The following is a 144,179-nucleotide window of genomic DNA, read 5'->3' as shown; positions in this document are numbered from 1 at the left end:
GGTCCATGGTATTTTGATCCATGGTATTGGTCCAAGGTATCTTGTCTGAACTATTGAGCCCAAGTATTTGGTCCAAGGTATTGATTCTAAGTGGTTTTGGACCATGGTATTGAGTAATGCCTAAGACTATAAATGAAGGAGAAGATCATTAGGTAAAGGCACTCATGAATTGAATATCTAATGAAGAGCAAGATCTAGTATATAGGTTATTGGGTTATGGTGCACAGCTGGATCTAAATCAAGGATGAACCTGAGCGCTTGATGAAGGATAAGTTCTATTTATGGGTCAAGATCTTAAGGCTTGAAGAGAATTATCTTTGTGTGGTTTTGATCTTTTATCTGAATAACTGGCGCATGTTGTAATTTGTTAATATGATGATCTGGGCATAATTGATGTCTAGAATTGTTGTAAATTTTAAATCATCATTTATAGATCTGTACGCAGGTTCACTTCAGAAAAGGTGCGTATACATGCTGGTTTTGCATATCAAAATAGTGTATACGCAGGTTATCCTTTAGAACATGGCATATGTACGCAAGTTTGACACATTGAAGTAGTGTATACCTAATAAAATATGCTTTAGCTACTTTTGTTTGTTGTTGCAGTGTTCTGGGTTCTAGCTTGGGTTTTCCTTACTATTACTGTATTCTGGTTACAGCATTCTAAGAAGTGATTGATTGATTCAGTTTTGGTTGGTGCAAAGGAGATTGATTGATGTAGATATATTTGATGTTTGATTGATGTTATTGATGGATCTAGTTTGAAAATTTATGAAACGTGGTCCCTAGAAGAAAAGAGAAGGTTATAGCCTTCTGTAGGTCAGCACCTACGTACTAGCAATCACATCAGCTAGTACAAGAGCTAGGGGGTTGTAGCTCCCTTCCAGGAGAAGCTGGAGAATGAGAGAAGGTTGTAGCCTTTTGTAGGTAGAAGCCTGCATATTGATATAAGACTGCACTAGTGCAGAAAAATTGTAAAAAGAAGTTTCTTATTAAAAGAAGATAGAGACGATTGTAGTAGGTGGTTTTCACCCACATTGGGTTTCCATCTTATATCTTGTATTCATGTGTGTGATTATCTGCTCTGTTTTTACTACACCTAGTTATTGTTTATATGGTTCTGATGCACATATTAAAGATCAACATATGATGAATTAACTAAAATATAAGTTTGCAAGGTATACGCTAGTTGCCTTAAATACAGTTGTGTATACACGCAAGTTTCATTAACTGAAGTAGCGTATATGAATCTGATTGTGAAATGAAATATTATTGACTTGATAAGACTGATTCAGCCCCCCTCTCAGTATTATTTGCAACAATTGGTATCAGATCAGGTCCTTCAGAAGAAGCTTGATTGCTTGAAGGAAGATCTATCATCATGAGTAACTTGGAAAGAGAGGGATCCATTAGATCACCAATCTTTGATGGGAGAAACTTCATTTATTGGAAGGTAAGAACCACAACCTATCTTCAATCTCTTGGAATAGATGTTTGGGAAATCATGGAAGGAGGATATACATTTCCATCAACAATTCCTACAGATACGACAAGTAAAAAGCAATATGAAACCAATGCCAAGGCTGTCAATACATTATTGGGGAGTCTGTCACAATCAGAATTCGTCAAAGTTATGCAGCTCAAGACCGCCAAAGAAATATGGGACAAGATCGTTCTAAGCTATGAAGGATACAATCAGGTAAAACGTGCAAAACTGCAATCTCTCAGAATTCAATATGAAACTCTCAAAATGCACAATGATGAAAGTATAGCTAGTTACTTCTTACATATAGATGAAATTTTTAACTACATGAAGAACTTGGGTGAAGAGATAAAAGAAGTTACTTTAGTTGAAAAGGTTTTAAGATCCTTGTCTATTAAGTTTGAATCAAAAGTTTTTGCCATAGAAGAGAAGCAGGATCTTCAAAATATTACTATGACACAGCTGCACAGAATTTTAACTTCTTTCGAAATGAGAAAAGGAGGTCCATCAGATATGAGAGAAGTCGCATTCAAAGCTTCAGGAAGAGAAGAACTCAATGAATCAGGACATATTTCAGAAGAAGAGGAAGAAGCAAACTTTGTCAAGAACCTTCAACGGGGTTCTGGAAGATTCAGAGGTAAACTACCTTTCAAATGCTTTGCTTGTGGAAGAGTCGGTCATTATACTGCCAAATTTCCTCATAAAGATAAGCTTGATAAAGGTAAGGAATCAACAAAATGTAATAGGAAACAAAGTGTAAGTAAGAAGAGCTATTATACGCATGAAGATAGCAATGGTTTATCAAATAGTGATGAAGATAATAATGACTATAGACTTCTGATGGCTTTTGAAGATGATTTAGATGAAGATGATCTTTATGAAGAAATATCTAAACTCAAAATCTTTTTAGAAGAAAAGAATATGATTATAGATACTCTGATATTCCAACTTGTTGAAAGAGAAAAACACAATGAAAAACTAGAATGTGAAATTGTGGGTCTAAGAAAAGATATTGAGAAAACAAAAGCTCTTAATCTCAGATTTGCTAAAGGATTAGAAACTTTAGATGAAATTATCAATGTGTAGCATTCTCCTTTGATAAAGACAGGTCTTGGATATACTGAAGAATCATTTCAAGCACATAAGCAGTCAACCTCCACTAAAAGCTATCTTGATGTAGCAAAGAGCAGTGAACAGTTTGAAAATCGTCATCAAAGACATAAAGCAGATCACCAAGTAAATCGGGTTCAATCTACTTCAAGGATGAACAAAAGCTACAACCAACCTCAGGTAAATCATACTCAATCTACTTCAAGAATGAATGTCAATGGAAACAACAATCACCAGGTCAGTAGATTCGATAATCGCAGGAACTTATTTAATGGCCAATGTTTTTCATGTCATAACTTTGGACACAAAGCTTCTCAATGTGTTGCTTACAAGACCATCATGACTAGAGAAGCATGAAATAAAAGGAATGTGCTAGGGATCATAAAAAGGACCTACAATAACTTTTCACTTCTTGAAAATGAAATAGAATGTTCTATCTGTAACAACTTTGGTCATAAAGATTCTGAATGCAGGAGTAAATTTCGGCAAACATCTCAGAAGGAGCAAACTTCATTAAGTCCTAAAATATGGAGAAAAAAAGAACCACAAACAGAAAGATGTGGTATAGCTTTGTATGCAGAAGGACAAAAAAATCAATGGTACATCAACAATGGATGCTCGAAACACATGACAGGTGATAAAGAAAAACTTCAGTCATATAATGCCTTAGAAAAGGAAAACAAGGTCTCATTTGAAATGACACTCCTACTGTCATAAAAGGTAAATGGTCTGTTCTCTTAAAAGAAAAGGTTAAAGCTGGGAATGTTATGTATGTTGATGGTCTAAAGCATAACCTATTGAGTGCTAGTCAAATGTGTGATAAAGGAAATGAAGTAGTATTTTGATCAAATGGATGTGTTGTTCGTGAGCTTGATATAGGAGAAACTGTGATCAAAGGCATAAGAACTCCAAACAACTTATACATACTCAAGGGAGGACAACAATAGTGCTATCTAAGCAAAAATGATGAACACTGGCTATGGCACAGAAGATTGGGGCATTTAAGCTTCCCTCAAATAAGGAAAGCATGCAAATTCCAGGTTGTTCGTGATCTTCCTAATATCAGCATTCCAGAAAATACAATATGCAAATCATGTCAATTTGGTAAGCAAACCAGAGCACATTTCCCTGAGAAGGAAGGATCAGCTAGTAAGCCTCTTGAACTTGTTCATACTGATTTATGTGGTCCATCAAGGAAAAAGTCACCTCGTGGAGAAGAATATTTTATATTATTCATTGACGATTTTTCCAGAATGTGTTGGATAGGACTTCTAAAGCATAAAGATGAAGCATTTGAAAAGTTCAAAGCCTTCAAAGATTTGGTTGAAAATGAATCAGATTGCAAAATCAAATGCCTCAGATCTGATCGAGGAGGGGAATTTACCTCAGATGAATTCTTCGACTTTTGTGAAGAATGTGGAATAAAAAGAGAATTCTCCACCGCAAGGACTCCTTAGAAAAATGGATTGGTAGAAAGAATGAATAGAACTGTTCAACAAATGGCTCGTGCCATGCTAGATGAGTCTAGAACACCTACAACCTTCTGGGGTGAAGCTGCATTTACTGCCGTCACTATTTTCAAAAAAGAAAACGTTTGGGTAAACAACACTCAAACTCCACATAAACTTTGGTATGGTAAGACTCCTACTGTAAAATACTTCAAAGTTTTTGGAAGAAAATGTTACATCAAAAGGATTGATGAAAAACTTGGCAAGTTTGAACCTAGAGCAGATGAAGGCATTCTTCTTGGTTACTCTTCCCAAAGTAAAGGATATAAGTGTTATAATAAAAGACTTGGGAAAATTATTGAAAGTATTGATGTTGCGGTTGATGAAGCAAGCCAAAATCCAAAGCAGGTAAAAACCAAAGAGTTTGAAGAATATGAGAATTATCCTTCCACATCAAATCAGACTAGTTTTGAAAAAGAAGAAATCAATGAAGCACCACAAGAACATATAATGGCAAAAGAAAAGACTCCATCCAGGCATGTTAAGAAAAATCATACAGAGACTCAAATTTTGGGACAGAAATAGGTAGGTGTGCAGACAAGAAGAACTATTATGGAAGCTTCAAGCTATCTAGCATTGCCTTCCTCCATCGAACCTCAAAATGTAAATGAAGCATGCAAAGATGAATGTTGGGTCAAGGCCATGAATGAATAACTTGAGCAAATTGAAAAGAATAATACTTTGGAATTAGTTCCTAGACATCATGATAAGAATATCATAGGAACCAAATGGATATTTAAAAACGGGCTGAATGAAAATGGTGAAGTTATTAGAAACAAGGCCAGACTTTTTTGTAAAGGATATGCTCAACAAGAAGGTATAGATTTTGAAGAAACTTTTGCACCTGTTTCTAGACTTGAAGCCATAAGAATGTTCCTTGCTCTTTCTAGCTTTCAGAAATTCAAAGTATACCAAATGGATGTAAAATATGCCTTTCTTAATGGAGACTTAGAAGAAGAAGTATATATTGAGCAACCAGATGGATTCATCCTTGGAAATGATCCAAAACTTGTATGCCGACTCAGAAAGGCTCTCTATGGTCTAAAACAAGCTCCAAGGGCCTGGTATTACCATCTTGACAAATACCTCCATCAACAAGGTTTTTCAAAAGGATCAGCTGATAGCAATCTATATACAAAGATTGATAATGATAAATTGCTAATACTTGTAGTGTATGTTGATGATATCATTTTTGGTAGCAATGAAGAAGCCATGAGTCAAAACTTTGCTTTGGTAATGTAGCAAGAATTTGAAATGTCCCTACTTGGTGAGCTCACATATTTTCTCAGCCTACAAGTTCAACAAAATAAAGATGGTATTTTTCTATCACAAACCAAGTATCTCAAGAAGATCTTGAAAAAATATAGCATGGAATATTCTAAACCAGTATGTACCCCCATGGTAACAGGATGCAGTCTCAGCTCAAATGATGAATCAGCAGCAGTACATCAACCAACCTACAGATCCATGATTGGCAGTTTGCTTTATCTAACAGGTACTTGACCAGACATCATGCATGCAGTGGGAATAGTTGGAAGATTCCAAGAAAATCCAAAGGAATCACACCTTTAGGCAGTCAAAAGGATCTTCAAATATCTTCAAGGAACTCAGAATTTTGGTTTATGGTATCCTAGGGATACAGATCTTACACTTCATGCATATATAGATGCAGATTGGGTAGGAAGTGTGGATGACAGAAAAAGCACTAGTGGTGGTGCATTCTATATGGGTTCCAGATTAGTGTCTTGGTTCAGCAAGAAACAAAGTTCAATTGCATTATCTACAGTTGAAGCAGAATATGTGGCTACTGCATCTTGCTGCACACAACTCCTTTGGATGATGCAAACATTGCAAGACATTCAGATCACATGTAATCCACCCATCTCCATTCTATGTGATAATACAAGTGCAATTAGTATTTCAAAGAATCCAGTCATGTGTTCCAAGACCAAGCACATACCCATCAAATATCATTTTCTACGTGAACAAGTGCTTGAACAAAAGGTCAAATTGGAGTAGGTTCCCTCCAAAAATAGGTTGCTAATATATTCACCAAACCACTACCCAGAGAGACATTTGAATATCTCAGATAGAAGTTGGGATTAGTTGATGCATCATCTTGCTGTTAAAACTTATTTGTTCAAAGAAAAGTGGTTGTACGCAAGTTTCATGAAGCGTATCCACGTACATATTCCGATTGTTGTGGATACAATCGTGTATATGTTGGTTTGAAGAAAAACAGTGGATGAAAGGAGTCTGATCTGGGTCTGACAGTGATCATCTGGCACATGTTCAGGGGTAGCATATACTTATAGTAATGCATTGTTGGCATTATCTTAGAAGATCTTGGTACAAATTCATAGTTGTTTTTTATTTAGGGGGAACAAGTTCATGGAGAGATCATGGTTACTGGTCTGGATGATGATTGACCGATGTTGTTGATGATAGTTGCTGATAACTATCATAGTCTTGTTTTAGATATTTGGTCTCTACGTCATGTATATCTTTTGATTTCAAGGTCATGAAATGACCTATTTTGTTTCCCCACTATGCATAGGATGGATGATGTAATGTTCTTCTTCTGACATGTATAAACATTTGGTATATACCCACTTGGTTGGGTGGATGAGTCAAACTTGGTATATCCCCACTTGTTTGGGAGATGGATGTATGTATGAGTCATTAGTGATAGGAAGGTCATTTATGATGTATGTATAGAATCATCTTTTTGCAAACCTTTCTTATATTCAAGGGGAGCATGGACAACACACTTCAGCGTATCAGAGAATTCAACATGTACTCAGGGGGTGCATAACCCTTTTCCCTTGATGACAAAGGGGGAGAGTGACTTCGGGTTGCCATCAAGTCCAAAGGGGGAGATTGTTGGCATTATGATACATATTTGGCACTATGACACATGTGTTGTCCTTGATGGCAACTCACACAGATGACAGATCACAGTTTAGGCTCATAGTATGAATAAAGAGAGGTATATGCAGGTTCCCTATTGACCAAGCCACGTGTACACGTGGGTTCGTAGACCAAAAGGTGTGTATAGCGTACACACACACTTTCACGGAAGGAAAGGCACGTACATGTTGGAAAACTTAGTTTTGGTCCATGGTATTTGGTCCATGGTATTTTGATCCATGGTATTGGTCCAAGGTATCTTGTCCGAAGTATTGACCCTAGGTATTTGGTCCAAGGTATTGATTCTAAGTGGTTTTGGACCATGGTATTGAGTAATTCCTAAGACTATAAAAGGAGGAGAAGATCATTAGGCAAAGGCACTCATGAATTGAATATCTAATGAAGAGCAAGATCTAGAATACAAGTTATTGGGTTATGGTGCACAGCTGGATCTGAATCAAGGATGAACCTGAGCGCTTGATGAAGGATAAGTTCTATTGATGGGTCAAGATCTTAAGGCTTGAAGAGAAGTATCTTTGTGTGGTTTTGATCTTTTATCTGAATAACTGGCGCATGTTGTAATCTGTAAATATGATGATCTGGGTATAATTGATGTCTGGAATTGTTGTAAAGTTTAAATCATCATTTATAGATCTGTACGCAGGTTCACTTTAGCAAAGGCGCGTATACACGCTGGTTCTGCATATCAAAACAGTGTATACGCAGGTTCGCCTTGAGAAAACAGCGTATGTACGCAAGTTCGACACATTGAAGTAGTGTATACCTAATAAAATATGCTTTAGCTACTTCTGTTTGCTGTTGCAGTGTTCTAGGTTCTAGCTTGGGTTCTGGTTACTGTTACTGTATTTTGGTTACAACATTCTGAGAAGTGATTGATTGATTCAGTTTTGGTTGGTGCAAAGGAGATTGATTGATGCAGATATATTTGATGTTTGATTGATGGATCCAGTCTGAAAATTTATGAAACGTGGTCCCTGGAAGAAAAGAGAAGGTTGTAGCCTTCTATAGGTCAGCATCTACGTATAGGTAATAACATTTGCTAGTACAAGAGCTAGGGGGTTGTAACTCCCTTCCAAGAGAAGCTGGAGAATGAGAGATGGTTGTAGTCTTTTGTAGGTAGAAGCCTGTGTACTGGTATAAGACTGCACCAGTACAGAAAAATTGTAAAAAGAAGTTTCTTATTAAAAGAAGATAGAGACGATTACAGCAGGTGGTTTTCACCCACATTGGGTTTCCACCTTATATCTTGTGTTCATGTGTGTGATTATCTGCTCTATTTTTACTGCACCTAGTTACTATTTATATGGTTCTGATGCACAGATTAAAGATCAACATATGATGAATTAACTAAATTATAAGTTTGCAGGGTATACGCTAGTTGCCTTAAATAAAGTTGCGTATACATGCAAGTTTCATTAACTGAAGTAGCGTATATGAATCTGATTGTGAAATGAAATATTATTGACTTGATAAGACTGATTCAGCCCCCCTCTCAGTATTATTTCCAACAAGGTTTAATATGCAAGATAGTAAACCGATGAAGGTTCCTATTCCTATAGGTCTAAATTTATCTACGAACAGTGTCCCAAGACACAAGATGAGGAAAATGACATGTCCCATGTTCCATATGCAAGTGCAGTCAATAGCCTACTGTATGAAATGTTTTGTACTAGACCAGACATTGCACATGCAGTGGGAGTATTGAGCAGGTTTATGTCAAAACCAGGGAAGGAACACTAGACAACAGTGAAGCGGGTTTTTAGGTATTTGCGTGGCACTAGTGATTATGGTTTGTGATACCATGGAAGACCAGGATTGGTCAAAGTGTTGGATATTCGTGGCTTTATTGATGCAGACTGGGTTGGAGATCTTGATCAGAGAAGATCTACAAGTGGGTATGTGTTTAACCTATTTTGAGGTGCAGTCAGCTGGATGAGTAAGAAACAATCTGTAGTGGCACTATCAACTATAGAGGCAGAATACATGGCAGCCACTCATGAAAGCAAGGAAGCAGTTTGATTGCAGATATTGTGTTCAAATATGTGGTTAGTATAGGGAGCTATAAGTATAGAAAGTGACAGCCAAAGTGAAATTTTCTTGGCAAATAACCATGCATATCATTCAAATACAAAGCACACTGATGTTTAGTATCACTTGTGAGGGATATGATAGAAGACAAAAAGGTGTTTCTGGTAAAGGTGGACACTTTGAAGAATACTGCATATGCATTGACAAAATCTGTGAGCTTTGAGAAGTTCTCTTGGTGTAGAGAAACAATGGGTGTTACAGGGCTGGATAAATGACTAAGCTCTCTTGTGGCTCCCTATGGAAAGAAAACAATAAGTGGGAGAATGTTGGGTTGTGTTATATTCTTTCCATGACTAGCCCACGTAGTTAACCGGGGAGTTAGAAGGGGGGCGGAGCCCCCCCTTCGTTGCACTGATTGCGTAGTGGGGGGAGTCACATGGGGTTTGAGGGGTGCAAGTAACCCCACTCTATGGTTTTGGACCCTATGTTAGGTTGGGCGGACCTACCTATGGTTTTGTGCATGATTTTCGCACATGGTTTTGGACGCGATGGTTTTCGGTCCATGGTTTTGGACGCGATGGTTTTCGGTCCATGGTTTTGGACGCAATGGTTTTCGGTCCAGGGTTTTGGACGCGATGGTTTTTGGTCCATGGTTTTGGACGTGATGGTTTTTGGTCCATGGTACTGGATGCTTCGACATGTATAAATATGTATTATAACATTGAAAGGAACATAATGAAAAATCAAGTTGGTAGTCCCGGTTTTGGCATCCAGTGGAAAATCTCTGTTTTTATGTGTTATGCTCTCGCATTGTTTATTTTCTGTGTTCTAGAATTCGTATGCAGGTAATTTCTGTACGGGGTTAAAACCTACAACCTTTTCTACTCTTAATAAGTCAGGATCCTTCTTTCGCCGCATGAAATGAATAAGTGTCGATGCATAGTCCTATATAAAATAAATAAATAAAGGGTGAAAGAAGATAAAGGATTTTTGTGTAGGGAGGTGAAGCAAGCAACTTTGTCAGGGTACTCTTCAGGCTCGCTGGCAGTGGAACAGTGTTTGTGTTCCTGAAGTGACTCTGTTGGGGTACTATCTAGGCCTACTAGTAGTGGAGCAACACCAAAGATGAAAAACTATACAATGAAAATATAAAGCTCGCTAATAACATTACCCTTCTCCTTATTTGAAACATTGTGATATGGCTAGATTTATGATTATGTTAAACCAAGAAAAGATGAAGGGGACTATGTTTATACATGGGGTAAGTGGGGGAGCCATGGTGATTTGAATAATGAATCAATACTCCCTGAGGAACTAGACCCTGCACAAAAGATTTTACCAAGGTAGAGAATTTGGAATTCAACCAGTGCGTCGCCAAGCATTGTCGCTGTTACAACACCCTCCAAAATTTCAGCCTACATCCAAATTTTGGAGCCTACTTTGACTTTGCATGTTGTCATCGCAAATATTAATAGTTATCACATGTTTTTCTTTGAAGTATTCTTGTCTCGTTTAGAAGAAAATCAAAGTGTCATCTTTTAGCATGGAAAGCATTGCACATCACACATATGTGGTTTTGGTTTGTTTCAAGGGGTAACCTTGGTGTTAATGAGTCATTCTTACCATTCAGACATGTATCACACTCATTTCTAATGTTTCAAGCACTATCACACAAGTGTCATCATTGTCATCACAAAGTGTACCTTTAGTGTCGCACTTGGAGAAGTTGTTGCAATGCCATCACATTGACGAAAGTATGTTGTTCATGTGTTTAGAGTGATCAATATTGCATCATTAATTGTTCCAAGCATGTGATCATACTCAAGTTTCATAATTGTTCACTTTGGTCTCAATGATCCCACACTTAGCCAAATCTAGAAAATTTCCTACTCGAACAACTTGGCCCCACTCGACCTTCCTGAACTATGCACCATGCAGTCTCAGTACTCAAGCTTCAACCTTGCATCTTGGTGTTGCACAATGTGTAGTCCCTGCCTTCCAAAATTGCACACTATGCAGCCTCAGTCCTCAGTCTCAGGCCTTGAGCTCTAGAATTGTGTAGCCCCTGCCTATAGTCATCATCTTCTACGCACTGTTTAGTCTCAAGCATCAAGCCTCAACCTTGATGTCTTGAACTGCGCAATTGCGCAATCCATTTATCTTTGTCCCTTCAAAACTACGCAGTGGGAAATCTCAAGCCTTAAGTCCTCAGCCTAACCTCTTGAGACCCTCAGCTACACAAATGACTAGCCTTGGCCTTCCTGAACTACACACTAGGTAGTCTTAAGGCTAAGTCCCAACCCCTAACCTCTTGAGATGCACAACCGCACAATCCTTGAGCCTATCTCCCAGACTATCACCCGGTTCCAACTCAGTCAGTGGTTATCATGAAGCATGCTAGACTAGGGGTTTATTGGATTGATGTCATCTTGTCATGAGTGGATTTCAGTTATAGGTATTCTATCATGTTATGAAAAGATGATGATGAAGGAGATGAAGAAGGAGACCCTGCTAGAAGACACCTTTGAAGTTGCGAAAACAAGTTGATCAATCAAGAAAGACAAAGGAGCACTAGATTGCGACAACAACTAGAAATCAAGATTACATTGAAGACTTCCTATCTTCAATCCTTATGGTGGAGGAAGAAGAAGAGCAAGTTCCATCTCTCAAGAAGACACAAAGAAAGAAACAACAAATAGTGACTTGACATTTCCATGTCATTAGTGTCATGTCAAGAGTCATCATTTGCCACAACTTTTGTGGATTATGTAAATTCAATATTGGAGAAATGTAATGTAAAGTGAAAGTCCAAGAGTCATCCATAGAATGTGAAAAGTCATGAAGGAGTCAAAGAGTCATATAGAAGTCAAACAATCATGAGGGTAGTCCAAGAGTCACAAGTGAGTTGAATGGTCAGCCGATTTGTTATATATATGCCCTCATAGCTCATGCAAAATACTTTTGGAGGAAAATAGAGGAAAACCACTTGCTCCTCCTACTAGGCATTAGAGAGGAAAATAGTTCTTTTGGAGGAGCAAGTGGTTTCTCTAACACTCCAGTCTCGGGGTTAGTGGTGTTCACTGTCTTGATGTATCTTGGAACTTTTTTTTAATTCAGAAGCTCATTGAGCCAACACACTTTCATGTGTATGTTGTAAATAATGTAAGATTGTTCTTTCAATGCTTGTGATCTATGTTGTTTTCATCTGTACTAAGGAAATTGAACTATTTTGGTGGCTTTGGTACTTATCTTGTTGAAGGTGTGTTGTATGTGTTTTAACAATCATTGCTTCTATGTGAATTATTTCGCTAGTTTCCCAACGATTCATTCATATGTACATGCTCATGTGTCTTTTCTAGATTAATACTATTACTTGTCTTTAAAAGACTCACTTTTCTCTCCCCTTTTGGTAGAAGAACCTTGATACATTCTGCAGTTGAACATTCCACAAGACATACTCATTTACTAATCTGAAAGAACCTGTGCATTACTTTCTCGTGCTAAACATTGTAGCTAAGGCATATCTTTAAAAATATAAGGCAATCGAACCTTGTTTCTAGAAGGGCTCTTACACCAAATGGTGCAAAGTCTAATTGGGACTTTTCATTGGGGATACGCTCTTGCATGTTGGCAATATCCAACACTATGTAATTTGACAAAATCTCTTCGATACTTGATTGGAGAGTGCAATTACAATTCTAAAAACCTTATCCTAAAATAGACACCTCATACATACTTATCTTAAAAATGCAAATCAAATAATTCTTCACTTTTCTTAAAATTTAATAAACCAAATTTTATTTTAATAAACATTAACACTTATCATCATTATATTTTATTCCATTTAAGTTAAAATACTTTATTTTATTTTTTCATTAAATTATATATATAAATATATATACCCTAAAATGTTATATTTTTTTATATTACTGTTTAAAATAGTGCAATAGGTTACAAAGTCTTTCTTAATTTCAAAGCACATTCAGGTTGAATGGCTGAGCTGATAAGAAATCAAATCAAAACCATTGAAACTTTTTTCCAATGCTTAGTTTGATTTGACTAATTCATCACATAGTCTAATCCCTTATATTCAATACTTGTCCTTTTGTGTTTCATTAATTAATTTATTTGATTGAGCGAGAAGGTTGACATTAAATACATTGGGTTGCCAACCCATTGTATAACATTTCTGTGGGTTGGTGTTACGTGGTGCGAAGAACTTGGATTGCTTTGAGTCATTGCAATACATAAACTTGACATTTATTGAAAGGATAGTATTAAATTTTTAAATACAATTATTTTTTGATCGTAGGTTTCATGCAGGAACTTTGACTTTTTCAGATGGATTTGACCTTTTCTTCCACTAAGAGAGTTTGAGTTTTTATTGTTGATGTCTACATTAAAATACATATTTCATTTATAAAACTTTATCAGTACTGAACATTGACTTATTAATATATAATAAATATATTGATTTGGCAGGCTTACGTGTTTTACTTTCTTGGTTTATCACAATTTATGTAAATTTTTTATTTTAATGAGCACGATTGATTTTTTTTGAAAAAATAAATATATGGATATGTCACAAGAATGTTTTGGACATTGCATGTGACCATGTGACTGATTTTTTTAGAAAAAATAAATATGTGGATATGTCACAAGAAGAATGGATGTTGTTTTGGAAATTGCATGAATAAAGAGATGGCCCATTGATATCTTTCTAGAGGGGGAAGCCATTTATTTCGACTAGAGTGTTTGATTGAAGGAACATGTTTCTGGTTGGTATATATATATATTGGTTCAATCCCAAAAGTTTTGAGCATATTATATTTGCCCCATAGAGCATTCCCAATCTTGAGTTGTGCAACAGGATATTAGGATCATTTCCCTTAATTTGCTCATGATTAAGTGCTAGATGATGTTTAGTTCCTCATATTTGTCCTTGAATATTTTTCTTTTGCATTCCTTCCATACTTCCTATGTAATGAATCATGGGAAGAGTTTCCAAGCTTTGTTTATGAAGGTATTTTTAAAGGGTGTTGATTTACACTCTTCAATTGTGGAATGTATGATGTTCTTGTTTCTATCAATTTGTCTTAATATTGTTACTAGAATGTCCCATAGCTCTAAATCAAATTGACATCCATTTATAAGGTGTTATGTTGTTTCAATGATTACAATGCATAGGTAGCATCGAGTTAGCCCCCGAAACCCTCTTTTTTTTAATTTGATCACATATTTATGTTTTGTTTTGTAGGATAGTCATATGAAGATCACTATTTTGAGCCAAAGTTGTGCTTTCCACAATTTTCTCCATAATTTTTCTTTGTTATGCTCCATTTCTTCTGCAAGTATGTTGTACACCTCCTTTAAATTGAACGTGACTTTATGATTTTGACCCCATAAAATTATATCATTCATGTCTTGAGTTTTATCTTCTTATATTCTAATTATTTTCCCAAGGTTTTCTTAGATGCAATGCTATTTTTTTAGGCCATTGTGTGTTATTTTTCCATTGCCTCCATTGTTGTTATTCTAATGATTGCATCCAATATTGCTTTACTAACGTTTTTCCTTGCACTTGTAGGTTGATCTTGAGATCACTCATGTCTCCCCTTTGCTCAAGATTTGGCCATTACTGCCAAGAGTCTTCCCAAAAGAGAGCTAGACCTTCCTGAATTTCCCAAAAAATATGAGTTTGAATTAGGTGTTTGTTTCTCCATGCTTGATTCCAAAGGTGTGATCCTTTTATTTGTCTTTGTAATTGTACCAATTGATTCTAATTGATTTTCAAAGCAATCTTTATTTTTCCATATCTTAATCCAAAGGGCCCTTGGATTTTTAATTCATCTCCACCACTTTTTTTCCCGCAAAGTTTCGTCAAGAAGTTATAGATATCTAAAACCCAAGCCATATGTGGATTTTGGTTTGCATAACTTTTCCTAGGATATTAGGGCCCATTTGTTTTCTTATTTTCTCCCTCCCCATAAGAAGGATCTTTGGATTGATTAGGGTTTTTGAAGAATAGCTTCAAGGGATACAAGGGTTGAGATAAGATATAAAGGAATGGTCTGAAGCACAAATTTGAGGAGAGTTGACGTGCTAGCAAGGTTTAAAGCTATAAAAAAGGTAAGGGTGGATGAATCGATTCCCAGTCCCCTCAGAACATCCAATTGTATCTGTCACTGCTCCTTCCTGGTCTTCAAGCATTCCCTTTCCAGCATGTAGCTAGGGCTGTAAAGAGAAAGGTCATTCTGGCAGGTGTATAGTCTGAATTACAACACGAAAGTTTTTTTTCAAAATTTTGAAGGATTTCATCCTAGACTTTGACTCTAAGGGATTTTTTACAAGATGCACTCCTAGGTATTTGGATAAAATGGAACTTCGCTAAATTCCAAGGAGTCTAAAAGTATTGATTTGAATGGTAGATGGGGTATTGTAGAAAAATATTTTGGATTTGGCCAAATTGATTTCATTTCCTCAAGCATTAACAAAACTAGAGAGAATGGTATGGAGGATATTGGATTTTTTTATGGTAGGTTGACCCATTAACATGGTGTCATCAAAAAAATGCTAATGAGTTGAGGGTGGATTCAAAGGTTCATTAGACGAGCCTTTGAGAGAGCCCAAAAAAATGACATGATCGAGAGATATTCCAAGAGGAGGAAGATGTATGGAGATAAAGGATCTCCTTGTTTGGTGTTGCGGGATGGAAAGAAAGTAGAGGAGGGGGATCCATTGATTAAGATGGAGAAGAAGGCCTTTGTTATCATATGCATTACCCATGAAATCCAAGCATTAAAATATCCAAAAAAAATCATCATATGAAATATAAACTTCCAGCTGCGTTTATCAAAGGATTTCAACATGTCAAGTTTAATGACCATAGCTTGTTTTTTGGAGGTGGAGAGAGAGTGGATGTGTTTATGGGATATAAGAATACTGTCAAGAATTTTCCTCCCCTCTACATAACTAGATTTTTCTTGAGATATTTTTGTAGGAAGGTGTAACCACGCTCCCCCCACATCTACCCAATTAACCGAGCAATCGGGGTAAACATGCAATGGGAGAGGCCACGATGATATGATTGAATCTCCTTGGTGACCTTAAGGAAATGAAATCAAGAAAATACATCAACCATACTTTCCACATCAACAACAACACCCCCAAGAGACATCTCAACCATTCAGACATCTCGTCCCTGGGTCCCACTGATATTTTAGACCTCTTGACCTTTGGATGTTCTCATGCTATGGGCATGTCAGCGTCCAAGTAACTCTTAACACTCTCATAGGTCTGCAAGCCAGTGTCTAGGGACTTTTCCTAGCAGACCTGTGCCGACATCCACAGAATTCAAGGGACTTTTCTAGCCCAGAATTCCGTCCACTAGCTAGAACTTGTTGTAACTTTCAGAATCCATCAAAGACATTATGACAAGACTAATAAACCAAAATTTAACCTCAAGACTAGGCTTGACCATTGTTAGGATATTCTGACACATATGAAATAGTTAAGTATAACTTGGTCTAGTATAGAGTTAGGTAAAGTGTGTTTCTTTACTATGTGCATTTTTTAACTTACAATCCGACGGTCACGATATGTAGTGATCTGACGGTTCATTCTCTCCTCAGTATTACCGACACTTGATCCGTGGCTTAACACCCGATTGGTCCATGATCTCTATTTAAAGAGCATGGAGGGTCATTTGTAGGTTAACCGTCCATGAGAGAATCTTATGTAAATTTTCATTCTTTTATTAATAAATTGGCTGAAGTGGCCGCGTTGGCTCAGGCTGTGGACTGTTTCCCTCTTTGAGGGTTTTAACCACATCAAAATTACTGGTGTATTGATCTGTGATCTGTTGTGAGCAGTGTCCTTTGGTCTTCTGTCTGAGGAACTTACCCTGTAAATTCCTACATGGTATTAGAGGTATTTGAGGGCCGTGTCCGTTGGTGATCCAAATATGAAGCCGGTAGAACTGCATCCGACTACCGTTTCCTAGATCTACTGTTTTTTACTACTTTCGGGCCGAGAGGACTGCTCTGTTGTGTTGGGAGCATTTGTTCCAGTGAGGAACCCCTTTCGTTTCACGCGAAAAGGTTTCCGGTAGCCCTAGCTGCGTCATTTTTAAGATCTGGAGGTATACAGTGTTTATTTGCAGTTTACAGTTATTTTCTCTCTGTTTATTTCAGTTTCGGTTTATTTAGCCTTTTTCATTACCGGATCTATACCTTTCATTTCTACGTATGCTCTTTGCCTCGCGACTCTGTGCGATCTGGGCAAACCAGAAACAGAAAGGAAGGATTTTTCTCATGCGTATGCTCTTTTCCGCTGCGCCTTAGTGTGATCTCGGAAAATCAGAAACATTGAGGAAAATATTTAGTTTCTGGCTAAAGCTAAAGTTCATTTTTTTTTGTATGTTCGTGCTGGGTTTTGTGTTTTTTGTTTTGTAGGGAAAAAGATCTTTCTCAAAGCAAGCACGCAACCCAAAGCTTCAACCCCCCCCCCCTCTCTCTCTCTCTCTCTCAAACTTTTTGTATAGCCCACTTGTTCCAAAGCTAATTGGGAAAAAGAGCTTTCTCAAAGCAAGCACGCAACCCAAAGCTTCAACCCCCCCCCCCTCTCTCTCTCTCAAACTTTTTGTATAGCTCACTTGGTCCAAAGCTAATTTATGAGAGTAGAGGTCTTGAGTTCAAATCTCCTTTTTGTGGGGGCAGATTTTTCATTTCCGCACATTCCCGCACTTCGTCAGTGACTTCATCAAATTTTATTCAAAAAGCCATAACTTCTTCATCCGGAAGCCGTTTTCAGAACCCTTTTTTTGAAATAGCCTAATTTTTTGAGGTCTTTCCATTGGAACACTTAGTTTCAGCATCTATAGCTTCAGTTTCTGTTAAAATGGAAAGTCCATGCCAAGTTATTCTTGACAGCACCAACTACTTCCAATGGTGGTCCTACATTGTGGATTTACTTAGAAGTAAAGGTCTCTACAGAATAGCCTCATGCCAAGAAACCAAACCGAAAGATGAAGATAAGGCGGCTAAATGGGAAAATAGGCAAGATCAAGCATGTGGGTTGATAGGGATGTCTATTTCTCCATATCTTAGATTCCATATTGCAGAACTTGATACTCCTGAAGAAGCAATGAAACAGATCACTAAAGTTTTTGGAATTAAAAATGAACTTAAAGCCCATCAACTTGAAAATGAGTTTCTTACATTGGACCCCAATAATTTTTCTTGCATTGAAGATATTTTGTCCAAGTTCAAGACCCTTAGACTTCTCTTGGAAGGTGTTAAGGTTAAGAAAGAAGATAGTAGCCTTATCTACTCCATTCTTACTAAGTTGGGACCAGCCTATTCTGTGTTTGTTTCCACCTTCCATTCTACAAGAGAAGCCTTCATTTCTCAAGGACAAGACTACAAGTCCCCTTCCTTTGATTCTTTTTGTGATTCTTTAATAAGACAACAAGAAAAACTCTTACACCTTGGTCTTCTTCATCTTGGAAACTCTTCTAAGAAAGCATTAGTCGCCCAGCAGCAACCAAATTCAAAGAATCCTAAGAAGTTGTATCCTAAAAGGAATGGTCCTAAGCAATTTCAGCCTCAAAATGAAAAATCATTTCAATAAAATGATAAGACAAATAAAAACAAAGGGAAGAAGACTGATAGACATTGCAACTTTTGTAATCGAGATGGCCACTTAGAATCCAAATGCTTTAAGAAGATGGAAGCCTTGGAAGCAGCAATGAAGAAGCATAACATCCATTTGGAGCACTCTTCAACTTCAACTTCATCTTCAGGAATGGCACTTTCTACATGTGGTTGTCAAGCATCTCGGTCTGGCTATGCACTAAATGTATCTTCTTCTTCTCATTCTCATGAGTGGCTCATTGATTCTGGAGCTTCTTATCACATGGCCAAAAACAAAGCCATGTTTTCTTCTTTAAATGATTGTAACACCAAAAATATATATGTTGGTGATGATAGATCTCTTAGTGTTGTAGGAACTGGAACTGTTCATATAGACAATGGTCAGTTTAATGATGTATTATGTGTTCCAACACTATCCTGCAACCTTCTATCTGTATATTAGATAACTCATTCAGGTGAAGATAAAATCGTTGAATTTTCACCTCACGATGTTGTAATTAAGGACCTAAGAGATCCTAGACAAATTTTAGCTACTAGCATTGTTGATGATTCTACAAGGTTGTATAAGTTTCACAACTTTGGGTCATCAAATCTTCCCTCGGTATTTGTTGCTCATAATGATGAAGTGAGCAAACTTTGGCATGAGAGATTTGGTCACTTAAACTATCGCTCTCTTCAGAATCTATGTAAAGAAAATATGGTGACAGGTCTTCCAATGGTATCTTGCAGAGATGGTGTTTGTTCTGGATGTGTACTCGGAAAACATCATCGGGACAGTTTTGGAAAACGTGCCTCTTGGCACGCCTTAGCCCCTTTACAGCTCGTGCATAGTGATTTATGTGGTCCACTTCCAGTTGTTTCATTCTCTGGCTACAAGTATTTCTTAACTTTCATTGATGATTTCTCCAGACGCACTTGGGCATACTTCTTAAAACTCAAGAGTGAAGTATTTAACATGTTCTTGGCCTTTAAGGCCTTTGTTGAAAAAAAATCTGGACATCAAATTCTTAAGCTAAGATCTGATAATGGCGGAGAATATGTTAACAACAAATTCATCAACTTTTGCACTGAGAATGGAATTCAAATGCAACATATTGTTCCATATACTCCACAGCAAAATGGTGTAGTTGAAAGGAAGAATCGCACCTTAAAGGAAATGGCTAATTGTATGCTTCAATCCAAAGGACTTAGTCTTAATTATTGGGCAGAAGCAATTAACTGTGCAAATTACATAATAAACTACACTCCTACTAAGGTTTTAAAGAAAATCACTCCAGAAGAAGCATGGAGCTCAATCAAACCATATGTAAGTCACTTTCGTGTTTTTGGAAGTGAAGCATGGGCCCATATTCCAGATGAGAAACATAAAGCTTTAGAACCTAAGAGTGAAAAATGTATTTTTGTTGGATATTCTGAAGATGTCAAAGGATATAGACTTATTCCACTTAAGTCCAAAAATGTTATCATTAGAAGAGATGTAAAGTTTGCTGAAAATATATCGGCCTGCGAGCCTAGTTCGGCGGATGTGCCACCTCTCCCTATCTCTTCTACTTTTGAAAATATTTCTTCTTCAGATGATGAAAGCGAGGATGAAAATCCTCCCCCACCTTCTCAGGATTCTCCTTCAGCTCCTCAGTTTCCAAAATGGGTCCGTGCTACTCGGGATGCAGCAGGTGATCTTGCTGGTGATCCTACAAATCAGTGACGTACACGTTCTCAGTTTGATAGATCCTCTTCTTTACTGGCTCAAGCTTCAGTGAATTATGATCCTGACACCTTTGCAGAAGCTTCAGGCCATATAGATTGGGAAGCAGCTATGAATGAAGAATATCATTCATTATTGGAAAATGATACATGGGATCTTGTTCCTCTACCAAAGGGACAAAAACTTGTTAGATGCAAATGGGTTTATAGAACCAAGTATGGACCAGATGGGAAAGTTGATAAACATAAAGCTCGTCTTGTTGCTAAGGGTTTTTCACAAGTTGAAGGCATTGACTACACTGAAACCTTCTCCCCTGTTGCCAAAATGAACTCTATCCGCCTTGTTCTTTCCCTTGTTGCCTCTTTCAAATGGGAAGTCCATCAGATGGATGTTAAATCTGCCTTCTTGCATGGGGACTTGCATGAAGAAATCTATATGGAACAACCTATTGGCTTTATACAAACAGACTCTAGCCTTGTATGTCGGCTTAAGAAATCCCTTTATGGTCTCAAGCAAGCTCCTCGAGCTTGGTATGCCAAAATGGATAACTTTCTTTTAGAAAATGGCTTTTCTAGGTGTCATTCTGACAATACTGTCTACACCAAGAAAGTGGGCAAGTCTCTTATCATTCTTGTTCTTTATGTTGATGATCTTATCTTGACTGGTAGTGATCCAACCTTATAAACCATGTGAAGTCTAGCCTTAAAAGGAAGTTTGAAATGACAGACTTAGGACACTTACATTATTTTCTTGGTCTTCAAGTCTTGCAATCCAAAGAAGGTATTTCCCTTTCCCAGTCCAAGTATTCCTGTGATATTCTATGCCATTTTCACATGGAAGACTGTAAGACAACCCCTTCTCCCTTTCAGTCTGGAGTCAAACTTTTAGTCACTTGTACTTCTCTTGAAATTGATGCTACTTTATACCGTCAACTTGTAGGAAAACTTTTGTATCTAACCCATACTCTTCCTGACCTTTCCTTTGTTGTTGGCCTTGTTGCTCGGTTTATGCAAAACCCACGTGAAAGTCATTGGAAAGCAGCTAAAAGAATACTTTGTTATGTTCAAGGTACAGTTCAGTTTGGGATTCATTACAGTGCCGAAGCATCTCCTCTATTGGTTGGTTTCACTGATTCCGATTGGGCTGGTGACCCTGATGATCGGAAGTCTACTGCAGGTTATGTGTTCACTCTTGGTTCAGGACCTATTACATGGGCTTGCAAGAAACAAGGTTCCATTTCTCTTTCTTCAACAGAATCAGAGTATCGTGGTGTCGTTGAAGCTAGTAAGGAAGCCTTGTGGCTTCGTCAGATCCTGCCAGAGTTTGGCTTTCAGCAGCAACATCCGACTACAAATTGGTGTGATAATCATAGTGTCATTCAACTATGCAAAGATCCAGTCCAACATCAGCGCAGCAAACACATTGAACTGCACATGCACTTCATCAGAAAGCTCATTCACGACCATGTTCTTGAAGTGCAATATTGTTCAACTGATGATCAAGTTGCAGACATCTTTACAAAGGCTCTCACAGAGGCGAAGTTCACTAAACTTCGATTTATGGTTGGAGTTTAGGAAGTTGTCACTAAGGGGGGATAGGCTCTAGTGCCTCCTTCCTTCTCCTATTGTGTCATATTTGTAAATCCTTCAATCCTATCCCAAGTTGTTCTTAAGGGGGGATGTTAGGATATTCCGACACATAGGAAATAGTTAAGTATAACTTGGTCTAGTATAGAGTTAGGTAAAGTGTGTTTCTTTACTATGTACATTTTGTAACTTACAATCCGACGGTCACGATATGTAGTGATCCAACGGTTCATTCTCTCCTCGGTATTACCGATACTTGATCCGTGGCTTAACACCCGATTGGTCCATGATCTCTATTTAAAGAGCATGGAGGGTCGTTTGTAGGTTAACCGTCCATGAGAGAAGCTTATGTAAATTTTCATTCTTTTATTAATAAATTTCCTGAATTGGCCGCGTTGGCTTAGGCCGTGGACTGTTTCCCTCTTTGAGGGTTTTAACCACATCAAAAGTACTGGTGTATTGATCTGTGATCTATTGTGAGCGATGTCCTTTGGTGTTCTGTCTGAGGAACTTACCCTGTAAATTCCTACAACCATCCCCAACTAGGACTGACATTATGTCAAACAATTAGCATCAATGCAACCTTAGGTCTAGGATACAATACAAAGTATGAATGATTGAAAACTCTTGTGATACATGACAAGAAGGGTCACCACCTTCTCCATTGAACTGTTATAACATCAATTAGGTCTTGCATCCATCATTTCAACAATTACAAGTAAATAAATGAAATAACCATGACATGAACCAATCCATTAACCATTCTTCTAACCAACATAAAACGATGTAAATATTAGATATATAAAAACCATTAAATCCACATATAAACAAGTGAAAAAGTAAGAGAACTTATCTTTCATTAATCATAGGAAAATCCGACTAGGTTTTGGGACTTTCCACATGCCACCCGACCATAGACATGGCGGAACCAAATCTTTCTTTCAGCTAGTCACCCCCGTGTCATATTCGAAGCATGAATGTGGGATCTCATGGATAAACCAATCCAAAAAAACCAAGGTAATCTAGACACACCAAAACCATTGCTTCGATTTCAAAACCGAACCTAATTTTGAATGGCATCTGGAATCCATCACTATCCTTGAGGGATTTTCCATCTCCTTGTCTTTCAGGCTTTACAACAATCCAATCCCGGATCACTAGGCCCTAAATCGAGACCAGTCTCTTAGGCTTTACCACAATCCAAACCCGGATCACTAGGCCCTAAATAGGGACTCCTCCCTCAAGATTTACCATGTATCCCCCCAAAACTGGTTAAGGGATTCCTAGGCCTTTGGGAATGAACCTGGAGGCCACGTCTCCCTCAGATTCCGAAATCCATCTGGCAGATCCAAGGTTCAAAACCGAGATAAACATACCAACACACCATGACATCCAAAAAAAGGCAAGGCTAGGCTGAAAACCACTGTGATAAGCTGGAAAAACCATGCCACCGATAATAAGAGAACCATACACCAACATGCAAAACCATGCATGTCAAAACTAGCTAGGAAATCACACATGCAACATATTACCTGCAAGCATTCCTGCTAAAGTTGTTTGATCATACTTTTCCTTGCTTGATCCTTGCTTTCCTTCCTTTCCTTTCCTTGTCCTTCCCTTGATTTCTTTTCCCTTCCTTGCTCCAAAATCTGAGCAAAAACTTGAGCCAAGAGCCCTCCAACTAAGCCTCAGAAGACATTTTATCTATGAGGCCTCTATTTTCTTCATTTTCCATTATTTTCCTTCAATTTCGTCCTCACATGTAACCTGTGACCTTTAACCTTACTTTTATCCTAATTTCCTTTACTTTCATAAATAAATGTGCAAATATTCATTTTTGCCTTTTATAACCTTTTCCAATCTCCTTATCCATAATAAAATGAAATGAACACCCACACTAGGATGTCTTACCCAACATTAAATTTGGAATACATGTCCCTTACTCGTGGACTTATTTTTCCTTTATTAACTTTTATTACATGTAATTTTCACTGGGGCTGTTATAGAACCCTCCCCCTTGGGGAACACCATCCTCGGTGTTAAACCACACCAAGACCTCAACAAAACCACTGAAAACAAGCATACTTCCCCTGGATACTTATACTTAGCTCGTTACATTATTTACACTGAATCACCTGCTCAAGAGAAAAACATCATGACAACATGAAAAAATACTACATACTGAAGATTTATAACATAGCTCATTATGGTATTTACAATAACCACATATACACATATGCACATTTTCTAAACCAACGAATAAAAGGATACGATGCTTGTATCAATCAACAAGGGAATTCAGAGGCTCACACTTCCTCCCTCAAGGTAATACCATGATTCACCTCCTTCCTAGAAGTCTAAAATCCACTACCATGGTTAAAGCTACATCCAATGTCCAGTACTACAATCCTGCGCCACTTTCCCTCTCAGTGAATAATTACTAGCTCATTGTTCTAGGGCACACTCCCAATGTGCATCTGATTCCATATGGAAATGCTAATGACCAAAACAAATATATCCCCGAAATTCCCTTCTCTGCTACATAGTCCCTCGGGAAATCCGGTCACCCCCTTCCGTGCAGTCACTCACCTTTCAAGTTCCCCAACATCCCCTATCCTGGGTGATCCATCCCTTTGAAAGGCTTACTCACATCGAAAGATACAAAACCGAGGCATATACCTGCCTCAAAACCATCATACCAGTCATAGTATGCTCATGGAAATCAATGGAAACTATTGGGTACTAATGCCCCACAATGGCCCTACTCCTGAAGTGCTTGACCATCATACTCTGCCTATTTTAATTACTTTTGTTTTTGTTTCTAACTCATGTAGTTAGTTTCAACCACCCAACCGAGCATTTCCATGCTTTCTTATACCAAACACATAATTTCCATTAGATTCAAAATAAATTGAAATAACTTCACATCATACCAAATTGGTAGCTCGTCAATAAGGTACACTTGCAATCCTATTTACTTTTTGTCACAATAAATCAAACTAGCATCTTTGATCAAATCATCATGTATAAACATATCACTTCAGGTTAGCTCAAAACTCAACCATCATAGATCAAAATCATAAATCACATGCAACCATCATAAACCAGAATCATAGATCACATGTAACCATCATAGACCAGAATCATAGATCACCTGTAATCATCATAAACCAGAATCATAAATCACATACATAATAAAACTGAAATAAAATATTGATACTTATCCTTTAATCAATCCTTAGCTTCTACCTTTTTCCTTATTCCGTATGCACACCGGATCGGTTTCCATAGTCGACAAACACCCAATGCCTTCTCCTCAACCATGTTCACATACACATAGTGTGCATCACACACATACAAACACACATGACATACAACACCATGAAGTACATGCATCTACACCCAAGCTACAACTCATAAACCTACACCTAGTGTACAACACAATACATGCATCTATACCTGATATACAACCCCACACAATACATATACGCACATAGAGTACATGTATGACATGCACATAATACCACAAGTACACCAGTACCACATGTACAACATTTATACAGTACCATATTTACAAAGCACCACTTGCACAAAGTGTGCACATCATCATATGTAAACAACACCATCTAAAAAATGTGTACACAACACCACATGTACATCATACTAGCTGCACAACGTGTGCACAATTGTAGACATACACAACACCACATGCATGGCATGTACACAACACCACATGTACACAACACCATATGCACGACATGTACATAGCACCATCTGCACACAACACCATATGTACAACATGTACACAACACCACATGCACACAACACCACATGTAAAATCATGCACACAGCACCATATGTACATAACACCGCATATACAACATGTACATAGCACCCTATGTACACAACGCTACATATCCAACATGCGCACAACACCATATGCACACAACACCACATATCCATCATGTGCACAATACAATATGTACACAACACTACATATCCAACATGTACATAACACCATCTATACCCAACACTGCATATGTAATATTCACACAACACTATATGTACCACCCTATACATAACATTGCATAAAAAACATGTACACACACTACATGTAGACAACACAACATGCACACAACATCACAGATGCAACATGTACAACATATACAACATATGTACAACAATAGTACCACACATCCAAAACCACACTATCCCTACCAAGAAACCTTGCTTCCAGTGTCTTATCCATGCTTTTCCCAACATGCCACAGAACACACTGCTTTTGTTTCGCTGATGTATCCCTCGGCCTAGCCTATCCATAACATAAAAATACTATAATAACATAATATCAATTCATATCCACATGATACTGACCTCATATATTTGTTAGGACTACTCTTCCCACTTGATTGATCTATTATTCTTTCTAGATTGGCTAAAAGCCTCTAGCTCTTAGTGACTTTTGTTGGGCTAGAGCCATTTTGGAATTTTTTTGATGATTGTGATAGTGGTTTTAGAGTCCCCTTCTATCATTATTTTTTGGATATTTAATCAATTAGATATTTTTAATCCTTGTTCCACTACATACATAGTATGTTTCATTATTGGTATCATTGCCCATTTCCCTTGCATATATATGAATTATCTAGCCTTTTTCATTTCCAAAGACTTCTCGATAGCTAGCTGCCCCTAGTTTTCCTTTTGAGGCTCCATTAAATTTTAGTTTTATAAATCTTTCTAGAGGGGGAAGCCATTAATTTCGACTGGAGTGTTTGAGAGGAGGAACGTGTATCTGGTTGGTATATATATATTGGTTCAATCCCAGAAGTTTTGAGTATATTAGATTCCCCCCATAGAGCATTCCCAATATTGAGTTGTCCAAGAGGATATTAGGATCATTTCCCTTAATTTCCTCATGATTAAGTGCTAGATGATGTTTAGTTCATCATATTTGTCCTTGAATATTATTCTTTTGCATTCCTTCCATAATTCCTATGTAATGAATCCTAGGAAGAGTTTCCAAGCTTTGTTTATGATGGTATTTTTAAAGGGTGTTGATTTACACCCTTCAATTGTGGAACGTATGATGTTCCTATTCCTATCAATTTGTCTTAATATTGTTACTAGCATGTCCCATAGCTCTAAATCAAATTGACATCCATTTAGAAGGTGTTATGTTGTTTCAATGATTACAATGCATAGGTAGCATCGAGTTAGCCCCCATAACCCTCTTTTTTTGTATTTGATCACATATTTATGTTTTGTTTCGTAGGATAGTCATATGAAGGTCACTATTTTGAGCCAAAGCTGTGCTTTCCACAATTTTCTCCATATTTTTTCTTTGTTATGCTCCATTTCTTCTGCAAGTATGTTGTACACCTCATTGAATGTGCCTTTGTGATTGTGACCCCATAAAAGTACATCATTCCCATCCTGAGTTTTATCTTCTTGTATTCTAATTCTGTTTTCAAGGTTTTCTTAGATGCAATGCTATTTTTTTAGGCCATTGCATGTTATTTTTCCATTGCCTCCATTGCTGTTATTCTAATGATTGCATCCAATATTACTTTACTAATGCTTTTACTTGCACTTGTAGGTTGATCTTGAGATCACTCATGTCTCCCCTTTGCTTAAGATTTGGCCATTACTACCAGGAGTCTTTCCAAAAGAGAGCTAGACCTTCCTAAATTTCCCAAAAAATATGAGTTTCAATTAGGTGTTTGTTTCTCCATGCTTGATTCCAAAGGTGTGATCCTTTTATTTGTCTTTGTAATTGTACCAATTGATTCTAATTGATTTCCAAAGCAATGTTTATTTTTCCATCTCTTAATCCAAAGGGCCCCTGGATTTTTAATTCATCTCCACCACTTTTTTTCCCGCAAAGTTTCGTCAAGAAGTTCTAGGTATCTCAAACCCAAGCCATATGTGGATTTTGGTTTGCATAACTTTTCCTAGGATATTAGGGCCCATTTTTTCTTATTTTCTCCCTCCCCATAAGAAGGATCTTTGGATTGATCAGATTTTTTGAAGAATAGCTTCAGGGGATACAAGGGTTGGGATAAGATATAAAGGAATGGTCTAAAGCACAAACTTGAGGAGAGTTGATCTACTAGCAAGGTTTAAAGCTCTAAAAATACAACACGAAAGTTTTTTTTTTTCAAAATTTTGAAGGATTTCATCCTAGACTTTAACTCTAAGGGATTTTAACCTATTTGGAGGTGCAGTCAGTTGGATGAGTAAGAAACAATTTGTAGTGGCACTATCAACTACAGACAAAATACATGGCAGCCACTCATGCAAGCAAGGAATATGTTTGGTTGCATAGATTATGTTCAAGTATGGGGTTAGTACAAGGAGCTATAAGGATAGACTGTGACAGCCAAAGTGCAATTTTCTTGGCAAAGAACCCTGAATATCATTCAAAGACAAAGCACATTGATGTTCAGTATCACTTTGTGAGGGATATGATAGAAGACAAAAAGGTGTTGCTGGTAAAGGTGGACACTTTGAAGAATACTGCAGATGTTTTGACAAAATCTGTGAGCTCTGAGAAGTTCTCTTGGTGTAGAGAAACAATGCCATTGCAAGGTTGGATAAATGACTAAGCTCTCTTACGGCCCCCTGTGGAAAGAAAAAAACAAGTGGGAGAATGTTGGGTTGTGTTATATTCTTTCCACGACTAGCCCACGTAGTTAACTGGGGGGTTAGAGGGGGGGCGGAGCCCCCCCTTCGTTGTGCTGATTGCCTAGCGGGGGGGTCAAGGGGGGTTTAAGGGGTGCAGGTAACCCCCCTTTATGGGGTTTGGGGTAGCATCCCGTAAAATTTTGTTTTTTGGACCCTATATTAGGTTGGGCGAACCTACCTATGGTTTTATGCATGTTTTTCGCACATAGTTTTGGACACGATGGTTTTGGTCCATGGTTTTGGATGCGATGGTTTGCGGTCCATGGTATTAGATGCTTCGGCATGTATAAATATGTATTGTAACATTGGAAGGAACATAATGAAAAATCAAGCTGGTAGTCCCAGTTTTGGGATCCAGGGGAAAATCTCTATGTATATGTGTTTTAGGTGTCATGCTTTCACATTGTTTATTTTCTGTGTTTTAGAATTTGTATGCAGTTAATTTCTGTATGGGGTTAAAACCTACATTCTTATTCACGAACAACACAGAGTGTTTCAAATGTCATCACATTGGACATATGGCACATGATTGTAACTTGACTTGGGCCCCTACACAAGCTAGAACCGTGCCAGAGAAGAAAGTTACACAAGTATGGAGAAGGAAGAAAATTGAATCTAGAAGTCTCTTGAACACTCCAGGCAACAACACATGTTGTTTACCTAATCCTCAATAATCTAAGTATTTGATGGGGAGACTCTGCCAAAAGGAAGACCATGTATACATTTAGGGGGAGATTTTGATGATTAAGCATTATTTCAAGAATCTATTTGTGGATGTATCATATGAAAACATCTGACATCCACTCTTTGATAGATCATCTCTCGGGAACACTAAATTGAAGAACATAACCCTTATTCATCAGATGGACTAATGTTAAGATGTCTTCCACTTGATCACTGAAGTAGGTAATATTTCCTAAGCTAGAGAAGGTTGTGCAAATAGGGGGATTTGGTTCATAACATAAAGGAATGAAAGCACATCTATCATGAACCACATTTCCAGAAAGAAGAGCACCGTGATAGGGGCAGTAACATACCTATGAAGAACTACTATTCGTGAAGAAAAGAAGCAGCCTGACAGGGGGAGTATTTGGGCACCCTGTTTGCCATTGATGTCAAAGGGGGAGAGAATGTTGAAAGGGAAAGAATATTGCTATCAATGACAAAGGGGGAGATTGTTAATCATGGTTATGATTGATGTCAACCTCCATGACATGCACCTTCGCAATATTAAAAAAAATAAGGAAATGGAAATGTTATATAACCTATTACACTGCTCCACACTAAATGTATGTAATGTTGAACATATTAGACAATATGCTATGTTGGACACTAGTCGGCTCATAGTTGGACACTTAGTTTAGACGTATAAAAAATATTTTGAATATCAAACAATCATTAGTTTTAGGCTCGGTCAATCTCCCGTGGAAGGATCTAACTGTGGACAGTTATCTCTAGTCAATTCTAAACTTCAGACTAGTGGTAAAAGACTTAGATCCTATAAGCACAAAAGCTCAGACTGTAGTGAGACAGTAACTCGATTAGACTGTAGAGACTGTGGCTCGGACTCCTAAAAACGTTGATTAGAGCAGCAATAATAAGAAGCTCGGATCCTTTAACTCAGATTTTCTGTACAGTGAGTTATCCTCGTACTTGTGGGTTGAAAAGCTTAAAAGATTGAACTCTGTGGAAGTGTTGTGGCTGTTATAAACTTCGAATTATTGCAGTGATAATGGACAGTGTATAGAACTTGGATTTCAAGCTCAATTGAAGGCTCCACCAAAAAATAGAAGGACAACAAACTTGTGGGTTATCTTAAGACACTTTTGAGAAGACATTCTGGTCTATGTTTGGAGGAGCCTAGTGACAATGTTTGTTTTATAGTGTCTTATGTTAGAAAGTTTTATATCACAGTGCAATGGAACACATAAAATATATTTGCAGAAATATAAACACAGAAAACACATAAAGCAAGAGAGACACAGATATACGTGGTGTTGAAAATGGAAACAAGAAATGATAAAAATAGCACTGCTAAAAATAGTAGTTTGGGTACCAGTGCTGGATTGGACAACAGGGAATGAAAAATGGAAGTGCTAAAAATAGAATTGCTATTTTTAGTAGTTCAGGATGGATTCCTATTTTGTCAGTCCTTGGACTAAAATAGGAAGTAAAATTCGAATTTTAACTTAACAACTATTCGAAAATAAATTAATTAATTCACCATGAGTTAATTAGTTGTGAAAAATCAAACATGAAGTCTATGTGAGGACATGCAATAGTTTCTCTATTAATTGAGGAATTTATCCATCAGTTAAAGAGATAAGGATGAGTTCTAATTTGAGTTGTAATTAGTTGGCTCAGTTAACTGAGTCAAGTCTAGTTAGATTGATTTAAACAATTAGTTTAAATTAATGTGAGTTCAGTTAGTTAATGCATGCATGCATGTAACCGATGCACTTCAGATAACTGAATATTCTCTCATAAATAACTCATGCATGTCAGTTCAATCAGAGACCCAGTTGATATCTGAGGAGGGACAGTGTACTATCAGTTGGATGAATTTTTCCTATAAAGGAAACTCATCCATGGAGAAGGATTTATCTCCTTCAGGCTGTGCAGTTAGTTCAGAGGTTAGTGAGTGTGTGAAGAGGTCAATTCACACATGTGGCTTCACTGGACCCTAAGAAAAATTGCGCAAAGAAATAGGAGGCTTGGAGGGCAGAGGAGAAGGTTTGAGAGAGGCCTTTGATTGTCTATGAGCAACAAAGGGATTGCAGAGAGAATAGGATAGCTTGTGAGATGATTCCTTTTGTAATCTGGACTATATTTCCACTTGTATGATAATACAGATTTGGGGTTTTAGGCTGAGGCTTTCCCAATATTATTTCTTCTGTTTTCATGTGTGATTGCTTCTCATTCTCAGTTATATGTGTTCTCATTGATCGTGCTCAAATTGATTAAGCTTCTGCAAAGTGTTGTAGAAGTAGATCTTGTATTGTGTTTTAGTATATTGCATAATCTGTTGATCTACAGTGGGAATTTCTACATGTGGTTCACCCAATTTGGGCTACGTCCACGGAGAAATAGCTAGTCCTTCCTTTTATATGATCCAGCAAAAAAGATTAGATACAACCTACAGCAGATCCACTGTAATTCCCTCTTCGCTCTCACACAATCTCCTCTCTCTTACTCGCTCAGAATACAAATCTACATAGACGCAATACAATTCCCTCATATATAGCGAGGGGTTACCTTCTAGGGCAAAAAAAACCCTAAATTAAACATAACTTCTATCGTTAGATCTCCGCCTAATGAACATCCCAGATTGACTATGAAATTACAACATTTTACAAGGCAAATTTACATCTATTTTTAACTTCGAGGGTGTTTTCCCTGATCCCCAGCCAAAAGGGGGCTCCTAAAGATCGTTGCCCCCCCCCCTGGACCCCCCTTGCAGTGCAAATATTACGGGTGGCATTACCGCCACATTACGAACTGGGGTCCAATGCGGTGATACCTTGAATAAAGAAGATAATCAGGCTCCACACCCAACATCTTATAATCCATTGAAGGAAGAATATTGAGATAGCTTGTATTAGTAAAGGCCTATCATTGAAGACATTTGTGAGCTATCTCTTTAAATAAGAGTTAAATAAACAACTCTTGAATATATCCTAAGCATTGATTGGAGTTTCGAAATTGAAGATCCTAGTATAGACCTAATTGAGACATCTTGTAGTTGGACATTGTGAAGACATTTTGGAGTAGCTACTTGAAGACTATAATGAAGTCCTCATGATGTGACCTTGAGGAATTTTATTTGGGTATCATGAAGGACAACAGAGACACCTTCATGTGAAGATCAAGGTTGACATTGATGATGTAGCGTGAAGACTACAATGAAGTTGAAGATTGTTAGGGCTCATTGTAGAATATTTTGGGAGCTGTGAGTTACTACCAAACATATCTTGATGAAGTATTGCAGTGGTTTGGAGCCCAAGAGGTTGGAGCCTAGAAAATACAAGTTTGGTGCCTTGGAGGATAGGGTTGGATCCCTAGAGGATCGGTCTCCTCAAGAAACAAGGTCGGGGTCTGTACTAGAGAAGGGTTGGTGCCCTAAGGGTGGAGCCTCTAAATGAAAGGTCGGTTCCTTGAGAAGATAGGGTCAGTGCCCTTGAGTTAGGAGCCTCACAAAATTCCATGTTAATGTTTGGAAATGGGTTGGAGCTTGGGAGTTTGAAGATCGGTGCCTTCATCTAGGGCTGGAGCCCTATATACATTGTACTTGATTTATTGTGAAAAAAGAAATTAATAAAAGCATTTATTTTTATTTTTCATTTTGTGTTCTAAATAGAAATGATCTAACTGGTAAAAGTAAAAATTGAAAAGAAATATTGATTCACCCCCCCTCTTAGTATTTCCAACAAGCACTTGATTGTAACCAAAGAAACCATCTAGTAGCAAGAACATCTCAGACCTAGATACTTTCTGGAGGATATGTTCCATGGATGGCACTAGGTAATTATCTTTATCAGATGCCCAATTGATATTGCACAAATCTACACATAATCTTATTTCATCGAACTTATTTCTAACTTGGACCAAATTCAAAACCCAAGTTGAGTGTCTGAATTTCAAAATGATCCGAGCATCCATCATCTTTCTCAATTCCTTTTGGATGAGGGGCTCCAACATTGGATAAACTTTCCTTAGTTTTTGTTGAAAATTTTTTACCCCCTCTTTGACAGGAATGCCATGCTGGTTAATATGAGTATCATATGTATTTAATTTTTCGTATGTGCATGAAAACACATCACAATTTTATTTGAATAAGCGAATAAATGCTTGTCATTCATGTGGAGAACAAAATGTACCGAGGTTCACATACTTAGGATCTTCTTGAGTTCCTAGATTGACTTATTCGAATGATAAATTTAAGCTCTGAGTCTTGGTATTGGTTGGTCCCCTAAACCAGTTTTTTAGGTCATATAATCTTTCAAGGGAGACCACACCTTTAGGCATAGTGTTTCCTTTTGTTGCATTAGTTTCCTCCTACAAAGCCTTATCATTCTCATCCTCTTCTATGGCATCATCTTTTTATACATTTGTATTAGCCATGAAATGCAGTATCTATTGGTCATAATTGAAAACGTGAAAATTAGTGACATTATCATGCACATATGGTTTATATAATTTCAATAGAAAACCATTTCTCAATGGTGACACCCTTGTAGTTTCATTTGCTAATACATATGCTACAACATTTCTAAGCCTAGGAACATAAATAATATTAAAAGCTTGAAAGTAATTAATTAAACACCACACCTCCCACTGGTAGTTTTTACGATTTGGTGAAACATAGTGGATAGTATCCCATACCTAACGAGTGACCACCTAACGAGTGACCACCTCTGAGTTACCAATTACCTTGAGGAACTCTACCTTTTTTATGTGGACTTATCCCTCTTGTGGACAAGAGTGATCTCCCTAGACTTCAAAGAAATCTAGTAACAAACAACCAAGAACCGCTACCTTTCTATAGACTATGATTGACTGAAACAAATACTATGATAGAGGCCACTTACCATTTAAACGAAATGATTGATGAAGTAAAATATTTCGACCATTCACTCTTGATGCTTTAGAGATCCTCTCTTTTCTCCCCACATCTTATCCATGATGGTTTGAAGGAAATCTACACAGACACAAACAAACAAGAGATCAAAGCATCCAATATATAACATAAGAGATAAATGTGTAGGTTTTAACCCCGTACAGAAATTACCTGCATAAGAATTCTAAAACATAGAAAATAAACAATGCGAGAACATAACACATAAAACACATATACACAAAGATTTTTCCCTGGATCCCAAAACCGGGACTACCAGCTTGATTTTTCATTATGTTCCTTACAAGGTTACAACACATATCTATACATGCCGAAGCATCCAATACCATGGAATGAAAACCATCGCGTCCAAAAACATGTGTGAAAATCATGCAAAAAACCATAGGTTGGTCCGCCCAACCTAACATAGGGTCCAAAACCAAAATTTTCTGGGGCGCTGCCTCGGACCCCATAAAGTGGGGTTGTGGGTACCCTTCAAACCCCCTATGACCCCCCCGCCACGCAATTAGGGCAACGAAGGGGGGGCTATGCCCCCCTCTTAACCCCCCTGTTAACTATGTGGGCTAGTCGTGGAAAGAATATAACACAACCCAACATTATCCCACTTGTTGTTTTCTTTCCATAGGGGGCCACAAGAGAGCTTAGTCATTTATCCAGCCCTGCAATGCCCATTGTTTCTCTACACCAAGAGAAATTTTCAGAGCTCACAGATTTTGTTAATGCATCTGCAATATTCTTCAAAGTGTCCACCTTTACCAGCAACACCTTTTTGTCTTCTATCATATCCCTCACAAAGTGATACTAAACATTAATGTGCTTTGTCTTTGAATGATATGCAGGGTTTTTTGCCAAGAAAATTTCACTTTGGCTATCACAGCTATTAACTGTATTAACCCCATACTTGAACACAATCTCTACAACCAAACTGCTTCCTTGGTTGCATGAGTGGCTGCCATGTATTCCGCCTCTGTAGTTGATAGTGCCATTACAGATTGTTTCTTACTCATCCAATTGGTTGCACCTCCAAATAGGTTAAACACATGCCCACTTGTAGATCTTTGTTGATCCAGATCTGTAGCCCAGTTTGCATCAACAAATCCAAAAATATCCAACACTTTCTCCAATCCTGGTCTTCCTTGGTAGCACAAACCATAATCACTAGTGCCATGCAAATACCTGAAACCACGCTTCACTGTTGTCCAATGCTCCTTCCCTGGTTTTGACATAAAATTGCTCAATACTCCCACTTCATGTGCAATGTCTAGTCTAGTACAGACCATCGCATACATTAGGCTACCGACTGCACTTGCATATGGAACACGGGACATATCCTCTTCCTCTTCTTGTGTCTTGGGACACTATTCAGCGAATAACTTTACACCTACAAGAATAGGAACCTTCACCGGTTTACTATCCCGCATATTAAACCTCTGCAATATTGTCTCGACATACTTCCTCTGGTTTAACCAGAGCTTCCTCTTTGTCCGATCTATTTTAATTTCCATGCCCAAAATATAGTTTGCAGCACCAAGATCTTTCATGTCGAATTTGGAGGACAAATTGGTCTTCAAATCCTGGATATTTTCTTTGTCATTTCCAACCAGCAACATATCATCCACATACAAGACTAGATAAACAACACAGTCACCAATTAATTTAAAATATACATAGTGATCTGCTTTGCTTCTGGTGAAACCAAGTCCCCGTATAAATGCATCAAATTTTTGATACCACATCCTTGGTGACTGTTTTAACCCATACAGAGACTTCTTTAACTTGCATACTAGTTCTTTCTTACCCTTCACCACAAAGCCTTTAGGTTGCTTCATGTAGATCTCCTCTTCTAGAGCCCTGTGAAGAATTTTTTTCTTCACATCCATCTGTTCTACCTCAAAATAAAAAGCAGCAGCAACAGATAAAAGTAATCTAATAGAAGTTACCTTGGCAACAAGAAAAAAAATATCACCAAAATAAATTCCCGGCACCTGGGAATAACCTTTTGCTACCAACTGAGATTTGTATTTCTCCACCTTTCCTTCTGCATTTGTCTTCTTCTTGAACACCCATTTGCTACCAATGGGTTTCCTTTCAGCTGGTAACTCCACCAGATCCCAAGCCTCATTTTTGTGCAAAGATGTTATTTCATCAACCATGGCCTCTTTCCAGAGTTTTCCATCCTCTGAATCTACTGCTTCTTTCACAGTTTTGGGATCATCATCAGTAATAGATAAAGAAAAATTTGAACAGAAAGCAGATGGACTATACCTTTCTGGTTGCCTTCTTTCTTGAACTGATCTTCTCACACCCAGAGTTTGTGGCTCTTCATCTTCTTATTTCTCCTCTGCTGTAGAGTCTGATTCTTCCTCCTTTAGCTCAAACTCTATCTTCTCAAGTTCCTTTGGTTGGACTTCATGTTTAATAACATCTGTCACCTCTCCGAACACCACATCTTGGTTGTACACAACCTTCCTTGTTACTTGGTTCCAAATCTTATAACCCTTTAAACCATCCTTACACCCAATAAAGATGCACTTTTCAGATTTACTATCCAACTTGGTTCGTTTCTCCTTTGGAACATGTATATAATAATGCATCACATCCAAATACCCTCATATGTGAAAGAGAGGGTTTCTTACCAGTCCATACCTCTTGTGAGTTTTATCCTCCAACGCTGATGAAGGTGATATGTTGACCAGGTAACATGCTGTCTCCACCACCTTTGCCCATAATTCCTGTCCTAACCCGGCACCACTAAGCATGCTTCTTGCCCTTTCCATCAACGTCTTGTTCATTCTTTCTACAACTCCATTTTTCTTAGGTGTATATGGAGTAGCCTTATGCCGTGCTATACCACACTTCTTATAGAATTCTTCAAATTCCTTACTACAAAACTCTCCACTGTTATCTGTCCTCAGCACCTTTATCTTCTTCTATGTTTGGTTTTCCACTAGAGCCTTGAATTCTTTAAACCTGTCAAAGACTTCAGATTTCTTCTTAAGGAAATATATCCATGTATTCCTTGAGAAGTCATCTATAAATGATACATAGTACATAGAATTACCAAGTGACGGAACCTTCATAGGTCCAAACACATCACTATGCACAAGCTCTAATATATGTTTCGCCCTCTTACCACCAGAGGGGAAACTCACCCAATTTTGCTTCCCAGATACACAATTTTCACATAAATCAAAATCCAGAGAGCTATTACTCATACCTTCTACCATACCTTTACCATGAAGTATTCGAAGGCCCTTCTGTCCAATATGTCCAAGCCTTTGATGCCACAACATAGTCTTCTCTCCAGAGACCACTAGATTTTCTGCTCCACTTTCAGGAACCATAGAACTGTTGCACCCATCAACAACAGTGCTACCTTGTAGCTTATACAGAGTTCCAGTCTGAACTCCCTGCCTCAATACTAGTGCTTCCCGAGCCATCTTGCAGGTATCCTTCTCGAACACAGTTTTTACACCTGCATCATCCAGCTTGCTTACAGAAATTAGATTTCTGGCCAATGCAGGAATATGTAGAACACCCAGAAGTGTTCTAACCCTTCCACCTTGTAACTTCAACTTTAATTTTCCACGACCAGAGATTCTAGCCTTCCTATCATCCCCTAAGAAGACATCACCACCATCGTATTTCTCATACTCACAGAACCACGCTCTATGGGGAGTGAAGTGAAAGGATGCACCTAAGTCAATCAACCATGCCTCATGATCTACATGTGTACTTGAAGAAGCCAAGTACACATCCTCACCTTCATCTGAGGTGGTTTTCACCTCTGTAGAAGAAACATCATCAAATCCCTTTCCTTTGTCAGGAGCTTTAGATTTACAGTCCCTTTTGTAGTGTCCTTCCTTTCCGCATTTCCAGCACACCACCTTTATAGGTTTTCCTGGAGATTTAGATATCCATCTATATTTAGATCTCCCACTCGATGACTTATTTTTGTTTCTGTTCTGGGACCGTCCTCGTACAGATAAGGCATCACCATTCTGGCTCTCCATATTTTTCCGTCTCATCTCCTCCGTTAACAAGGATGAGACTATTTCATCAAACTGCAAGGCAGTTGCATTGTTACCTATTGCAATAACCAGACTATCCCACGAATTTGGTAGAGAAAACAAAAAACTGATGCACTTATCTTCATCTAAAATTTTAATATCAATAGATGCTAACTGACTTACCACAGTATTAAATGCATTTAGATGCTCTGTCACCAAGTCTCCATCTTTCATCCTCAAGTTATACAGCTTTTTCTTCAAGAACAGTTTATTCACCAGAGACTTAGATTGGTACAAAGTCCCTAACTTGTCCCACAAAGCCTTTGTCGTAGCTTCCCCTGATACATTCATCAATACTGAATCTAAGACACACAATCGTATTGTGCTCTTTGCCTTCCGATCCAGCTTCTTCCATTCTTCATTGGACACTCTCGTTGGTTTAGTACCTAGATCTATCGCGATCCACTGATCTTTATCCACCAACAGATCCTCCATCTTGAGTTTCCACAACTCAAAACTTTGACCATTAAATTTCTCGATCTCTATCTTTCCACTACTTGCCTTCTTCTTTCACCACCAGAATTGATCTTGCAGGTCTCCCACTAAATAGGGTCTACCATAGGCCCAAGCGAAACCCCTCAGCAACAAAGGCGTCCCCTTGAAGCCAAAACAGCTTTGATACCAAATGTAGGTTTTAACCCCGTACAGAAATTACCTGCATACGAATTCTAAAACACAGAAAATAAACAATGTGAGAGCATAACACATAAAAACACATATACACAGAGCTTTTCCACTGGATCCCATAACCAGGACTACTAGCTTGATTTTTCATTATGTTCCTTTCAATGTTACAATACATATTTATACATGCCGAAGCATCCAATACCATGGACCGAAAATCATCGCGTCCAAAACCATGGACCGAAAACCATTGTGTCCAAAAACATGTGCGAAAATCATGCACAAAACCATAGGTGGGTCCACCCAACCTAACATAGGGTCCAAAACCAAAATCCCCTCAAACCCCCTATGACCCCCCTGCTACATAATTAGCGCAACGAAGGGGGGGCTCCACCCCCATCCTAACCCCCCTGTTAACTACGTGGGCTAGTCGTGGAAAGAATATAACACAACCCAACAAAATGGACTAATTAACTCAACCATGTATCATAAACTGGTCAATATGTAATCACAATCTATGTAGGTGATTAAGGAATCCTACACATTATATCAATTAACATTTAATTGAGAAAGAACAATTGCCTTTATATTAATAAAATGGAGAATAGCCTTAAAACCATGTTGCCTTGATGTTTCAAGTCTCCTCCCACAATCTCCAACCCTCTCCTTGAATGAATAACCTTTCAACCATATTCCTACAACAAAATCCTACTTCCAGCTGTCCTCCCTAATCCTCATGCATGTGTTAGATTTATAGGCCAAGAGTGGGAAGTTTTGGGTCCATTTTCCAAGGGATGAGATCCACTAATGGTGGGATAGGGATTCCACAAAGAGAGGGAGTAGCTCCATGATGGGAGGGATCAGGGATGAATATGAAACCATTCAAAGCATGTTAGTTGGGATAGATACAACTAACAATTATTCTAGACTTTAATTTTTATTTTTACATGCATTAAGTCATGTTCATTAGTCATGGTGTAAGACAATGCGTTCTTATGCGCAACTCCTAATGGACTCCTCTACGTATGTGCAAAAATTGACTAGGGAATTGTGCAAGAAGCCAAAAACAGGGTTTTATATCATGGGATCTAGGAATTCCACTTTCTTTGGGATAAATTGGATTCTAACTTTGTAGGGGAATGAATTGGGACACATCTGTGGACAGCGAAAGATCCAAATGGATGTTCATTTTTCTAATGTGACAAAATGATGTGTAACAACCTTCATATTGATGGATTTCTTTAGTCCAAGTATGAGTGCTTCATATTTAGTAGTGTTATTTGTACACTCGAACTCCAAACAACATGAAAGGATATGCTTCTTATTACATGGGTCTAAAAGTACACAACCAGCTCTAGATCCATCCTACATCATTGAACCATCAAAATATAAATTCCAAATATTATTAGCAACTAAAAAACTTCCTATACTATTATTAGTATTATTATGTAAATCTATATTACAAGATTCATTTGCACCAGTTGGAGAACAAGGAAGGAACTCCAACTATGTATCTGGTGGGATGGGTGATGGTTGTGCTTGATAAAACCTGTGATTGGTTTCTATGAAACGATTTCCAAATATTAAATCAGTAAAGGCAACAAGCTCATTATGGCACTCAACTAGTGTCACGATATATTTCATGTTTGGCTCACTTTCCACTTGAATTTGTTTATTTATGCCCTTGACATATCGAAGCCATAAATGTGACCAATCTGTAGTGAAATACCCTTATAATTTACTAGACCAATCTCTACTTAGGAGTACACCATGGGCTTCAGGGATGTCCACATTCACAATATTTATGCATTGGTGAACTCAATGATTGGGGGATAATTAGATAAGACACTTTTTAGTTCACCAATAGCTTGGACAAGAGACATGTCCAGCTAAATGATCTATGCATTGGTTTTTTCCCATTTATCATTTTTTCTTAGTGACAAATAATGGCATTACATTCATAGATGAACCAGAGTGGACTAAACAATTATGGATGTTGTAATTAAAATTTCAAAATTTAAAAAAGGTGGAGGGCATAGAGTGTTAACATCTAGTGCAAGGATAATTTTAGGGGCGAATGTTCGCCCTTTGGCAAAATTAAGGGGTTTTAAATTTTTAGTGGGCGAATATTTTGTATCATAGTACATTTTTACAAATCACCTCAAATAACCCACCTTATTTTAAGGGAGAGGGTAAAAAAGGTAAATTTAGCCCTTGAAATTAGGAGTTACAACCTTCTATTCGCCCATTTTCAAGAATAGGTTTTATTTAAGTGAATCCATTCGCCCATTTTCAAGAATAGGTTTTATTTAAGTGAATCGTATGGGCCAAATACCATATTTATAAAAGAGGTATGGTAAATTAATAAAAATATAAATAAATGAGAGGTATGGTAAATAAATAATACATTTTTTATATTTACTCCATAAGTCACTTGGTGTAAACAAATAAAAATATAAGTAAAGTGGAGGTATGGTCAATAAATAAAACGTCTTTTTATACTTACTCAAAAGGTATGGTAAATAAATAAAAATATAATTAAACTAGACGTATGGTAAATAAATAAAACCTCTTTTTATATTTAGTCCATAACCCTCATTCTATTTATGAAGGCTCAAGAAAGAGGTTTTATTTAAGTGAATCCTATGGGCCAAATACCATATTTGTAACAGAGGTATGGTAAATTAATAAAAATATAAATAAACAAGAGGTATGGTAAACAAATAAAACATTTTTTTTATATTTACTCCATAAGTCACCTTATATTTACGAACACTCAAAAAATGGGTTATATTTAGGTGAAACCTATGCGCAAAATACTATGGAACAAATACCATGGACTAGATTGTTTTTAATACCATGCAAAAAACCATTATTAACCCTAATATTAGAATTAATAAAAATAAAAATGGCACATGGTATTGACCCATGGTATTCACCAAAATGGCACATGGTATTGACCCATGGTATTCACCTGGAATGTAGCCTATTTAAATGGGCGAATTAATTAAACCAGCATAGATCCATCTCTAGATCTACTAACCCCCGAGAGGTATCAAATATCGTGATATGAAAACTAGCATAGAGTGAAAAAATATTTGATTGGGGCTTGGTCAAGAGTAAAAATGGATGTTGTAATTTAATGTAGGCTAAAAATTTTAGCTTGGTTAAAATAAAAAATAAAATAAAAATCAACTATTAATTTTATTAATTTTTATAAATTACTAATAGTAATTTTTAAGCTCCAAGTTTATGATAACCCATGGTAATACCATGGTATTCATTTGAGCATAGACTATTTAAAGGGGAAATTCTATCGTCTTAGATCCATACAAATTTTTATTATTTAGTGAAAGACTTGCCAAGATCTTACAAGATTTTATAATTGAGTAAAATATTTGCCATGCCTGGTGAGAGATTCGCCAAAAAATTATATATACATATTATATTATTGATAAAATCGCCTTCCATTTTTCCTATATATCATGGAGATTCGCCCATTTATTATATTTATAAATTTAGGGGGGGTTCTTAAAATTTTCCCTGATCTAGTGTTACAAAATTAACCACAAATTCAAGGGAACCAAAAGACTTACTACACACCTTTTGAGAGGAAGAAGCTTTGTCACCTAGCGAAGGTTGTGAAAAGGCTTGGACAAGCAATTCCCACTGGCTTGTTATCTTAGCAAGCTCAAAAACGGAAATGTTGGCGTGAGCTCTCTTCTACTCTTCAACTATCTTATAATCAATTGCTTCACCTTTAGCAGGCAGTGTTGAAGTGTGTAGAGGAGTAGTTTTGTTTGACACTTCCAGAGTGATAGAGTTATGTTTGCTGTCAAAGGGAGTTTTCTTGGAAGTTGTTGCATTTTCAGACTTACTTTTTTAATTTCGAGTAGGATTGACCGATGGTGAGATTATTATTAATAATTGTTCCTTTAATTTTTGTCTCATCACCTCCTATTCATAAATGGGCCCTTGGCTCCTCAAGTTTATATCGACCATTCTGCTTCTGAGGGGGGGCCTCACTTTGAGATGGTGCTTCGCCACTCTTATTGTTAGCAGTGAGGATACAATCAAAATTATTCACCACATGTCCAATACCCATATTTTCTTGAACCACTGTAGGTTCTTTTGTTTCTTATACTTGCTTGGATTTCTTATCTGCTAGTAAGGAATCCACAATGTGTGTGACCAGAGCATTCATGTTGTGGTTTCACTGTGGGCATGTCTTTTCTAAATGATAATCATGATGGAAAGAGAAATAGTTATCCATGCCCGTACTTTCAATGTTCAACACAAAATTTGAACTCTAAGTAGATTTAGTTGGCTGGTTTTTGTTGTTGTTATTCCTTCTGATTGGAAAAGAATTACGAGGCTTGCTACTCATAGAAGTCTCACTTGACCTTCTCTTCAATTCTGAAACTTCATTGGTAAATGATTTTAATGTCTGGGTCAAGCTTTCAATATCTACATAATCCTCTTCCTTAGCCTTACTTGAAGAAGGCTGAGACTTCCTATCAACCTCCCTAGAGTCTTTATTTTCATCATCATCAGTAATAACTCTAATAGCACGCAAGTCTTTCTCCACATTGATTTCTTCTATAAAGTTCAAAGCCAGTGTCTCATTTGCAGCTCTTTTAATGAAAGCGGAAATGTTTGTGGGTAAGAAATTTGTATAATAATCAATAGTGATTGAATGAGTTGCATGCTCGGGGAAAATTATTCAATATGTGATTAAATTTTATATTAAAATATTTTACTTTCTCCTTTTCCCCGACCTTGATATTCCCGATCTCTTTCAATAACATGGTGAGAGACTTGCCAGCGACAAATTTCTCCAAAAATAACTTAAACTCCCTCCAACGATGAGTTGAATTTACAATTACACTATGGTACCATGTTGTTGCTCTAACTTCCCATGTAAAATGAAAAATTATACAAACAAAGTCATCGTACTGTACCTCTAACATTTGTAGATGCATGTAGAAATCATCGATGTGATCCTATGCCTTGGTATTCTCTGGATCAAACTTTGATAAAAACTTTTCTGGGTGTCTAGGCATATTATGAAGATTATATGGAAGAGCCAAAGGCCCTTAGGACATCCAATCTAAATCCTGATCGTCCATTTCCTCATTTCTTGGTTCCTCCTCCTTTTCAAAACCTGACGGGTCTTCTCCTTCACTGTCTAAAGTGTCACTGAACACAAAATCAATTCCCAGATGTTATTCATTATAAATAAAAATGTCTTCCTCGTACCCTTCATTAATGGGTGGAAGTGGATCTTGTTGAACTGTGTCTTCTGAGGATTTCGCTAACTATTGAAGAGTGGCAAAAACTAAATCTTCCATTGATGCAAATAATACATTAGTACGAGTTGTTTCTTTCTTATTAGGATGATTTAGGATATTATGAGCAACATGGAGTATACCGATAGCATTGAAAACCTACGGGTTTATAAGTCGAATGACCCAAATTTTTTCATAGGTAATCTCATAAGCCAACTCTAGATTAGGTTGATAAGGCTCTCCTACTTCAGGAATAAGAGTTGGAATGGTGCTCAAAATATTGCTACCTTATCTAGAATATGAATGATTAGGATGTGTAGAGTTATCAGCCATAAAAAATTAGTTTCCCTCCTTCTAGCACCAGAATGTTGACGGTGTTGGATACCACCAACATACAGGGGATCTCCCTGATATAAGGTCCCAATTAGGCCTCACACCATTTGGTGTAGGAGTCCCATCCAGAATATGGCTCCACTGTAGTCAACTTAAATATATGCCTTGGATTAAGTAGTTAGCACGATAGAGAAGCACATATGTGCTTTTGAATGAGCAAGCGAGTGTTCCTTGTGAATGTTCAATTGTATATGTATCAAGGTTCTTTTAATGCAGGGGAAATAAAGTGAGCCTCTAAGAGAGAAGTAATAGTATTACCCTGATGGAGACACACATAAATGAGAAAGGATTATCTAACATAAAGAGAAATAGGTCACATAGATTTGACAATATTTATAAACATTACGACACATTTCCAATAAGTTAAGCACCAAAGTCACCAAAATAGTTCAATTATTGCAGTACATGTGAAAGTGAACATGAATCACAAACATTCAAAGAGTAGTCTTAAAACATCCACAATCCATGTATGAAAATGTGTTGGCAAAAATGCTTCAAGTATTAAGCAAAAGTTCCAAGATACATAAGTACAATGAACATCACTAGCTCCAATAATGGAGCGTTAGAGCCACTACTTGCTCCCCCAAAAGTACTAACTTTGTCTCTCTAATGACTTGTGGGAAATGCAAGGTTAAAAGTCCTTGACATGAGTATTTAGGATCCTTTTATAGATTGAGCCATGAACTTTCACATCCCCATGACTCTTGACTTTCCAATTCTTAATGACCTTTGGACTTGCAAATGACTATTGGAATTACATATGACTCTTGGTATTACATGTCTTTTGGAATTCCATGACTCTTTTTTCCATACATGAATCTTATACTTCCACTTATTTGTTTTTTCAATGATTACATAATTACATCATAACTTCTCCATTATCATGTGATGAAGACGTGACATGTCACTATATTTGATGAATGGGACTAATAGTGACTAATGACATGGACTTTCTTCAATGGTGACATGGACGCAACTCTTGTTTTCTTTCTTCATGCAACTTCTGATCATTGATGTCTTCAACCTCCAAATGGTCTTTCATATAATGGAGTCTTTAGGGTGATTTAATCATGAATATTTCAATGTGTTCTTCGTTCTTTGATGCTTCCTTTATTTTCCTTATTTACCCGATATTCTTCATGCTTTCATGCTATGTTGTTCCTGGAATACCTGTATTTACAATCACTCATGACAAGCAACCATGAGATTGAAAATATCCTATTCTAGCATGCTTTATGCATATTTTATGTTCATGCCTTATCAGTGCCCTTGAAATGAACAAGGAGAGATTTTAGGCACAAGTTTGTACTTTGAAAGGCTGAAGGGTTAAAGGGCGGAGGCTTCAGGGATTCAGCATGCACTCATGCACTCAAGGGAAAGAGTGTTATAGACATTTTTGGGCACTGCAACCCCAAGCATAAATGTCCATAAACCAAGGGCTCCTAAGTCCCTAAAAGTGTTGTTCCAACCCCTAAAAGAACAAGGTCAACTGATTACAGCATCTCCCAGAAGTTCTCCATGAAAAACTACTCAGAACTGGTCAAAACTGGACCATTTCACCTGCTCCATAGGCAAAGTGCGTTGCATCCCACCTAAATACACACAGTAGGTGCGTTGCATTTCAAAAATCCCTTCTATGGGGTGCGATGGGCGAGAAGGGACAAATGGCAGGGTCAATCCGCGAGGTGGAGAAGCATGGAATCTTCCAGAAACTTCTCCTGTGACACTTGCCTCTCTGAATTCGACCAAGGATGAGTAAGAGATCATCAATCTCCAAGTGGAATCAAGAACTATCAGAGGGAAGACACTAATCAAATCTCAAGCTGACTTACCTCCCTTGCAGACATCTATATATGGATCCCTCATCCCAGAGATCCAGGGGCTGGAATTTTGCATCTTGTAAGGAATTTCTATTGGTTTCTTGAGACAACATCATAGTGTTGGGTGATCTAAGCTTTTCATGAGGTGAAGAAGGGCTTACTTGCTAAGAGGATGATGCTGGGTCAGAACAATTGGTTGTAATTCTCTTGGCTCTTTCTTGATTATCAATAAAACTATTCAAGTTTTCCTCCATACACTTGTGTGATTGATGTTTTATGCATTTGTGTGGTTAATATACATCTGATCCTGTATTGCTTATGGTAATAGATCTATGTTCTCGTATAGTGTTATGCTCCTTTGATTCTACAGGTACTCTGTGAAGCTGGGTACAAAAACAAGTAGCAAAGGACTATCAGAAGAGAGAGGAATCGAGCAAGGAACCAAGCGCAAGACAGAGGTTGGTCTCCTTTATTCTTCTCTCATCTATATTTCATAAAGGAAAACGAAAGTAGTTTTAGTTTATTTGTTTCTAAGGTAGCTACCAGCCTTAGTGGGATTAGTAGTTCTGCATAGACACTATTCCTGGTAACAAAGAGGTAGTCAGGGTAGGGTGCATGGCGCAAGTCTAAAGGACGAACAAGAAGGCTTCAGGCTTCCAAAGTGCCTTCTACACTCAAGGGAGAGAAGGAGGGTGTAGGGCACACTCCTGAAGGCTGAAGGATGGAGCCTCATGCCTTCAAGGTGGACTCATGTACTCAAGAGGCCTAAGAGGGTACCTGACACAAGTTTGAAGGCTTAAGGATGAAGCTATGTGCCTTCGGAGTGCACTCATGTGCTCAAAGGGTCAAGAGGGTGTATGGTGCATTGTGGAAGGGTGAAGGGTGGAGTTTAAGGCCTTCAGGGTGTACTCATGCACTCTAGGAGGGTGCATTTCTTCGAGTCGAAGGAGTGTGCTTAAAGGAAGAATACGTATCTCAAGGGCATAGTTCAGAACAAGGAAGGGGGAAAGGACTTAACGAGTGTTCTTTGTGCTCTTGGAGGGCATAGGGTGCACTTCCAAACAATGAAGGATTCTTGATCAAGGCTTAAGAGTACGCTCATGTGCTTCTTAACTCAATGGATTCACTTTGCAACAAAGATTTGTCTAAGTTTGGGATATAGGGCAATGGGCGAACATGATGAGTTCATACATAAAACCATGTGCGACACATACCAACTCATCGATAAAACTTAGACAAGCTTGAACAAGGATAAGTATGCATTAAAATGCCACTTCACATACATTCCCCAAGTACAACAGATGAAGTGTGTGTGACTATGACCAAAAAGTGTCGTTTTACAACAACAAAGATGTTACAACCATAAAAATGCACTACATATGTTATAATCAATGTTATGACACTTGAAAACACTCAAGAACACTTGAATCATATAGAATGACATGAAATAACACTTGACGACCAAGGCAACACTAGATACAATGGTAAAGTAGGCTCCAAAATTCGAATGTAGTGAAATTTTTGGAGGGTGTTATAGCAACAAAAACATGTTCCATTTGAGTAACCTAACCCAAAGGATTAGAACCTAAAAATTGTTCATTTCTACCTTTGGAGAGTGGTCCCACAAATTATGATTGTGAAAAGGTGGGAGATGAGTATTTAGGAAAAGTGTTACAGTGTTTTGCACTTATTTTGGGGAAGATTCCTCCACAGTTGGATCAACGTGTGGATCAATCATCAATATAATTATGTGGTTATATATAGATATCCCAAAAGTTGAATCTGGTGATCCATCAGTCTAGAGAGAGCTTTGAATAAAGCATCAAAGCTATAAACACTGGCTTCAATCTATTGGTTCTTAGTGGGCAGGTCCTGGTTTTGGTTCTCTATGTTATCCATGTTGCAAGTATAGATAATGGGGCCACCTAAGAGTCTATGAGTGCCTTAATAGTGCACCCATTCACTGTAGATCCAAAGACCTATGGGCAAACACCATTTGTAGTATTCATTAACCCTTATACTTGAAATAAAAACCAAATATAAAGATAATATAATTGCATAAAATCAGATCCAAGAGAAAAGCAATATGAAGTATATGCAATATACCATTTTATTATGATATTAGAATAATGGAAGCAATGTTCACTTTCCTCTTATAGTGGGGTGACCTTTCACTGAACAAAGCTCCAAATACAATAGTGGCCCAATCTAACTATTCTAAGCTTTGAATGTTTTTACCAGAATCAATAATACAATTTTTTGTTAGATGGTGATTTTTTTATTTTTTAAGATGCATTTTTGAATGCACAAATGAATTCAACCTCCTAAAAAGCCCCTTGGCCACTCAAATTGTGAAGACTCATATCTCAAACTTGCAATTCTAACAAATCCTTGCTAGATTTCAAGTAAACTTGACCAAAAATTATCCCTAGAAAGAGGCCAAAATATAGAAGAGTTAGACTATACCATACAACAATATGCGAAAAATAATTCCATGTCTTCTCATCTCTTTAAATAGATTATCAATAGAAAAATCCTAACTACCTATGGTCCCATAATTAATGATTACAAACTAACTAATAAACCTTATAAAATGGAACCTTCTATGTTAAGTAACTATTCACTACTATCTAATTAATCTTAATAGAAATTGGTTTCAATCAACAATTATTTAACTCTTAAATAACTTAAAATAAATAGATTAAATTAATATACCTTAACCATAATACTTTTACTACTTATTTTTTGATAATAATAATAATATTCCCATTCAAGGTTAAATAATCAAATTAGAAAAAAAAAAAAAAACAACAACGATATTTAAAAGATAATAACACTTTCTCTTTATATATATATGATTTTTTTAGAATTCTATACGAACTTTCCCATTACCTCGTTATTATCCATCAGATTTCAGTTATTTTTAGAGGTTTTGTTTACGAAATTATTATATTTTCTTTTTTTTTATTAGGATTATGTTTATGATATTATATTGGTTTTATAATTACGTATTCAAATCATTTTTTTTCTTGAGAATCAGAAAATACTTTTATTAATCAGAGAAATGTTACATTTAGTTTGGTTATTTTATTAATCAGAGAAATGTTACATTTAGTTTGGGTTTTTAGAGTCTAAAAATTGTTATTTATTATAAAAAAATATATAAATTTTGGTTTATGAATTAAAAATATTAAGAAATTTATTAATCAACATCGAATTATTATTAAAGACATATAATAACAATAATTACAACTAAAGATATATTTATTTTTTAAGATTTAGGATAAAAAATTTAGGGCTTTTTGGGTTGAGAAGGAGGAAATGCCTCTAATATTGGCATGAATTTCTCTAAACTGAGTAAATTTTCTCTATCTTCTCGACTAAGGCCTTAATTATCATGTGCCCCATTTTTTTTTCTCCTTGACCATTTTTGGGGGGTCTTTGAAAGATTGTGTATGAACTCCTAAATGGGGATTTGAAGTCAAACCAGACTAAACATTATTAGATTGCACATGTTTATTAAGGTAGACATTTTCTATAGAAATCATGCACAAAACATCTATATCCATGTCTTCTAGGAAGTATTCAATCTCATCCTCTACTATTACTAGGCTAGTTGGAACCTTTGGCAGATAATTTTGTATATTATATTTTGGATTCTTTTTCTCGGGATTTGTTGGGGGTGGAAAAGACTTGGGAATACTTATAACAACTTATTGGGGGACTGATTTATTAACTTCTAGAACCGAGGTCTCATCTATAAAGGAGAGAGACACAAACTTGTTTCTAGATCTGGGGTTCTAAGCAAAACTTGTGGCTCCATGAGGTCTCAAATTCCTTATCCTTTGGGGGAATTTTTCAAAACTCTCTTCCTCTTTATGAGTTTATTGATTTGTTGATAAATCCTTTGTAATCAGAGGACAATCTCTAAAATGATGACCATATTCATGACAATGCATGCATCTAAATGGGACATTTTCATAATCTAGCGTCTATTTCCAAATATTGTCCTAATAATAAATGTTTATTGAAGATGAAAGAGACTGAGAAAAGGATGATAAATATTCATATACACAGTCATAGGATGTGCATATCCCTTTCTTAGTTTCCTCATAACCCTTAATAAAGCTACCAATGACATTTTTAATGCCTTCAAGGATATCTTCCTCCCAATATTCCTTTGCAAGATAAAAGAGCCAAAGACATACTAGTGTAGTAAGAAAGTATTCCTTCTCAAGATTCTACCGCTCTTTCCAAAATAACATGAAGAGCCCATCATTATTAAAAAAAATTATCTCCAAAATCCCACATTCTATCATCTAATCTAGAAAAAATTACTATGAAGAACCATTTTTGCGCATCCATCTACATGCAACTGATAAAGGTTCCTCACTCGAACCCCTATCTTCCGGGTCTCACCAGTTGTCTTGCTGCGCAGGAAGGCCTTTCCCTCGCTGAAAACAACATCATACACCTTGTCTTCTAACATCGCCACTGAGATGAGATTCTTCTTCAATCCTGGAACATGCATGACTTCCTTCAATACAAAGGGTTTACCAGACTCCCTCTCAAAGGAAATGGTACCGATACCGGTCGCACTGTATCTACCATCATCGCCCATCTCGATGTGCACTCCAAGATCTTTGTCCTCCAGATCAGAGAACAAATCTCTATCTCCCGTCATGTGAAAAGACGCACCACTGTCCAGGAACCACATTGATCCCATCACACTTGAAACCAAGCATGCGATCAATGAAAAATCAAGCTCAAACTGAGAAGCTAAAGCCTCTCCCCCTGCAGATCCAGCAGCTTGCTTGTTCTTCTTCTTCTGCGGACAATTTGTGGCATAGTGTCCATGCTGGTGACAGTGAAAACACTTCACTTTGGACATATCCTGCTTCTTGCCTTTCGCACCAGACTGAGAAGCTTTCTTGCTCTTCCCTTTCTTTGCTTTGGCAGCCAAAGCACAATTCTCTTCATCAGCTCCCTTTGACGAAGATCCGTCCCTGGTACTCCGCCTGATCTCCTCCTGCACAAGATCTGACCATAGTCTTTCCCATCCTGGCAACTTCTCCCGACCATTGACAGAGTCCTGATAGGAATGCCAACTCTTCGGAAGACCAAGGAGAGCCAAGCTCACCAAGTCCTCATCATCGACAGTAACCCCCACACTTCCCAGCTCATCTCGACACTGAGTGAACTTCGTGAGATACTTGGGAATACTGTCTCCCTTCTCGCATTTGATGTTTCTGAGTTTATCTTTGAGCGCCAGCTTCCTCTGATCGCTCTTGCTTTGGAATAATTATGTTAATGATTTCCACATCAAATATGGAGTAGCCTTTCCATGGAGGCTGGACACAATGTGATCCTTCACGCCCTCCAACAGAATTCTTCGACATTTTGCGATCTTCTTTTGCCAAGCATCAGCTTGAGTAGCATCAGTAGGCTTTGGGATATCCGTATCTATGAATTCCTTCAGCCCGTTATCATCCAATACTGCCTCCATCCTGTCCTTCCATGCAATATAGTTTGAGCTGCCCTCAAGAGCATACTCCAATCGCAATCCGTTGAAAGACATTGCTGCGTTGTCACCAAGAAAACACTGCTGCAAATTCGAATTCCACCAGCAACCAACTCAACTGCTTCCGATCAACCCTCGCTTGATATCCTGTAAAAATCTCTTCTACAAATCAAGCTGCTCCGATACCATGTAGAACTTTTGAATAATTTAACACATATTCACAGAGATTATCCTGATCATACAATTATAAGCGGAACATGTATAATACATAATCTCCTCTACGTTGATCATCAATTTACAGAAGCAGAAACATTCACAGGCGCACATAGAAGCATCAATCAAACTCATAAACATAGTATGTATCCCGGGGAAAGCATCTCGCTAAAAACCCCACACTATCTGTATATTATAGTGATTGAATCATGTAACAATACACAACATAATACTTCTCACAAGTATCTCCACCTGTTACACACAATACAGCTCAGATCTGATCTCCAAATCTCCCCCGCTGCTTGCCTGCCTCCACTGCTCAATACCTGCTCAAGAACTGATGAGAATAGCTTCCCAAACTCGATTTTCACCTGCAAAATAGTCACTCACACTTTCTTGGACGTGAGCAAAGGCTAAAATGCGGGCCAAATACATGAGCAAACTCATTGGCATACTCAATCCTTTGATTGTGCAAGATCTGGTGCACAACTATAGTCACAACTGATAGCAATCTGATTCTCTACCACCTGTCCCTGTTGAACTGAACATGCACTGACATGCAACTGAGTTAACTGATGTATTCTTTAGTTATATTATGAGTTAATAATTCGTTTAACAACTCATCATTAGTCTATCTGCAGTTAGACTAACTACAACTAGTTTAACTAAGTTAAACTGAACACAACTCCATCAACTGTACCTCCAGTCCACTAAACTCAACTCACTTGAGTTCTAACTGAAGTCATGCATGCAACAACTCAACTGACTCATAAGAAAAACGAATTTCCTTCTGACAGCTGCATGTGCCACTTCCGTAGCTCAAACTGAAGTGCTCCAAGAGAATAAGATTAAGTTTATAGTCCAAATATTATTGTGAGATAATAATATTTGACTTTTCTATTTTTGACAGCCAGTCTAAAAATAGACTTGATCACTCACACTGTGATCACTCACACTTTCATCAAAAATAGAAGTCCATCTATTTTTCCCAACTTGATCAATCATCCATAAACATAGACATGATCCATATGTCTAAAAATAGACATAGTCTAAAAATAGACTTGCGCCAAAAATAGCCTGCGGGCCCACTTAGTGAAGGCGACTCTTTTCACTAAGCTCCATCATCTTGTTGCAATCTCAACACTCCCTCTCGACAAGATATGGATTATCAACAACCCCTATCCTGCCTCGGTGGTACTCGAATTTGCTCCTGGTAAGAGCCTTCGTCAGAATATCAGCATCCTGATCCTCCGTTGGAATGTACGAAGGTAACATGATCCTCCGCTGCACACAATCTCTGATATGATGGTACCTGATGTCAATATGTTTAGATCTATCATGAAATACAGGATTAGCCGAGAGTTTAATGCAACTCTGGTTATCACAGTAAATCACAGTAGGATCCAAATGAGAACCGAACAAACCAACCAGGATCTTCCTCATCCATATAGCCTCGCATGTAGCCAAACTTGCTGCCATATACTCAGCCTCCGCTGAACTGAGTGCCACGGATCTCTGCTTCTTGCTGTACCAAGAAATTGTTGTCGATCCGATACTGAAGACCCCTCCTGATGTGCTCTTTCTGTCTGTTGGGCTCCCTGCCCAATCTGCATCCGTGAAGCCACATAGCTTCACCTCATCCTCCTGTCTGTACCACAAACCATATCCCGATGTGCCTCTCAAGTAGCGCAATACATGCTTGCCCGCCTTCCAGAAGAGCTTGGTAGGCTTAACCATAGCTTGTGAAAGCTGGTTAACTGCATAGCATATATCAGGTCGTGTATTGACCAAATACATCAGCGACCCCACCAACTGTCGATAAACAGTGGCATCCACTTCTTCTCCCGAAGTGGCATCCTCCTTCCTCCAACCTCCAGGAAGAGGAGTATCAACAGGCTTGCAGCCATGCATGTTGAACTTCTCCAGTATCTCCCGAGCATACTTGCCCTGAGAAACAAACAGTCCACCACTGCGCTGCCATATTTCCAATCCTAGGAAATAGTGAAGGAGGCCCAAGTCCTTCATCTCAAACTCTGTAGCAAGATCCTTCTTGCATGACAGTATCAACAGCTCATCACCCGTTAGAATCAAATCATCAACATACAGTACAATGATAAGCAACTTACCCTCCACCACAATCTGGTATAGGTTCGGATCCGCCTCGCTCTTGGAGAATCCAAGTCCTGTGAAATAGCTGTCTATCCGTGTGTACCAAGCACGTGGTGCTTGCTTCAACCCATACAGCGCTCTCTTGAGCCTGCACACATGCGACTCGCTGCTGAAGACTTCAAAGCCTTCGGGTTGCTCAATGTACACCTCCTCCTCAATGACTCCATTGAGGAACGCAGTCTTCACATCCATCTGATGAATGTGCCATCCCATCTGCGCTGAGAGAGCAAGAATCGTCCGTATGGAAGAATACCTTGCGACAGGTGCAAAGGTCTCCTCATAATCGATCCCCTCAATCTGTGAAAAGCCTCAGGCAACAAATCTTGCCTTGTACTTCTCCACACTCCCGTCAGCTGCCTGCTTAACTTTGTAGATCCATCTCGAACCCACCACTAATTTCCCTTCCGGTCTAGGAACAATCTCCCATGCACTGTTTCTGACAATAGAATCATACTCTTCCACCATGGCGTCTACCCATGCGGGATCCTCCACAGCTTCCTCGAAAGAGGATGGCTCAGTCACAACACACTTGCTCATAAGAGCCATGTATCCAGTGTACCGATCAGGTGACTGTCTCTGCCTGCGTTGGGCTGTAGGTGGTCCTACAACTTTCTCTGCATCTTGAGCCAGTCGCTCAGCTTCTGTCAAGCGCTTTCGCCCTCTGATGGTTGGCGCTGCATGAGTGGTCTCTTCCACTCCATGAACCTCGTCCTATGGCTGATCCACGTCCTGAAGCTCATCCTTAGGAACTAATAGCTCCTCATCTGCATGCAAGTGTAGCTCCCTCTCAAGCGAACACTTCATGGCTTTCTCCTCCTGAAATTTTATATCCCGTCGCACAACAGTTTTACCACTGTCTGGAAAATACACACGATAGTTGTGGGGCGTATCAGTGTACCCCACAAATATCCCAACCTCTGCAGTCGGCTCCAACTTCTTTCTGGCATCCTTCATCACATGCATGTAAACGTTAGCACCAAAAATCCTCAAATGAGAAAGATCAGGCTTCTTACCAGAATAAGCCTCCTCGGGTGTACTCATGCCAAGTATCCTATGAGGACAACGGTTCTGCACATAAACTGTTGTATTGCATGCTTCCGCCCACAAGTGAAGGGGTAGGCCCTGATCATGCAACATTGCCCGTGCAGCACCCACAATCGTTCTGTTCTTCCGCTCAGCTACCCCGTTCTGCTGTGGGTTATGGGGAGCTATGAGCTCTCTACGAATCCCTTCTGCCTTGCAGAAATCCTTGAACTCGTCCGAGATGTATTCACCACCATTATCGCTCCTAAGAGCCTTCACCTTCTTCCCCGACTCCTTCTCGACCAGTGCTTTGAATTCACAGAACTTTGAATATGTCTCGCTCTTCTTCTGCATGAAGAAGATCCAGCACTTACGAGAGAAATCATCAACAAAAATCACATAATACCTGTGTTTTGCTGTCGAAGCAACTGAGAAAGGTCCACACACGTCTGTGTGAATTCTCTCAAGGATCGTCGTGGCGCGACTATCCTTCTCGTGAAAGGTGGCTTTCACAAACTTCCCCAAAGTACACCCCTTGCATTGATCTGACTGCGCAAGTGTGCCTTTAGGAAGCCCTGTAGTGATCTGCTGCAGTATCTTCAAGGCTCCATGGTGAAGGCGACCCAATCTCCTGTGCCACAACTCGCCATCATCCCGGCTCACCAATCCTTCTGCCTTGCCTGCCATTGCTGCGCATCCATCTACATGCAACTGATAAAGGTTCCTCACTCGAACCCCTATCTTCCGGGTCTCACCAGTTGTCTTGCTGTGCAGGAAGGCCTTTCCCTCGCTGAAAACAACATCATACCCCTTGTCTTCTAACATCGCCACTGAGATGAGATTCTTCTTCAATCCTGGAACATGCATGACTTCCTTCAATACAAAGGGTTTACCAGACTCCCTCTCAAAGGAAATGGTACCGATACCGGTCGCACTGTATCTACCATCATCGCCCATCTCGATGTGCACTCCAAGATCTTTGTCCTCCAGATCAGAGAACAAATCTCTATCTCCCGTCATGTGAAAAGACGCACCACTGTCCAGGAACCACATTGATCCCATCACACTTGAAACCAAGCATGCGATCAATGAAAAATCAAGCTCAAACTGAGAAGCTAAAGCCTCTCCCCCTGCAGATCTAGCAGCTTGCTTGTTCTTCTTCTTCTGCGGACAATTTGTGGCATAGTGTCCATGCTGGTGATAGTGAAAACACTTCACTTTGGACATATCCTGCTTCTTGCCTTTCGCACCAGACTGAGAAGCTTTCTTGCTCTTCCCTTTCTTTGCTTTGGCAGCCAAAGCACAATTCTCTTCATCAGCTCCCTTTGACGAAGATCCGTCCCTAGTACTCCGCCTGATCTCCTCCTGCACAAGATCTAACCATAGTCTTTCCCATCCTGGCAACTTCTCCCGACCATTGACAGAGTCCTGATAGGAATGCCAACTCTTCGGAAGACCAAGGAGAGCCAAGCTCACCAAGTCCTCATCATCGACAGTAACCCCCACACTTCCCAGCTCATCTCGACACTGAGTGAACTTCGTGAGATACTTGGGAATACTGTCTCCCTTCTCGCATTTGATGTTTCTGAGTTTATCTTTGAGCGCCAGCTTCCTCTGACCGCTCTTGCTTTGGAATAATTCTGTTAATGATTTCCACATCAAATATGGAGTAGCCTTTCCATGGAGGCTGGACACAATGTGATCCTTCACGCCCTCCAACAGAATTCTTCGACATTTTGCGATCTTCTTTTGCCAAGCATCAGCTTGAGTAGCATCAGTAGGCTTTGGGATATCTGTATCTATGAATTCCTTCAGCCCGTTATCATCCAATACTGCCTCCATCCTGTCCTTCCATGCAATATAGTTTGAGCTGCCCTCAAGAGCATACTCCAATCGCAATCCGTTGAAAGACATTGCTGCGTTGTCACCAAGAAAACACTGCTGCAAATTCGAATTCCACCAGCAACCAACTCAACTGCTTCCGATCAACCCTCGCTTGATATCCTGTAAAAATCTCTTCTACAAATCAAGCTGCTCCAATACCATGTAGAACTTTTGAATAATTTAACACATATTCATAGAGATTATCCTGATCATACAATTATAAGCAGAACATGTATAATACATAATCTCCTCTACGTTGATCATCAATTTACAGAAGCAGAAACATTCACAGGCGCACATAGAAGCATCAATCAAACTCATAAACATAGTATGTATCCCGGGGAAAGCATCTCGCTAAAAACCCCACACTATCTGTATATTATATTGATTGAATCATGTAACAATACACAACATAATACTTCTCACAAGTATCTCCACCTGTTACACACAATACAGCTCAGATCTGATCTCCAAATCTCCCCCGCTGCTTGCCTGCCTCCATTGCTCAATACCTGCTCAAGGACTGATGAGAATAGCTTCCCAAACTCGATTTTCACCTGCAAAATAGTCACTCACACTTTCTTGGACGTGAGCAAAGGCTAAAATGTGGGCCAAATACGTGAGCAAACTCATTGGCATAGTCAATCCTTTGATTGTGCAAGATCTGGTGCACAACTATAGTCACAACTGATAGAAATTTGATTCTCTACCACCTGTCCCTGTTGAACTGAACATGCACTGACATGCAACTGAGTTAACTGATGTATTCTTTAGTTGTATTATGAGTTAATAATTCGTTTAACAACTCATCATTAGTCTATCTGCAGTTAGACTAACTACAACCAGTTTAACTAAGTTAAACTGAACACTACTCCATCAACTGTACCTCCAGTCCACTAAACTCAACTCACTTGAGTTCTAACTGAAGTCATGCATGCAACAACTCAACTGACTCATAAGAAAAACGAATTTCCTTCTGACAGCTGCATGTGCCACTTCCGTAGCTCAAACTGATGTGCTCCAAGAGAATAAGATTAAGTTTATAGTCCAAATATTATTGTGAGATAATAATATTTGACTTTTCTATTTTTGACAGCCAGTCTAAAAATAGACTTGATCACTCACACTGTGATCACTCACACTTTCATCAAAAATAGAAGTCCATCTATTTTTCCCAACTTGATCAATCATCCATAAACATAGACATGATCCATATGTCTAAAAATAGACATAGTCTAAAAATAGACTTGCGCCAAAAATAGCCTGTGGGCCCACTTAGTGAAGGCGACTCTTTTCACTAAGCTCCATCATCTTGTTGCAATCTCAACAAGCATCACATCTCTCTCTCTCTCTCTCGCTCTCGCTCTCTCTCTCATACACACACACACACACATATATATGAATACCATCAATTTTCTTTTATGGTGATCGTTTTCCAGTGTACAATAGTTTGGGCTCAACCTTTGTTGTATACATGCCTCCTATTTCAACATCTTGTTTGTATACGAGCCCAACCATGGTGTCTGATTCCATGTATCTTTGTGATTTGTCATCTTTTAATCTAGTCATTGGATCTCTTAAAGTTATCTCTTTCAAGAATGTCGTGATCCAAGAGTATTCTGTTGTTTTTTCCTCTATTCTAGTCCATGATGCTCCCTCCATTTCTATTCACATTAGTTTGGAGGATGATTACGAAGTGGATTTCCTTAGATTGGTGGTTCGGTTTTATGTTTCTTTGGGTTTTGGTCATGGCTCATAAACCTTCAATCCCGGAGAGCAAAAAAAATGGATATCAGTGATTATGCAAAGGGATATATTGTTGCTAAGTTTGACAACTTTGAAGATAGGTATCTACTCTTTAACTCAATTTTTTGAGGCAATAATGGTTCTTTCTTGAAAACTTGGTCTCCCTCCTTCGATCCATTGACATAGATTGATCCAGATTTAAACAGGAACGCAACAAATTACAGAGATAACCATATACACAAAGATGCAGCGGAAATAATACTTCATTTCATTAATGGAAAAATACTAAAATATGCTTACAACCAAAAATGGAAATAGACCAGCTAGGGCGATGGTAGCTTATCTCTGAGAAGAGATGTGGTGGCTACATGCCTCTGAACTGTGTTACAATGAGGTTCGAAGGCCTATTTATTGTTGAGAAACAATGGAAAACCCTTAACATTCCAAAACCTAACCCTAGGAGATGAAACGCCAAACTATGGGCCCCGTTTGGGGGTAAGTTGGTACATCAACTTCTCGGGGTCGTAACTTTGGCATATGATTTCCGTTTGACGCGTACAATAGCTCATTAGAAAGATCTATCCGAGCACTATCATTGTTGGAACGGGCAACATCGGTCCATCCCATGGACCCATGTTGCCCCTGGATTCCCCAAAAAACGTCGTTTAGGGCCTCAAAACGGCTCCGGAAGTTCAAGACCCGAAAAACTGCTAAAAATAGTAAGTTGTGCTACAATTAAGGAAACTGAAAATGCTGAGAAAGACAATGGTGGGGGTCCAGGTGGACTTGGTAGGTGGCCACCAATATCCACCTGGATCATTCCTCCCCCCTTAGGAAGCAATGGTCCCCATTGCGTTGAGCTCCTCCATGAGATGAGGAAACTTCTGCTGAACTTGTTCCCTGGTGAGCCACTTTCCCCGCTGAAGGAGTTGGCCTGCTTTGACAACTCGATACAGTTGGATATTCTGTTGGCGAGTGTTCTTGATATGTGTGTCCATGATCCGATCAGTTGCAGCTTGTTCCATTCAATCTGGATTTAATTCTGTGGGTTTGAGCTATTCTGCAATGTCGGATGTATCTAGCAATGGTGGAAAGTATGGCCGAAGGCGGTCCACATTGAACACTGGGTGCAGGCCAAGGAATGGGGGAATGCTGAGCTCAAATGCATTGTCTCCCATAGCCTTATTAATGGTGTAAGGACCATATCGGAGTGGTCTTAATTTCCGATAGGCTCCAGTAAGGCGTTCCTTTTGCAAATGCAACCATACTTTGTCGCCCACCTGAAACTTGTGTGGCACCCGATGTTGATCATGTCGCTGCTTGTACTTGGCATTTGATTTCTCAAGAATGTCATGGACCTGCTGGCGAATATGTTGGATGCGCTCAATGAAGCTGGTGGCCTTATCTGTTTCGGACTGGACATGAGCTGAATTCATGTGAGTAGCTGCAAGGGGCATGGCCACATCAATGGGGCATAGTGGCTGGAATCCCAAACCCACCTGAAAAGGGCTATGGCCAGTGGAGCTGTGAAGAGCTCGGTTGTAGCTATGTTGAACATAGGGGAGGCTCTTGTCCCATGTGCGTGGATGCTTTGAGTTATACATGCGCAGAATGTGCACAATCATCCTGTTGACAACCTCTGTCTGGCCATCAGTTTGAGGATGGAAGGCTGTGGACTTCGTGAGTTTGGTGTCCAGCATTGACCAGAGACTGGACCAAAATGTGCTGAGAAACCGACTGTGCTGATCTGAGATGATAGACTGTGGGATCCCAAAGTGTACCCACACTCGTTCAAAGAAGAGTTTAGCAGTGGCTTCTACTGTGATATTCTTCTTGCAGGCCATCATAATGGCCATCTTCGAGAACCTGTTGACGACCACAAAAACACAGTCATTTCCATGCTTAGTGGAAGGAAGGCCTGACATGTAATCCATGGAGATGGATTCCCAAGGTCGACTAGGGGTAGGCAACAGGGTATAGAGGCCGTGCTTCTTAATGGTCGGTTTGGCAATGGCACATGCAGTACATGATCGGATGTACTTCCCAACATCCTGTCGAAGATTCGGCCAATAGAAATAATTTTGCAGTACTGCCACTGTTTTCTCGACCCCGAAATGCCCAGCATCCCGACTATAGTGTGCTTCCCAAATCATCTTGGCACGCTCGCTTGAAGGAACACAAAGGTGTCCGAGGTGGCATAATAGGGCGTCCTGGAGGTGAAAATCTGCAACATGCCGACCCTCCAAGAGTGTCTGGTATGTGTGGCCGAATTCTGGGTCGCTTTTGTAGAGAAGTGGCCAATCAGCAGTCTCGTGCCCACAAGAGTTGAGCACGGTGGTTAGCGCCATGATCGGTGGCCGACTGAGGCAATCTGCAACATTATTGGTGCTGCCCTTTTATACTTGATATTCAAGTGAAACTGTTGCAGGTATGTAGACGACTTCTGATGGCGATCATTCTGCAATTTCCCTTGGGTCTGTATGAACTGCAGAGGTCGGTGGTCTGTGTGGATGACCGTTTCCTTCCGCAAAATGTAATGCTTCCATTGTCGGCAGGCCTGTACAATGGAATACATCTCTTTATCATAAGTGGGGTACTTCCGGACTGTGTCTGAAAGTGTTTCACTGTGATATGCCACTGGATGTCCATGTTGAGTAAGGACTGCCCCAATAGCATAGTTAGAGGCATCTGTCTCGACCTCAAATGGTTGTTGTAAATCTGGTAACGCGAGCACTGGTGCTGTGCAGAGGCGATCCTTCAATTCCCTGAATGCCTTCTGTTGAGATTCAGACCAAAAGAATTTTGCTTTCGCCCCGCCCTTGGTGACTTGACTCAAGGGCCAAGAAATATGAGAAAACCCCAACACAAACCTGCGGTAGAAGTTGGCAAGACCTAGAAAGCTGCGGAGCTCTGTTAGAGTGGTTGGAGAGGGCCAATCCCGAATGACTTGGATCTTGGCCGGATCAACATGTACCCCTTGTTCATCAATGATGTATCCCAGATACTGAACCTGGGTCATGCCAAAAGTTCATTTTTCCAAATTGGCACATAGCTTGTGTTGCCGCAGTGTTTGGAGAACCTGTCGGATGTGGTGGAGGTGCTCTTCCCAACTCTGGCTGAAGATCAGAATATCATCCAAGTGTACTACTACAAAGGAGTTGGTGAATGGCTGTAAGATGTCATCCATTAGCCTCATAAAGGTTGCAGGAGCATTCGTCAATCCGAAAGGCATGACCAACCATTCGAAGAGGCCCTCCTTGGATTTGAAGGCAGTCTTCCACACATCGGAGGGTTCGATTGGTACCTGGTGATATCCTGACTTCAGATCGATCTTGCTGAAATATTTCGCCCCCTTTAGTTGGTCTAGGAGGTCATCAATCCGCGGGATCGGGTACCTATTACGGACAGTGATCTTGTTCAGCGCCCGATAGTCAATACAGAGTCTCCACGTCCCATCCTTCTTCTGTACCAACACGATCGGGCTCCCACAGGGCGATGAACTCGGACGGATGTGACCTTTCTGCAGGAGCTCCTGAATTTGCCTCTTGATTTCATCGTTCTCCAGAACGGAGCGCCGATAAATTGGTCCATTGGGTAGCGGCACACCTGGGGTCAGATCGATGGAGTGCTTGACTTGACAGTGCAGAGGAACCCCTGCCGGGGAGGTGAAGATGTCCTCGTACTCCTCCACAACCTTGTCCATCTGTAGTTGTCGTGCAGAGGAACCCTAGGAGATGAAACGCCAAACTATGGGCCCCGTTTGGGGGTAAGTTGGTACATCAACTTCCCGGGGTCGTAACTTTGGCATATGATCTCCGTTTGACGCATACAATAGCTCATTAGAAAGATCTATCCGAGCACTATCATTGTTGGAACGGGCAACATCGGTCCATTCCATGGATCCATGTTGCCCTTGGATTCCCCAAAAAACGTCGTTTAGGGCCTCAAAACGGCTCCGGAAGTTCAGGACCCGAAAAACTGCTAAAAATAGTAAGTTGTGCTACAATTAAGGAAACTGAAAATGCTGAGAAAGACAATGGTGGGGGTCCAGGTGGACTTGGCAGGTGGCCACCAATATCCACCTGGATCATAGATATTGTCCTCTACACCTACTTGGGTATGACTTCCAAGCATGCCACTGCGTCTGTGGAGTTTTCCCTCTCTTCATGCCATTCGGTCTAATTTAGGAAAGTTTCAGTTTTCCTCATTTGAAACTCAATGGGGAAGCGCTACTACTTATGCCAAAATATGTGTAAAAATGGATGTTAGTCGTGGGTTCCTAGCTAAAATTAATTTTAGTATGAAAGATTTTTCTCAAAGTCAAAAATTAGTTATGAGTTTTTATCCTTATGGTCTAGGGTTTGTTTTAATATAGGACATATAGTTTTCAATATCCAATCATGTCAAATGAATATAAAAATAAATAGCATAAATCTATCTCGTGGTTAGGTTCCACTAAGGATCATTAGTGGTTTTTGTGATGTAACTATCCTCCATATCCTCCTCTACCTCCAGTGACTCCAATTTCTCAATAAAAAAAGCAATATTAAGCCTCTCAAAGTCCATTGAAAGTAGATTCAGTACAAAAGGACTTGGGCCACAAATCTATTTATAAGTCAACCCCTAAAATAACAAGAAGATGGGAAATCAAGTTGATGAAGCTAAATCTCAAGAGAAAGAAGAATCCTTAACACAAGATACTTTAGGTTTGAACGAACCAACAAGTACTTTGTATACTTTAATAGAAGTTTGGAAAAAAGTAGGGAAGACGAAGAATAAAACTCTAGTAGAATCCCAATAAATGGTCACAAGAAGTCACACCTGAAAAACCAAATTAATCATGTATTTCTTTTCTTAAATAATGAATCCATACAGGCGAGGATTGTTTTATAGATGATGAATGACCTGTTATAGAGTTTTGTGAACCCAACTTTTCGGACTACCAAGTGAGTCCATCATCAGGGGATGCGTCAATAGATATGCGTCAAGAATTTGGAATGTAGCTATTTTAAGTATTTGGAAAGCAAACTCAACTACATTGTTCTTGAGCATGTTAATATTATCTAAGGTTTCCTCCCTGCCTCAAAATTTTGGTAGGATATAATTTTTTTATACACCCCACTTTCCTTTCACATATTTTGTTAAATACAAGTTCCTAATTAAATAAAAAATAATATATAAAATATTTCTACTTGTAAGACTAATCTAAGTATCCCCTGACTAAGAAGCCATGACCCAATGTCAAAATCATTCGAAGACCACAACCATCCTAGGCTGCACCAACCTATAACATAACTAAAAAAAATTATAACAACAAAATTTTGAACATCAACCTTTAAATACAAAATACTTAAAAAAAAATACCACTATATAATCGACTATTCTATTTTTCATATATATTATTTTGATTTTATTATAAAAATGATTGATTTTGTTTTAGTAAAAATAAATAAAAACATTTATTTAATTAAAAAATTATATATATTTAAATTTAATTTTATTTAAATAAAATAAATTTAATTTAACTAGTTATCTTTAATTTTATTGCGTATTTGACAATCCATGTTATCAAACAAGACATGTTAGTTGATCTAATAAATTTATTAGATATATTAGTTATTAATATAAATAAGAGTTTATTAAATTGTCTGATTTATATATTTTAAATAAAATATATTAATTCAGATAATAAATTTATTGAAAATGTATATGAATTGAATTTATCTTAGCTGAGTGAAAGAATGATTTAGATTCTCTTTAAAATCTTGTTATATAGTATTTAATTTTTTTTCAGCTCACGTGTTAAATTGTTTGGTCTCAGTGAATGTTAACCATCATCATCATCATCAAAATAAATTTTTAATTTTTTCCATAATCTTATAATATTAACCTAAAATATTATTTTATATATTTTTCATTGTTAAAATATATTTTTATATTTTTCCATTCTTATGTTTCTCCATCCATCCTTTCTCAAATCAATTTGTGAAATATATTTTAATGTATCATGATATATTATAAATGTGAAAAACATCCTTTAAATTTTAAATAAAGTTCTGTTTTCGTTTTTTATGATGATGTAGAATTTATTGTTTTGTTCTCATGAGATGCTTAGATTTTGTCACCTAAATATCTATAGAGTGCAGATCTTAAATTTTGAGGAAGTATTTTAAATGAAAATGATGGGAGATATGATTAAAAAAAAATTTAATATAAAAAAAACATGGCGTGTTGTCAAAGATAAAGTCAAAATCGTGGGGCCATCATTGCGTAGGTTGCCAAAGCACGCAACATCCATGTCCTAACAATATCCGGCGGGTTGCCAATCTCTTTAATTCATCAATAATATCAATGTGTGAGTCTTGAGACATCGATTGAGTCCACACAAATTTTAAATAATTATTTATCCGTATCTACCTCCCATAGATACATTTCAACACTTAAATTAATTTTTAATCTATATCTGATGATGACGGTGGCAGTGGTTAACGTCCACTAAGACCAAATTGATTTATTGGACCTACAATTTTTTTAGTTTTTAATTATCTGGCTCCTCGTCTTTCTTGACAAGACTGGTGTTGTAACTTTCTTTTTTTTTTCTCTACGGTCTTCCAACTTCCTTTATCTTGCATCTCCTTCATCTCTTCTGGTTCTTGGGACATTGGTGTCTTAGCTTCGCGATATATTGTATTCGTCCTTTTGAAGATAGTCGAAGAAGAAGTTATCTACCTCCCATACATACATTCCAATTATTATCATTTTTTTATGTCATTGCTTGCGCAATTACATTTATATTTGGTCGAGCTTTATTAGATTTGATCGTATAGATGAAATTTTTTCAATTGTATATAGTTAGCATTATATTTTTATTGAAAATTTTAGGGTAATGTCGGTCTGTGGTTATATTCCTGGGTATGAGTTTTGAGGGTGGATATCATCTTAGTATATACAATACATGAGACTTGTTAGATAGTACGTGCGGTTTTATTTATTTTATTGGTGTGCACATTAGATTTTGGTATGTGGATTAATGGTCAAATATCGTTGTATCATGTCATATTGATTGCGCCGATCCAATTGTGTTAAAAGATAGTCCTATCGCATTCAACATTCAATTGGCTCTAAGATTTTTTGTGATCCAATTTGTTCCAAGTCACTCCCATGATCTGAACTAAAGATATTGATTTGGGACATTAAATTGATTGGTTGTTAATTGGGCACTTCATTTCTGATGGTGCCATGTGAGTTCTTTATCAAAGTTTAATTTGTCATCAGCTGTGGGGGCAGCAACGCTCTTGCACTTACATTGCAGTGAACCATATTTTTGCTCGAGAGTGTTTTCTCAAGTTAAAAAGAAGAAGACCTAGTGAAGATAGGTGGAGCCAACCAATGCCTGGGCCTTGGAGCTGGGTTTTATCAGCAAACAAAGACAAGATGATGATGTGCACTTGCTCAAGAGAGAAGCTCAATTTGGGGGAAATGCCTCAGTCCCCGGACTCCCTTGCTACCTGGGAATTTTCTGCTAGTGGGTTCTCTTCAAGGATCGGGGAAGTAGACTGTAGGCCAAATCATGGTAATATTGAGGAGGCAGAGTCATCACTTCGAGAAGGACTTTCTCTTTAACTATGAGGTTGGATTCCTGTTTCGGATGGTGTAGGTCAAGGGTATTTTCAAATTTTGAAGGAATGATTCATATGAGATGAATATATCAATCAATTTAGTTAGAGTCTTGACTCCTTCTTACTGGTTAGGAATGAAATGTGTTCTTCAATATGCAGCATTGTGTCCTTTAACCTCTCTACTCTAGTGGAGATAAAGAGTATTCATTGCAAGTTTGAAGTTGTTTTTGTCTTTGTGTTTTCAAATTACTAAGTCTCCTTTGGAAAGGTGATGTTTACAGTTTTAAACACCACTCACATCACAACAAATCAGTATTAGCAGTATTATATAATGGCTTGAAGCCAAGCGAGGCGTATTGTGCGGAATACTCCACGACTAATTCAAAACTAAATCAAATGAAAAAGAAGCAAAATGCTATAGGTCACTCCAAACCTGCTTGAATTTCAGGCATCAGGATCGATTATTCAAGCAATTTCGGGTACTTGGTAATGATGAGTTCCTGTCAAGTTGTGTGTGGGTTCCGGTTTTTTATTCCCATCAAATTGCGTTAATGTCGGCAACAAACCATAATTCTCCTTAGCATATATATTGAAAGAGATTGGCCAATCCTTTGAATAATGTTGTATCTAGCAATCGAATTATAATTTTTTATTTTAAAGAAGCCATCAAGAAAGAACATATAAAATCACCGTGTAACACTACAATGGGATGTGGATTGCAAGATCTTGTTTATGGCCAATGGTTTGAGCATTAATATAAAAGCAACGCTTTCATTTTGGATTTAATCACCAATTAACGATGTTATCATCTTATCAATATTTTTTTATCAAAGTAGGTTTTCCTATTATTAGTCTATGATGTCATGAGTGTGAAATTCCTGGAACATCAGAACACAAAACCCTTTCTAAATATTGATTGCCATTGTACAATTGATTAACATTTGTTCTCACTGTGGGCTATCACTTATGGGCAGATTTTGTTTTCTTGTTTTATAGTTCTTCTCACAGTGATTTTGTCAGCTAAATTGAAAATTTTGATCTACACAAACCCTTAAAATTTTTCTCGGCTTATTTTTTTCTGACTATAACCCAACTTAGATTTAGAAAAAAAAAACATCAAATTGCTTAAGTGCTAAAGAATCACAGGTCTGCTAAAGGTTTGAGATTCTAAGATTTTACATATTTTTCCTATCAAAAACAACAATGAGAACATTGAGAAATCATAATTTCTATCAATCCAGCCGAATTAAACACATCATTAACTTCTAATAGATGATATTGTGGCTTAATAATCACCAACAACTTAAAGCCCAATCAAAACCATATGTGCTTTAATGTTTCTTTGGTCCAAGCCTTTCTTCAAAAGCCTTTGTAGATTATATGTACATATTGTAGTTTTTGGTGATAGAAATGGTCTGGGTGGAGTGAAATAAATAGCCCCAGAAGTTGTCCAAATACACTAGACTAGTAGTTGATGAAAGGCCTAGTTGAAATGGGCAGTTAAGATGATTACAAACAATTTAAGAGTTTATTTGAGTATCCAAACACTTGTCAGCTTGAGGAAGGGAGAGTGCAGGTTGACGCTGCATTTGTTGAGGAAGGTCATTGTTTTCCATGTTGATTTCAGGTCGTGGCTGACTCTCAACCCACTAACTTGCAAACTCAACCTTGCCAGATTTGTCTAGCTGTGGACCAAAAGAAGTTTCCAACATGCAATGCTTTAGGGTTCCAGGATCATTGTATTGATCAAATAGTTCCCTCACGAGAGAATTTTGGGGTAACCCTAGAAGGAGGCTATGGAGTTGGGCCTAATTTTCCATTGGAAAGCTCACATTTGTAGGTATGGAATTTGGTGGGAATACAACCAACTATGAGAAAAGCAAAGGAGCTTGTGGGACATGGTTATTCTCTTGTCTCAGATTCAGAAATGGAGGGAATGGACTAGACCTGTTAATGCTATTCATGTTGAGCCTTGGGTCATTTAGAACCATGTTGTGTATGAAAGGAGCAGTGCTCCTCATAATGCTGGCAATTTCAGAGAGTTCTGCAGAGACTGCAGATGTTCTCTGTTGTTGTAGATGATAACTAGGGGTCCTGAAGCCATTGTTATTGTTGTTGTTGTAGTATTATGGATTGGATAAGCAAGACACATGCTCCCTTGTAGATCCTTCACTCTCTAGAGATCCACTTTCATCATTGACTATTGATAATGGGGGCAAGGAAGGAGACCCAACATCAAGATATGAGCTTTTGTTGAATCCAGATGAACTCTTCTTTGCTCCTATACTTTTCTGAAATATACGATAGACCACCCATTCATCCTTGGAAGTCTTGGGAAGTTGATTGTACGAAAATTTTCCCTCGAGACGATAATCGTACATCACCCAATTTCTCTTCTCTCCCTTGGGAGATTGGCCTTTGTAAAACACTAGGGTTTTCTTCATCCCAATGAGGGAAGAACCTCGTGCACTGAAAATCTCTCGATCCTTGCCAGTGGCCTTCAAGTAGCCTACTTTTGTGGATTTGTTGGTGCACAGTCTCGTCGGATATTTACAATCTCTAAGGCTGAAGAAGTGCCATTCCTACTTGCCCATCTTCGCTTTCTCTGGAAGATCCCAAGGCTCACACTTGTTGAGGTCAACCTCAACAATGGCTCAGCCTGAAAATTTGTTTTGAAGGATGTTACTAACAAGATAATGAGGGATCAACTCTTTGTCAGCGGGATGGAACCTAAACTCTGGGGAAATTTGTGTGTCACCCTTGTCCTACGCATACGTAAAATTCAAGCCCTCCATTTTTGAAATCTCCTCAAGGCTGCCACCATTGGTTTAGAGATTCAGGAAAGTGAAAATTGATAAATTGAAAGTGAAATGTGCAAGTCCGATGTCGGGTCTTTGGGCCAAACACTGGCCTGTAGGACTAGTCAAGTTCAAGGAATTAGGGCTCATCGTTTTTTGCATGAGGACATGGGACCCTGACCACGACTAGTCAGAAGTCGGCCTCATCGTTGTTTGCGTGACGACATGGGACCCCGACCATGACTAGTCGAAAGTCAGGACTCTTTTTGAAATCCAATAACACATAATATAAGAATTTATTTTTCATTTTTAGCGTTTGTAAAAAAAGTATATGGTAAGATTTATGTTTTTACTGTAAGTTATGAGGACTAGGGGTCCTGAAGCCACTATTATTGTTGTTGTTGTAGTATTGTGGATTGGAGAAGCATGACACATGCTTCCTTGCAGGTCCTTCACTCTCCAAAGATCCACTTTCATCATTGATTGTTGATAAAGGGAGCAAGGACAGAGACCCAACTGCAATATATGAGCTTCTGTTGAATCCAGATGAAGTATTCTTTGCTCCTATACTTTTCTGAAAGATACGACAGACCACCCATTCATCCTTGGAAGTTTTGGGAAGTTGATTGTACAAAAATTTTCCCTCGAGATGATACTCATGCATCATCCAATTGCTCTTTTGTCCCTTGGGAGCTTGGCCTTTGTAAAACACTAAGGTTTTCTTCATCCCAATGAGGGAAGAGCCTCATCCACTGAAAATCTCTTCATTCTAACTAGTGGCCTTCCAGTAGCCCACTTCTGTGGCTTTGTTGGTGCGCAACCCAGTTGGATATTTGCAATCTTTGAGGCTGAAAAAGTACCATTCTTTATTGCCCATCTTCGTTTTCTCTGGATGATCCCAAGGCTCACACTTATTGAGTTCGATCTTAGCAATGGTTTGGCATGATAAATTGTTGTGAAGGACCTTTCTAACCAGATAGTTAGTGATAAACTCTTCATCAGAGGGATGGAACCTTAACTTTGGGGGAAGTTGTGTGTCACCCTTGTCCCGCCCTCAATTTCTGAAATCTCCTAAATGTTGCCACCAGTAGTTTCGAGATTCAGGATTGTGAAAATTGATAGATTGGAAGTGAAATGTTCAATTCCAAAGTTAGGTATTCGGCCCAAACGCTACCCTGTAAGACTAGTTGGGTTCATCATTGTTGCATGAGGACATGGGATCCCAACCATGACTAGTCGGAAGTCGGGCCTATTTCTAAAATCTATAATTGATTAACATGATATGAGTTAATACATGAAAGAATGAATAAGATCTTATTTTCTTTCTCTATTATATTATGCGATCAATTAGGTTCTAAGCTCATAACCTACCCTAATAGGTCATATCTAGGACCTTTGTTAATATAAGAATTTATTTTTCATTTTTAGCGTTTGTAAAAGAAACTATATTGTAAGATTTATGTTTTTATTGAAATTTAATTTTATAATAAAAGACAAATTTTCATTTATTTTAATAAGAATCGATTAAAAGTTCTAACAAAGAATCTAATAACTATGCTGATTAGTTTGAATAGTTGGAATTTATGGATTGAAATCCTTATATGTCACATGACTACATAGACTGGGGATATAGTAATATTTTAATATATATTTAACATGTTCACCCAAGGTTCCCAACCTTGTAATATGGAGATAACAAATAGATTGAGCTGCCACCTTTCAATTGGCACTCTTTCATATCAAATTTATATTTAAAAAATTGGTTAAATACACACGCCAATGAGTAGTCTACATCTATGTGCAATTTATTGAATAACTGAGGAAATCGAGCTGTGTGTAAAATATTAGGACGTGAGCCTAATAGGAGGTCTTCCCGACCTCATATACCCCCGACATGGAGCATTCAGACTATTAGCAACCTAATAAAGAAAATTTGTTGAGTAGACTAGTCGACCCAGACTGGTCAAAGGTCGAACCCTGGGCTCATTGATAGCATTAGGAGCAGGTAACAAAACTGAATCCCAACCACCAATGGACCCTACATGACCTTTTAATATATGGAGTTGAGTTTATAAAGAGGAAATGAGGTGACCCAAATTTTACTTTGAGTTTAATTCTGCGTTGGATTTGTAAACTGTGCATGGTCGCATGTTGAAGGTTTGGGTCAAAAGTCCTTTAAAGAATTTATAGGAAGGTCCATGATACATTCTTGAAGGGCCATGATATATTTCTGTAAAAATCTATGTGGTGTTTTGTATAAAAAAAAATCTATAAAATTACAATAGAAATATATTAAAATTAGTTTATTTTCTATAAAATGTTAAAAAAATTATAAATATTTTTTTTCTAGAATTTTTTATGGTCAATGCATTCATCATCGGGGCTAAGATTTTATTGACTTATTATTGAGGAAACCTTCAAATACATCATTATTTATATATATTATGCAAAAGACACCTAAAACTTTATCAAATATATATATGGAGAGTGAGTTGAGAAATTGCAGACTCCTTGTTTGTTGTTATTTCATCAATGTTTTCCATTGTTAATTGCATAATTACTTACCCTTCCACTTGAGTAGAATAACTTTGAATGTCATTTTGAGACAGAGCCAATCTTTGAGGAGTCAGACAGGATTTGACTAACACATTATCATTTAAAATGTCATCAATGCATCAATTGAGGTTGTTAACATGGCTTTTCATAAGGGAACTTATTATGTTTTTATTTGTAATCAAAGTTTTGGAAATCGGTTTCAAGGAAGTCAGACTCATTGTTTGCATGAGGACATGGGACTCCCGAGCATGACTAGTCGGAATTCAGGCCTCTAAAATCTGTTGATCATGTTTTTGTGACGACGTAAGACTCTGACCTCAACTAGTCTTTGATAACATACCAGTTAGCCATGCCTTTTTGAATTCTTCACCTATTATTTTAGAAATATGAACACTAGCTTATTAGGTATATATTTTTTATTAATATATTTCAATAATTTAAAATTATTAAAAAATTAAAATCTAAATTTTATTTAAGTTAATATAAAATTCGATAAAATCAATCATTTATATGGATTCTAAATTATATAAAATTTAATTTTATATAAAAATGTAATTGCTTAGTGGATTTTTCTAATTTTATAAATTTGTTTAACCAATTTAAATAATTTTATTCCTAAGTTAGTTTTGAGAATTGAATCATGTTGAAAAGATAATAATCAATTCTTCTTAATTTAAAGTAAACTCAACACACACACACACACACACATATAGAGAGAGAGATTTAAAAGATTTTCAAAGGCACTAGATGTATAATTATGTTTCCATTCAACATGAAGTTAATATATGCCATTTAATATTTCTTAGAAAAAGAATATAAATAAATTTTATATTTTTATTAAATTTCATATATTAATGATCGAGATGTTTTAACTTCAAGGATGCATTTATAATTGCATATAAAATAGCATATTAACCAAGTAACTTAACACGTGAAAAATAAGTGTAAATCATAAAGAAACCATGAGATCAAAAGCACACAAACAATTCGATTACGAAGTTCACCCAATGTGGGCTACGTCTCCAGGCCCTCCTCAAAGTGGAGAGACCTTCTTTTATTAAGTGACATCAAATAAATTAGTTAGAAGCAACTTTACATAAATGACCCTTATAACTCCAATTCAAATGATGACTTGAAAATAGAGAGCTTGGCTAGAGAAACAGACAACACGGTTGGATTCCTGGCGCAAAAAAATGAAAAATTAACTATAAACTTGTCAAATTTTGACACTGGCACCTTTGGCCCTCTAAAGAAATATTTTTAGCATCTCAATGATTCCTTCGCTCATGGTTCCACATCCCTGGGCCGCTCAGGGTTCCTCACTTGTCCTTTTTCATTCCTCCATCTCTCTGACTCTCGAATGTGTTTCGGTGAAGTTTGTATCATGTGGCAGGCGGAGCCACCAACGTGGTCCATTGGCCCATTGGTGGCAGTGGTGCATTGTAAGGAGGAGGTTATGGTTTCAAAACCCCATCGGTTCAACCATTGTTTATTTTTGAATGTTTAATATATGGCTTTCAATCGATGGTTACATAACACAGTTCGACGGTTACATATAATGTTGTGGTTACATGGGGTTGGGCGAGTCCACCGGGGTGGCTGCCCAACCAATATATATATATATATATATATATATATATATATATATATATATATATATATATATATATATATATATATATATATATATATATATATATAGATATATATATATATATATATATATATATATATATATATATATATATCTATATATATATATATATATATATATATCTATATATATATATATAATACTATTGTGGGGTGGCGGGGTTGGTGGCTTGCCACCCCAAAAATGATTTTTTCAAATTTTTAATAACACAACGATTCGAACTTTCCCACCGGAAAATAAGGAATATTAGACAAATTTAAGAGGCGACAAATTCACCTGTTTCGGTGGCTGTATTCTATGCATCGGGACTCTGCTGAATTGTTGCCTCATTAGTGACTTCCACTTGGCCAAGTTAGGCCAAAACTTTGACCAGCTATAACTTGAGCATACGAACTCAGATTTGAGTGACATTCACACCATTGGAATTAGGGCGACGAGCACTACGAGATGATCTTGGTTTCACTTCCATATGATGAGTTTTATTTTTGAGCTATTTTCAAGGCGACTTCTATTTCTATATCCTCCCATATTTGTTCTCCCCACTAATGAGCTTTTGGACTGCAAAAGTCTTTATCAATCAATTGGTAAGTGAGGCATTTATCCCTCACTTTATCCTTTTCAATCCATCGAGCCTTACTTGGATTCATTCCTTTAAAGGCAATACGAAGATACTCCACATATCCCCATTGTGAATTCCTCGTATTCTTGTCAAGAATGATGTCCTCTGGTAGCTTGTCCAAGTATTCTGGTGCAAAATCATCCATTGTAGGAACCTCTCCAACCTGTTTGGTGTCCATGATCAAAGGAGGCTCATAAAGCTTCAAAATTTCAGCATTCACTACTGAGTACATATGCATGTATGCTGGCAAATCGAAATGAAAAGCATTGTCTCCAATCTTCTCTAATATGATGAATGGACCACATCGGATTGGTCGCAACTTATTTCCTTACCCTTTCATTGTGTCTTTGCTAATGTGGAGCCACACTTTGTCTCCATCCTGAAACTGGTGATTGACTCAATTTTTGTCATGTTAGGATCTATATTGAGCTTGACTCTACTCCAACTACTCTTGCACTACCTGGTGAATCATCTGAATTTGCTGAATGAAATTCCATGCTTTGTCCCTGTCATATTTCCCACTGGAATATTCATCTCTCCCAAAGACCATGTCTAAGGGATCCTTTGGTAAATAACAAAATCATGTCTTAAATGGTGAGCTCTGAGTGGATGAATGCACTGCTCGGTTGTATGCATGTTGCACATAAGGAAGCTTCTCATCCCACAACTTGGGATGCTTTCCAAAATAGCCTCGAAGTAAGTGTATCACTGTGCGGTTGACAACCTCTATTTGTTTGTTGGTATATGGATGAAATTTCGTGCTCCTCTTCAACTTTTTGTCCATCATTCTCCAAAAACTCATCCAAAAATCTCCAAGAAAGTGAGAGTCTTGATCAGACACAATGGATGTGGGCAAACCAAATTGGACCCATACAAATCAAAAGAAGATATGAGAAGTCTCCTCTGTAGTGACCTGGTTTTTACAAGTCATTAATACACACATTTTTCTAAATCAATCCTCAGTGACATACAAATAGTCATGACCTCTCCTAGACAAAGGAAAATTGCCTACAAAATCCATCGAAACACCTTCCCATGGACGACTTGGAACAGGGAGTGGTGTGTAGAGCCCAAATTTTATATTTGTGGGCTTGCTAACTAAACACAACACACATCCCTTTACATATCGAGCCACAACATGTTTGATGTGAGGCCAATAAAACAACCTCTGCAAATGAAACAAAGTTTTCTCTACGCCAAAATGACTTGACACAAGAAAGGTATGTGCCTCTCTGATTGCATGTATTCATTCATTGGTGGGGATACAAGTTTTGCCAAGGTGATACGACAACTTTCCCTATAAATGGTAATTGTCCACCTGTGATCCATGAGTTTGCTTTGCATAAATATCCTTAAAATCATCATCATCAACATATTGTTTAGCATAAATTTCAAAAGATAAAGAGGAATTTTGCAAAACTATAGATGCAAAAATAGGAGGGTGAGAAAGCATATCTGCCACTTTATTCCCTTCTTGTATTTTATTACTAAGTGAAACTGTTGAAGGAAATCCATCCATTTGAAATGATGTGCTTGTTGAAGTCTAGTCTGCGACTAAAGGTACTGCAAGTGCTAGTGATCTATGTGAATGATGGTATTCATGCAGATCAAATAGTGCTTCCAATTCTTCACGCTTTAACCAAGGCATACAACTCCTTGTCATATGTGGCATAGTTCACAACATCTTGGGAGAATGTCTTTGTATGGTAACATACATATTTCCTCTGTTGCATCAATAATTCTCCCATGGCGTATCTATTGGCATCAGTATTGATCTCAAAAGGATGTTGGAGGTCTGGTAAGGCCAAAATTGGTTCAGTGTTGATCTTCTCTTTCAATGCATCAAAAGCTTACTTATGCTTTCCTCCCCACTGAAAGGTTGGTTTCGCACTCGTCAATTCATGTAAGGGAGATGCAATGATGGAGAAGTTGGAAATGAACCTTCTCCAGTATTTTACTGCACCCAAAAAGCTACGAACCTCTGTAACATTTGTGGGTTTCGGCCAATTTACAATCACATAAATTTTAGAAGGGTTATTTTTCAATTATCCACCTCCAACAATGCGACCTAAGTAAAACAAAGAGGTCTTCCCAAACTCACATTTTGACATTTTGACATATAATTTTTCGTTTTGCAAAACATCAAGAAATTTTTGTAACATTAATCACATTATCATCCCATGTCCTATTGTAAACAAGAATGTCATCAAGATATACAAGTAAAAAATCATCAAGAAAAAGCCTAAAATATCATTCATCACCCTCATGAATGTGGTTGGAACATTGCATAGTCCGAATGGAATCACCAACCATTCAAACAACCCCTATTTCATCTTGAATGCAATATTCCATACATCTTATTCTGCAATCCTGGCCTAATGATAACCACTATGCAAGTCCAGTTTTGTGAAATAGATAACATTTTTCAATTGATCTAACAAATCATCAATGCAAGGGAGAGGGTACCAATTCTTCATCATTATTTTGTTGAGTGCTTTGTAATCCACACACATCCTCCATGTTTCATCCTTTTTCGGCACCAACACGATAAGTGAACAACATGGAGAAGAACATGGTCATATGGCCCCTTGGTTCAACAATTCCTGCACCTGCTTCTTTATCTCACCCATCTCAATAGATGACAAACTCTACATACTAATGTTTGGTAAAGGAGCATCCTAAGTGAAGATCTCCCACTCGATGAATTATTTTTGTTTCTATTCTGGGACCATCCTCATATAGACAAGGCATCACCATTATGGCTCTCCGTATTTTTCCGTCTCATCTCCTCCATCAACAAGGATGAGACTATTTCATCAAACTGCAAGGCAGTTGCATCGCTACCTATTGCAATAACCAGACTATCTCATGAATTTGGTAGAGAACACAACAAAATGATGCACTCATCTTCATCTGAAATTTTAATATCAACAGATGCTAACTGGCTTACCACAGTATTAAATGCGTTCAGATGCTCTGTCACCGAGTCTCCATCTTTCATCCTCATGTTATACAACTTTTTCTGTGGGAATAGTTTATTCACTAGAGACTTAGATTGGTACAAAGTCCCTAACTTGTCCCACAATGCCTTCATCGTAGCTTCCCCTGATACATTCAACAATACTGAATCTGAGACACACAATCGTATTGTGCTCTTTACCTTCTGATTCAACTTCTTCCATTCTTCATCGGACACTCCCGTTGGTTTAGTACCCGAATCTACCACGATCCACTGATCTTTATCCACCAACAGATCCTCCATCTTGAGTTTCCACAACTCAAAACTCTAACCATTAAATTTCTCGATCTCTATCTTTCCACTGCTCACCATCTTCTTTCACCACCAGAATCGATCTCGTAGATCTCCCACTAAACAAGGTCTACCATAGGCCTGAGTGAAACCTCTCAGCAACAAAGGCATCCCCTTGAAGCCAAAACAGCTTTGATACCAAATGTAGGTTTGACCCCGTACAGAAATTACCTGCATACAAATTATAAAACACATAAAATAAATAATGCGAGAGCATAACACATAAAATACATATACACAGAGATTTTCCCCTAGATCCCAAAACCGGGACTACCAGCTTGATTTTTCATTATGTTCCTTTCAATGTTATAATACATATTTATACATGCTGAAGCATCCAATACCATGGACCAAAAACCATCGCATCCAATACCATGGACCGAAAACCATCGCGTCCAAAAACAAGTGCGAAAATCATGCACAAAACCATAGGTGGGTCCGCCCAACCTAACATAGGTTCCAAAACCAAAATTTTCTGGGGCGTTGCCCTGGACCCCATAGAGTGGGGTTACCTGCACCCCTCAAACCCCCTTTGACCCCCCCGCTACGCAATCAGTGCAACGAAGGGGGGGCTTCGCCCCCCTCTAACCCCTCGGTTAACTATGTGGGCTAGTCGTGGAAGGAATATAACACAACCCAACAATATTATCATTTTGAGTTCTTTTAATATCATTACCTTCATTCCTTCATGTTCTTGCTTCAGAAACTTGTTTAATACTTATAATTCATAAATTTCCTATTTAAGAGAAATTTCAATTATGGATTCTTCTGGAGGGTTGAACTTCTTCACTCATAATTTCTTCTTGATTTGAGGATAAATCAATAGCTTTTCCTAGTGATTTCTGTTCAATAGATTCTATATAGTCATAGATTTCTTGTTAAATAGGGTCGATGTCTCAGGTGTTTCTTGTTGGACTTGCAATTGGTGATGGTATTTTCTCTGCTTCTTCTACTTCTAAATCAAAAAAACCTAGAGACTCTTTAATGGCCAATTTCATAATTCGTGCACTTCTTCTTGATGGTTTCTCAACAATGACAACACACTTTATTTTGTTATTTTTTCTTTCTTTGTTCCTTCCTTTGATGGTCCTTCATGTGTACTGACAAATTTCCTCTTTCTAAGACTCTCTAAAGCCTTTGCAAGAGGGGTTTCATCATCAAAATATTTTTGTGTGTGATCACCCTGTGGAATTTCTTGTGCAGGTATTTCATTTTGAATGTTAGGGTTTGAGGGGAGTTTCTGACGGCTTCTTATCTTGGAACTGGACTCGTCTTGCACAATTTTTTTAGAATGATTTTAAACCAAAAAATCCTCCCAATTATCCCCTTTACTCTTCAAATGAGCTTCAATTAAATTTTTTACTAACCCATGATGATACAGAGCACTGTCAATAGACTATATTTTCCTTTGGATATTAGTGTCCATTTTTCTTAAACTACAAAGAAGGAAATATGGCAAATTGATTTCATTTCCATCAATATAATGCATCATCAACTGAGCATGATAAAATAACATATTCCCAAATCTACCCTCACAGGTTATGAACTTTTGAATGATTAAGAATAAATTTCTCCATTTACATTTTAAATTTTTACTATAATTCCCTTCTTAGAAATGGAAATGTCCATACCTGGCTTTTTTAGGAAGATTTCCCAGTATTTCTCTTTGATTTTCTGGTTTTTAAAACAAATTTCCTCGTTTCTTGGAAATCTTGTAGCTTCTGACATGAACGAATATGTCAAGACCAAATTGATATCTCCAATTTCTACTTTTATCCCATCATAGGCCTAAGCAAACGACTTTGTAACCTCCTTGTCATGCCCATCAAACTTTTCAAAGAATTGTAACCATCGTGCCTGTTGCAATTGTTGCTTCACCTATGGATAGGATTCAAGAAACTTGGTCCCATTCGTCCCAGAATGCACAATAACTCCCATGGCAAGGAAGCTTTAGCCCCTAATTTCCCCTTTTGATAGGATTATGGAGTATAGCAAGGACATGAACAGAATTTAGGTATTAGTTGAGGTGTTTTTGGAGAAAAAAATTGAAACAGAGTCAAAGGAAATGGGATAGTGTACAAGATAAATGGGATGTTATACGGATAAAGGTGAATGAATTTAAACATTAGCAAGGATTTAATGTCATTCACGCCCCATGATGATTACCAAAAATTTATGCATTGAATGGAGAAAACCAATACTATGTCAAAGGTAATGATTTCATAAGGTTGGGGAAACAGTTACAAATAATCACTTATTTATATCATAACTCAATGTTTTTCCTTTATTATTTAACTAATATTTACATACCTTTTTATTCTTCCTTACTAAATTTCTCTTTTTTTAGGTTGCTCAGGTTGCTCTGGCTATGATCTTCATTTGGGTTGCTTTGGCCATGATCTTCATTTGCTTTGGTTATAATCTATCAAGTGAGTTGCGGAATTTCATGAGATTTGTAGAGTATTGACAATTATATAGCTGCCTTATTTCTGCAAAAGAGGAATAAAATAAATGGGACAAGAATAGGGAAATGAAAAGAAAATCTAGGCTGCCAAGAATTATTGGTTTTCAACTTAGTTTTTCTGTATAAACATGCCAACAATGTTGGTTTTCATGTTTATACAATTTTTTTTTCTTGAAAAAGAAAGTAGAAGGCTAAGTTGGAGAGGAAGAAGAATCCTCCTTGACCAACTTCAAATCAATATTATCTTGCAGATTTCTTACAAACTCTTCCTTTGTTAATGGTTTATGATATATTCGTAATCTATGACCATTTAAAAGGAGAGTTACTTTTTCTTCATCAATTGCTTTTAATTCTAACTGCTCCATTATCGAAGATAATTTCAATCTCATAAGGACCAAGCCAATGAGTTTGAAATTTTCCTTGAAAATATTTAAATTTAGAATTAAAAAGCAATGCCTAATCACCCAGCTAGAACTTCCTATCTTTGATAAACTTATCATGCCATCTGGATCTTTGTTGTTGAACTATGTTGGTTCTGTGAATAGCGTCTTGCCGTATCTCATCAAGTTCATTCACTTTCTCCATTCTTTGTTTTTGGGCTTCTGATAGATCAAGACCCAATTTGATTGTTGTTTTGAAGGTCTTTATTTGGAACTCAATAGGAAACATAATTTGCCTCCCATAAACAAGTTCATAAGGACTATGTCCCATTGTGTTTGTCCATGTGATACGATATGCCCATAAAGCTTCTGGAAGCTTTTTTGACCAATCCCTTCTATGCAGATGTACAGTGTTGGTAAGACCCTTACATCAAGTACTTTATTAGTAGCTTCAACTTGTTCGTTTGCTTGTGGATGATATGGAGTGGATTTTCGATATTTCATCTTATATTCCTCCATTATCTTTTGCACCAACTTGGATGTAAATTGAGTACCTTGATCTATCACAATTTCCCTTGGGACACCAAAATGAGTGAAAATATCCTCAAAAAGAAATGAAACTACAACATTTTCAGTAGAAAAATGAAGTTCTTTAGCTTCGGCCCATTTTGTGACATAATTTGTACAAACAAGAATGTACTTTTTTTTCCTTGATGGTAGATTGATTGGACCAACAAAATACAGAGCCCACTTTTCAAAGGGTTCAATAAGTACCTGAGGTTGTAGAGGCATCTCATCTGAAGGAAAACACTTTCCCATTCTATAGAAAATATCACATCTCTTAACATATTCTTTGGCATCTTTAAAAAGTGAAGGCCAATAATATCCTAAGATAAGGATTTTGTAGGCAGTCCTTTTATCAGCAGAGTGTCCTCCATATGGTTCATCATGACAAGCCTTTAATATTTATGTTATTTCATCTTCTCTGACACATCTTTGAATGATTAAATCAGGCCCTGTTTTGTACAATTCTCCATTTATCCATGAATATAATGCACTGGTTTGAATAACTTTCCTTTTCTCCTGAGGAGACAATTGTGATGGTAACTTTCCTATGGCCAAATAGTTAGAAATAACTGAAAACCAAGGATATTTAATAGATAATGCAAAAAGATATTCATCCGGAAAATTATCTTTTATAGGAACATCCTTATTATCATTTTGGATTCTAGATAGAAAATCAGCAACTGTGTTCTCTTTTCCCAGCCTATCCAAAATAGTAATATTGAATTCTTGTAATAACAATAACCATATTATAATTTTTCCATTAGTAATTGATTTATTCATTAAGTATCTAATTGTAGAGTGATTTGTGTGAACAAAATTTTCATAACCAATGATATAATGTCAAAACTTATTAATGGCATGTACAACAATTAACAAATCCTTTTATGCTACAGTATAATTTAACATTGTAGGATTCCAATTTTTAATTGTGTCATAAATGGCATAAGTAGTTAAATCTTTATGTCCCAATACGGATGCTAAAGTTTTATTTGAAGCATCGGTTGAAATATGAAAAGGAAGACTCTAATTTGGTCCTCTTAAGATGGGTCCTTCAAAAATATTTTCTTTCAATGTTTCAAAAGCTTTTTGGAAATCAAAATTCCAAATGAATTCACAATCTTTTGTAAGTGATTTAAAGTGGAGAGGCTATTTTTGTGAAGTTTTTTATGAATCTTTTGTAATAACAAATAAAACCAAGAAAACTTCTAACATCTCTTTGACAAACAGGAACTGGTAATTTGGAAATAACTTCTACTTTAGATGCATCCACTTTAATTCCATCTCTTGAAATGTGGTGGCCTAAAACAATTCCCTCGGTGGACATCATAAAACATTTTTCATGGCTTAACGAGATATTTGTTTCTTCACATCTAATGAGAAATTTTTCTTAATTTTCAAGAGATTCCTCAAAATAATTACCATAGACAGTAAAATCATCCATTTAAACTTCCACACAATCATGAATTAGATCAGAAAAAAAAAAATGTCTATAAATTCCCTTTGGAATGTTGCAGTTGCATTACATTATACACAAGTAAGTACCCAATAAGCATAGGTTCCCCATGAACAGGTAAAATTTGTTTCGTCTTGATCTTCCAGAGCTACTTGGATTTTGTTATATCCACTAAAACCATCCTAGAATGAAAACTATTTTTTCCCTGCCAATGTATCAAGGACTTGATCTATAAAGGGAAGAGGAAAATGATATTTCAAGGTAGCTTTATTCAATTCCCTATAATCAATGCATACTCTCCATTTTCCATTTTTATTTGGAACAATCACTAATGGTGAGAACCACTAACTATCTGATATTGGGTAAATGAAATTCACATTCAACAATTTTTGTAACTCCTCTTTAACAATTTCTCTTAAATTTGGATTCATCCTCCTTTGGGGTTGTCAAACTTGTCTATCTTTCTTCAATATAGATATCATGCATAAGTATTAGGATAAATTCTTTTCATATCAGAGTATTCCCATGCATAAGCAGAGGAATGTTCTTGTGAAATTTTTATCAATTCTGTCTTTTGGTATTCTTCCAGATTATCATTAATGTTCAAAGTTTTCCCTGGAAATACTTCTATTAAATAATTGTAAAAATTTTCCATAGAATTTAAAGTCATTTGAGGAGATGATAAATATTCAACGTTATATTGGTCTTGAAATTTTTGGTCTTGTTCACAATATGAGGAAGAATCATTATTATTCATTAAATTTAAAATTTGATCTTCTTCATTTATTTGTGAAGTAGAAAATATTGGTTGTATATAAAAAATATTCATTATCATCATCTATCCAAACTTCACTTTCTACTTCTATTGTTGTTTTTGCAGGAGGATATAGTGTGAATTTCTTAATAGATCTTCCATCAGAGATAAACATGTCACCAGATCTACAACTTATAAAAGAATCAAATGTAGCTAACCATGGTCTTCCTAGAATCAATGGGTGTCCTCCTAAAATCAATATGATATTCCCAAGAATCTAAGGAGAGAAATACATCTTCTAATACACCATCTGGTTTGATAACATATCTATCTTCTAACTATAGTAATGTTGGTGTGTATTGAAGATTAGAAAGTTTTAATTGATCCATAGTTTGTCTACTCACGATATTGATAAATTATCTTAAATCAATCAATGTGTTTGGAATCTCGACACCATTAATTATGTTTTTTTATAATGGGACTACCTGGATCTAGATATTTTTTAACTATTGGTTTTCCCATCATAATATCTGCAATTTTTCCAACCAACTAATTTTTTTTAACTTCTTTTCTTCTTCTTCCTAGTTTTTTAATGCTTAACTCCTTGATTGTCTTTGCAAATATTGGTATTCCCCTTATAGCTTGTAACAAAGGAATTTTGATGCAAGCATTATTCAGTTCATCTAACATATCATATTCAGGCAACACAATTTGTTTTTCTATTCCTTTGTCAATTTTTACCCTTTTAGGAATGGGTGGATTTTGAATAGAGATAGAAGGTTGTTTTGCAATGGGAGTTGAATTTATTGAGGTATCATGCATAGTGACACTCTATGAAGAATTTCTTCTTGATTAAGAGATATTTCTTTTTCAGGCAATTCATCCTCTCCATATTCCTGAATAACAACAGATGGTAAATGTTTTTCGAAAACTCTACCAAATCTAAGTTGGACATTGTTTAGACCTAATGGAGTTATCATGCAAGCTTGGAAATTCTGACCTTCTATATTGTAAACAGGTTGTGAATTTTTACTATGCAAATTTGGAAGTTGATGAGTAGGTATTTGATTGGTTTTTTGGGGGTATGGTGTGGATGGTAATTGAAGTGGTTGATTAGAAGGTTGAGTTTGATTTTGAAATTGTGGAAAAATGTTTGATTGAGGAGTAAAGTATGGAGGTTGATATGGAATAAAAGGTTGTTGAAATTGATTATCCTGAGGATTCCTAGGAGGATACTGCCAACCTTGCATTTGTAATGGATTTTGAGGTGGCCAACTTTGCCAAGGCATTAGAGTATTCCAAGTATTATGAGGTTTTTCAAATGATTTGCATTGAGGATTAAGACCTTGTATCATATTTGGATGTTGTGGTGTCCATGGTCTTTTACTAATAAAACAAAGTGACTCAACTCGGTTTGCATCAAATTCATTCTGTAAGACTGCTTTAAATCTAGGAATTGAAGGGAATTCCTTTGTGATGTGACTTTCTACATAGATAACACATATTTCTACATTATTAAGAGAACATTCCCTTATAGCATGTTTCTTTTTGTATTTAGGACAAAACATTGATAATGCAACATTTTCAAATTTTTGCTTGTTTTGAAACTTAAGGGTATCAATTTGTTCACTAATACTCCCCAAGATATATGTTTTTAATTTGTTAAGCAAATTTCCTATTTCTACTCTACTTATTGTCCCAATTGCATATTTATTAATCCTAGACATAACATGGTCTCTTGGATTTTTCCCAATTCTAGCCTTCCCCCTTGAAATGTGTACACACAATTCACAAATTTCTCTAAATGATAACTGAGAAAAATCTCCTCTACCTATTAAATTGATAAGATATACCCACTCATCTATAATGGATTTTATAAAAATATCTTTCAAAGTTTCTTCATCTATATTATGCATTTTAGCCATTTTAAAATTATAAGCAAATATTTCAATGAAATCTTCAAGATTTTCATCCTATTTTTGCATCATTTTAGAGACTTTATATTTAAGGTTGTGAGGCATACAATAGTCTTTGTATTTATCTAAGAAAACATTTTTCATTTCTTCCCATGTTATTATGGTATGTGTTCCTTATCCTATAAACCATTTAAGTGCTTCATTTTAATAGTGGCTAGAAACAATTTCAATTTTTGAGAATCAAGCAAGTAGTCATTAGATCTACACAAGGCTTCAAACTCAAAAAGAAATGTTTCAGGATACTCTTGTCTTACTCCATTGATATTAGGGAGGATGGAGAGTGAGATATTCTTCATTGTAACTGTGGTATCTTCATCTATGATAGGAAACCCAAAAGGTTATGGTTCTCCTCTACAACCTCTTCCTCCACCTCTTCCTCTATTTCCCCTTCTACCTCTTCCTCCATTACCTATTTCACCTCCAATCCTAAATTCACCATTCACATTATGTACTTGTCCTTGTCCTTCTCCTACCATTTTAGATTCCTCTGAGATAATATAGGATTCTTCAATTAGGTTTTCTAGCTCCTTTTCTAGTTCTTCTATCAATGGAATAAAATAGGTTTCCTCTTCCTCTTCACCAGGGACTTCCAATTATTGTCCTAGAATTGGTTCTCCAGTTGAAGATAAAAATATCACCCCTTCTGTTGGGGATGTAGGTTCATCTACTATGACTTCAGTAGAATAATTTGGTGAATATTTTGGATGGATTTTAGATCTTTGTACCTCAGGAACTTTAATTCTACCTACAAAAGATGGAATATGAGTTTCAGTGGATGGTGTGGCAATACGAGGTCATGGTGGGGTGAGTGGTGATGTTGGAATAGAACTCATACCTCTACTTATTAACCTACCCCTAGAATCTCTTTCCCTATACATAAATATGTTTTTATCATTTTTTTAATGAAAAGGTTCGTAAAAAAACTAAATTCTATATACACTTCCCCAGTGAAGGTGCCAAAATATTTGGTAATTTAATTGAGCTTAAAGTACTGCATAAATTCTTGACTGGGGCTTTTAAACTGATGAAGTGTATGTGCACCAGTTTTGTTAGAATTCTTTATTAGGTGAGTATATTTTCAAATTAAATTAGGGTGTTTTCATGCACATGTTTTATCTAAGAAATTGTCACTCTTGCAAGAAAGGAAAATAACACACTGACAAAAATAAAGCTAAATTGAAATGCCGAAGTAAATAGAAAAATCAAATATAAATTCTCTTTAGGCTGGCAGAAAAGAAAGCTAATCTAACATTGCAGAAATAAATATCACACTAGCAAAATTAGATCTACTTTTCACTGACATAAATGAAACTAATATTAAGTATAGAAATAAAATATCACACTAATAAAGCCCTGGAAGAATTATACTCCAAATTTCAATTTGAAATTAAATGGTTCTGCTCTTCAAAATTTACATGTACATAATAGATTCCTTTTTGGTTTATTTTCTTCATCCTTCACATAACGAAATGATTAGAACTATGAAATAAATCTCCAACAAACTCTAGTTGTAGTGGCTGCAACACCCTCCAAAATTTTGGCCTACATCCAATTCTGAAGCCTCCCTTTGATTTTTACTTTAAGTTCACAAGCACTCGGGCTCACCCCGTGAGCTCGTGTTGAGTCTTTGCACCCTCCTTGCTTGACCATTCAACAAACATATTTTTGCATGTTGGTCACAATGTCACGCTTGCAGCCATGTTATGCTCATGCACAAGGTCCCTCTTTGTGTGTACAAGTTGTATTTGCTATGTAAACACCCATCGCACTAACACACTGATCTGAATTTGAAACTACTTGAAATTTGTTTGCAAGGTATTCAATTCAGAAATAAACATGTTTAAAAGACTTCCATGTCTTGCAGAAAGGAAACACATGAAATTTTCAGTTGTTTATGACTCATCTAAGCATAGCAGAATTATTTCCTTTTACTTTTTAACACATTAAAACGAATTTATTCTGCAAAATAAACCAACCACATATGAAAAAGAAGTTGATAAAGCAGTTCACCCCCTCCAGGGCTACATCTGCTGGGTCCAAAGCCCCCAAATGGGCTTGTCCTTGTTTTTATAAAATGCTCAAATTAAAAATACAGCTGAATAGAAGCATCTACAGGAGAAACAGATGGTAGAAATGGATTCAGAACACTTGAATCCTTCAGGATTGACTATTGGATCACCTCCAATGGATACCTGCAACACTGTACAGTCTTCCCAATACTGGCCCCTAGTGGCTCCTAGAACTTTCACGGCTCCAAAACGTATGCAAATGACCTTTGATGGCTGTAAGACCTACACCAATGGCTTTAGAAGGTTGAAAATACCCAAAATAAAAAAAAAAAATTCATCCAAAACCGACTTTTTGGGCCAAAGTTATGGCCATTTACTCCTGACTGCCAGTTTGGCCTAACAAAACCCCAGTTACATTTAGTGACGGCCAGTTAAGCTCGCCAAATATGGCGGGACCACCAAATTTGGCGCTCCGCCAATTCTGCCGCCAACTGTAACTGCAGTTCATAAATGCGCATGTGACCATAATGGCGGTTTCCCTCGGATTTTGTGCCGGCGGTTAGGGGTTTAGCTCCTGGTTCCCGGGCCGAGGTCACATGGAGGGCGGGGCTGGCCCCCTTCTTTCCCACCCATAGCCAAATTCAAACTTTAAAAAAATTCACCGCCACCCATCAAACAAGATTGACTGTTGTGGGCTAACGGTATGATGTTTGGTTAATACACATGCGGTCACAGGTTCAAACCTTCATACGCCCACAAAAGTTTTAAAAATGCCATCATACCCTCGCTGACGTCACCCTGGCCCACGTGGCGCCCTCTGGGCCTGCCACGTGGCGGCCTGTGATTGGCTGCCGAAAGGGAATATTCCCTGGAATATTCTGCGGAATATTCCTTTTTTAATTTTTTTTTAAAAATTCAAATTTTCTAATGTTTTGGGCAAAATATTCTTTTGGCCATATATCCCTCATACGGCGACCGTTTTTCGAACCATTTGCGGTGCCGGAATTGGGAGGACGAGAACTTTCCATTCGTTCAGCTTTGAACCAGTTCTGAGCACTTTGAATTTTGAGCATTTTTACGACACTTAGGACATGAACACCTGATCACGCCTCCCCATTGGGAAGCTTTTGGACCCCAAAAGCCTTCAACTACATGTTAAAGAGGTGAGGGTACAATTCCCTCACTCTGTCCACCTCCATCCACTTTGCCTTGTTCGGTTTGCTGCCTTTGAAACCAACCCGAACATAATCTACACTGCCCCTCCTTGAAGTGCGTGTCCTTCTGTCAAGGATTGTATCTTCTTTCAGCTCATCTAAGAATTCTGGCGAGAAATATTCTATAGATGGCAGCTGAACAACACTTTCATGATCAGCAATCAAAGGAGGTTCATACAAACGTAAGTTCTCCACATTGACAACAGAATACATTTGCATGTAGGAAGGCAAATCTAATTGAAAAGCATTATTTCCAACCTTCTTGAGGATTTTGAATGGACCATAACGAATAGGCTTCAGCTTTTTACCTTCTCCTTGCATCCTTTCCTTACTAATGTACAGCCATACCTCATCCCCTTCTTGAAACTTGTGATCGACTCTATGCTTGTCGTGTCTTTCCTTGTACTTGCCTTGACTTTTCTCAAGCTGTTCTTGAATTTGCTGATGTATTTGCTGAATTATTTCAATGAATGACCGAGCTTTGTCAATATCACTATGTCCCTCAATGGCAACATCTTTCTCAAGAATGAAATCAAGAGGTGATTTTGGCAAGTAACCAAAACAAGCTTCAAACGGTGAGGTGTTTGTGGAAGAGTGCTTGGCACGGTTGTAAGCATGCTGTATGTAGTGAATATGTTCATCCCAAAGCTTGGGATGCTTGCTGCAATAACCTCTCAAGAGGTGCACAATGGTTCTGTTCACAACTTCTGTTTGTCCATCTGTTTGCGGATGGAAAGCAGTGCTTTTCTTCAACTTGGTGTCCATCATCTCCCATAGGTTGGACCAAAAATTCCTCACAAATCTGGAATCCCTGTCACTAATAATGGAAGTAGGCAAACCAAAGTGAATCCATACATGATGAAAAAATAATTCAGCAGTTTGTTCAGCAGTTATAGTTTTCTTACAAGGCATAAGTATACACATTTTATTAGATATCATTTTTGGGATTCAACTGCGTTAAGTAAGTCATTCAAACGTATGACCATTTCCATGAGAGTTAGTCATAACTGACTAATTTCTCATGATTTTTGAATAGTTCACTTAGCACTCATTGCATTGGGTGATGCTCACAGGGGTGAAGAAGTGGGATTGAAACTAGTGAAATGTGGAGAACGAATCACATAGCATCAATCACCACTTCCGGGGCTTGCACCCGGTAACCAGGACTTCCCAGGAGGTCACCCATCCCAGAACTCCTCTGGCTCAAGTGCGCTTAACTGTGGAGTTTTTTCCCCACAATCAAGCTCACTTAGCTTGCTACCCCATTAGCCCAGTAAGTGGGCTTGATTGTGGGGAAAAAACTCCACAGTTAAGCGCGCTTGAGCCAGAGGAGTTCTGGGATGGGTGACCTCCTGGGAAGTCCTGGTTACCGGGTGCAAGCCCCGGAAGTGGTGATTGATGCTATGTGATTCGTTCTCCACATTTCACTAGTTTCAATCCCACTTCTTCACCCCTGTGAGCATCACCCGATGCAATGAGTGCTAAGTGAACTATTCAAAAATCATGAGAAATTAGTCAGTTACGACTAACTCTCATGGAAATGGTCATACGTTTGAATGACTTACTTAACGCAGTTGAATCCCAAAAATGATATCTAATATAATGCACTGCGTAATCCCCCATACTTATACACATTTTGCTGAAACGATCAACTACTACATATAAATAATCATGTTGCTTTCGAGATTTTGGCAAACCTCCTACAAAATCCATAGAGATGCTCTCCCATGGTCTAGAAGGTACCGGCAAAGGAGTATACAAACAAAGCTTCCTATTGCTAGGCTTGCTTGTAGCACATAATTAACAACCTCTTATGAACCTTGAAACAGAATCTACCATGCGAGGCCAATAACAATACCTCTGTAGATGTGCAACTGTTTTGCTCACACCAAAATGGCCAGCAATAAGAGAAGAATGAGCTTTTCTTAAGAAATTTATCCTCTCCCCCTGTGGTATACACAACTTGCCCAAATGAAACAGCAAATTGTTATGCATGTGATAATAATTTTCCTCTACATGATTCCCTTTACTCAAGTTAGCATACACATCTTTAAAGTCATCATCAGATGCATATTGTTCTATGTAACTATCATGTACAATGGAATCATTCTTAAGTAAAGTAACAACACCAATAATAGGCCTTGAAAACATATCAACAACCTTATTCAAAGTACCTTTCTTGTACCTTATTACCAAATGGAACTGTTGCAAGAAGCCCATCCATCTGAAGTGTCGTGACTGTTGTAACTTGCTTTGTGATTGCAAGTACTGTAAGGGCTGATGGTCGGTATGTATCACAGTTTCTTTGCCCATCAAATAGTGTTTCCACTTTTTGACGCTTTGTACCAACGCATACAACTCCTTATCATATGTAGGATAATTTACAACAGCACCATTAAAAGTTTCTGAATGAAATGCAATAGGCTTACCATGTTGTAGAAGAACTGCACCCATAGCATAATCACTAGCATCAGTTTGTATCTCAAATGGTTGTCTCAAATCTGGTAATGCAAGGACTGGAGCTGAACTAATCTTTTCTTTCAAAGATTCGAAAGCTTTTTGCTGCTTGCCTCCCCATTGGAAAGCATGCTTCACACTTGTCACTGCATGCATAGGAGCTGCTATAGAAGAGAAGTTAGAGATAAACTTCCTCCAATATTGAGTTGCACCCAAAAAACTTCTTACCTCTGTTATGGATTTGGGAGTAGGCCACTTCACAATAGCCTCAATCTTAGCAGGATCAATTCTCAAAGCACCTCCTCCTACTATGTGTCCCAAATAAACCAAAGAAGTCTTTCCAAATTCACACTTTGACATTTTAAGAAATAACTGATTCTTCTTCAAAACATCAAGTACTTTTCTAACATGCATGACATGATCTTCTCGAGACTTGCTGAAAATTAAGATGTCATCTAAGTAGACAATAACGAAATCATCAAGAAAAGGACGCAAGACATCATCCATTACCCGCATGAAAGTTGCAGGTGCATTGCACAAACCAAATGGCATCACAAGCCACTCAAAGAGTACTTGTTTGGTTTTAAAGGCTGTCTTCCAAATGTCACTTTCTTCAATTCTTACTTGATGATATCCACTACGCAAGTCTAGCTTAGTGAAATATCGAGCATCTTTCAGCTGGTCTAGCAAATCATCTATCCTTGGGAGTGGGTAACGATTCTTTACCGTTATCTTATTCAAGGCCCTGAAATCAACACACATACGCCAAGTGCCATCTTTCTTTGGAATCAATGTAATCGGTGACCCACATGGCGAAGTACTTGGCCTTATGAAACCTTTGTCCAACAAGTCCTTGATTTGCTTCTTTATTTCAGCATTCTCCATAATAGAGGTACATGCCTATGTTTGGAAGAGGACAATCTGGATGCAAATGGATTTCATGCTGAATCTCCCTCTTAGGAGGCAAACATGTTGGCTCCTGAAACATCTCATGATATGCGTCAACTACATCATACAGATCTGATTTAAGTTTTGGATCACAATTGTCAAATGACTCATGATTCACATCAACCTTGGGCTTAATCATAAGAAGAACAAAATTCTTACTTGAATTGACTAGCCTTTTTACCTGTCCTGCATTCACCATCGCTATATTTGTCTTCTTGCGATGAGCTCTAACAATGAACTCCTTGCCACCTTTGAAAAGATGATATTTGTTTTCATGGCGATGAAAGATAGCTTTCCTATCAAACAAGTAAGGACTTCCCAAAACAATTCCTGCTATATCAAAAGGTACCACATCAAGTTCAACTGTGTCAATAAAATGTGCAGTAATTGCAAAGCGCAATGTGCACTTTCTTGAAACTTGTAAATTTGCATCCTTGCAAATCCATCCAAGTGGATATGGCTTCGGATGTGGAACGGTCTCAAGTTTAAGCTGCTTGACCAAGTCCTCTGATATAAGGTTTGCTTGTGACCCACTATCAAAAAGTGTGTCAATCTTAGTATGTTTTGAAATCACCCTCACATGAAACAGTTCAATTATTTCTTCCTCGTTAGGAGCTTGTACATGGCAGTTTGAGGTACTAGTGCTGTCTTGAGTTTCAATTTCTTTTCCCTTCAAGTTTTTCAAACCAATGGCTGTAATTTTGGTTTCATCACCTGAATCTTCCCCTAAATCTTGTGGTGTAGATGTAGTAGCAGCAGTTTTCTGTTTCCCTTTGGATTTGTTAGATTGAGGTCTTTTTTCAGGATGTAATTTCCAACAGTTTTTCTCCTCATGGCCTGGTTTAGAACAGTGTTTGCAGATCACTTTCTCACTCTCCTGTTTGAAAGATGCATTCTTTTTTCCTTTTCCCTTGGAGGTTTTCTCTTTTCTTTTCCCCTTGGGGGGCTTGTTTCTACCCTCTTCAAATGTGTTTTTTCCCCTTGCCTCTAAATGGGTAGCTTGGACACAAACCTCGTCCAGGCTAGTAGGGTTAAACATCAAGATGGTGTGTCTAAGGTAGCTATGCAAGCCACCAATATATTTCAGCAAGGTTTCTTGGGTCTGTAAATCTACCCCTAACAAGAGAGCTCTTCTCCTGAATTCTTGGGTGTAGTCTTGTACACTCTGACCCTTAAGTTGTCTGAAATTTTGCCAGTTCATAATGGCTTTCTGCATGTGAGCAAGAGGATAAAACTATTTTTTAATGGCTAACAGAAATTCAGGCCATGTTAAGGTAACCTTACCAAATTTCTTGATCTCCTCTTTAGTCTTGGCCTCCCACCAGACCAAGGCTGCTCCATCCATTCTCAAAGAAGCCAACTGAATCTTTGTGGCATCATCATGCATATTTTGGATCCTCAAGTAAACTTCCAACTGCCTAATCCAGTTGTCAAGCTTTTCTGCATTCACTTCACCATTAAACTTAGGTAATTCGAATTTTACATCAAGCTTCAAAAAAGGACTTTTTCCAGAGGATCTATGCTTATGAACAGAAGAAGACGAGGATGAAGAGGAAGAAGGTGAAGATGGGGGTGGTGGATCACCATTACCTCCATGTCCTTTCTTGGAATGATCATCATCCTTCTTACCTCCTGAAGAGCCCTCTCCTTCATGTGGATTTTTGGACCCTTCTCCAGCCAATTTCTCATTTCTTTCTTGGTACAATATCCTCACCATTTCAGTGAGATCTAAGAAAGCCTTTCTGCAGACTCTTTCTTCTTCTCTTGGATCTGTCTCTATAGGAATTTCTCCTTCATGTTCAGACATCCTTGAAGCTTCTGCTGAGACTCTTGAGGGTGAAATTGAAGGTGAGGTGATGGCTCTCTGGCCTTCCTTGACTGAGGATTCTCTCGTTCTCTAGTCAACTGTCCTTCCCCTCTTTTAAGTTTCAACCTGGTAAGCATCAATACTTGCAAGACAATTAGAAGATCTTTGCACAAAAACAATCAAAAGACAACTACACCAGAGATTGACTGAAAAGAGCATTTATCTACTTTGCAATTGTATAACAAGAGCATTTCGAAGGCTTCCTGGCTCATTTCAGGCTCTGTCTATATCTTATTTGACTGATTTTGATACAAAGAAGCAACAATCTAGCTCTGATACCAACTTGATCTGAATTTGAAACTACTTGAAATTTGTTTTCAAGGTATTCAATTCAGAAATAAACATGTTTAAAAGACTTCCATGTCTTGCAGAAAGGAAACACATGAAATTTTCAGCTGTTTATGACCCATCTAAGCATAGCAGAATTATTTCCTTTTACTGTTTAACACATTAAAACGAATTTGTTCTGCAAAATAAACCAACCACATATGAAAAAGAAGTTGATAAAGTAGTTCACCCCCTCCAGGGCTACGTCTGCTGGGTCCAAAGCCCCCAAATGGGCTTGTCCTTGTTTTTATAAAATGATCAAATTGAAAATACAGCTGAATAGAAGCATCTACAGGAGAAATAAATGGTAGAAATGGATTCAGAACACTTGAATCCTTCAGGATTGACTATTGGATCACCTCCAATGGATACCTGCAACCCTGCACAGTCTTCCCAATACTGGCCCCTAGTGGCTCCTAGAACTTTCACGGCTCCAAAACGTATGCAAATGACCTCTGATGGCTGTAAGACCTACACCAATGGCTTTAGAAGGTCGAAAATACCCAAAATCAAAAAACAATTCGTCCAAAACCGAATTTCTGGGCCAAAGTTATGGCCATTTACTCCTGACTGCCAGTTTGGCCTAACAAAACCCCAGTTACATTTAGTGACGGCCAGTTAAGCCCGCCAAATTTGGCGCTCCGCCAATTCTGCCGCCAACTGTAACTGTAGTTCATAAATGCGCATGTGACCATAATGGCGGTTTCCCTCGGATTTTGTGCCGGCGGTTAGGGGTTTAGCTCCTGGTTCCCGGGCTGAGGTCACATGGAGGGCGGGGCTGGCCCTTAGGGGCTGGCCCCCTTCTTTCGCACCCATAGCCAAATTCAAACTTTAAAAAAATTCACCACCACCCATCAAACAAGATTGACTGTTGTGGGCTAACGGTATGATGTTTGGTTAATACACATGCGGTCACAGGTTCAAACCTTCATACGCCCACAAAAGTTTTAAAAATGCCATCATACCCTCACTGACGTCACCCTGGCCCACGTGGCGCCCTCTGGGCCTGCCACGTGGCGGCTTGTGATTGGCTGCCGAAAGGGAATATTCCCTAGAATATTCCAAGGAATATTCTATAGAATATTCCTTTTTTAATTTTTTTTAAAAATTCAAATTTTCTAATGTTTTGGGCAAAATATTCTTTTGGCCATATCTCCCTCATACGGCAACCGTTTTTCGAACCGTTTGCGACGCCGGAATCGAGAGGACGAGAACTTTCCAGTTGTTCAGCTTTGAACCAGTTCTGAGAATTTTGAATTTTGAGCATTTTTACGACACTGACATGAACACCTGATCACACACGAAGTTGTATGCACTACTCCGCAAGCATCGTCATGGTCATTCAACGATCTATCACAAGCATTGTCGGCTTAAGGGGGCCTAACCTAGATTCACCGTTGTTCATGCCAACCAACAAAACCCTAACTACTGGCGCTTTCAGCAACAACCCGCATAGCGCAGGTTACAGTCTCACCCAAAGCAGTATTAGGGGATGTTAGAAAGAGGTGTCTGCATCGAGGGACATGTGATAAATGGTTGTTACGCTCTGACAGTTCATATCTGCCTTCATGTAGATCGGTATCCTTATAGTGATCATCATTGTAACTAAGTTAAAGTGGCTTCCAGACCTTTGTGAAGGTCTACGATCAATATTTGCAGACCTTAAATAGACGATTTATCTATTTTCGTGCATCAATAAACAACCCTAGACCTGAGTTCACGCAGATCTATCCAATTCACCAGAAAACATAACAGAAATAACTTCTAACTTCGTAAAAGTAGATAAATACTCATATCATGCATCATTAAGATAGATTTAGTGATTTCGCGCAACATTCATTCATTATTTCATAAAACCATGTCCACTATGTCTGTTGCAGCCCCTTGAGCTTGCCATGAAGTGATAAAGTAAGATGACAAGCTTCCTATAGCCGCGGTTGTAATCAGGCTTTTAGTAGGGCCTCTTTCCTCTATAATTCTTCAACCTGTGCTTGCAGCTGTTTTCCCTCCTGTAACTTCACAAGGCATTGTGTTGGTGCCAAAGTGCATGCAGTTGCTGAGACCTCATCATACTGCCTTTCTGTTTCTTAGACATTCGTGGTCAGCTTCTGCAGGTTCGGGTCCTCCTACAGATTCATCCAGATTTCCATTTCTACATCAAACATCGAGGAGAAGTTAGTTACTGTGGTATCTAATGTGTTCATTCCATCCTTGATTGTTGTTCTGCGCTGTTCCCGAACCTCTGGCGGAGTCGTTGACTACAAATTCAACTGCAACTCTGCTATCTTCATTTGGAAGTCGAAAGTAACCCTTCCAAATTCATCCTTTGATGCACGTACTATGGCAGAAAGTTTCCTTATTTTCGCTGAGGCTTCTGCATCTTCTAGTATGTTCAATTCGTGGACTGACTTGCAGGCCTGCTTGATCGTTGTCTTTAGGATCTGACATTGTGTCTACAACTCCTCTTTTTCCTTCAACACCTGAGTTTTCTTTGCGAACATATGTTCATTGTTGACCTTAAACTCATTGATGACAGTGAGGGCATGTTAGTCTCAGTCTTTGCAGCCTTCCACCAGTGATCAAACATTCTCTTACAAAGTGGTCTTAGGGTGTCAAAGTCAACTTTTGTCATTTCAGTGAGTCTTCATGTAAAATTTGGTCACTGGGTATTAGGTCTAGGATTGTTTTCTCTCCTTCCTAAATTTTCCAAGTATTGGTCCACATCACCATTCTCCATAGTGTACCATCATTCAAAGAGTTTTCATCATCATTTCAGGTTCCAATGGGTCATTTTACACTTTGTTCATGCTTTAGTTGTACTTAGGTAAGGCTAATTTCCCTCTCCTAGGGCTTTGAAGGTAATTTTTCTTGGATGGTCAAATCATCAACAAAAACTTGTATCATGATGCTCATACACCTTACCCTACCCTTAAAATACCTTCTTAAACACCTTCCATCACTGTTATCTCTTAAATTCATCATTTTCCCACAAACCCTAGCCTATTGCTACAATTTGACACTTTTCTAGGTTAAGCTTGTGTTTTTCCCTTTTGGACCCCTTCCCCTCACTCAATATTTGAAATTACACTTTCCCCTACTTCCTAACATCCCTCCCTACTTCCAAAAAATTTTCTCAAGAAATAAGAAGCCCCTCATCCCCTTCATTTCCCTTCATTTCTACGAATCCCCTGTTCCACACATCGGGATAGGTTTTATTCAAATGATGTTTCTTAGCAAGAAAAGATTAATTTGACAAACGTGAGAGAGGTTTTTCTCCATCATAAAATCAATAAGAAAAACCTCCTTCATTTTTTACACAGGTCTCATTTTTTGGGAGAAATATTCAAAACATCATTTGCCTCAGGAGAGTTTCTTCACTTCTGGAGTGACTTTGGGAAAATCAAGATGTCTCCTAGCTTCAGTGACCAAATGACTTGCTTGATGAGTCAAATGATAACTAGACACGGATAGTTATCCAATGATCTATCATGAGATCAATTTGGAGTGGAGGAAGACCTTCCAAAGTTGACAGCAACATCACTCTGCATTTTGACAGCCTCATTCTGCACATTTTGACCAGTCTTGGGAGAATCCATTTTTGGAGGGTCAAATCAAGTTCATTTTCAAATATGAAGGTAGATATAGAAACTAAACAGGATAAGCTTTCCAACTTGCTATCCTGGGCTCAATTTGGACACGGTAAGGTAGTCAAAACTCACCTTGAAGTTGGCATTTCGCACTCCCTTCAGGCGCTGCACGTTTGACACTGGCGCTGCGCACTTGACAGATTGTCTATTTTTTCACTGTTTCTTCTAGAATTTACTATTCACCTATGGGATTTTGATCTTTTCACTGATGAAATGTAAAATAATGACGTAATTAATGTATATTTTGGTTACCTAGGGTAGATACATTAGATAAATGGCCTAGGTGGCATGTAATGAATCAGTTTGCATCATCTTAGGGATGAGTCAGTTTGACCTCCCTAGTATTTATCTTTCAGTTCAGTTTGTTGTACAACTACTCCTCCTCTCATGGATTTGACCCCTGAGGCTAGTATGGATTGTTTTGATGCCTATATTATGTATTTTCTTAGACATTTGTTGAGGTTGAACTTAGTGTGGATGCTTAGAGCTTGATTGTACATCTTTGTAAGTAGTTTGGCAGGAAATTAATAAGAATTGCAGCTATTTTTATGTGATCCCTGTGGTATGGAGTTCTAGTATAGTTTCTTATTCTGTGATTATATTTTTATATGTTTTATGTATTCCATCAATCATTTCATTGCTTCTAGTTGAATGTTTTCAAGTTTGATAGGTAGAATCCATTGCATCAGTGCTCTACCTTGGGAAATCATTCACCATTTCATGTTTTCTACAGTCCAGGAAGGATCCATGATTGTCACATGCCCTTCTTAGCTTCTCACCAGTCTTAAACATCTCACCTCATCAAGCCCTAGAGTGCTAAATCCTATGCCTACCTTGCCTTATAGAACACCATGCATTTCTGACCTAATTCCCCAAACCTAAACTTCCCAACTCCTCCTGATCCAGAAAAACCCCTACAAAATATAATCAAAACTTTCGAGCTACTATACCTAGCCTAAAATCCTTTACTTGATCTAGTCATCTCGACTGAGGTCCTTACGGAGAGAGCCCTCTCCCAGCCTAGTAGGGCTAGATGCTTGGCTAATCATGGTTTGTGGTTACCCTGACATTGCCTCCCTTCAGCCTAAGGTCAATCTAGGTGATAACATGGCACACTGCTCTCTAATCCTCAGTTCCTATGAAACCCCATGATGCAGCACATGCATGGTCTGTAGCGGTAGCGCAACCAAATTCAGCCCCATGTTCTTCATTGTGCTTATCACAGTGTGATCCTCATCCAGCTTTGCGTGAACTAACCCTTCTGGCAAGGTTATGACTCTGAGGTGTAGATTCCATTCTAGCTCCTCCACTGTACCACTTCCCTATGGCAGGCTCTCTTGCGCTCTGCTCGCTTGCTCGACACCCGCCTAGATATGCAACTCACGTAGTGATCCAGATTTAAATAGGAACACAACAAATTACATACATAACCATAAATACAAAGATATAATAGAAATAATACTTCATTTCATTAATGTAAAATATTGAAATATGCTTAAAAACAAAAATGGAAATAAACTAGCTTGGGTGATGGTAGCTTACCTCTAAGGAGAGATGTGGTGGTTACATGCCTCTAAACTATCTTACAATGAGGCTCGAAGGCCTATTTATTGTTAATGAGAAACAATGGAAAACCATAAATATCCAAAACCCTAACCCTAGGAGATGAAGCGCCAAACTATGGGCCCCGTTTTGGGTAAATTGGTACATCAACTTCCTGGGGTCATAACATTGGCATACTATCTCCGTTTGACGTGCACAATACCTCGTTAGAAAGATCTATCCAAGGACTACAAATTTGGGATGAGAAACATCAAATGGTGCCATGTTTCTCCCAGGTTTCCCAAAAAATGTTGTTTTGGGCCTCAAAATGGCTCCGGAAGTTCAGGACCCGAAAAATTGCCAAAAATAGTAAATTGTGCTACAAATAAGGAAACTGAAAAACTAAAAGAAACAATGGTGAGGGTCCAAGTGGAATTGGTGGGTGGCCACCAATATCCACCTAGATCATTTCTCCCCACTTAGGAAGCAATGGTCCCCATTTCATTGAGTTCCTCCATGAGATGAGGAAACTTCTGCTAAACTTGCTCCCTAGTGAGCCACTTGCCCTGGTGAAGGAGTTGGCCTACTTTGACAACTCGATATAGTTGGATCTTCTGCTGGCGAGTGTGCTTGATCTACATGTCCATGATCCAATCACTTGCAGCTTGTTCCATGCAATTTGGATTTAACTCTATTAGTGTGAGTTGTTTAGCAATGTCGGGTGTGTCTAGTAATGGTGGAAAGTATGCCCGAAGGTGGTCCACATTGAACACTAGGTGCAGGACAAGGAATGAGGGAATGTTGAGCTCAAATGAATTGTCTCCCATAGCTTTGGTAATGGTGTAAGGACCATATTAGAGTGCTTTGAATTTCCAATAGGCTCCGATAAGGCATTCCTTTTGCAAATTCAACTAGAATTTGTTTCCCACCTGAAACTTGTGTGGCACCCGATGTTGATCATGTCGCTGCTTGTACTTGGCATTTGATTTCTCTAGAATGCCATGGACCTGCTGGCAGATATGTTGCATGTGCTTAATGAAGTTGTTTGACTTACATGTTTCAGACTGGACATGAGCCGAATCTGCATGAGTAGCTGCAAATCGCATGGCCACATCAATGGGACATAGTGGTTGGAATCCCAAGGCCACCTAAAAAGGGTTGTGGCCAGTCAAGATGTGGAGAGCCTAGTTATAGTTGTGTTGAACATAGGGAGGCTCTCATCCCATGTGCGTGGATGTGTTGAGTTGTACATGCACAGAATGTGTACGATCATCCTCTTGACAACCTTTGTCTGGCCATCAGTTTGGGGATGGAAGGCTATGGACTTAGTGAGTTTGGTGTCCAGCATCGACCAGAGACTGGACCAAAATGTATTGAGGAGCCTGCTGTCTCGATCTGAGATGATATACTGTGGGAACCCAAAGTGTACCCACTCTCGTTCAAATAAGAGTTTAGCAGTCACTTTTGTTGTGATATTCTTCTTGCAGGCCACCATAATGGTCATCTTTGAGAACGTGTCGACGACCACAAAAACACAGTTGTTTCCATGCTTAGTAGAAGCAAGGCCCAACATGTAATCCATGGAGATGGATTCCCAAGGTCAACTAGGGGTAGGCAACAGAGTATAGAGGCATTTCTTCTTGATGGTTGGTTTGGAAATGGTGTAGGCAGTGTAGGATCTGATGTACTTCATGACATCCTATCGAAGATTCGGCCAATATAAATACTTCTGCAGTACTACCACCATTTTCGCAACCCCGAAATGCCCAGTGGCCTGACTGTAGTGTGTCTCCCAAATCATCTTGGCATGCTCGCTTTAAGGAACACAATGGTGACCTACGTGGCATAATAGGGCATCCTTGAGGTGAAAATCTGGAACATGTTGACCCTCCAAGAGTGTCTGGTATGTGTGTCCGAATTCTAGGTCACTTTTGCAGAGAAGTGGCCAATCAGAAGTCTCGTGCCCACAAGAGTTGAGCACGATGGTTAATGCCATGATCGATGGTCGATTGAGGAAATATGCAATATTATTGGTGCTGCCATTCTTATACTTGATATTCAAATGGAACTGTTGCAGGTATGTGGAACACTTATGATGGCGATCATTCTGCAACTTCCCTTGCATCTGTATGAACTGCAGGGGTCAGTGGTCTGTGCAGATGACTATTTCCTTCCCCAAAATGTAATGCTTCCATTGTCGGAAAGCCTGCACAATGGAATACATCTCTTTGTCATAAGTGGGATACTTCCATACTATGTCTGAAAGTGTCTCACTGTGATATGCCACTAGATGCTCGTGTTGAGTAAGGAATGCCCCAATAGCATAGTCAGAGGCAACTATCTCGATCTCAAATTTTTGTTGCAAGTCTGGTAATGTGAGTACTAGTCCCGAGAAGAGGTGATTTTTCAATTCTGTGAATTCCTTCTGTTGAGATTCAGATCAAAAGAATTTTTCTTTCGCTCCTCCCTTGGTGACTTGACTCAAGGGCCAAGTGATATGAGAAAATCCTAACACAAACCTATGGTAGAAGTTGGAAAGACCTAGAAAGTCGTGGAGCTCTGTTAGAGTGGTTGGAGATGGCCAATCCCGAATGAATTGGATCTTGGTTGGATCCAAATGCACCCCCTGTTCATCAATAATGTATCCCAGATACTGAACTTGGGTCATGCCAAAAGTGAATTTCTCCAAATTGGCACATAACTTGTGTTGCCGCAGTGTTTGGAGAACTTGTCGGATGTGGTGGAGGTGCTCTTCCCAACTCTGGTTGAAGATCAGGATGTCATCCAAGTATACCACTACAAATGAGTTGGCGAATGGCCATAAGATGTCATTCGTTAGACTCATGAAGGTTGCAGGAGAATTCTTCAACCCGAAATGCATAACAAACCATTCGAAAAGGCCCTCCTTGGCTTTGAAGGAAGTATTCCACACATCGAAGGGTTTGATTGGTACCTGGTGATATATTGACTTCAAATCAATCTTGCTGAAATATGTTTCCCCCTTCATTTGGTCCAAAAGGTCATCAATCCATGGGAGCGGGTACCTATTCTAATCAGTGATCTTGTTCAGCGCTCGATAGTCAATACAGAGTCTCCAAGTTCCATCCTTCTTCTGTACCAACACGATTGGGCTCCCACAAGGCAATTAACTCGGTCGGATGTGACCTTTATGTAGCAGCTCCTGAATCTAACTCTTGATTTCATCATTCTCTAGAACGGAGTGCCTATAGATTGGTCCATTGGGCAGCGGTGTACCTGGGGTCAGATTAATGGAGTGCTTGACCTGACAGTGCAGAGGAACCCCTGCGGGGGAGGTGAAGAGATCCTCGTACTCCTCCATGACCTTGTCCATATGTAGTTGTCGTGTGGAGTGGCCTTGTCTGGAGGTCATGGCCACAGTCTTCTTCTTTCCTTGAGGGTGTATCATCAAGAAACAAAATCTCCTAGATTTGGAAATGAGCTTATTGCATTGTTTTGCAGTAACCAAAGAGATGACGATAGGCGGTGCTACCTCTGGTATCCTGTACAACTTATTTCTCAAAGTAAAAATAACAACAGGAGGCCTTGACTCATATACATCATTTCATTTCCACAAGTATGGTTGGCATAATAATACATCACAAACATCAAGGGCAGCAACGTCACATAATGCCTCATCTGTGAAGGGCTTGATGTTGTATGGAAGGCGACACTGCTGGCTCACGCGAAGATTTCGTCCTTGGTGAAGCCACCTGATGGTGTACGGTTGTGGATGTGTTATGGTCGGTAAGCCCAGCTGCTTCACAACCTCTGTCGAAATGAGGTTCTTTTGGCTCCTACTATCAACAATGAACTATAGTGGGGATCCCTTTACCCACATCTAGGAGTGGAAGAGGTGCTCCTCCTCCTCTGGATCTTCAGATTCCTCCTTCTTGATCTTCGTGGTGGCAATGGTGGTGTTGGGCTCTGCATCGATAATCTTCTTCCCTTTCTCATTCCCCTTATCAAGTTCTAACTCAGAGTCTAAACATGCATCTGATTCTGAAGACTTTAGCTTGGCCACCAGTGACTACTTGGCCTGAGACTCACTTGTGTTATGAGTGGAGCTCTTATGGAACTCACACCACTTTCCCGTCTCCTTCTTCGGCTTCACAGTGTTGTTCTTTTCTTGTAGCTTTGGCGAGTTGTCCTAGGCCACCCCACCTTGGCTTTGTCCTTTGTTCAGCAGTTTGGGGCACCTTTCCCTTGCTTCGGATTTGCAGATCCAAAGTCTCGCTTCTTCTGTTTAAACTTCTACTTGATCTTGACAGCGTATCGGTACACCGTGCCAAGCGAGGAGATGTCCAGGAACTCCATTTCGTCCTAGATGTACTTGTGTAGGCACTTGCGGTATTTGAGTACCAAATGTAGCTCAGAATCCTTGATACCCAACTTTGTGCGAAGGGTATGAAAAATGTTGGTAAACTCTGACACATCTTTGTCCCTTCCCTGCCGCAACGTGGTCCACTTTATGTATTTATCCTCATAGGTTTTGACAGGGTAGTACTGCTCCTTGATGGCATTCTAGAATGAATTCCAAGTGGGTGCGGATGAAAACAGTGAGGCTGTACTTTCATCCTTCTACTCGAAGTAGGTTTCCCACCAGTCCTTGAAGTGGGGGGCAGCTTTGAGAAGAGAGAAAGTAATCTTTTCCGGGATGGAAAAATCATGAACAGAAAAATACCCTTCTAGCAGATTTAACCATTTATCTATAGCATCTGCATCTATCTGACCCTCAAGTATGGGAATTTCGAAGTGAACTTATACCTTAAAGGGTGTGGTACTTCTATAGTAGTTGCTGGAAGTAGATGTGTCACCCCTAGGTAGCCGCTGAAGGATCTGGGAAAAGTTATCCGTCATCGCATTCCTTTGTCACTCTAGGGCCTCTTCGAGCAAGATTTTGATAGGGTCTCCTGCTCACTCGTCTTTCTTTTCATCCACTATGGGAGGTCGTCGGGATTTATGAGGCTGGTATTGCAAAGGTTCGACCAGTTTAATGATCTAGGAGGATCTCATCAAATCAGTTGCATAATGTCAGTTCATCGTCAACATTCAGTTATCGGTAGCATTGATTCGTCATCAGTATCCAGTGTTGATTTAGTGTTTCGTTTCATGGTTATCGTCATGTGGTGTTAATGTCGCTTTGTGACAAAAGATGTTGTAATGGGTTTATGTAATGGTGAAGCTTAAGACCTAAGCCTTTGTAAATAAACCTATGTTAAAGACTTAATGACTAAGACCTAGCCCTAAAAGCTATGGTGAAAACATATGTTTAAAACCTAATTAAAACCTAAACACATAAACCTAGGCACTAAAACCCACTTTCGGACATTGTCAAACATTACAAACATATACCACAGTTCCTAACTACAACAATAAACCGCGTTGGAACTACGCCACATGTGAGTAGTGTTTAAGCGGCGGAGGTTACAATTTGACTGTGGTAGACAGGATAACCACGTTGGAACCACAGGCATGTGAACAGTTGTGTAAGCGGTGGAGGTTACAGTTCATAACCGTGGCGGGCAGGATAACCAAGCAGAGACTACGCCGGTAGCTGTCACATTCAACCGCCAGAACTCACCATTAGCAGAACCGCCAGAGGGTGACCAAGAGGTGCCCGCCTGTGGTTAGCCCACGGCCTAGTCACATGGAAACAGTTAGCCAACGCGTTGTTTGATAACCACCAGCGGGTTCTGTTGATAGACTATGGTATTTTTGGGTTTTATATTGTTTTAATATGCAGTTTCTAATTCAAAGACCATGGAACCTAACCCTAAGGTGTCAAACAATGATAAGACCAATACCATATGAGGTTTAAATTCATCCTTTTGGTGATGAAGAAGGAAGAGTGGTTTTGAGTTTTGTATGTAGATTCTGGAAGAGTGGTTTTGAGTTATGTATTTTCCAGTTCTTTATACTTGTATACTTAGTGGATCCGCTTGTACTTGATATGCGGACATGCTTTAATTTCTTTGAGCATGGGTATGCCCGCCTTAGACAGTGTTTCTTTCTGATCTCCTTTTGTTGCTTGGCAGGCTGAACTCTGGTGAAGTCCTTCTCAGTTTTTGACAGATTTCCTTTCCATGTACTTGCTTAATACATTTCGGACATCATGTACCCCTTCTGACCTCATATATTAGGGGGCATCTGTTATAGCTCCAAATCTCACTCTTGGGGTTTGTGATGCTGCACTCATGGCCTAGGGTAACCCCTCCTTCCAAAACTAGTCCAAAAATTTAAAAAGCAGTGTTTTATTCCCTATACGCGACATTGCCTTGAGTTAAATGCGTGTATACATGGGTCTGTGTATACCCAACCCGCGTATATGTCTTAAAACACTTAAAAAGAATAAATCTCCTTAATTTCTGGTGGAGATCGTGGGTTTTACCCGCTGATTACCTGTTAGTGCTCGTGGCCCAACTGTTCCCAACGAATTCCCAACTAAAAAACTACTTTGGGAGAAGTATAAAAAGGCTTCAATGGGAAGGCCTAAGGGAGGAGAGAAGAGAGAGAAAGGTTATTATGCTTAGATTTCCCTGACCAGGTTTGAAGATCCTTGTGCCTCCTGCACTTCCCCTACTTACAGGAAACCCTTGTTTCCTTGTGTGATGATGTCTATTTACTACTTGTGATATCATGGAGTAAGTCATGGAAGGAGTTTGTTAAAGGCTTGAGACTGGACGAATCCAGAGGACGGTTCCGCTTGGAGCCTGCGAAAGGACGAATCAGGTGAAATTATTCCTTTCTATACTTTATTTGTCTATAATAAAAGAAGTGCTTGTCTTTGTTCCTGATATAAATCTTCTTCATGTTTATGATATCCATGTTATGATTCATGTATGAAAGGTTGTTTAATTGTATAACTAACTACTTTTCCAATGTACTATGAAGATGATTCCTTTATGATGTTTAGTCCATATATTGTTGTACTTTCTTGAATTGATTGTTTTGTAGGTTGAAGGAGAAAAAGGAACTCCAAGAAGGGTTTGGACCCTGGAAGGCTCTTCTCAAACGAAGGACCCCTAGGTACGCCCCTTATCGTATAGTTTGCTTATATTTGCATTATGGCTATATGGAATGTGTGTTTCTCTGTATAGACAACCTCTAATCTGCTAGGGTTTCAACCCAAAGACCCTAGGGGAATTTGTCCCTTAATAGGTACCAATGGACTACTCTCTTGAGTAGATCTTATTATTTGTGTTCTTCTTATGTTTCGGGGACGAAATATGTTTAAGGGGGGTGGAATGTAGTATACCTAGGGGAGATAGTATGAGGTATAGAGGGAGGTACCTAAGGGAATAATGTAATAATGGAATGGGCCATATTAATAAATAAAGTGGTTAACCCGTATCATGTAAGGGAGCACAAGTAGTTAGCAATAATGTAATAAGCCCATGGTATTAGATAGATGGTATTAAGGGAACCATGGTAATGACCCATGGTATGGTATGTATGAGGCCTATATAGAGGCTAGAGACTCCCCATTGAGAGATGTCAAGGATTATTGTATGAACAGGCCTATGGCTTGTGGAATGTTCTCCTTCCTTAAGGAGTGAATGTATGGTGTTGCCTTACCTTAAGGGTTTGCTCAATAAAGAAACATTTCTATCTATTTCTATCTTATTATTTCTGGTTATATTTGTATTCTCATATATTTTTGGGTCGGATCTATAACACCATGACTATCATGGAGAATCACTTCAGCTTACCTACCAACATTGCCAACTTCAGAGACATTCTGAAGAACTAGGTAAAGGAACCGACTAGATTCAGGATGACACCCAACCAGATCTACAAGACGAAGATACTACGGAAGGTGTATCAATACTTGGAAATATTTTCATGTCGACTATCTGGCTAAGAAAGCATGGAAACCTTCCCACAGAGTTGGGTGATCGCGCTAGACCAACTGGCCAGAGAAGGAAAACCATGTAACTGGTCCAGCATGTTGGCTCATCAACTGAAGGAACCGGTAACGAGGGCTTGACAGTCACCTGAAGGTATACAAGCAGAGATCTACATGTACGCCTACATCTTGGATGCAATCTGTGCTCAAAAGGAGTTCTCGAGCTTGAAGTGGGCATGGTCACTGACGGAGACTACTGTGAACACTTATTGTAAGGTGTTGTCTGAGTGCAGCTTCAAAGCAGTTATCACATGTGACATGGTTGTCCAATCATTTTATCACCCCAGTTTACAAGATGATATTCAAACAGGATCCACCCTACATGTCGAAGGCAACAATGGAGGCACTGATAGACATCGCTGATTGGTATGCCTCATTGTCTGACACCTTCATACAGATGTACAACACGGAGAAGCCTCCACATGTTCTACCGAAGTTTTCCTTGGACATACTCGTCATGCAGGAAGTAGCATATCACATCTTGATAGGATTGACAACCAAGTTAAACTGGAAGCAGAAGGCACCTTGGCCCACTCTTCCATTGTATATCGGGTTATACGAGATATAGAGTTTCGAGTATGCAGATGTCAAAGTAGAATAGATGAAGACCTCAGAAGTTACAATCCGTATGACCCACATTTCCTTGTGAAAGATCACTGAGCAAGAGTACAGTTCAACTGGATCCACAAAGCATTTCATTGGGTAGAGGAGGACCTACGAAGATATTGCTATAGTCTCTCCAAACCCAATGAATAGGTCGGCTTCGCTGTGTAGTGGTTAGCGAAGCAACATGATGCAGCATCCCAGAGAACACCAGAAGTAGCAACAACAGAGGTAAGCATACCAGTGCACAACAAGGTAAAGAGGAAGATTTTCAATCACATGGAGGAAGAAAAAATCTGCAAGTTCCAAGCAGATCCACTTGTGGAGAAAGCAACTATGGCTATAGAGGAAAAGAGGTAACAACATGACAAGCGAATTGTGCAAAGGCAGAGGGAGAAATGAAGGATGGAAGAAACAGAGAAGGAGTTGCATGAGTTGAAGGAGAAACTCCGAAAGGAACAAGAGTTGTGCAAATAGGAGAGGGAAGTGCCGCAACAACAGGTATAACAGGGGGCACAACATGTGCAAATGGATGAAACATCACCCGTATAGGTAGTGGACTCACCAGAATAGTTGGCATCAAGCAGACATGGTGAACCATCACAGGAGCAGGACTTTGCTTGTGATATAGAGCAAGCACTTGAGCAGTTGGATACAGATATGGAGAAATAGGAATTAGAACAATACATCGACCTCATGCCTCATCACCAAGAGGTCGACTTACCAGCTTCACCACATCGAGAAGAGGAGAAAATCCCAAGCAACCAAGGAGACACTGAGATCCTTGGAGGTCAGCCAGAAGGAGAGATGCAAAACATCACATTCGACGAGTCTCAACATAGAGTTTTGCAGTCTCATAGAGTGTCGAAGCCAAATTATCATACTTCTCATGCGAAAGTTGAAGAACGATTGATTGTGTCTAACATTCATAAACATCTAGTAGCCTTGGCTTATGTTACCAGAGCATATGCCGAAGCCACTAGCTCAAGTGTTCTCTTTCTGATAGTTGAGAATGAGTGAATGGCTAAGGAGCTATAGATGACCAAGAAAGGAGGAGAGTTGGTTACAACATCCGCCCGAGCTGAACTGAAGAAGGAAATATTAGATGAAGTATTGTCCCTTGACATAGTTATTGTAGGTTTTAACCCTGTATAAAAATTACCTGCATACGAATTCTAAAACATAGAAAATAAACAATAGTGAGAGCATAACACAGAAAACAAATATACATAGAGATTTTCCCTTGGATCCCAAAACCAGGACTACCAGCTTGATTTTTCATTATGTTCCTTTCAATTTTACAATACATATATATACATTCCAAAGCATCCAATGCCATGGACCGAAAACCATCATGCCCAAAACCATGTGTGAAAACCATGCACAAAACCATAGGTAGTTTCGCCCCACCTAATATAGGGTCCAAAAAAAAATTCCCTAGGGCACTGCCCTGGACCCTGTAGAGGGGGGCTACCCGTCCCCCTTAAACCCCCTATGACCCCCCAGTTGCACAATCGACACAACGAAGAGGGCGCTCCGCCCCCCCTCTAACCCCCCGGTTAACTAAGTGGGCTAGTCGTTGATCCGGATTTAAGCAGGAACGCAATAGATTACAGAGATAACCATAAATACAGAGATGTGATAACCATAAAAATAGAGATGCAGTGGAAATAATACTTCATTTCATTAATGGTGAATACTGAAATATGCTTACAAATAGAAATAACCCAGCGAGGGCAATGGTAGCTTATCTCTAAGAAGAGATGTGTCAGCTACATGCCTCTGAACTGTTTCAAACTGTGTTTACAATGAGGCTTGAAGGCCTATTTATTATTGAGAAACAATGGAAAACCCTTAACATTCCAAAACCTAACGCTAGAAGATGAAACGCCAAACTATGGGCCCCGTTTGGGTAAATTGGTACATCAACTTCCCGGGGTCGTAACTTTGGCATACGATCTTCGTTTGACGCGCATGATAGCCCGTTGGAAAGATCTCTCCGAGGAATACGACAAAAAAGATGATTTCTTATTTAAAAAATCGCAGAGGTAGATTTCCATAAAAAACGTAAAAACGTCGTTTAGGGCCTCAAAACGGCTCCGGAAGTTTAGGACCTGAAAAACTGCTAAAAATAGTAAACTGCGCTATAATTAAGGAAACTGAAAAACTAAAAGTGACAGTTGTGGGGGTCCAAATGGGATAGGTGGGTGGCCACCAACATCCACCTAGATCATTCCTCCCACCTTAGGAAGCATTGGTCCCCATTGCGTTGAGTTCCTCCTTGAGATGAGGAAGCTTCTGCTGAGCTGGGTCTCCAGTGAGTTGTTCTGTAATCTCTGATGTGTCTAGAAATGGTGGGAAGCATGGTTGGTGATGGTCCAAATTGAACAATTGGTGCAAGCGAAGGAATGGAGGAATTTTGTGCTTCAAAGCATTATTTCCCACAGCCTTGTTACTGGTGTAAGGACCACGTCGAAGCGGTCTGAGTTTCTGATGGGTTCTAGTAAGGCGTTCTCTCTGCAGATGTAACCAAACTTTTTCGCCCACCTGAAACTTGTGTGGTACCCCTCTAGGTAAGGAGAAGTTGTTCCTGTGTTCTGTCATGACTGTATCCCTATGTTGCTGCTGCTACGTGGAGGAACCCTTTGCGGGGGTCATGGATGTAGCAACGATCTTCCCCTTACTTTGGGAGCAAACCAGACAGAAAATAAATTTCCTAGTCTGTGAGATGAGCTTGCTACCTTTCTTAGCAGTGATCAAAGAGGTGGTGGTAGGTGGAGCTACATATGGTATCCTGTATAATGAATTATCCAAAGAAATAATGATAGCGCGAGGCCTTGACTCATACACAGCATGTCGCCTCCACAAGTATGGTTGGCCTAATAGTACATCACAAACATCCAGAGGTGTAACATCACACAATACCTCATCTGTGAAGGGCTTGATGCTGTAGGGAAGGCGGAACTGCTGGTGAAATTTGAGATCTCGTCCTTCGTGAAGCCACCCAATACTATACGGTTGTGGGAGTGGCGTAGTTGGTAGGCCCAACCGCTTCACGACCTCTACTGAAACGAGGTTCTTTTGGCTGCCACTATCGACAATGAATTGCAGCGGCGAACCCTTCACCCACATCTGTGAGTGGAAAAGATGTTCCCCCTCCTCTGGCTCTTCGGGCTCATTCTTCTGGATCTTGGCAGTGGCAACAGTGGCATTAGGATCCGCATCAATGATTTGCTTCCCTTTGCCATCCCCCTTGTCGGGTTCCGGCTTAGAGTAAGAACATGCATCTGATTCGGAAGCCTTCAACTCGGCCACCAACGACTGCTTGGTTCGACACTCACTTGTGTTATGAGTGGGACTCTTGTGGAACTCACACCACTTTCCTGTGTCCTTCTTCGGCTTCGTGGTGTTGTTCTTTTCTTTGCAGCTTAGAGGGGTTGTCTTGGGTCACCCCGCCTTGGATTTATCCTTTGGGCTTTGGATTTACAGATCCAAAGTCTCGCTTCTTCTGTTTGAACTTTTGCTCAATTTTGACAGCGTATCGGTATGTTGTGCCGAGTGAGGAGATGGTCAAGAACTCCATCTCTTCCTGGACGTATCTGTGTAGGCAGCCGTGGTATTTGAGTACCAGATGTAGCTCAGAATCTTTGATACCCAACTGTGTGCGAAGGGTATGAAAAATATTTTTGAACTCTGGTACATCTTCGTCTCATCCCTGCCGCAGTGTGGTCCATTTGATGTATTTGTCCTCATAGCTTTTGATAGGGTAGTACTGCTCCTTGATGGCATCCCGAAAGTCATTCCAAGTGGGGGTGGCTGAAAATAGTGAGCTTGTACTTTCATCCTTCTGCTCGCAGTATGTTTCCCACCAGTCCTTGACGTGGGGGGCTGCTTTGAAAAGAGCGAAAACAATCTTTTCCCGACTTGAAAATTCATGAACAAAAAAATACCCATCTAGCAGATTTAACCATTTATCTACGGCATCTGCGTCTATTTGACCCTCAAAGATGGGGATTTCAAAATTGACTTGTACCTTAAACAGTGTGGCGTTTCCAGAGTAGCTGTTGGAAGCCGATGCGTCGCCTCTGGGTAGCCACTGAAGGATCTGCGCAAAGCTATCCATCATCGCGTTCCTTTGCCGCTCGAGGGCTTCTTCGAGCAAGATTCTGATAGGATCTCCTGCCCCCTTGTCTTTCTTCTCATCCGCCATGGGAGGTCGTCGAGATTTGCGATGCTGGTCTCGCAAAGGTTCGACCAAATCAAGCCCTAACTCCTAATAACCCGACCTCGTTGGGGACATGCAAAGAAAAACAGAGAAAAAGCAGACCGCTCTAATACCACTGATCCGGATTTAAGCAGGAACGCAATAGATTACAGAGATAACCATAAATACAGAGATGCGATAACCATAAAAACAGAGATGCAGCGGAAATAATACTTCATTTCCTTAATGGAGAATACTGAAATATGCTTACAAATAGAAATAACCCAGCTAGGGTGATGGTAGCTTATCTCTGAGAAGAGATGTGTCAGCTACATGCCTCTGAACTGTTTCGAACTATGTTTACAATGAGGCTCGAAGGCCTATTTATTATTGAGAAACAATGGAAACCCTTAACATTCCAAAACCTAACCCTAGAAGATGAAACGCCAAACTATGGGCCCCGTTTGGGTAAATTGGTACATCAACTTCCCGGGGTCGTAACTTTGGCATACGATCTCCATTTGACGCGCATGATAGCCCATTGGAAAGATCTCTCCGAGGACTACGACAAAAAAGACGATTTTTTATTTAAAAAATCGCGGAGGTAGATTTCCCAAAAAACGTCGTTTAGGGCCTCAAAACGGCTCCGGAAGTTTAGGACCCGAAAAACGGCTAAAAATAGTAAACTGCGCTATAATTAAGGAAACTGAAAAACTAAAAGAGACAGTTGTGGGGGTCCAAATGGGATAGGTGGGTGGCCACCAACATCCACTTGGATCATTCCTCCCCCCTTAGGAAGCAATGGTCCCCATTGCGTTGAGTTCCTCCTTGAGATGAGGAAGCTTCTGCTGAGCTGGGTCTCCAGTGAGCTGTTTTGCAATCTCTGATGTGTCCAGAAATGGTGGGAAGCATGGCCAGCAATCGTCCACATTGAACAATCGGTGCAAGCAAAGGAATGGAGGAATGTTTTGCTTCAAAGCATTGTTGCCCACACCCTTGTTACTGGTGTAAGGACCACGTCGAAGCGGTCTGAGTTTCTGATGGGTTCTAGTAAGGCGTTCTCTCTGTAGATGTAACCAAACTTTTTCGCCCACCTAAAACTTGTGTGGTACCCCTCTGGGTAAGGAGAAGTTGTTCCTGTGTTCTGTCATGACTGTTCCCTATGTTGCTGCTACTACGTGGAGGAGCCCTTTGCAGGGGTCATGTATGTAGCAACGATCTTCCCCTTACTTTGGGAGCGAACCAGACAGAAAATAAATTTCCTAGTCTGTGAGATGAGCTTGCTGCCTTTCTTAGCAATGATCAAAGAGGTGGTGGTAGGTGGAGCTACCTCTGGTATCCTGTATAATGAATTATCCAAAGAAATAATGACAGCACGAGGCCTTGACTCATACACAGCATGTCGCCTCCACAAGTATGGCTGGCCTAATAGTACATCACAAACATCCAGAGGTGTAACATCACACAATAACTCATCTGTGAAGGGCTTGATGCTGTAGGGAAGGCGGCACTGCTGGTGAACTTTGAGATCTCGTCCTTCGTGAAGCCACCCGATACTATACGGTTGTGGGTGTGGCGTAGTTGGTAGGCCCAACCGCTTCACGACCTTTGCTGAAACGAGGTTCTTTTGGCTGCCACTATCGACAATGAATTGCAGCAACAAACCCTTCACCCACATTTGTGGGTGGAAAAAACGTTCCCCCTCCTCTCGCTCTTCAGGCTCATTCTTCTGGATCTTGGCAGTGGCAATTGTGGCACTAGGATCCGCATCAATGATTTGCTTCCCTTTGCCATCCCCCTTGTCGGGTTCCGGCTCAGAGTCAAAACATGCATCTGATTCAGAAGCCTTCAACTCGGCCACCAGCGACTGCTTGGTCCGACACTCACTTGTGTTATGAGTGGGACTCTTGTGGAACTCACACCACTTTCCTGTGTCCTTCTTCGGCTTCGTGGTGTTGTTCTTTTCTTGCAGCTTAGAGGGGTTGTCTTGGGTCACCCCGCCTTGGCTTTGTCCTTTGGGCTTCGGATTTGCAGATCCAAAGTCTCGCTTCTTCTGTTTGAACTTTTGCTCGATTTTGACAGTGTATCGGTATGCTGTGCCAAGTGAGGAGATGTTCAAGAACTCCATCTCTTCCTAGATGTATCTGTGTAGGCAGCCGCGGTATTTGAGTACCAGATGCAGCTCAGAATCTTTGATACCCAACTGTGTGCGAAGGGTATGAAAAATATTCGTGAACTCTGGTACATCTTTATCTCGTCCCTGCCGCAGTGTGGTCCATTTGATGTATTTGTCCTCATATCTTTTGATAGGGTAGTACTGCTCCTTGATGGCATCCCAGAAGTCATTCCAAGTGGGGGTGACTGAAAATAGTGAGCCTGCACTTTCATCCTTCTGCTCGCAGTATGTTTCCCACCAGTCCTTGACGTGGGGGGCTGCTTTGTGAAGAGTGAAAACAATCTTTTCCCAACTTGAAAATTCATGAACAGAAAAATACCCATCTAGCATATTTAACCATTTATGTACGGCATCTGCGTCTATTTGACCCTCGAAGATGGGGATTTCAAAATTAACGTGTACCTTAAACGGTGTGGCATTTCCAGAGTAGTTGTTGGAAGCCGATGCGTCGCCTCTGGGTAGCTGCTGAAGGATCTGCGCAAAGCTATCCATCATCACATTCCTTTGCCACTAAAGGGTTTCTTCGAGCAAGATTCTTATAGGATCTCCTGCCTCCTCGTCTTTCTTCTCATCCGCTATGGGAGGTCGTCGAGATTTTTGAGGCCGGTCTTACAAAGGTTCGACCAATTCAAGCCCTAACTCCTTATATCCTGACCTCGTTGGGGACATGCAAAGAAAAACAGAGAAAAAGCAGACCGCTCTGATACCACTGATCTGGATTTAAGCAGGAACACAATAGATTACAGATATAACCATAAATACAGAGATGCGATAACCATAAAAACAGAGATGCAGCGGAAATAATACTTCATTTCATTAATGGAGAATACTGAAATATGCTTACAAATAGAAATAACTCAGCTAGGGCGATGGTAGCTTGTCTCTAAGAAGAGATGTGTCAGCTACATGCCTCTGAACTGTTTCGAACTGTGTTTACAATGAGGCTCGAAGGCCTATTTATTATTGAGAAACAATTGAAAACCCATAACATTCCAAAACCTAACCCTAGAAGATGAAACACCAAACTATGGGCCCCGTTTGGGATGAGAAACATCAAATGGTGCCATGTTTCTCCTAGGTTTAACGGCTCCGGAAGTTTAGGACCCGAAAAAATGCTAAAAATAGTAAACTCCGCTATAATTAAGGAAACTGAAAAACTGAAAGAGATAGTTGTGGGGGTCCAAATGGGATAGGTGGGTGGCCACCAACATCCACCTAGATCAGTCGTGGAAAGAATATAACACAACCCAAAATTCTCCCCCTTGTTGTTTCCTTTCCATAGGGGCCCACAGGAGAGCTTAGTCATTTATCCAACCTTGTAATTCCCATTGTTTCTCTACTCCAAGAGAACTTCTCAGAGATCACATATTTTGTCAATGCATTTTTTCAAAGTTTCCACCTTTACCAGCAACACCTTTTTGTCTTCTATCATATCCCTCACAAAGTGATACTAAACATCAATGTGCTTTGTCTTTGAATGGTAAGCAGGGTTCTTTGCCAAGAAAATTGCACTTTGGCTGTCACAGTCTATCCTTATAACTCCCTGTACTAACCCCATACTTGAACACAATCTCTGCAACCAAATTGTTTCCTTGCTTGCATGAGTGGTTGCCATGTATTCTGCCTTTGTAGTTGACAGTGCCACTACAAATTGTTTCTTACTCATCCAACTGACTGCACCTCCAAATAGGTTAAACACATACCCACTTGTAGATCTTCTCTGATCCAGATCTCCAACCCAGTCTGCATCAACAAATCCATGGATATCCAAAACTCTATCCAATCCTGTTCTTCCTTGGTAGCACAAAACATAATCACTAGTGCCACGCAAATACCTAAAAACCTTCTTCACTGTTGTCTAATGCTTCTTTCCTGGTTTTGACATAAACCTGCTCAATACTCCCACTGCATGTGTAATGTCTGGTCTAGTACAAACCATTGCATACATCAGGCTACTGACTGCACTTGCATAAGGAACACGAGACATGTCCTCTTCCTCTTCTTGTGTCTTGGGACACTGTTCAACATATAACTTCACACCTACAGGAATAGGAATCTTCACCGGTTTACTATCTTGCATATTAAACCTCTGCAGTATTGTCTTGACATACTTCCTATGGTTTAACCAGAGCTTCCTCTTTGCCCGATCTCTTTTAATTTCCATTCCCAAAATATAGTTTGTGGCACCAATATCTTTCATGTCGAATTTGGATGACAATTGGGTCTTCAAATCCTAGATAATTTATTTCTCATTTCCAACCAACAACATATCATCCACATACAAGACCAGATAAATAACACAGTCACCAATTAATTTGAAATACACACAGTGATTTGCTTTGCTTCTGGTGAAGCCAAGTCCCCGTATAAATGTATCAAATTTCTGATACCACATCCTTGGTGACTGTTTTAACCCATACAGAGGCTTCTTTAACTTGCATACCAATTCTTTCTTACCCTTCACCGCAAAGCCTTTAGGTTGCTTCATGTAGATCTCCTCTTCCAGACCCCATGAAGAAATTTTGTCTTCACATCCATCTGTTCTACCTCAAAATCAAAAGCAACAACAACAAATAAAAGTAATCTAATAGAAGCTACCTTGGCAATAGGAGAAAAAATATCACCAAAATCAATTCCCAGCACCTAGGAATAACCTTTTTGTTATCAACTGAACTTTTTATTTCTCCACCTTTCCTTCTGCATTTGTCTTCTTCTTGAACACCCATTTGCTGCCAATGGGTTTCCTTTCAGCCAACAACTCCACCAAATCCCAAGCCTTATTTTTGTTCAAAGATGCCATTTCATCAACCATGGCCTCTTTCCAGAGTTTTCCATCCTCTGAATCTGCTGCTTCCTTCACAACTATCGAATCATCATCAGTAATAGATAAAGAAAAATTTGAACAGAAAGAAGGTGGACTATACCTTTCTGGTTGCCTTCTTTCTCGAACCGATCTTCTCACAACTGGAGTTTGTGTCTCTTTATCTTCTGATTCCTCTTCTGCTGTAGAGTCTAATTCTTCCTCCTTTAGCTCAAACTCTATCCTCTCATATTCCTTTGATGGGACTTCATGTTTAATAACATTTTTCACCTCTCTAAACACCATATCTTGGTTGTACGAAACCTTCCTTATTACTAGATTCCAAATCTTATAACCCTTTAAACCATCCTTATACCCAATAAAGATGCACTTTTTAGATTTACTATCCAACTTTGTTCTTTTCTCTTTTGGAACATGTACATATGCATCACATCAAAATACCCTCAGATGTGAAAGAGAGGGTTTATTAGCAATCCATACCTCTTGTGGAGTCTTATCCTCCAACGTTGATGAAGGTGATCTGTTGACCAGGTAACATGCTATCTCCACTGCCTCTGCCCAGAATTCCTGTCCTAACCTGGCACCACTGAGCATGCTTCTTTCCCTTTCCAGCAATGCCTTGTTCATTCGTTCTGCAAATCCATTTTCCTCAGGTGTGTATGGAGTAGACTTCTATCGTGCTATACCACACTTCTTACAGAATTCTTCAAATTCCTTACTGCAAAACTCTCAACCGTTATATGTCCTCAACACCTTTATCTTCTTCTCTCTCTAGTTTTCCACCAGAGCATTAAATTCTTTAAACCTGTCAAAGAGTTCAGATTTCTTCTTGAGGAAATATATCCATGTGTTCCTTGAGAAGTCATTTATAAATGATACATAGTACATAGAGTTACCCATTGATGGAACTTTCAGAGGTCCAAACACATCACTGTGCACAAACCCTAATATCTGTTTCGCTCTCTTACCACCAGAGGGGAAGCTCACCCGATTATGCTTCCCATATACACAATTTTCACAGAAATCAAAATCCTGAGAGTTATTAGTCATGCCTTATACCATACCTTTACCATGAAGTATTCGAAGGCCCTTCTCTCCAATATGTCCAAGCCTTTGATGCCATAGCATGGTCTTTTCTCCAGAGATCACTAGATTTTCTGCTCCACTTTCAGGAACTACATAACTATTGCACCCATCAATAAAAGTGCTACCTTACAGCTTGTACAGAGGTACAATCTGAACTCCCTGCATCAATACTAGTGCTCCCCGAACCATCTTGCATCTATCTTTCTCGAACACTGTTTTTACACCTGCATCATCCAGCTTGCTTACAGAAATAAAATTTCTAGCTAATGCGGGAATATGCAAAACACCTGGAAGTGTTCTAATCCTTCCACCTTGCAACTTCAACTTAACTTTTCCATGACCAACGATTCTAGCCTTCTTGTTATCCCCCAAGAATACATCACCACCATCATATTTCTCATACTCATAGAACCACTCTCTATGGGGAGTGAAGTGAAAGGATGCACCTGAGTTAATCAACCATGCCTCATGATCTACATGTGTACTTGAAGAAGCCAAGTACACATCCCCACCTTTATCTGAGGTGGTTTTTGCCTCTATAGAAGGAGCATCATCAGATCCCTTTCCTTTGTCAGGAGTTTTAGATTTACAGTCCCTTTTATAGTACCCTTCCTTTCCGTATTTCCAGCACACCTTTACAGGTTTTCCTGGATATTTAGATCTCCCTCTAGATTTAGATCTCCCACTCAATGAGTTATTTTTGTTTCTGTTCTAGGACCGTCCTCGTATAGGCAAGGCATCGCCATCCTGGCTCTCCATATTTTCCCGTCTCATCTCCTTCGTTAGAAAGGATGAGACTATTTCATCAAACTACAATGCAGTTGCATTACTACCTATTGCAATAACCAGACTATCCCACGAATCTGGTAGAGAACACAATAAACTGATGCACTTATCTTCATATAAAATTTTAGTATCAACAGATAATAACTAACTTACCACAGTATTAAATTCGTTCAGATGCTTTATCACCAAGTCTCCATCTTTCATCCTCAACTTATACAACTTTTTCCATAGGAACCGTTTATTCACTAGAGACTTAGATTGGTACAAAGTCCCTAACTTGACCCACAAAGCCTTAGCCCTAGCTTCCCCTGATACATTCAGAAAGACTAAATCTTAGACACACAATCGTATTGTGCTCTTTTCCTTTTGATCCAACTTCTTCCATTCTTCATCAAACAATCTCGTTCGTTTAGTACCCGGATCTACCATGATCCACTAATCTTTATCTACCAACAGATCCTCCATCTTGAGTTTCCATAACTCAAAATGTTGACCATTAAATTCTCGATCTCTATCTTTCCATTGCTCGCCATCTTCTTTCACCACCAGAATCGATCCTGCAGATCTCCCATTGAACAAGGTTTACCACAAGCTCAAGCGAAACCCCTCAGCAACAAAGGCGTCCCCTTGAAGCCAAAACAACTCTGATACCAAATGTAGTTTTAACCCTATACATAGATTACCTGCATACAAATTATAAAACATAGAAAATAAACAATAGTGAGAGCATAAAACACAAAAATATACACAGATATTTTCCCCTGGAACCCAAAACTGGGACTACCAGCTTGATTTTTCATTATGTTCCTTTCAATGTTACAATACATATATATACATGCCGAAGCATCCAATACCATGGACCGTAAACCATCGCGCCCAAAACCATGTGTGAAAACCATGCACAAAACCATAGGTAGGTTCGCCCCAGCTAATATAGGGTCCAAAAAAAATTTCCCTGGCGCGTTGTCCCGGGCCCTGTAGAGGGGAGCTACCCGCCCCCCTCAAACCCCCTGTGACCCCCCGCTATTCAATAGGCACAATGAAGGGGGGGCTCTGGACCCCCTATAACCCCATGGTTAACAAGCTTTTCTAGTCATGGAAAGAATATAACACAACCCAATAGTTATGAGGACGTTTTATTCCAAGTTTGGTACTATAGATAAGGCAGTTGTCCATCTCAATGGATGGAAGCAACAATGTGCTAGAAGAGAACGCATCTCATGGAACGTGCATGCTATTATTGATTACATGCTAACACGGATGATGAGGTACAAGGGATCCCCCCTTCACTTGCCTAAGATGATGAAGCCCAGAGCGATCAAGCTGAAGGCACGCATCCGGAGTCAAATCTGAAACTACGAAGAGCTCCAACAGCTCATCATTAGTCTATAGGTTTCCCATGCATATGTATTCAAGAGTATGGATGTTGTGGTGCATGCACAGGCGATCCCATCTATTGGGACTTTCACCTATGCGAGGACAAAGGCACAAAACCGACTAGAGCTTGACTTGTACTTTGATGAGTTGATGCGCATTTCCACCAGCCCAAACTTTCCCATCAGTGCAGACATCATGCACAAGTATGTTTTTGGTCTGGCTACATTGAAGACAATGATGTGCATACTTTCAGACGAGTTGGAAAGATGATCCTGAGAAGTGTACCTGGATGTTATGGAGGCAAGAGTCAAGTTCCAGAAGGATGTCACCTTGGAGCACAAGGACACCATTGCAAACTACCTATCTTGGAATTAGTTCATTGTTGGTCTTCCAACAGTTGTCCGAGTCATAGTGATGTCTATCAAGGCTTTCTCAAGACATTTTGTCTCACATGGGTACATGTGCATTGTAATGTAACATCTTGTCAAGTGTAAGTTCAAGTGTCATAGTTGGATGTAACATTAATAGAGTAGATAAAGAGTCATGAGGGTAGATGAACTATCACAAAGGGGAATGTCAAGGGTCACCCCACCCTTTGCTATAAATAGTCCCTCATAACTCATTGTAAAGGCTTTTGGTCAGCCAAGCTTCCGATAGGACTATCTTAGAGAGAGCTTTGATAGTATTGTAATGAGCCTTGGCTTCTCCACTATGCAGAGCTAGTACATCTCTTTGGACGAGCAGGCAGTTGTGGTTGTAACATTCTACTATCAGAACTAGTGGTTGGACATGGATGTATTGTATGACTACAACTTACATTTTTAAATATAAAAAGAGCTAGCACGTTTCATGCATATGTTGTATTATATTTCAGCTATCTGTTTACTCTAAATGAAATATGTATTTGTTTGCTTACACATGCACGTATAGCTATTTATGTGAATGTATGTACAAATATTTATGAAATGTGTTGTTGGTTTAACGATCACTTTGGATTGCTAGCTAACTTGTCCTCCATGTTGTGATGCATATTTGCTCGTGTGTTCCCTTATTAACTTCGTGCTATCATAGGTTTCCAAGGGGCACTCATCTCGACTCCCGTGTGTTAGAACCTCTCATGCACCTTCCTTTGCTTGCTGCATATGTCACACCCTTGCTACCAATAGAGTTATCTCACTTGCCTCTATGTAAAATCATGGTCAAGGCATTACCATACGACCCACTGCTCAGACTCCTACACCAAATGGTCTAAGGTCTAATTGGGACTTCTTACCGGGGAGATCCCCTGACATGTTGGCGAGTCTGAAACCGTCAACATTTCTGGTGCTAGAAGGAGGGCTAGATGGAAAGTTATGTCCTCTCATCCTATTTTCATTCTTTACATTCTGTCATGGAGTCTTGAACTCTTCTCCCTCTGTGATGTTTTTTCGAATCCCGAAGATGTTAACATCACAAGGGATTTTTTTAATCATTTGTCCACTTACACATATGATGGTGAAGGTGAAGTCGCCTGGCCTGAGTTCTTACATGCCAGATGGAATGTTCTAATGAACATGCCAATTTGTTGCTTACATACACACATCATGAATCTCCACATTGGTGGTTGTCCAGCCTACCGGCTGGTAGCATGCACTCACTTAAGCACTTGTGTGATCTCATTGAAGATACTTTCTACCATTTTGATCCAGAACATCTTGACCAAAAACTGTTACAACAATGGAAAGCTCCGCATATCTTCTATGGACTTTTGGTAGCGCTTCTGTGATTTGCAGTTTCAAGCTCCGAAGAGCCAGATGAAATTTTTCTATCTTTGGGACCAATTCAAGTACTGTGTTAAGAAATCTGCTCATCCCAAGAAGAAGTTTGAAATCAAGCCTCGCTCAATATTCTTTAGTGATGGAGCTGCACAATCTCATATGGAGACGGTCATTGTCATAAGTGATTGTCCGTTGTCCCCTCATCAAACAGCTCCACCACTGCAGAGTGATGTGGGAGATCATGTTCACACACCAGTTTAGCTGTCACATCCTCCCAACATCACTTCACTTAATTTTCACGCAGATTTGGTTATGAGTCCATCGAGTTGTCATATGCATTTTGTTCCACAACCTTCGTCTTCATACTCAGCTAATCCTCTAGATGATACCGTCTTGTGTTATTCCATTCTGGATTCTACACTTGTTGTAAACGAGGATCAAGCCACTTACGGAGTTGGTGTTGCACAACCAACATGTGTTGTCATTCATGAAGAGTATGAGTGGGAGCATGAGCATCAACACTCGCCAAAGGATGACTCCCTTCCATCCAAGCCCCCTCCATTCTTTCTTGACATATTTGGTGAACCTGCCATCCATGATTTCACATGTGTATCTTCATCTACAGATGCACCCATTGTTGATCACTCTTAGGGCACACCGAATGTCAATCGATCATCTGACAACAAAGAGGATAAGTTATTCATTGAAACTTCACTTGATATTTCATTTTCCTTTTCTAGAAACACAGAGGATGAATTTGTCCTATTTTCATCTACCCCTCTATTTGATTCAAAAGATCATGAGGATGCCGATGAAATCATTGATTTTTCTTATCGTGGTTGTCATGATACATTTACTCCCATATTCGATCATGATCATGATTATATTGCAATTGATTTTTGAAGTCACTGATTTATGATGATCTATTTGATGATGAAGTTGAAACACCCCAGACTGTTGAGGTACTTCATCCCGAGCTAATGGTTATGTCAGGCCCTCTCTCTCTGGAGGTTGGTTTCACTTCCGATCAGGAAATTGTTCAATCACCCAAGGCTCCTCATCACTCATTTGTATGCATTGAAGATCAATCTCACACAAAAATCATGCTTCCTTCACTAAAACTAAACAATCCTATTGCTCATGCATTGGAGGAATATTACATTGAAAGCACACGTGCATGATGCAAGTTGTCTTTGTTTCTTTCACTTGATTGCATGTCATAGTCAAGAATGTGTGTATGCTTCACAAATGCATGCAGTGTCGCACAACATTGTGATATGTCCACAGACTGCTTGTCATGAACATACACTCACTTATGTCCTATGGGCACTTTGAAACATGAAGTGTGTTTGTCTTCATTGTTATATCTTTCTTTCTTGCTGGTTCACACAACTGGTTTTCTTGCGGACCAAGCCTTCACCAACATGGGTCAACCAATGTGCCGGTGGCTACATTGGAAATATCACTTCACGTGATTAGGCCCATGCACTATTAGCTTAGGAGTGGGAGCAGTGTTTTCTTTCAGTATGTTTGCTTGCATGCTTGTTTGCTTACTTGCTTTGTTTGTTTGTTTTTCTGCTTGCCTATTTTCTTACTCGCTTTTCTTTCTCTTTTGCTTTTGCTTCTGATTTTCTTGTTGTTTGTTTGTTTTCTTGTTTTTTTTGTAGGTTAGTTTTACATGAAACCATGTATGATTCTTGAAACAAGATGGGTAAAGTACAAGAGGCCTTGTACAACTATCACTACTTGGTTATCTGTCATCTTGCCTTTGTATGAAGAACTTGTTACCTTTAGTCCATGATACGTTGAAGGAAAATACATACGGTTTGAATTGAACCTTGGTGCATGCTAACTAGTGTCACCTACTCTAGTCGGTTGTGTTTTTTTTGGGTTAACCCTTGTTAGCTCAATCAAGTAGAGTAATTTGAGGGGGAAAACCTTAACAAGCATGTCAGATGTATATAATAAACTACTTTTCTGAAGGAACAACCTCTTCTGCTCTCAATAAGTTGGGATCCCTCCTTTGCCTCTGAAATTAATAAGTGCTATGCACAGTTATAAAAAAAAATAAAAAAAAATGAAAAGTGAAAATTTTCAAAAAAGAAAAATGAATCAGGAAAAAGAAGAGAAAAGCTTCCTGTGTAGAGAGGTGATGCAAGTAACTCCACCTGGGTAGTGACCAGGCTCACTGGCAGCAGAGTCATGCTTGTGTTCCTATGTGACTTTGCTAGGGTACTGTCCAGGCATGCGGGTAGCTAAGCAACACCAAAGATGGAACTAATACTATGACGACTATACTGCTTTTGCATCAATATACCCCTCAACCCCAATCGAAGCCACTTTGTTGCCTTGGCTTGGAATGTGTGTCAATCGACCAAGATCTTGGCAAATGATACATCTTACAATCAAGCTAGTGTGAAAGCCAAGACGAGCTGAGAACTGAACAATACTTTCAAAGGTGTTAGACTTGCTTTTCACGAACAAGGTCCATTCAGAGAACTCAAGTTCTACCAGTGTGTCCCCAAGTGTTGTAGCGGCTACAACCACCCTCCAAAAATTTTCCTTAGCTTCATTTTGGAGCCTCCCTACCTACCTTTCACAGCAGCATGTCTTGCTTCATCAAGTACACAAACTTCAGTGATTTTCTTACAAATAGACAGTTTGTTCATCAGATCTTGTTGCACTCCCCTCAAAGGATTTTCTCCCAAACGTGGTCTAGTTGCAGGCTAAGAAACTCCCTCAAAAATTTGCACAATTCTGGAGGGAAGCCAGCCTTCCCTCTAGAAATTGTGCAATTTTGTCTGGCAGCCTGCTAGGCTCCAGAATTGCGCAAAACTACCTATCAGGCTTCATCCAAAAAATTGCGCACTTCCTCCTAGCAGGGTTGCTCAACCCAGGAGTTACGAAACCATAGGAAACAGTCAGCTGCTCTGCCCAGAAATTGTGCAAATCTCGTGGGCAGTTAGCCCATCTCCTTTCTAGAAATGGGCATTTTCTCCCAGCAGTTGAGCAAGCTCTTGCATGTGCAATTGGTTTGACCAGTTCCACCCAGGACTAAGGACATTCGACTTGCATGCATGGGCTTCTTTTTCTTGGAATAGAAAAAGAAACATGCAAAAAGCATCCCTAGATTTTAGGGAGCTATTTTTAGTAGCTAGAGGTTACATGCAAAGATTGTTTTGGAATCTTTCCTCCAAGTGTCACTTTTTCCTAGATTTGTGGCTTGCACATCATAAGCTTCAAACTTATTTAATCGACGCTTCAGATTTCATTTCTTCACATCGATCTTGGAGCTTTGAAATCCCAAAGCACATCCAGGACTCTTCGACACATCCAACTATGCTATTCATGGGTAAGTGGTCTCAACTTGTCTTTTGCAGCGTTTCTGTCGCTTTTTGTGTTTTTGCTTTTGTGAGTGTTGCTTTCTTGATTTCTTTGAACGCTTGCTGTCGTTTACATGAATATTAGCTTGTACTAGCACTATTTCAGTTTTAGTTAATATCTCATTGTTTTCGCATGCATGAAACTGTTTTGCACGAACGGTCGCCAATTCAGCGACTCGCTTCACCCACATGCATGTTGTTCCGTTTTCTGAATCTTTCATTCACTGTTTGTATGCATGATCTTTTGCTTCTGCTTGCACTCAGTATCTCCATGCATTCACTTTCACATTTTCTTTCAGTTGCTTATCGGCAAGTTTGGGCAACCTTGGCCCGGACTCTACCTCACCAAGATAGCATTACGCAATCCTGAGAGGGAAGGCTCTATCTTCCCCTCGGGAAATGTGCATTTCTTCCCAGTAGCTGTTTCCCGGGCCTGCTTTGGGCAATCCTGAGGGGCAATGACTAATGGCCCAGAAAATTGTGCAATGCAGTCACTTAGCCTGCAACCATTGCCAGTTGAAATTGAGCATTACGCAATTCCAGTAGTGTGCAATCATCCTGGATTGTGCATTATGCAATCCCAACAATTAGCAGTTAGCCTGGATTGCGCATTGCACAATTCTAGTAGTTAGCAGTCAGCCTGGATTGTGCATTGTGCAATTCCAATAGCCAGTCATGCCTCCCAGACAACCCAGATTTCCTTTTGTGAAATTCTAGCATCCAGTCACCTAGCCTCACAGATAAAATTGCGCAATATTTGACTATCAATCCCGAGGTATGTGTTATGTCGTTCCTCCAATTTGCTTTGGTTTTCGCTGACAAATTTTTGCCATCCATGTCGCTTTATCTCTAGATCTAGCAGGGGTTCATTCGCCTCTTAACAATTCAGGATCAATGGCCTCCAAGAGAGTAGGATCAAAGGACACTGATGGAAGTGCAATGGGAGCAGCGGTTGAGCGAGTGTCCACAAGTCTACCGATCTATGAAGATACCACGTTGATTCTTGACAAGGACATCAATTTGAAATGGGAAGAGATCAATGATGCATTTACAGGAACATTTGGGGAAGACCTCGAAGACCACCAGGTATATGTGAACATTCACAAGTCTGGCTTGTACCAATTGCATGCAGATACCCCGTGTTCCCATGCGCGGACATGATACACTGGATCATATCGCACACTGATCCCGAGATGATGACCTCGAGTAGTGTAAGCGAGATGAAGATGGAAACCTTCAGGCAGAGGATTATGATGAGATGTATCAGATGTTGGAGCCCATGACTATCATGGAGACTTCCTTCAGCTTACCCAGCAACAATGCCAACTCCAAAGACATTCTGAAGAATTGGGTAAAGGAGCTGGCTAGATTCAGGATGACACCCAATGAGATCTACAAGATGAAGATATTACGGAATGCATATCAATACTTGGTCATATTTTCATGTCGACTGTATGGCTAAGAAAGCACGGAAACCTTCCCACATAGTTGGGTGATTGCATTGGACCAACAGGCGAGAGAAGGAAAACCATGTAACTGGTCTGGCATGTTGGTTGATCAGTTGAAGGATTAGGTAATGAGGACTCAATAGTCACCCGAAGGTATGCAAGTAGAGGTCTACATGTCCGCCTACATCTTGAATGTAATCTGTGCCCAACAGGAGTTCCCAGGCTTGAAGTGGGCATGGTCACTAGCAGAGGTTGTTTTGAACACTTATTGTAAGGTGTTGCTTGAATGTAGCTTCAGAGGAGTTATCACATGGCTATCTGATCATTTTGTCACCTCATTTTACAAGATGATATTCGAACAGGATCCACCATGCATGTCGAAGGCAACAATGGAGGCACTGATAGACATAGTTGATTGGTATGCCTCACCGTCCGGCACCTTCATATGGATCTACAACGCGAAGAAGCCTCTGCATGATCTATCGAAGTTTTCCTTGGACTTACTTGCCATGCAGGAAGTAGCATAGCACCTCGGTAGCATTGATAGCTAGTATGCACCAGAAGAAGAATGCACCTTGGCCCATTCTTCCATTGTGCATCGGGTTATACAAGATACAAAGTTTCAAGCATGTGGATGTCGAAGCAGAACAGATGAAAAAGTATCCATTCAACCTTTGAAGTTACAATCCATATGACCCAAATTGCCTTGTGAAAGATCACTGCACGAGATTATAGTTCAACTGGATCCATATGGAATTTCATTGCACAGAGGAGGACCCATGGAGATATTTTTACAATCTCTCCAGACCCAATGAACAGGTCAGCTTCGTTGTGGAGTGGTTAGCAAAGCAACATGAAGCAGCATCCTGGAGAGCACCAAAAGCAACAACAACAAAGGTAAGCATACTAATGCGCGACAAGGGGAATAGGAATATTGTCGATCGCATGGAGGAAGAGAAAAGTTGCAAGTTCTGAGCAGATCCACTTGTGGAGAAAGAAGCTATGGCTATAGATGCAAAGAGGCAATAACGCGACAAGCGAATCATGCAAAGGTAGAGGGAGAAATGAAGAATGGAAGAAACAAAGAACGAGTTGCATGAGTTGAAGGAGCAACTCCAGAAGGAATAAGAGTTGCACAGATAGGAGAGGGAAGTGCAACAACAACAGGCACAACAGGGGGTGCAACATATGCAAACATATGAAACAACGCCCATACAGGTAGTGGGCTCACCAGAATAGATAGCATTAGGCAAACAGGGTGAACCGTCGCAGGAGCAGGACTTCACTCGTGAGATAGAGCAAGCACTTGAACAATTGGATACAGATATCAAGCAACATGAATTAGAACAAGACATTGACCCCATGCCTCATCACCAAGAGGTCAACTTACCAGCTTCACCGCATACAAAAGAGGAGCAAATCCCAAGCAACCAAGGAGACACTAAGATCCTTGGAGGTTAGCCGAAAGGAGAGATGCACAACATCTCATTCAACAAGTCTCAACATAGAGTTGTGCATTCTCATAGAGTGTTGACTCCAGATGATCATACATATCCTACACAAGTTGAAGAATGAGTGATCGCGTTTAACGTGCGGAAACATCCAACAACCTTGGTCGATGCTACCAAAGCATATGCCAAAGCCACTAGCTCAATTCTTCGCTTTCTGATAGCTGAGAATGAGCAAATGGCTAAGGAGCTACAAATGGCCAAGCAAGGAGGATATTTGGTTATAGCATATGCCTGAGTTGAACTAAAGAAGGAAATTGTTGGCTCAGTGGGTCCAGACCCAAGTTCAGAGTTAAGTTTGCTAAACAAATCCCTACACTACTAGCCATTTTGGCATCATCCGTGGTGCACGGACTAAAGTCTCACCTGAAGCAATATGGGGGGGATGTTGGAACCAAGTTTTCGCACCCAAAGATTAGTGTAATGTCGTTTTATGCCATAAAATATGCCTTCGTGTAAATCGATAAGCCCTGAGGGCTTATCAATATAACTTCCCCTAATCAGGTTCTATACCTCTGTGAATGTTCATGACTTCATTTCGCAAACCCTAAACAGGTGAATCAACCACTTGAGTGCCTCTGTGATTGCCCTTAATCTCGTATTTACCCAGATCAACTTAATTTTTCAATAACTTTAACATGCAACAAGATATTCTTCATGTAAACAGTTATTATTACTTTCATTCATATGACAATATAAATCATGTACGTGCATCAATACAATATTAACTCACAAACCCATCATTCATCATAACATAATAGCACATTCATTCATAACAGAAGGTAATAGATAAACATATGAATTTTTGGAATAATATCTTTATTAATACTTCATTTCTTCTTATAGACTCAAGACTTCCTTGCGCACTCAGTTGCAGGGGTCCGCGCACTCAGCTACGAACTCTACTCTAGGCCTCTGCACACACAATTGGAGGGTCTTTCTTCTACTATAAGACTTCTTCGCGCTTACTCTTACTGACCCATTACAATCGTCTTCATTGATATCTACTTTTATTGGACTCTCTAAGACTCTCCTTTTTATACAATCCCATGGTCCACGGACCATGGGTAGGTCTATACAAGCCGACACAACTTACATAAAACAAGGGTAAAACCCTTTATGACACTTTATTATCTACGCGCTCCGTGACCACAACTTGAAGAGACTTTACACTTTTTACAATAAAACTTGTGCTTTTTGCCCAAAAACTTGGTTTTTTCCTGAAAATTGACCCTAGGGGACCCTATCCCAATAGGCCCCCAAAAAAAATATCGTTACTCACCCCCACATCACTCTTGTGGCATGGAGATCTTACTGCGGAGACCTCCCAGATCTACTTGTGCCACTACTACCTCAGACGCGCTCTGTGTGGCTGCTTGATTTGATCTGGTCCACCAGTTGCTCTGTTTCTGGTCTTGCGCTGTCTTCCTTTATCTTCTATTGTGTTCTTTGTAGGCTTGCCAACTTGTCCTCAATGGTGGCAAAGAAAAAATAGGCCTCATCTAGCCAAGGCCCCAATCTGGCCTTGAGGACCACCTCTTTCCTTTGTGCTGCCTCCACATGTTCGAGCAACTGTTTTGCCTCATGCAACTTGGCCAATCGTTGTGATATAGCGACGGTGCGTGTCGTCACTCTTTCTTCATCATATTGTTGCTACAATTCACATGCTTATGTGTTTAACCTCTACAGGTTAGGGTCTTCCTGTAGAGACGTGAATACCTCCATGGATTTCTCGAAAAGCATAGTGCAATCCCCCACCGTGACATCCACTGCTGCAACTCCATCCTTTATAGCTACTTCACGTTGTTCTTTGACCTCCAGTGAAGTTTAAGGTTGTGACTTCAACTCTAACTCTGTAATCTTCAGCTTCAGTTCGAACTTAACCTTGGCCACTTCCATCTTCGTGTCACACACACCTGTAGCCAACTTTATGATCTTTGTGTCCACTGGCGCTTCCTCCAGGATATGCAGTTCAGGGACTGTTCTGCATGCCTCGGCCACCACGGCTGCAGTTTGTTATTTTTCCACGTGAACTTCTTTCCATGCTTCCAGTGTTGTTTTTTTCTCCACGAACATCTGTTTGTTGTTAACCTTATACTCGTTGATCATGCTCAGCACGCGCTGCTCCCGGGCCTTAATCTCTACGATCACACCTGCTTGTAGTGTGTGAAGGAACTCATTGGGGAGCGCAACCAAGTTGAGGCCCACATTCTTCAAAGTGCTGACAATATCATTGTTAGTGACCGCCTCCACAGTCAAAGCTCCATCAGGCAGCGTGACTACCCAGAGATCCATTGACCGAACCATCTCCGCTACTTGAGTGGTCCCTAGTGCCAAATTGGTTGATGCAACGTTTCTCTATCCTGCACCTGCATAGAGGCTAGTTGTTTGGATCTGAAGCTCGCGCAAACCCATCTGTATGGTGACCATTGCCTACTTTTGCTACTGCTAAAACTACTGCAGCAGTTCTGTTGTTGTATCCATCACCTTATCTCCAATATCATCCAATTCTCCCTACATCAAGGTAATTGGATCTAGCGACGACTTAGTGGCTTTGGTCTTTTTGCGTGGTCCTTCCTTTTCCTGCTCCCTATACTGCTTCACTTGGAAGGGAGTGCTCTTTTGCTGATCTCTGCCACCCTGCCTTGATCGCTCTTCTTCCTCCATTTGGGGTCAAGGAGACTTCTGACTTCTTTTGGAGCCATGCCCTTCCTATTCTGCATGTTCCTTTGCGGCGAGCTCTACTTCTACCTGGACCTTCTCCTCGACCTATTTCTTCCTCCTTTCAGCCAATAGCTAAACATTCTTCCTGGTCGCTTCCTTTTTCTGTTTCTCCGTGGACTTGCTAGTCCCAGCAACCACATTGGATATAGAATGCCAGTTTGTTGGCCAATGCTTGATGACCTCTGCAATAGTGTCATGCGTAGCTAGGTAGGGTAAGTTGAACCATTTCTCCTCGGGGTCCTTGCGTGCCTAGATGTAAACATGATGGAAGTCTTCTTTGAACTCTACGTACCCTGAGAGTTGCTCAAACACGGTAAGTGACAATCGCGGCTTCTAGTTGATGGCCATGTGAATACTCGCCTCCATCAGCACCCAAAATAATTTTCTCTCTGTGACCTGCACAGTGTCTTTGGTGGCCTAGAGAGATGCAAACTTTGCGCTTCCAGTAAATCCTTCTCCACAAGAGGAAACTAGCTATCCTCTAGCAAATCCCACACAACCAACACAATTGAGAGTAACAGCCACAAATAGTGAAATGTATTACTATTGTTTTGTGCCTCTCTGTAGCTTGTGAGGAACTTGCTACATAGGTAGCATGCCTAGTTAAACTATACACCTTCCACGCACTGAGCTGCCAATGAAACCACTGGTGTTGGAACCTCGTTCACATAGCACTTTCGCATAACTTTGCCAGCCAGAATCTGCGTGGAAATTTTGACCACAGGGTTAGTAATGTTGGTAATTGAGTACCTGCGTGGCTTTTTGACAAGTTTAAACGTGTCCTTCATCTTCTTAGTGAGGTCATGCTTGCTTGTTTTTCTCTAAACACCTTGGCCGGATTCAGTCCATAGTGCGGTAATAATGTGATCTGATGGATCAACATATATGTGATAGGGATCAGCTCATTTAACCACAAGCACCCATCATGCACTAGGCACAGCAGCTGCTTAATGACAATCAGGTTGATATTTGACTGATGATAGTGCGGCACCCATAACAGGTTCAACAACCCTGACTTGTTGACTTCACGAATCCATTCCACTGGCTCCAATGCGGTGACACCAGACTCCTTGTAGAAAACCCTCTACATGAAGGTGTCGGTAGCAAGGTGGGGGAACCACTCATGGTCCGCCAAATCCCAGTCTTCGAGCTTCAAGTGCGGGACCCACACCAAGTGTGGACCTTCAAAGGTGATATTCTCTGGCAACAGAGGTGTGTTGAGGGAGAATTTTCCAGCATTTGGGTCCTTCGGGACCTTCACCTTGCCCTTGCACAGAGGGATATACTCCAGTAGCTTAGAAATAGGGTCCACCCCCTCAATGTCAATATCTTCTGCACCCTCCTCCGCTTCCAGATCTACCACCTTCCCCTTCTCCTTTTCACTTGGCTTTTCTTTCCTTTGGACCTAGGTAGCTGCAAGTTTCCTCGATGACTCGCACACTGGCATCAGCTTATTTTTCTTATCCTTCTTCGGCTTGGGGACCTCTCGCGTCGGCGTAGGATTTGGCCTAGGTGATTTCAGCACCGTAGGCACTATTGCTGGAACCTCCATCCTCATCACTTCTGGAGCAGCTCCCTCAGAGGTGATAGCTCCCCGAGTACTAGTGTTTTCTGCGAGACCTAGTCCTAACATGATGTCGTGGATAAGATTTCTGTTTGATGTGGGATACTGATCAAACACAAGTCTTGCGAGAAAATCCTCAAAGAAATAACGGTTCATGCACAATAGACAACACAACTCAAAAATTCTCAGAATGCAAAGTGTTTCTCGCTGGATGGCCACGCGTATTTTATAGGCGAATTAGAATTCAAATTCAACTGTTCCCCCCAAAATCCATCCATAAATGTGAGATTGGAAAAAGGTTTCCAAATATTTCACTCTTAAATTCAGCCTTAAATGTCTTAAATTTTAGTCTCCCACTCCCCTTAACCATCTTCTGGTAGTCAAATCATGAACAGTGATGTAACAGTCACTTTCTGGCTACGTTGCACGGTCTCCGCCCCTATAGCGCAACTCCCTTCACACTTCTTTTGGTACTGTGACACCCTCCTGTTTCACGCAGACCTCTAATCACGCAGCTCTAAGACTATGTTACTGTCATGTAGTCATTGAACCGGATCCCCGGTGTATGGCTTCAATTAGCTTCCATTTACCTTTCCCATAAATGGATCTCCATTCAAATTCACAAGTCGAACTGCTCCACCATCGACAATATCTTTGATCACATATGGCCCCAACTAGTGCATCTGAAATTTTCTTGGAAACTTATCAAACTTACTGTCGTATAATAAAACTAAATCATTTACCTTGAAGGTGCACAGTTTGATGTGTCGATCATGCCAAGATTTTTCACATTCCTTCTGAACCTGCTGATGGAATCCAGCAAAAAATCTATCCTCCTCGAGCTCTATCAGCTATGTGAGCTTTCTTCTAAGGGTCCATGGTCCACCATCCCTGTAAATAACGTTGTGTGTAGACTAGGCATGATATACTCCATAGGCATCACAGCCTCTATGCCATAGACCAACCTAAACAGTGTCTGACCAGTAAGCTTCTTACAGTTAGTTCTGTAAGCCCATAACACAGCTGGTACGTGCACGTCCCAATCATTCCTCTACGCATTACAAACCTTTGTCAACGCGTTCTCCAATATCTTACTAAATGCCTCAACATCCCATTGGCCTGAGGATGATATGGCATACTCTTCTAGTGATAAACCTAGAATTCCTCTGTTAGCACGCTGATTGTTTCATTACGGAAGTGCGTACAACAATCGCTCATTAAAATCTTCAGGCAACCAAACCTGGTCAACACATACTCAAATAAAAATTTCATTGTTGTTTCCCCTATACAGTCCTTCACGGGTTGTGCCTCCACCCATCTAGTCAAATACTCGGTCACGGTGATGATATACTGCGCTCTTCTTTCTAGAGGCTGAATCGGTCCTACAAAGTCAATTGCCCATTTCTAAAATGGCTGCAATGATACCTATAGATTCAAAGGCATCTCATCCCTTTGTGATGGCCTGCCAATTCTCTAACATGAATTGCATGCCCTACAATATGCTTTGGAATCCTTATGCAATGTTGGCCACCACAACCCAGTGCGTAAAATCTTTTGCATTGTTGCTTTTCCTGCATAATGGCCTCCCACAGCCCCTCCATGAGATTCAGCTAGGATACTGCTTCGTTCAAAATTAGGCACATAGCATCGAAGTATATCGTCTGATCCCATCTTATACAAGTGACTTACAATAATAGAAAAATCTATCGCGCGCACCACGGATTCCTTCTTATGTTGACAAGTGTATCCTTCTAGAGTCATTCCAGTATTCAGGAAGTGGATAATGTCTGCAAAGTGATTGTATACTACACGCACCGCAAATAGCTGTGTGTCTGGCAACCCCTCTTCTAAATTGGTAGGCTCTTCTCCTATTTCAATGCACGATAGATGATCTGGCCCTACATTCAATCGCCCTGGCTTCACAATTACTTTGAAATCATACTCCTGAAACAACAACAACCATTTCCATATTCCCCCCCCCAAAATAGGCTTGTTGACTAGGTACTTTAATGCAGAATGGTCTGTATACATCTTATAGTGTCCACCTAGTAGGTAATGTCTAAATTTCTAGAGCGCATACACCATAGCTAACCCTTCGCGCTCTGTCATCAAATAATTCCTTTTAGCCTTAGACAAATTCCTGCTTGCAAATGCTATCGGGTGATCCAATTCTCCTTCACCGGCCTATGTTAGCACTACTCCCAATGCAATACATGAAGCATCCACATGCACATGAAACTCCTTCTTCCAATCCGGGAAGACTAGGATTGGTGTGGTGACCATTTTTTCCTTCAATACATCAAGACTCTACTGACATTCTTCATCCCAATAGAATGTAGTGTACTTCTTCAATAGCTTCTCCATTGGCGCGGTAATCTAAGCATAACCCTTGATGAACTTTCGATGATATCCAGTATGACCCAATGTTGCACATAGTTGTTTAACACTCCTTGGTGCCTCCAAATTAATTATGACCACGATCTTAGCAGGGTCCACCATTAAGCCTTTCCTACACACTACATGACCCAGCAATATTCCAAAAGGGACACAAAATAAACACTTCTTCAAGTTTAGCGCGATTTGATACCTTCGGCATGTATCCAGCATCAAGAACAAACTAGCTACATGATGTTTTACCAGTCCAAACACTGTCCAATCATCAAAATATACCTCCAAAAAATTGTGAATGAACTCTTTGAATGCGTAATGACTACACTCGAGAAGATTTTCAGCGCATTCTTAAGTCCAAAAGTCATTACCATATACTAAAAGCATCCCCACTCAGTCACGAAGGTAGTCTTACTCCTATCTTCTGGCGTGATCTTTATCTGATGATATCCAGAGAACCCATCAGTGAATGAATAGGCCTCCTACTCGCCAACATTATCAAGCACTTCATCTGTGAACGGAGTTGGGAAAGGTTTATGAACACAAGCATCATTCAGCCTCATGAGATATACGCAAATCCTTATTTCATCCTTCTGCTTCCTTTCCTGAACTACCATTAGACTCACCCAATCGGATTCCTCCACTAGTTCGATAATACCTGCTACCAACATCTTGTCCAACTCCAAGTGGACCCTTTCCTTGTACTTAGGATTAAGGAGATATGGCCTCTGCTTAACAGGCTTCACATCTAGTTTCAACTTTATTTTCATCACTCCCAAATCTCCTATGATGCCTTTTAAGTCCGAAAATTTTGTGGGATACAAATCCTGGTATTCACAGCACAGGTCTCCCCATTCTCTCCCATGTTTGTTTAGGTAAAACATTTGCATCCAAATCGAGATCCAGAATAACTAGGTTCATTTCATATTCACCTATTTGGGCAATGAGCCTCATCTCACGCCCTGTTCTTACCTAATGCTTACCAATTTTTTTTACTACACAAGGTCCTTCAGGAGAATTTTCTTTAGCGGTACATTTATTTATCAACTCCTGTAATCCTTTCATAGCCTTGGTGTTGCATAGCAGCTTCATACAGGTCTCCAAGAATGTAGTAAGCATAAAGGGGTCCATTTCTTCAAACATCTTATCCTATCTTCCTGAGGTAGAGGCCTCAGCAAATATTTTCTTTGCTTCCATGAAAGTTTCTTTCACACGCTCCATATCAAACCCAACCTATTTTTCTGGAGCCTTGCAAACCCATTCACTTTCTTCAGGCTACTTTCCTTTATCCTAGTCATCATTCCACTTCGCAGCACGATATTCACGTTAGGATCTTCTTCGTGGGGTTCATCCCTCATCATCTGTAGGTTCTCGGTAGGATGCTGAGGATGTGCCCTTTTCTCCTATATTTTAGCTATCAATACAGGGTCATCTTTTGTTGTGTGGTCAAACTGAGTACAGTATTAGCACGACAGGCACGTTAAGTTCACACACTTCCATGCATAGTGTCCTGGCACTCCACAATTGTAGCAAATAACTTTTCCCTGACCTCTCACGGGTCCTCCTCCACCTTGGCCTCATCCACACCCCTGAAATCCTCCTCATGCTCCCCAGTGCCTTGATTCGGAGGCTGAGTTTCTATCTACATCCGTTACGTGGGCATTCTCTCCATCATTAACTCATAGCTACGGTAGTTACGCTCATCGTGGCCCACTGATTTTTAGAAGTTGTAGAAGATTTGTTGCGGTGTCTACATAAATTTATGCAACAAGTGACAATTGTCTATCACATGTTTTCAAGCTACCTGATAGATAGTGCACCACAACGCGGGCCCTGTACTTGGCCCTGCTTGAGCATTTGGCCTCAAAGGCATTGAACCTCCTCCTGCAACATAATTCACGAAGACAGGGTAGTGATCTTTATCGTGCCCCTGACTCTTACATTTTAGACACCCAACATCTTCACACACCTTTGGCCGAGCTACTCTATATTTCTTCAGACTTTGGAACTCTAGGCAAATATTCTGCAACTCTACGTGAATCTATTGAACTCCCAAAGCAACATCTTGAATCGGTGTCTCATGCAATCTCATTGCAATCTCCAGGGCTTCTGCCTGGGTCTTCTGCTATGATAAAGCAACCCTTAGGTGAGGCAAGAGCAAAGCTACAAACCATTCATGGTGTTGTCCATCCATAAGATTCATGTTAGCTTCACAGATTTGGAATTTTAATCTCTGATCCAACTCCCAAGATGTTTTCGCCATGCCTCATCACGATTTCCTTGAATCCAACGATTGATTGCACTTCAGACATGGGCCTACTGAATTCCTTATTCAACGCAGTCTGAATGTCTGCCAACGCAGTCGTCGGGTTATCGTTGCAGTACTTAATGTAAGATGTTAGTGCATGATCTTATCAAGTAGTAACCAATTTTGCTTTCTTCATCTCATCATCTGTAATACTCTAGGTTGTCCACATGGCCTTTGCAACGAACCAAAACTCGTCTGAGTCCTCATTTCCCACGCCATTGAAAACGAGCAACTCCACTACATTCGCCATATTGGATGGTGGTGGAGGTGGTGGCAGTGTGGGCGAAGGTGTATGTTGTGGAGGTGAAGATGGAGGTGGTGAAGGCGGATGGGGTATTCGTGAGAACCCTTTCCTTATTAACTGGACAACGCTCTGCGGTGAAGCCTGTGCTACTCCTTCGTCGTCACTCAGAGGAGGCTCAATTAGGGGGCTATATTCATGGCATGTTCTCCCTCTATCCTTGAATTACTTTCCACTTCGCATAGCTCCAAACATCAAGGTAACTGCATAACCCACTTTTCACACAAAAGAATTTTAATCCAAGTATTCAAAGATCTTAAATACCTACCTCACAGTCCTTTGAAGAAGCATCGCTCTACTTCGCTATAGCTGACTGAGGTATCGACCGTGAATTCTGTCACAAATCCTTCGATGACACGATCAAGAAAGTGATCGACATTGCATACAATCTTATCTTCAGAGGCTTCCAATCTCTGCACTAGCTCCGGGTTCCACACTATTGAACTGTCAAGCCTCCACCTTCCCTGGTCATCTACCAATTTAGCGATGCACTCATATAGCTTGATTGGGAAGGCAAAAAAGAAAATTTCATGTATCTCTGTGTACATATATTTGTCCAACCACTGTTCTTTTGTCAATCGTGGATTTCTATTTTCTTACCCCGTGAATGCATGGATATTTCTATCCAACCACTCCTCAACTTATTTATTTGTTGCATTCCAGTGATGCGACATCACACATCTCTTGATGCAGATCCCAGTCCCAACAACGAAACCATTTGTTGGCTTAGTGGGTCCTGACCCAGGTTTAGAGTTAATTTTTCCAAACAAAACCCTACACTACTTGCCCTTTCGGCATCAGCCCGCGGAGTGCAAACTGAAGTCTCACCCAAAGAAGTATGGGGGGGTGTTGGAACCAAGTTTCCACACCCAGAGATTAGTGTAATGTCGTTTTATGCCTTAAAACCTGCCTTTGCATAGATTGATAAGCCCTCAGGTTTTATCGATATAACTTCCCTTAATTTCATTATATACCTCTGCAAACGTTCATGACTGCCTTTCGCAGACCCTGAATAGGTGAATTAACCACTTACACGCCTCTGTGATCTCCCTTAATCCCGTATTTACCGAGATTAACTTAAGTGTTACACAGTAATTTGTCACTGTCTCCCTGTCAGTCTCCCTACTGTGTCATGAATTCCAATTAATGATGCTCCTGCTCTCTAATCTGGCCAAATGACCCACTTTGCCAAAGTTTATTTCATCATCGCGACTGTTATTAAAATAACCATGCTGACTAGCGCCTGATAATGCAACTGATGCGCTGCCAGCGCAGAAGCACACGGGTTTTCCGCGCTGGTCGAATTTCATGAGCCAGCGCATCCTATGCTTGTATTAAGTCGCGCTGACACAACTTTATCCATTATTAAGATGCCATGTCAGCGCCCCAGTGCAGTTATACACCCGCACTGATCCAGTTTGGGCGAGTTTGTTCTAACAGCCAGCCTTCCAGATGACTCCAGACCTGGTTGTTGGCCTTGTGAATGTCACCCTCCCTTCTATGGCATGTCTGTTCGTCATTTGAGCCACCTTCCTTGGAGATAAGCTCATCCTCCCACCATTCATGGAGACTCCTTTTCCTATTTAAACCTATACCATTGCCATGAGCAGCTAGTTTGGATAGTGTGGAGTTGATAGTGCTTAGAGTGTTGCTGCTAGTAGGTAGTTGGTGTGACAAGTGTGGGATTGCTATAGCTTAAGGAAGGTTGTGGAGTGTTGCTTGTGTGAGAGAGAGTTCTTGTCTTGGGAGATCTACCTCCAAGGGTGAATGCTTAAGAGACTTGCTGGCTGAACCCTCTTGGGAAGGATTCAACGTCAGAACATTGGTTGTACTCTTCTCTGTTATTGATTAATAATAGATGACTACTATTATGGTTCCACTCTCATTTGTCTTTGTAATGGTTAATGTGAGTTATGTCCTTTCTGACTGATGTATAATTGCTTTTATTAGATTTCACGCTTGTGTTTGTCTTTCTCTTCGTGTGTGCAGGTATCTGTTCACGGGGATCATGGAGGATCATGACCGGCCAGAGCGAAGGAGCGAGAGCGGCATCTCTTCATCAAACAATAGCGTTGGAATCCAAGTAGGTGTTCATTGCCTACCTTTTATTTGCAATTAGGAACTTGCATAGTAGCATTGACCGATTGTTGCTAGACCCATTCTGGGCTAGTAGGGATCGCCTCTATCCGTAGAGGGGATTTACCTCTCCAACAATTTGGCGATTCCGCTGGGGAGATGGCCTTTGTCTCTTTGTGTTCATTCTTGCCTTGAGTTTTGTTTTGGTCTCTTTTGAAGTTTTGGGGATTCATTAATAGTCTTTTGCGTTTCCTGGGTTGATCTGGGAAATGCCCCTGTTTGATTGAAAGATTGGCTATTTTGATTTGGGAGTTTTGATTTGCCTGTCACCATTTTTGAGCTCCATCGCGGATTTAATTTTAACAGTCGCGCTGTCATCGCGCTCACCCTTTTGCAACATCCTTTTCATCGCGTAATTACGCCTAACAGTCGCGACGATCCTGGAAATCAGATCAACGCGGAAAAGACGTGTACAGTCGCGACGTCAGCGCCACTTGGTAGCTTTTTACCCGCGCTGATCCTGGGTTGCTAGCTTAATTCCTGCGATGACTCCTGAAATCGCATCATCGCGGGCTGTCTGTGTAAAAATTATGCTGACATCTCGGGTTGTCTGTGTAAAAATTGCGCTGACAATGTGATCATCTCAGGTTCTCAGTGTGTAACTTGCGCTGATTCCTGAAAAGTTGTTTTTATAACTTTATCTCCTGAATTCATCAATCTTTCTTATCCCCTGTTGTTTCTTGTCTCTCACTAGCTTGTTTTGATTACTTTTGGTTAGGGGCACTCTCTCTTTGATTTCATTCGAGTGAGTCTTGTGTTTTTTAGACCATGTGACCTAGCCCTTTAGAAGTTTCATCGAGAAACCATTTGCTTGGGTTACTTTTCTATTCAAGGTTCATCCACAACCCTCTTATTGATTTGCTTGAGGCCTTTTCACTGCTTGTTGCTGGTTGATTTTTAGTGTCGATTATTGAACCACTTTTTTATGTTGATTCGATTTCTTCACTACCAAGCATAGATCAAAATTGTTTGGATCGATCAGTTCATACTTGCTTGCTTGTATTCTTAAATTCACAAAAAAAAATTGCATTCATTTAGCATACGAAAGTGAAAGTGCATTTGCATTACGAATTTTCATGTTTGAGAAATTAAAAAGCAAAATTTAAATCTTTCATTAGTAGTATCGATGCATCGTAAGATTAGTGTATTGATGCATTGTGTTTCTTAGTGTTTGCATTCGCTTGTCTTGGTTTGGGAATGATATTTCTTAACCCTCTCATAGTTAGATTTCATCGAACAAAATGGTATTCTTTGGCATGTAGTTTGCATCTAAGCAATTGTGAGAGATCATACGATAGGGCCTGAAACCGAAACTTAATTCAAGATCAACCTTAAAATAAAATGAATAAACCTAAAAACGCATTGGAACTTAACCCAAACATCTAGAGGTCTAGGCTAGAGACGTGTTCCTGCGTCTTTAAACATAGTCACTATTGTTTCACATTACGGTTGGGTGATTCCTCCTTCTGTGACCCGATAGTGGTCTAACACGGATTGTGCTCCCACGTACCGTCGCGTATATAGGGAGACCCTACTAGGCTTTTATCCTTGATCCATAGGAAGCCAAGTCTGCCGCCTTGCGAGCCGTAACGCACCGAACACAGCATTCGGGAAGAGTGACTGCAGTACGAAAAGTCCTTCGTTCTCATACAATTGCCAAGGTGTATAAGGAGTTTTACAGATTGCCTGATAAACCCTTTGCCTAGAGTCTCCAGAGTAGTCACTTTTGATCCTTTTCGGACTCCTTAAAAGAAAAGGTGCTAGTGAGCATCTTGTCACTTTGTGCTCATTAAACATTCGAAGGAGACCAGAGTCACCTTTTCGTCCTTTTCTCGACTCTTGAAACATGAAAAGGTCAAGTTTAGTTCCTGTGTCTTAAAAATTTATTCGGCCACGTTAACATCACCTGGTTAGATCTTGCGTTAGCTTGAGTAGGCTTCTTTTTGTTTGCCATGGAAACTTTTCCAGGGTTCACCAACCCAAGTTCCCCTCCTGACGGGAATCCTGGTCATTTCCCTCCTCTAGGGAATGTTGGTGCTCCTTATATGGCAACGTTATCCCTTTCAGGGTTAACTGTCGAGTTGCCTGTTTGGTTGTTCTCAACCTCTTTGGTCCCTGCTGTATCAGCTGCTAATCCATCAGTCCCTCCACCTGAACAACATCATGTTGATCCTAAGGTGGATCTCTCCCCTTCGACGCCTACTTCTACATCTTCCTCTTGTACTTCGCCTGGTGAAAGTCTCGATTCGAATAACCAGGCGGCGAAGAAGAAGAAGAAGAAGACTAAGAAGAAGAAGTCTCCTAAGGGAAAGGCTACAAGTATAATTGTTACTCCCTTGAGTACACCTGAAGTCGGGCCCCCTTCCGCTCCTCCGCGGAAGGTTAAGTTTCCTTGTCGATTATGCAAGGAGGACCATCTTCTTCGCGATTGTCCTAGCATTCCCAGGGTACTAGAAGTATGGTCTCGCGATCTGGCCGACCCCTCATCGTCCTCTGAAGCTCACGGCGATGTTACCTTATCAGTTGGGAATGGTAAGGGAAAAGGGAAAATTCGAATCCCCTGTAGACTTTGTGAAGGCAATCATCCCCTTCACCTTTGTCCACTAATGGATAAAGCCTCTGTTTTCTTGGAAAGTCTTATAGCTCCTTCACCCCAACTCCCCGTTGGATATCAACGTCTTTCTCCATCTACAGATCATCCGCCTCCCGACAATGAGATTGGTTCACATTCTTCTCTTGTCCAGGCCCCTCTTCCCGAACCCGGCTGTGTCCAGCCTGTTCCAGACCAACCATTGGTCGGAGCGAGTGTCGACTCGAGTCTGCCGCTCGCTCACTCTGTTTCAGAAGAGAATCACGCCCATGTTCTTTTCGTCTCTTCAGATTCTCCTGAGTCTCGAAATGACTCTCTTAACCCAGCTGCTCCCGAAGGTTCTCCTTCGGTTCCTTTAGCACATGGGGGCAATCATACGATTCCCCAACCAAGTAGTTTGGTTGCTTCCTTTGATTGGAATCACCTGATCGCCGGTTGCCTTCCATCCCATATGCCTTTCCAGATCACAGTACATACCTATCCTAAGGCAGTACCTGGCACTATTTTGGATGAAGGGGCGTCTGTCAGTCTTATGCTGTACACTACTTCGCAAGCTTTAGGTTCCCCGCAGCTTGGGCCAGTCACTCAGAATTTGTTGGCCTTCGACGGAGGAGCCTGTCCATCTCTAGGAGTTCTCCCGAAGTTCCCTATTACTTTGGGAGGCAAAACCGTCTATATAGACGTCTTGGTTACCCAAGGTGTTTTAGACTTTAGTCTTCTCCTTGGTCGCGACTATGTTTACGCCATGGGGGCCCTCATTTCTTCGCTTTTCCGTGTGATTTTCTTTCCACACGATGGAAGAATTGTGACTATCGATCAATTGTCGTTCATTAGTCCCCCAATGACTCCTGCGCAGTTGTCGTCCTCTCCTAGTTTTTATCCACCAGTTGTATCTGCCCCACCGCAGATCAACTACGTGGCCACCTACCCCGTGCCTGTATCCAGTGATGACACCATCGTGCATAGTGTCCTGGGGGCATTAGGTCCTGACTTCCAAGATGTAGTCCTTTCATCGGGAGTAACACTCTTGGAAGCACCGACTTCCTGTTCACTATGATGCAGTTCGGATGGAGCATAGTTCACTTTCCTATGTCAAGCTCCCTAAAAAATTAAATTGGGTCTGGAAGGAGCATAGTTCACTTTCCTATGTCAAGCTCCCTAAAAAATGAAATTGGGTTTGGTTGGAGCATAGTTCTTTTCCTGTGTCACGCTCCTTAAAAAATGAAACTAGGCTTGGTCAGAGCATAGTTCATTTTCCGGTGTCAAGCTCCTTAAACAATGAAACCAGGGTTATGAGGATAGTTCTTTTACTGTGTCAACCTCATTAAAAAATGAAACAACTCCCTTTCCAAATCGAGTCTTTTGATTAAGATCTCGTAAAATACAAGTCGAGTCTTTCATAGATCTCGAGAGTGCACCTTCATTCCATCCACTTTTTTGAATGCAATGAAGCTTGGGGGGCATGTACCTCGTTTTGCGTCATTATGCTGGGGGCATGCGAACTTATAACAAGCATAGTTTTTCGTTTCAAGCTTGTGTAAACATGAAACAAAATCCAAGAAAAGTTCTCCATGGTTCAAGCTTGTGCAAAAATGAACCCATACCCGATTTACATCTCGTGATTGCCATGTTTATCCGCTGAATTCTACTAGACGAGCCTTGGTTATTTTCATTCCATCGCCGCCATCTCTTTGGCCGATCATATGCTTTCACTTGGTTGTTTTTCCTTTCCTGAGGAACCGCACCGATGAGTGGTTTTATTAGCTAGCCTCTTGACCATTACATGTTTTGAGCAGTTCCACCATTGCCGGAACCAGTTGCTACCTTTTATACCACTCGTTCCTCAAGGACGAGTCA

General features: G+C 39.6%; 1 pseudogene; it reads right to left on the bottom strand.

Annotated features, from left to right (window-relative positions):
• Positions 1-68,561: 68,561 nt before the first annotated feature.
• LOC149147017 (NAC domain-containing protein 92 pseudogene) lies at positions 68,562-130,618 on the bottom strand (annotated as a pseudogene).
• Between the last annotated feature and the right edge of the window lie 13,561 nt (positions 130,619-144,179).

This window comes from Pinus tabuliformis, chromosome 9, assembly GCF_031772625.1.
Source record: "Pinus tabuliformis cultivar Carrire ecotype Pingquan chromosome 9, CPIR1, whole genome shotgun sequence".
Taxonomy (NCBI): Eukaryota; Viridiplantae; Streptophyta; class Pinopsida; order Pinales; family Pinaceae; genus Pinus; species Pinus tabuliformis.
The sequence above is the reverse complement of the archived record's forward strand: the minus strand, read 5'-3'. Positions and strand labels throughout refer to the sequence as shown.